This window comes from Hyla sarda, chromosome 2 (genome assembly GCF_029499605.1).
Source record: "Hyla sarda isolate aHylSar1 chromosome 2, aHylSar1.hap1, whole genome shotgun sequence".
Taxonomy (NCBI): domain Eukaryota; kingdom Metazoa; phylum Chordata; class Amphibia; order Anura; family Hylidae; genus Hyla; species Hyla sarda.
The window spans coordinates 97,764,529-97,886,424 of NC_079190.1; the positions used below are offsets into that span (position 1 = coordinate 97,764,529).

General features: G+C 43.8%; 1 protein-coding gene, 1 long non-coding RNA gene and 1 other non-coding gene across 7 annotated transcripts; 2 read left to right on the forward strand and 1 right to left on the reverse strand.

The window, feature by feature from the left end:
* The first annotated feature begins 29,292 nt into the window (after positions 1-29,292).
* HIGD1C (HIG1 hypoxia inducible domain family member 1C) lies at positions 29,293-120,683 on the forward strand. 5 transcript variants are annotated; one of them, XM_056562647.1, is made up of 5 exons: positions 47,511-47,741; positions 56,069-56,325; positions 72,529-72,622; positions 112,369-112,503; positions 119,516-120,683. In XM_056562647.1, exons 3-5 carry the CDS (start codon positions 72,538-72,540, stop codon positions 119,584-119,586), a joined length of 291 nt encoding a protein of 96 aa, XP_056418622.1. In that variant the 5' UTR covers positions 47,511-47,741; positions 56,069-56,325; positions 72,529-72,537; the 3' UTR covers positions 119,587-120,683. The 5 variants fall into 5 exon arrangements, with proteins under 5 accessions (XP_056418625.1, XP_056418623.1, XP_056418622.1 ...); XM_056562650.1 differs by lacking the exons at positions 47,511-47,741; positions 56,069-56,325 and adding an exon at positions 29,293-29,317; XM_056562648.1 differs by lacking the exons at positions 47,511-47,741; positions 56,069-56,325 and adding an exon at positions 47,193-47,463.
* On the reverse strand, positions 46,521-46,627 carry LOC130359556 (U6 spliceosomal RNA). The gene has a single exon (XR_008890269.1). It is a non-coding gene; the product is annotated as a U6 spliceosomal RNA (small nuclear RNA).
* LOC130358815 (uncharacterized) lies at positions 83,760-87,060 on the forward strand. Its single transcript, XR_008889655.1, has 3 exons — positions 83,760-83,847; positions 84,978-85,197; positions 86,934-87,060. It is a non-coding gene; the product is annotated as an uncharacterized LOC130358815 (long non-coding RNA).
* Positions 120,684-121,896: the final 1,213 nt, after the last annotated feature.

Here is a 121,896-nt window from a genome sequence, read left to right on the forward strand (position 1 = left end):
GTCATCATCCAGACCCCCGTCATTAACACCCCTCATCATCACCCTGTCATTTTCACCCCCGACATCATCACCCCATCATCTCCCCCCCCCCTCCCTTCATCATCATCGCCTGTCAATCCAGTGGTCTTCAACCTGGGACCTCCAGATGTTGCAAAACTACAACTCCCAGCATGCCCGGACAGCCATCGGCTGTCCGGGCATGCTGGGAGTTGTAGTTTTGAAACATCTGGAGGTCCGCAGGTTGAAGACCACTGCGGCCTTCGTCTTGATCCAGACCCCCCTTTAGTTTTCTACTCACCTCCCCTCGGTGGGAAGGAAGGGTGAGCTGGTCCGGGCCATCTATGCTGCAGGGACCGTCCGGTGGGGAGGGTTAGTCGTTCCGGGCTGTCCATCTTCACCGGGAGGCCCTCTTCTCCACTCCGGGCCCGGCCCCGGACTAGTGACGTTGCCTTGACGATGACGCACGGGGATGTCCGTGCGCAGCAAACGTACCTGCACATGAACGTCCCTGTGCGTCATCGTCAAGGCAACGTCACTAGTCCGGGGCCGGCCCGGAGCGGAGGGGAGGGACTACCGGTGAAGATGGACAGCCCGGAACGACTAATCGGATGGTCCCTGCAGCATAGATGGCCCGGACCAGCTCACCCTTCCTTCCCACCGAGGGGAGGTGAGTAGAAAACTAAAGGGGGGGGTCTGGATGATGACGAAGGCCGCAGTGGTCTTCAACCTGCGAACCTCCAGATGTTTCAAAACTACAACTCCCAACGGCTATCCGGGCATGCTGGGAGTTGTAGTTTTGCAACATCTGGAGGTCCGCAGGTTGAAGACCACTGAGAAGGGATTGACAGGGGGAGAGTTCACTCGAGTATAAGCCGAGGGGGGCGTTTTCAGCACGAAAAATCCTGCTGAAAAACTCGGCTGATACTCGAGTATATACGGTAGTTTGGAATACATAGTTTTGTAGATGGATTTGTTTATTATATCTATATGATTGACAATTCTAATTCAAGGGGATAGTCTCAGGATTTTTATTATCATGGGGGACCTGTATCATGGTTGCCTTTGGAAAGAGTTTTGAGGTCATTTTTTGGCTTTGATTTTACTATAAGGGGGAGGGGGGGGTTGATAAATTTGGCTTACATAAGCAAAAAAACAATAAATCACTTTAGAACACTATTTTGTATGTTTCCTCCTCTTCTCTGCGACTTTTTAAAAGTGCTCTCCAAAGGCAGTTTTGTAAGCCAGGTCTGTCTTGGCTTTGGTTTGCAACTTTTTGGTGGGGTTTGTGACTTTTTGTATACCTATGTGCAACATTCACACTTCATAAATTCGTAACTACTGCAGAGTAAAAACTGAAAGTTGCTTAAAGGGGTACTCCGGCACTAAGACATAGCGGGGGTCCCGCCACTGGGTACCCCCATGATCTTCCATGCCGCACCTGGTTAGAATCAGCCTCCGGAGCGTGCTCGCTCCGGGTCTGATTACTGGCCATCACGGGGACGGAGTGACATCACGCTCCGCCTCCTCAATGCATGCCTATGGGAGGGTGCCCGACAAATTTTGAAAAAAATGCTAAAGGGGCCAAAATTGCAATTTCCACTCAAATGCAAAATGCCAGAAAAAACGTCAGACACAGGAAATTGCGCTGGTGTTTTTCTGGCATTTTTTTCTGTGAAAAAAATGCAGGGAAAAAAAAGTGGAATCCTAGCCTTATGACTCTTGTTAACATGGACTGAATCCACACTGATTTCCGTGTCAAAATGGACGGGTTAGCATTAAAAACAATCTCCCATTATTCATTTCTAAGGGAAATTCTACACCATACAGAAAAAATGTGTGTGGTTGCAGATTTTTCAGAAAATCTGCATGGATGCTTCGAATGAAATCAATGGGAGCTTTAATAATCCACATGAAAATCTGCATGGCAAATTCAGCACAGATTTTGAGGTGGAATTTGGAGTGTCAGCTAGCCCTTACTGGACCTATATTACAGATAGCCTGGTGTCTTAGGTAAAAAACACATAAAGTGGTAATGTTGTGATTGTCCATATGTAGGACTTCTGAAATGCTGCTGCAAACCTGCAATATCAGATGTACTTACTGCATTTGGCCAACTGCAACGCAAAAGCAATGCAACACAACCACATTGTGTTTTTACTCTTAGACACTGCCCATTATGTAGGTTATGTATAGCTTTAAAATGTCTAAATAAAATAGAACATTGAGCTTCATACAATATCTAGAATCCTCTGTGTTTTCCCCATGTTTGTGTGTCCTCCCTTAAAGGAGATCTATGGCTAAAATTAACATCCTTATTACAGCTGATCCGACCGCTGGAGGCCCCCCTGCGATCACTGGGAGGGGCCCTGGCGCTCAGTGAGGCACGCGCTTCATGCTCCCATAGAAATGAATGGAGCGCGTGTTGTCTACTGCTATACGACATGCGCTTCTTACGGAGAGAGCCGGGGTCCCATTTTGGAGATCTCTGGGGGTCCCAGCGGTTGGACCTCCCCTTTCGATCAGCTACTTATGCCCTATTCTGTGGATAAGGGGATAAGTTCATTTTCGCAAGAGTTCTCCTTTAATTCTCACAGGGAGTGCCTAATTCACATGCAAATTCAGGTTATTTTATATGAATGTATGCTAGATTTACTGTTCAGGGATGGGGGAGGATAGTAGTCGTAATAGTAGTAGTCATCATCATCCATCTCCTACAAAAAGATGTAACTAAGTGAAAAAAAATGTATAAATAAGGTACACCTGAATGTATTTTTTTTTTACTTACCCGTATATACTCGAGTATAAGCCGACCCGAATATAAGCCGAGGCCCCTAATTTTAGCCCAAAAACCCAGGAAAGTTATTGACTCGACTATAAGCCTAGGGTGGGAAATACATCATCCCCTCCATGTAATCATCCAGACCCCCATCATCATCCCCCCCTTCATCATCACCGCCTGTCAATCCCTTCATCAGTGGTCTTCAACCTGCGGACCTCCAGATGTTGCAAAACTACAACTCCCAGCATGCCCGGACAGCCATCGGCTGTCCGGGCATGCTGGGAGTTGTAGTTTTGAAACCTCTGGAGGTCCGCACGTTGAAGACCACTGCGGCCTTCGTCATCATTACCCCCCCTTCATCATCACCACCTGTCAATCCCTTCATCAGTGGTCTTCAACCTTCGGACCTCCAGAGGCTTCAAAACTACAACACCCAGCATGCACGGACAGCTCCGAGCATGCTGGGAGTTGTAGTTTTACAACATCTGGAGGTCCGAAGGTTGAAGACCACTGCTGAAGGGATTGACAGGCGGAGAGTTCACTCGAGTATAAGCCGAGGGGGGCATTTTCTGCACGAAAACTCGGCTTATACTCGAGTATATACGGTACATGACAGAACAGAAAAACTCAATGTGATTCATTTGATTTCTTGAATTAAGAAAATTGATGGTGCATGTAAACTTCCAATCCATACAAAGCAAAAATGTGTTTCTGTTTCATGATCCACCTTCTAGCACAAGTAAATAACTCTGTGAAATATCTTCTGTACAGCAGCTCCATAAGCAGCGTACAGATATGAAAGATATCGGTCCAGAGGAAAAAGACAACAGGAATAAAACTCACTGTCGGCAGATACTGAAGGAAATAATTACTATGAAAGGAATAAGAAACACACATACACCTGCTGCTGTGTAGAGAGAATGTGCAGCCCCATGTGCCACCTACTACTTCACAGGCTCAACCTTGCACTCAGGAACTCTGTAGCCAGCAGATGTCTATATGGGATGTTGTATTTTTCATGCAATTTTTCATGCTTGTTCAAAAGGACATTGTGGAGTGCTGTGTAATATTTTTGGGGTACCTCTATTAATGATGGAGCATAACTACTTGAGTTGAGATCTAAAATCTGGTTAAAAAGTACCCCCATGGCGCTCTTCTTTGTGTCTCCTGCATACAGATGAAAACCTGATGATGGCGGCGGCAGCCAGCAGATTAGGCAGATCGCCCAACTTTTTAGTTGCATCTTCCTATGCCTAGGCCTATTTGGACCTTATAGGGCACCTGTCATTACTAGAGATGAACGAATTTACAGTAAATTCGATTCGTCACAAACTTCTCGGCTCGGCAGTTGATACTTATCCTGCATAAATGAGTTCAGCTTTCAGGTGCTCCCGTGGGCTGGAAAAGGTGGATACAGTCCTAGGAGACTCTTTCCTAGGACTGTATCCACCTTTTCCAGTCCACCGGAGCACTTGAAGGCTGAACTAATTTATGCAGGATAAGTCATCAACTGCCGAGCCGAGAAGTTCGTGACAAATCGAATTTACTGTAAGTTCGCTCATCTCTAGTCATTACTTTCATGCTGCCTAAACCATGCGTCATCAGGATGATTACCAGGGGATTATCCCCATACTGCCAGGCTTGTCTGATTTTGACCTGTTTTGGGGAGGTTGATGCAGCATTAAAGTGGTGGCAAGTCCCATTTAAAGGGGTACTCTGTCGCAAGACATGTTATCCCCTATCCCCAGCGGCCGGACCCCCGCGATTTCTGCAGCGGCACCCCAGTCTTCCGGTGCACGCAGCGTCCATGCCCCCTCCATTCATGTCTAAGGGAGGAGGCATGACAACTGTGTACTAGCCGTCATTCCCCCTTCCATAGGCATAAATGGAGGGGGCATGGCATGATGTCATGATCACGGAAGCCTCAGGCTTCTGTGACCGTATCACCGCAGCTCTGGTCCGGAGATCGTGATCAGATATGTTGTCCCCTATCCTTTGGAAGATTAGAGGTATCTTGTTACTGTGGCCAAACAGCTATGTTGTCCAACTCTGCCATAAAAAGCCTGTCCAGGTCCATCTGGTGCAGCTTACTTCCCAATAACTTCCTTCTTTCCCTAATGTCAGGATAGTTGGGATACACCCATACCTATTAGATACAAATATCTAATGTTTAAATGCAGCTGTTGCTGGTGTCACACTGTGTGCACAATTGTTTAGTACCATATATACTCGAGTATAAGCCTAGTTTTTCAGCACGATTTTTCGTGCTGAAAATGCCCCCCTCGGCTTATACCCGAGTGAACTCTCCGCCTGTCAATCCCTTCTCAGTGGTCTTCAACCTGCGGACCGCCAGATGTTGCAAGACTACAACTCCCAGCATGCCCGGACAGCCATCGGCTGTCCGGGCATGCGGGGAGTTGTAGTCTTGAAACATCTGGAGATCCGCAGGTTAAAGACCACTGCGGCTTTCGTATTCATCCAGCCCCCCCCCCCCCCCCTTTAGTTTTCTACTCACCTCCCCTCGGTGGGAAGGAAGGGTGAGCTGGTCCGTGCGCAGCAGACATACCTGCGCATGAACGTCCCTGTGCGTCGTCGTCAAGGCAACGTCACTAGTCCAGGGCCGGGCCCGGAGTGAAGAAGAGGGCCCCCCGGTGAAAAAGACAGCCCGGAACGACTAATCCTCCCTACCGGACAGTCCCTGCAACATAGATGGGCCGGACCAGCTCACCCTTCCTTTCCACCAAGGGGAGGAGAGTAGAAAACTAAAGGGGGTGTCTGGATGATGACGAAGGCCGCAGTGGTCTTCAACCTGCGGACCTCCACATGTTTCAAAACTACAACTCCCAGCATGCCCGGAGTTGTAGTTTTGCAACATCTGGAGGTCCGCAGCTTGAAGACCACTGAAAGGGATTGACAGGCTGTGATGATGAAGGGGGGGGAATGATGACGGGGGTCTGGATGATGACAGGGGGGATGAGGACATGGGGGGATGATGATCGAGTATATACGGTAAGTACTTTTACTATATCATTTTTACTCATATTATTAAACTCTTAGCTGTATTTAATTAAATGCTTATTGGATTTAAGCATATGAAGTGATGTTTATTTGTGTAATAACAGAGGGAGTGGCCTAAGGAGATTAACACCCTACATCAAGGAATTATTAGCCAGCTTCTTTTACAAAATGGCCAAAAAAAGATTTAACCGACTCTGAAAAGTCAAAAATTTAAAAAAGTCTTTTAGAGGGATGTAGCGCTCTTGAAATTGCTAAAAATATTGGGGTGTGATCAAAGAACTATCAAATGTGTTGAGAAAAAAAGATGCAAATGAACTGCCAAAGATTTAGGAAGAATAAAATGTGAAGTTTCCAGGAACCCATTATTCTCCAGTCCTGTGATATTTTAGATGGCAACCTACCTGGAGAGGCCAGAGGAACAAGGGTACAAGGTTTTCAGAGAGCTCAGAAATATGGCCAAGGTAAGGGAGGCTAAAACCCGACCACTACTGAACATTAGTTGACATGTGAAGACTGGGCCAAGAAATATCTAAAGGCAGATTTTTCAAAGGCTTTATGGACTGATGAGATGAAAGTGACTCCTGATGGTCCAGATAAATGGGCCCATTACTAGACTAGTAAGGCTGGGTTCACACCACGTTTTCTGAAATACGGTTCCCGTATACGGTTTGGAGGAGGGGGGCGGGGCTTAATCGCGGCGCCTGCACTCAGCCGTATTCGGGAACCGTATTTAATGCAAGTCTATGAGCCGACCGGAGTGAACTGCAGCCTCCGGTCGGCTTCCTTTTCGGCCGTATGCTGCGGTTCACTCCGGTCGGCTCATAGACTTGCATTAAATACGGTTCCCGAATACGGCTGAGTGCAGGTGCCGCGATTAAGCCCCGCCCCCCTCCTCCAAACCGTATACGGGAACCGTATTTCAGAAAACGTGGTGTGAACCCAGCCTAATAGGCACAGAGCTCCACATCGACCTAAATGCCAGCAAGGACCTTTTCAAGTTTAATGTGAACTCATAATTAACTCTCAAACCACTGGCTAAAGACTATTTCTTTAAGCAGTAGTACAGGAAAATGACTGTATCTTTCATGCAGGACAATCCTCTATCCAAGTACTCAACTGCAAGGCTGTCCAGTAAGGCCTTAACCCTTTCTTTCCCTCAGACATATCTTTATGTCATAAACGGGAATACTTTATCGCGAAATGATGTATTTTTACATTATTTCATGTTAACAGCCTTTAAAGAGAAATTAGGAACTGTGCTTACTTCATAGATAGTAAGAAATGGCTGCTAATGAGAAACAAAATCCATAAAATCACATTGTCTGATTTTTTAAGAATTTATTAGCAAATTATGGTAGAAAATAAGTATTTGGTCAATAACAAAAGTTAATCTCAATACTTTATTATATACCCTTTGTTGGCAATGACAGAGGTCAAACGTTTTCTGTTAGTCTTCACTCGGTTTTCACACACTGTTGCTGGTATTTTGGCCCTTTTTTCCAAGCAGATCTCCTCTAGAGCAGTGATGTTTTGGGCCTGTCGCTGGGCAACACGGACTTTCAACTCCCTCCAAAGGTTTTCTATGGGGTTGAGATCTGGAGACTGGCTAGGCCACTCCAGGACATTGAAATGCTTCTTACAAAGCCACTCCTTTGTTGCAGTGTGTTTGGGATCATTGTCATGCTAACAGACCCAGCCACGTTTCATCTTCAATGCCCTTGCTGATGGAAGGAGGTTTTCACTCAAAATCTCACGATGCATAGCCCCATTCATTCTTTCCTTTACACGGATCAGTGGTCCTGGTCCATTAGCAGAAAAACAGGCCCAAAGCATGATGTTTCCACCCCCATGCTTCACAGCAGGTATGGTGTTCTTTGGATGCAACTCAGCATTCTTTCTCCCCCAAACATGACAAGTTGAGTTTTTACCAAAAAGTTCTACTTTGGTTTCATCTGACCATTTGAAATTCTCCCAATACTCTTCTGGATCATCCATTGCTCTCTAGCAAACTTCAGACGGACCTGGACATGTACTGGCTTAAGCAGGGGAACACGTCTGGCACTGCATGATTGGAGTCCCTGGCAGCATAGTGTGTTACCAGGGACATGCACACATAGGGCTCAAACATGCCCCTGCCTTCTTCTGCCCCTGCCCTTTTTTTTTCTGATGTTGACAATCACTGCCTCCCATCTGCACTCATCCTCAACTGCCCTTGGCCATTACCCCCCCCCCCTCCACTCACCTACTAGTGTGGGGTGACAAGGGATGCCTGGGTAGCAGACGCGTGTGCCGCACGTCCGCTACATCACCTCGTGACTCCTCCAGGTGTATTAACGCAGAGGAGCAAGCGTCTGCCTGACTGACTCCTGCCTTCCTTTAGTGCCTGTCTGCCCTGGTAAAACATAACATATTTCATGTGGGTGGAAAGTAGTCCAGTCTGCAAAGGAACAATGGTTGAATTGCTTTGTCCCTTTGCACACTGGGGGTTGTAGGGTTTTGTCCCTTTGCATATTAGTACAGACTCTAATATGCAAGCATGCAAAGGGACAAAGCACTACAAACCCCAGGATGTACAGTGATAATCAGAGTCTGTAGTCAAGACTCTAATATGAAAAGGGACAAAGCACTACAACCCCCAGTATGTAAAGATACAATGCATTACAAGCTCACAACCTCCAGCACGCTAGGAAAGAAGGCACTAGAGAGTCTGTAGTGCCTTTTTGCCTTGCATGCTGGAGGTTGTGAGCTTGTAATGCATTGTATCTTTACATACTGGGGGTTGTTGTGCTTTGTCCCTTTACATACTGGAGTTGTAGTGCTTTGTACCTTTACATACTGGGGGTTGTAGTGCTTTGTCCCTTTACATACTGGGGGTTGTAGTGCTTTGCATACTGGGGGTTTTAGTACAAAATAGTGAATAAAATATTTTAAAAAAATATTAATAAATGTAAATAAGCCACTTTTAATAAAAGTTTGAATCACCCCCCCCCCTTGCAGAAGAGTCTAAACTATTGAAATATAACATTAATTTAACCGCATGGTCAATGGCATAAATAAAAGAAGAAAACACCAAAGTCCAGAATTGCGGATTTTTGGTCACTTCATAAATGAGAGTTTTTTTAAATAAAAAGTCCAATCTAATGAAAAATGGTACCGATAAAAACTACAGATCATGGCGCAAAAAGTGAGTCATCATATGGATAATAAAAGAGCTATAGGAGTCAGGACAATTTTAACCCCTTAAGGACAGACCCATTTTTTACCTCTATGACCAGGCTCTTTTTTTTTTATTTGACATGTATCTCTTTAAATGGTAATAACTTTAGAAAGCATTTTCTGAGCAGAGCGATTCTAAGAGAGTTTTTTCGTGACATATTGTACTTTATATAATTGGTGCATTTTTGTTTACACATGAAGCATTTTTTGTGAAAAACTTCTAAATATTGTGAAAAACTGGAAAATTTCTGGCTTTTTTTTATTTTTTATGGTGTACACTGTGCGTTAAAAGTGATGTTATATTTATTCTGTGGGTCAGTACGATTATGGCGATACCCATTTTATATAGCTTTTTATGTTCTTTTAGCTTTTCTGAACAAAATTCTTTTTCTGACATTCATTTTCCAACAGCCATAACTTTTTTATTTTTCGTCCAACGCCATTGAGTAAGGGCTTATTTTTTGCGGGATGAGCTGTACTTTTTATTGGTATCATTTTTGGGCTACGTGCTACCTTTTGATCTTTTTTTTATTCCGCTATTTGTACCAAAATTGGCGAATTTTGCGCTTTTTTTTAATGGTTTTTTTTTTTCGGCGTTCACCGTGCGGGATAATTTACATTATAGTACACGTCATTACGGACGTGGCAATACCTATTATGTATATGATTTGTGTTTTTGATCTTTTTTGGTGATAATACAGGGCTTTTATTGGGAAAGGGGCATTTTTTTTTTTTTACACTTCATACTTTTATTGAAGAACTTTTTATTTTATTTTTTACACTTTTTACAGGTTATACTATGCTGCAATACATTTGTACTGCAGCACAGTATAACCTGATGAGCTGCAGACACTACAGCCTGTTCAATCCAGCCTCTGGCTGGATCTCACAGGCTTCCGTAGCAGGCATACAGGAGGTCATGATCTGACCTCCTGCTGCCATAGCAACCAACCGCGACCGTATCGCGGCGCCGCCGTTGGAGAACAGGGGGAGAGCGCTCCCCCTGTAAACACCATAGATGCCGTGATCAGGATTGATCACGGCATCTATGGGGTTAATGCTGCCGGGATCTGCGCTATCACGGCTCCGGCAGCAGCGGTGGGACTTCGGCTGTGATTGACAGCCGGGTCCCATCGCCGATCTTCTGCGCTGCCTGCGGCAGTGCCGGAGATCGCTATGACGTATGCATACGTCCAATTGCGCAAATGTTTCGGATGATTGGACGTATGCATATGTCCTATAGCGGGAAGGGGTTAAGGACCACAGGTTTTTTCATTTTTGCACTTTTGTATTTTCCACCTCACATTCTAAAAATCTGAACGCTTTCAATTTTGCACCTACTAACTCAAGACCTGATCCTGGAAAACTGTTCTTTTTGGAGGGGGACATATCTTCCCTTTTTGCGCCGTGATCTTATTGGTATCATTTTTGTTTCGATGGGACTTTTTGATTGCTTTTTATAAAAAAATTTATACAAAGGGACCAAATGTAATGGTCTTACCGTGACGGCTGAGTAGTGGATCCTCTGTCCTGTGTGAACAATGACTGTACCATACCAGGGAGCAGCAGGCGGCACCCAGGTCGCTACCCCTGGCACGATCCGTCCACACAGGTTGCCTACATAGAATTCTGCACAGATGGTAGCATAGTCAGGATGAAGCACAGGTCAGAAGGCAGATGGCAAAGGAGCGTGGTCGGGTCACAGGCACTAGGTCAGGTCACAGGCTGGAGGTCAGGAACACAGATATGGCACACAAAACATAATTCTCTCTCAAAGGCACTAAGCACAAAGATCCGGCACCAAGATGGGAAGGTGCCGGACTTAAAAAGAGTACACCCAGCAGGCGACCAATTAAGGGCATACTGGCCCTTTACATCTAGCAATGCCGACGCACACGCGCCCTAAGGAAAGGGGATACGAGTGCCGGCGAAGCACAGAAGCAGGAGGACTGGGGACAGAAGAAGGTGGGGGGATGCCCGGGGCTCGCATGTGGGCGCGTCCTGCATAGTGAGTCCCGGAGCCACCGCAACTAGAAGGAGGGGCGTGCTTGCGGCCGGACGGAACATCTGGAGCATTACCCATAGCAACACCCGCGACACGCTAGAGGGTGTGTCCCGCACAGAGTCCCGGAGCCACATCAGATAGGGGAGAGGGGGCACTCATGGCCAAAATGAATGGCCGGAGCACTGCCCTTAACAGTACCCCCCCCCCCCCCTTGGGTCTCCCCCTCTTTTAGGGTCTAAGAAAATCTCGAACTAGGCTGCAATCAACAATATTCTCTTCCGGTACCCAAGACCTCTCCTTAGGATCAAAGCCAATCAACAAGAAAATAATGCTTCCCTCTCACAGTTTTCATGGCGAGGATCTCTTTTTCACCTCAAAAATGTTGAAGGACCAGAGACAGGAGTGGGAGCAACAACTTTTTGAGAAAACAGATTAGTGACCAGGGGCTTGAGCCGAGAGACATGAAAAGAATTTGGAATGCGAAGGGAGGAGGGTAGACGTAGTTTGTAAAAGGCTGGATACATTTTTTCAAGAACCACAAATGGATCTAGGTAAGGAGGACCCAACTTGTAACTGGGAATTTTAAAGCGTATATACTTGGAGGAGAGCCAAACCGTGTCACCAGGAGAAAAGGATGAAGGAGGTCTTCTTTTCTTGTCCGCTTGAGACTTCATTTGGGAGGAAGAGGATAACAATGACCGTCGAGTCTTCTGCCAGATGGACACAAAATTCAGATGGACTCACAGAGCCTCACATGCAGCATATTTTATGAAAAACTCCAAAATATTGTGAAAAACTGGAAAATTTCTTGCGTTTAAAAAAAATGTTTTTTATGGTGTACACTGCGGTAAAATTGATGTTATATTTATTCTGTGGGTCAGTACGATTATGGCGATACCCAATTTAAATAGCTTTCTATGTTCTTTTTCCTTTTCTGAGCAAAATTCTTTTTCTGCCATTCATTTTCCAACAGCCGTAACGTTTTTATTTTTCGTCCGACGCCACTGAGTAAGGGCTTATTTTTTGTGGGATGAGCTATAGTTTTTATTGGTATCATTTTTGCGATATGTGCTACCTTTTGATCTCTTTTATTCTGCTATTTTCGTTGTCTTCTTTTACAGCGTTCACCGTGCGGGATAATTTACAATATAGTTGTATAGTACACGTCCTTACGGATGTGGCAATACCTATTATGTAAATTATTTCTGTTTTTGATCTCTTTTGGTGATAATACAGGGCTTTTATTGGGAAAGAGGCTTTTTTTTTTCTTCTTTACACTTCATACTTTTACTGAAGAACCTTTTATTTATTTTTTTTACATGTTATACTATGCTGCAATACATTTGTACTGCAGCACAGTATGACCTGATGAGCTGCACACTGTACAGCATGTGCGATCCAGACTGTGGCTGGATCTCAAAGGCTTCTATAGCAAGCAGACAGGAGGTCATGATCTGACCTCCTGCTGCCATAGCGACCCGCGATCGTATCACGGCGCAGCCAATGGCGAACAGAGGGAGCGCGCTCTTCCTGTGAACACCATAGATGCCGTGATCAGGATTGATCACGGCATCTATGGGGTAATGCTGCCGGGACCGGCGCAATCGTGGCTCGAGCAGCTGTGGCGGGACTCCGGCTGTGATTGACAGCCGGGTCCTGCTGCCGATCTCCTGCACTGCCCGCGGCAGTGCCAGAGATCACCAGGATGTATGCCTACGTCCTAGCACGCGAACGTGTCGGATGCTGGGACGTATGCATACGTCCTATAGCGGGAAATTTTGTGGGAATTTTTTTTTTTTTTTTAAATCGACTGATTTCTTCTATTTATTAATCTTAATCCTTCCAGTATTGATCAGCTGCTGTATGCTCCAGAGGAAGTTGTGCAGTTCTTTCTTGTCTGACCACAGTGCTCTCTGTTGACACCTCTGTCCATGCCAGGAACTGTGCAGAGCAGGATAGGTTTGCTATGGGGTTTGCTCCTACTCTGGACAGTTCCTGACACAGACAGAGGTGTCAGCAGAGAGCACTGTGGTTAGACTGGAAAGAATTATACAACTTCCTCTGGAGCATACAGCAGCTGATACTGGAAGGATTAAGATTAATAAATAGAAGACATTTACAAATCTGTTTAACTTTCTGGTACCATTTGAACCAGAGTACCCCTTTAAGGTTTAATAACATTTTGGATTGACAGAGAGCTTTGTAGTTGTTCAATAATAAAGTGAATACTCAAAAATACAATTTGCCTTAGAATTGTGTACACAATGTACACTTTGAAGCGAATATTTTCGAGCAACGTTCCATAGTCCCCACCGATTACTTACTTATCCTCCATCCTATAGATAGGGGGTAACTTTTCATTATTAGAATACCTCTTTAACCCATTAAAGGCCAAATAAATTTTTAGCATTTCATTTTTTCTTACTCTAAGGCTAGGTTCACACTGTGGAATTTCTGGGAAGAATTTCTGCCGGAGATCGAGATGGCGGCACTAGGACCGAGCAGACTGCATTGCTGCCCCCATAGACAGCAATGCATTTCTGGGTGGATCTTTTGGGAGATCTGCTCAGAAATGCATTGCCATCTATGGGGACGGCAATGTAGTCCACGAGGTCCGAGTGCCGTCGGCTTGATCTCCAGCAGAAATTCTGCCCAGAAATTCCACAGTGTGAACCTAGCCTAAGAGACATTATTACAACAATACCCAATTTATAAAGTTTTTATTTCATTTTATTGAAAATTAAAAAGGCTTAAAATTGCCCAATTCTGATCCCTATAACTTTATTTTTATTTTTTCATATACAAGGCTGTATAAAGGCTCATTTTTGCAGTGATCTGCAGTTTTATTAGTACCATTTTTGTTTAGATGAAACTTTTTGATCACTTTTATAAAAAAAATTCTAATATATGATGTGACCAAAAATTTGCTATCTGGAGTTTGCCATTTGTTTTATATTTACGCCATTCACCATGTCATTTTATTTAAATTATAATTTAATATGTTTATGGGTTTTTTGTTTACATTTCTTTGTTTAAAAAATAGGAAAGGAGGATCTGAATGTTTTTTTGTTGGAGGGGCCGATTTATATTTTAAATTTTTTTTTAATGTTATATACACTTTTTAAGTCTGCTATAGGGACTATTTAACCCCTTAAGGACCCAGGCAATTTTCACTGTAGGACCCGGCCATTTTTTGAACATCTGACCACTTTGACTTTAAGCATTAATAACTCTGGAATGCTTTTACCTTTCATTCTAATTCCGCGATTGTCTTTTCGTGACATATTCTACTTTATGTTAGTGGTAAAATTTTGACGATACTTGCATCGTTTCTTGGTGAAAAATTCCAAAATTTGATGAAAAAAGTGAAAATTTTGCATTTTTTTTTTACTTTGAAGCTCTCTGCTTATAAGGAAAATGAATATTCCAAATAAATTATATATTGATTCACATATACAACATATCTACTTTATGATTGCATCATAAAGTTGACATGTTTTTACTTTTGGAAGACATCAGAGGGCTTCAAAGTATAGCAGCAATTTTCAAATTTTTCACAAAATTTTCAAAATCGAAATTTTTCAGGGACCAGTTCTGTTTTGAAGTGGATTTGAAGGGCCTTTATATTAGAAATACCCCACAAATGACCCCATTATAAAAAAAAACTGCACCCCTCAAAGTATTCAAAATGACATTAAAAAGGTTTGTTAACCCTTTAGGTGTTTCACAGAAATAGCAGCAAATTGAAGGAGAAAATTCAAAATCTTCATTTTTTACACTCGCGTGTTCTTGTAGACCCAGTTTTTGAATTTTTACAAGTGGTAAAAGGAGAGAAATCTTCCTACAATGTGTAACCCAATTTCTCTCGAGTAAGGAAATACCTCCTATGTGTATGTCAAGTGTTCGGCGGGTGCACTAGAGGGCTCAGAAGGGAAGGAGCGACAAAGGGATTTTGGAGAGTGAGTTTTTCTGAAATGGTTTTTGGGGGCATGTTGCATTTAGGAAGCCCCTATGGTGTCAGGACAGCAAAAAAAAACACATTGCATACTATTTTGGAAACTACACCCCTCAAGGAACGTAACAAGGGGTCCAGTGAGCCTTAACACCCCACAGGGGTTTCACAACTTTTCGTTGAAGTTGGACGTGTAAATTATTTTCTTTTTTTTTCCACTAAAATTCTAGTTTTCCCCCAAATTTTTAATTTTTACAAGGGTTAATAGGAGAAAATGCCCCCCAAAATTTGTAACCCCATCTCTTCTGAGTATGGAAACACCACATATGTGGAGGTCAAGTGCTCTGTTGGCGCACTACAATGCTCAGAAGAGAAGGAGTCATATTTGGCTTTTGCAAATTTAATTTTGCTGAAATGGTTTTTGGGGGGCATGTCCCATTTAGGAAGCCCCTTTGGTGCCAGGACAGCAAAAAAAAATCCACATGGCATACTATTTTGGAAACTACACCCCTCAAGGAACGTAACAAGGGGTACAGTGAGCCTTAACACCCCACAGGTGTTTGACGACTTTGGATGTGTAAATGAATTTTTTTTTTCTTTTTACTAAAATGCTGTTTTTCCTAAAATTTTAAATTTTTACATGGTGTAATAGGAGAAAATGTCCCCCAAAATTTGTAACCCCCATCTCTTCTGAGTATGGAAGTACCATGTGTGGATGTCAAAGGCTCTGCTGGCGCGCTACAATGCTCAGAAGAGAAGGAGTCACATTTTGCTGAAATGGGGGGGCATGTCACATTTAGTGCCAGAACAGCAAAAAAAAAAAGAAAAAAAAATTTGTAAATACATTTCTTTGGAGTAAGGACATACCTCATATGTGGGCGTAGATCGGCTCACTGGTCACGGAAGAACAGGAGGGCAGTCAGGGGCCTGGAGCTTCTAGACAGCTTCCTATGGAGCCAGAACAGTGGGACCCCCCCTCAAGGGACATTATATGGGGTACACTAATAACTAACAAGGGGTACAGTGGGACATAAAATTATAAAACAGGTTATGTTCCCCGAATGATGACCCAGAGCATTGCCAAAACTTTAAAAAAAATATGCCCACCCCAAACCCTATGCTCTGAATCATCATTCTAGAAAAGATGACCTGTGTGGCCGCTCCTAGCCTGTTGCCTCAAATGCGCACCCGCTCAGGTGGAGAGAGAGTGCTGCGCATTTGAGGCAACATAAAAAGTCCCCGATGATAGTGACTCAGTGACCCATGACCCATTTTTGGAAAAAATACCCCAAGAGGTCTTATCAGTTTTTTCTTTTTTTTTTTTTTATGAAATAGTTTTTTGGGGCAATTTAGTGGTTTTATGGGGTTAAAATTTGGAATGTACTCTGGACTTGGTACATTGGGGTCAAATTATAGAAAATTTTAATGAAGAGGGAAAATGTAGTACTCCATGGAAGTGTGATACTCCCTGAAGCAGTCCTTAATGCAGAGGCCCGGATGATCAGGGCCAGTGTCACACTGAGTGGTGGTGTCCTTCCGTATCCCCCTCCTGTTACACACTCTGCATTTTTTCTGGGATCGTCCCTTCTTTCCAGTGTGGGGGACCTCACCTGGAAAGTGTTGGCCTGGGACGATCCTGGCACCTATAACTCCAGTTTCTTGGGAAGTCCGGCCTGCTCTTTCCCGGTCAGCAAAGATCAGGACCTTTAGGACTTCCTCTTGGAACTGGAGGTATGTCCCTGTGTTACCAGCGTTCCGGTACAGTACAAAAGAGTTGTACATGGCAACCTGTACCATGTAGACCGCAACTTTTTTGTACCACACGTGTTTTCCGCATGGCCATGTATGGCTTGAGGACTTGATCTAAGAGATCAACTCCCCCCATATACTGGTTGAAGTCCAGAATACAATCAGGCTTGAGGACCGTTGTTGTGGTACCTCGCACAGGGACAGGTGAGCTGCCGTTACCATGAATAGTGGTCAGCATAAGGACATCTCTCTTATCCTTATACTTGACCAGCAACAGGTTTTCATAGGTAAGGGCACGGGACTCGCCCTTGGGAATAGGTGTCTGGAGCAAATTTAGAGGGAGGCCTCTCTGGTTTCTCCGCACGGTCCCACAAGCGGACGTTAATCTGGCGGCAAGGGATGTGAAGAGAGGGATGCTGGTATAAAAGTTGTCCACATACACGTGGTAACCCTTATCCAGCAATGGGTACATAAGGTCCCAAACTATTTTCCCGCTAACACCCAGAGTGGGGGAACAATCTGGGGGTTCAATACGGGAATCTCGTCCCTCATACACTCTAAACTTGAGAGTGTACCCGGAGGTGCTCTCACAAAGTTTATAGAGCTTCACGCCATACCGCGCCCGCTTCGAGGGAATATACTGGCGGAAGATGAGTCTCCCCTTAAAACTGATGAGAGACTCATCAACCGAGAGCTCCCTAAGCGGTACGTAGGCCCCAAAGTGATCGATGACTCACTTTGTAACTTTGTAAAGCCTGTCATGGGCGGGATCACCTCTGGGTGGACATGCCTCATTATCTGCATAATGAAGGCATTTCCAAATAGCCTCGAACCGCTTACGTGTCATGGCCATACTGTAAAGCGGGGTCTGGTAGAAGATGTCCCCGCTCCAGTACTGCCTGACACTGGGGAGTGTGTAGTGAGTGCTTGGTGTAACTATGTATAACGGTGTGTGATTAGTAACTTGACCCCTAATAGCGCCCGGGTCACACTAAAAAAAGATGAGGCGTACTCTTGAGCCCAATTAGGGGGTAAGGGGGGGTTATTGTTTTTACTTTTTTTTCTTACTTTATTACATGGATTTCTCTACCTTTCCCTCTGGTTGATTCTGTCCCTGATCTAGGGAATCTTCGGGTCTCCTGAGGCGATCCGATGGGGGCAGAGGGGGGATCCCTGGCTCCTCTTGCAGCTCTGACCGCTGACTGAACCCAGCTAACGGTCAGCGCTGCAGAGGATGCCGTTTAACCCCTCCCCTGCCGGCTGCTATTGGCTGGACGATCGTTCAGCCAATAGCAGCTCTCTTGGGGGGGGGGGGGGGGTGAAATCGCCACCTCCCCATAGATACAGTAGGTGATAGGGGGTGTATTCTACACCCCCGATCACCTTGCATCTCCGGGTCATCGGGTCACACGTGACCCGTAAGACCCGGAATTGCGCAAATCGCAAGTGCGATTTAATTTGCGATTTGCGCCGATCGCCGACATGGGGGGGTCTGATGACCCCCCTCGGCATTTGCGCGGGGTGCCTGCTGATTGATTTCAGCAGTCACCCTAGTCCGATCCCTGCTCGGCAGGGACCGGAATTCCCACGGGCGTACCTGTACGCCCTGGGTCCTTAAGACCCAGGTACAGAAGGTGTATGCATACGCCCTAGGTCCTGTACGGGTTAAAACTATCTATTAATTGTTTGTACTGTTCAGTGCTAAGCCATATTGGACATACCAGTGCAGTGACGATCAACAGCGTGGAGGTAAGCAGCAGCCCTGTGGCTGTCATTTTAACCCCTTAAGGATGCAGCCCTTTTTCCCCTTAAAGGGGTACTCCGCCCCTAGACATCTTATCCCCTATCCAAAGGATAGGGGATAAGATGTCAGATTGCCGCGGTCCCGCTGCTGGGGAGCCCCGGGATCCCCGCTCTGTGCATAATGATGGGCGATACAGGGGACGGAGCAGTGTGACATCATGGCTCCGCCCCTCGTGACATCACGGCCCGTCCCCTTAATGCAAGTCTATGGCAGGGGGCGTGATGACCGCCACGCCCCCTCCCATAGACTTGTATTGAAAGGGGCGGGCCGTGACGCCACGAGGGTCGGAGCCTTGACGTAACGATGCTCCGGCCCCTGTATTGCCCGTCATTACGTGCAGAGTGAACTCGCTCTGTGCTGTAATGATAGCGCAGTGCTGCAGCGGGACCGCGGCGATCTGACATCTTATCCCCTATCCTTTGGATAGGGGATAAGATGCCTAGGGGTGGAGTACCCCTTTAAGGATTGAGCCTTTTTTGCAATTCTGACCACCGTCGCTTTATGCATTTATAACTCTAAAACGCTTTTACCGAATATTCTGATTCTGAGATTGTTTTTCCGTGACATATTCTACTTTATTTTGGTGGTAAATTTTCATTGTTACTTGCATCCTTTTTTGGTGAAAAATCTCAAAATTTCATGAAACTTTGAAGCTCTCTGCTTGTAAGAAAAATGGATATTCCAAAAAAATTATATATTGATTCACAAATATAATATGTCTACTTTATGTTGGCATCATAAAATGGACATATTTTTACTTTTTAAAAAAATTATTGGGCTTCAAAGTAGAGCAGCAATTTTCAAAAATTTCAAGAAAATTGCAAAATCTGAAGGGACAGATGTTACAGAACAACAACTCCCAGCATGCCTTTGGCTGTCTGGGCATGTTGGGAGTTGCAGTTTGGCACCCACTAGGAAGGGCAGCAGTAAATATCGCTTACTGCGCCCTTCCTTTCCCCCCCCACCGTCGTCTCCCTACCTGCGCCGTGATCTCCGCTGTCTCCAGCAACGATCGGCGGTCCCCACGCATCTTCTTTGCAGGTACCGGCCTCCATCTTCTCCCCCCGTTCTGCCTGACATCCAGGGGTGGGCAGAATGGGGGGTTGCCATGGCAACCCACTGTCCTGGGCTGCCATTGATCAGAATCAGTTCTGACCAATGGCAGGGGATAGGAAGAGATTGCAGCACTGCGACCTCGCTCCTATCCCTCAGGATGATCGGGGCTGTCACTGACAGCTCCGATCATCTCTATTTTCCGGGTGATCGGGTCACCAGAGACCCGATCAGCCCGGAATAGCAGAAAATCGCATGTCTGAATTGACATGCGATTTTCTGCGATCGCCGACATGGGGGGGGTCTCAGGACCCCCCTCGGCGATGTGCCGGGATGCCTGCTGAATGATTTCAGCAGGCATCCCGGTCCGGTCCCCAACAGGCTAGCGGCGGAGACCGGAATTCCCACGGGCATATGCATACGCCCCACGTCCTTAAGGACTCGGGATGCAGGGCGTATGCACACGCCCGGCATCCTGAAGAGGTTAACTGATCAGGACTGTCGCACTGCACTGCTGAGGTCCTCATCAGTCTCCCAAACCCACCAGCACATGTTACTTTTAAGATCAGCATTGATCATGGCATCTAAAAGGGTTAAATGTCTGGAAATGGCAGTAAGTTCAGGTTGCCTTAAAGGGGTACTCCACTGCCCCTTTGGGCCCCTTAAAAAATGATGAAGAAGAAATTATAAACGGGGATCAGGAAAAAGCAAACATATTGAACAAATTCTTCTCCACTGTGTTCACCGAGGAAAATGAAATGCCAGGTGAAATACAGTATGATAAGGTAAACTCCCAAGTACAGGTCACCTGTCTAACCCAGGAAGAAGTACAGTGCCGCCTACAAAAAAATCAAAACAGACAAATCACCAGGTCCAGATGGCATTCACCCCCGTGTTCTAAAGGAATTAAGTAATGTTATAGACAGACCCCTATTTTTAATATTCCGGGACTCTGTAGTAACAGGGACTGTTCCCCAGGACTGGCGCATAGCAAATGTGGTACCAATATTTAAAAAGGGAACAAAAGGTGACCAAGGGAATTATAGGCCTGTTAGTTTAACCTCCGTTGTATGTAAATTGTTTGAGGGTTTTCTAAGAGATGCTATTTTGGAGTATCTTAATAAAAATAAATGTATGACCACTAACCTGATCAGCTTCTATGAGGTGAGCTCCAGACTGGACCAGGGGCAATCGCTGGATGTTGTATATCTGGATTTTTCCAAAGCATTTGATATGGTGCCTCTTAAAAAGTTGGTGCATAAAATGAGAAGGATGGGGCTAGGGGAGAATGTGTGTAAGTGGATAAGTAACTGGCTCAGTGATAGGAAACAGAGGGTGGTTATTAATGGTAGTTATTCTGATTGGGTGACTGTTACTAGTGGGGTACCACAGGGGTCCGTCTTGGGTCCTGTTCGGTTTAATATATTTATTAATGACCTTGTAGAGGGGTTGAATAGTAAAGTAACAATCTTTGCAGATGATACTAAACTCTGTAAAGCGGTAAACACTATAGAGGACAGTGCACTGTTACAAATGGATCTGGATAGGTTGGAGGTTTTGCTGGGAAGTGGCAAATGAGGTTCAACACTGATAAATGTAAGGTGATGCACATGGGGAGGAAAAATCCGGGCTGGGATTATGTATTAAATGGGAGAACACTTGGGACGACTGACATGGAAAAGGACTTAGGAGTCTTAGTTAACAGTAAATTTAGCTGTAGTGACCAGTGTCGGGCAGCTGCTGCCAAGGCTAATAAAATCATGGGGTGCATCAATAGGGGCATAGATGCTCACGACAAGGAAATAATTCTACCGCTGTACAAATCACTAGTCAGACCACACATAGAATACTGTGTACAGTACTGGGCACCAGTGTACAATAAAGATGTAGTGGAGCTTGAGAGGGTTCAAAGACGGGCAACCAGAGTAATACGGGGAATGGGAGGACTACACTACCCAGAAAGATTATCAGAATTAGGGTTATTTAGTTTAGAAAAAAGAAGGCTTAGGGGCGACCTAATAACTATGTATAAATATATCAGGGGACAGTACAGAGATCTCTCCCATGATCTATGTATACCCAGGACTGTATCTATAACAAGGGGGCATCCTCTACGTTTAGAGGAAAGAATGTTTCTACACCAGCACAGATGGGGATTCTTTACTGTAAGAGCAGTGAGACTGTGGAATTCTCTGCCTGAGGAGGTGGTCATGGTGAACTCAGTAAAAGAGTTCAAAACTGGATGCATTCTTGGAGAGTAATGACATAGCTGGTTATGTATACTAGATTTATAGAGACAGAACATTGATCCAGGGATTTATTCTGACTGCCATATTTGGAGTCGGGAAGGAATTTTTTCCTCTAGTATGAGGGTTTTTTGCCTTCCTCTAGATCAACTCAGTAGGGACTCATTAGGGATATAGGTTGAACTTGATGGACTCTGGTCTTTTTTCAACCTCATGAACTATGTTACTATGTTACTGCCCCAGTGTTCGGAACATTTTGTGCGGGCTGCGGGGGTCGTGACATCACAGCCACACCTCTCCTGACATCACGCCATGCCCCATCAATGCAAGTCTAAGGGAGTGGGCGTGGCAGATGTAAATGTACTTTACGTATCCTTAGAGTTAAAAACATGGTTTTGTTATACATATTTTACACTTTTTAAGTCCTCACAGAGGCCATATTAGCTGATAGGGACTGCAGCACTACAGAGATCCTGATCACTACCCTGAAATGCACAGTACCTGTCATTTTGCCTTTTAAATGCCATCATCAGTATTGATCATGGCATCGAAAGGATTTTATAACAGACATCAGCACTGATGTCCCTCATTAACAGTGAGTGACAGTTGCTTATTGCAGCCTATACTCACTGGCTATGAAGCAAGCAACGTGTTCTATTATGCCTTTCAGAAATGTGCTCCTCAGACCTTGTTGGGGCATTAAATCCATGGACCAGATCGCAATGCCACATGTCACCTTTGTTATTGTCCATGGCATGTAAGATGTTTGACAGATTGAGGGAGCTTGATCACAGGAAGCTGATGGGTTACTATGATCAATTGATGACAAAGGGTCGGTGTTATAGACTAACAAAAGCCTCAAGGTTTTCAACTTATGGAAGCATTTTAGGCTCAGACATATGAAGGAAGAGTAAATGCCAGAAAAACACCAATGTTGGCATTCTCTATGTGTTTTTTTTTCCTCCCACAGAAGTCTGTGGGAGAATAAAGCCAAGATTTCCTGCAAAAAAAGGTTATAGTCTAAAAAAAGCAAAAAAAAAAACCTGCTGATTGCTTAGAGTTAATCCCCTGGAATACCCCTTTAAGGGGTTAAAAAGTATCAAACTACTGAGAATTATCAACTACTATCGTTTGCTTTCAGTAGTGTTGTGGGATCAATGAGGGTGAATTGAAGAGGCAACAAGCTGGGACAACCTTCAGCTTTGCTTTTTCTTTAATTTACAAAGAATCTTTGTGTCTATCAAACAAATAGCTCTGTTTTTTAATTGAGAATGCTCCACCGGATAACTAGGGAGTTGTTTATTAGTCGCAAAGTGGAGAATGGTCACTGTACAGTGATTCCTGGAAAGAAAGGGCCCTCTTGTGGTTACCCTATGAAGTTATCCAAACCATTTAATTGATAAACTCATATTATGTCTACATTCGCATTACAAAGTAAGATTACAGAAAGCATTTTAAACATTGTATTTCCAGCATTTGTTCGTGCCTTTGCCCTATGTATGAGGTTCATCTGTAGAGTCAGCTGCAGGGACAATCATGTGAAAACAAATACAATCTGTACATACGATGGTGGTCCGGTCCCCAAGATCACATTTTCAAATACTACAAAGTAGCGTATTTGGTTCTATTGAACACTAAGGACTGAAAGCAGACAAGTCTTTTAAGTAAGGTGATAAATTCTGATATTATTCTTTATACTAAATGTAGCATGCTTCTGCAAAAACAGGGACATAGAGTCCCATGTAGATCTAGAGACTTGTGCATTCGGAGTCATTACAAGGAGCACTAATATGGAGCATTGTTTCTAAGTGAGAGCATACCTGTAATACATCTTTCGATGGAGCATGTCACATTTTTTTCTGTAAAATTTTGTATGTTCTATGATTTAATCTCCAAAGCTTTCCTGTAATCTGTCTTTAATTATGGAGGAATTATTCTGTTTACATCTTTAAAGTGTACATATCTGTATTTGTAAATAGGTGCACATCTTTTCAAATAGGTGCACATCTGTGATCGATGAAAAGATGTGCACCTATTTACAAATACAGAATCCAATAACACCTGTATTTTATATCTTGCCCAAGGTTCATAAAAGTTTGGTCGATCCCCCGGGACGCCCTATTGTCTCCTCCATGGACTCTGTACTTTCCCCACTTTCTGTTTTATTGGAGAAGATGTTAACTCCTTTGATCCAGAAAACTCCTGCATTTTTATTGGATACCGGTGATTTTTTGAAGGTGTTGTCAGGGGTAACAAACATAACAGGTGAAACATGGCTAGTTACCATTGATGTAGTTGGTTTGTACACTGCAATTGAACATGATAGGGGTTGTGAGGCCACTAAGTGGATTCTTGACCAAAGTGATTATAATGAGTTACAAAAAAACTTTTTTCTTGACCTGTTGAATATTGTTCTGAGAGAGAATTACTTTTTGTTTGAAGATACATACTATTTGCAATGTAGGGGTTCGGCGATGGGAGCGAACGTGGCCCCTCCATATGCAAATGCATACATGTCGCATTTTGAATATCAATATGTGTACTCACATGATCTTTTTAAAAAACATGCCCCTATTTGGCGACGTTTTATTGACGACATTGTATGCATTTGGGAGGGGCCACGTGCGACACTGGATGAGTTTTTTTCTTTTATTAACAACATAAGAGTAGAATTAAAATTTACCATGATGGCTGACCAACGACAAGTCAGTTTTTTAGATACACTCATTCAGAAAGATGGAAAAGGAGGCCTCTGTACAGATCTATACCGTAAGCCCACTGATAAAAATAGCTTACTTCATTACACCAGTGCCCACCCCCCTTCCATGAAAAAATCTATTCCCATCTCTCAGAAAAAAAGAATAGAAAGGATAGTGACGGACCCCGAATTACGTGCTGTGAGATGTAAAGAATTGGAGGACAAATTCAGCAGAAGGGGTTACCCCAATAAAGTTCTCCAACCCACCGTTACCTCCTACCCTCATAATGTAGAAAAACGTAACAAGCAAACCAAAATTATTCCATTCATTCGAACATACCATCCCCTTACATTCAAAATAGATAAGATTGTAAAAAATTATTGGAATATACTTCAGAAATCTTACCCCCAAATAGAAGAATTTAAAACCCGACCATTGATCTGCAATAAACGATCTAAAAATATCAAAGACACTTTAATAAGAGCAGACATTGGGGGTAAACAAAAAAGTCGCCAAAGTTTTTTAGGAACACAACGCACCGGTACTTATCCGTGTTTGAACTGCGCCCAATGTAGCAATGTGATCAAAGGCAACCAAATTACACATCCATATTCCGGAAAAAAATTCCCCATTACCAAATTTTTCACATGCCAATCTCGTAATGTCATATACATAATAAAATGCCCGTGCGGTCTCCTATACGTGGGGGAGACCACCCAGCGGGTGGGAGACCGCATTAATCGCCATAAATCGAGTATCAGATGCCAAAATTTTCTTCTCCCCATCCCTGCACATTTCAGCAATAAAAACCATTCCATATCACAATTACAGTATCAGGTGATTGATGAGGTCGTGCAACCACGGAGAGGTGGTGACATTAAAAAATTACTCATCCAGAAGGAAGCGTTTTGGATACACCGTTTAGGGACTCTGGAACCGCGCGGTATGAACCGCGATTATGAACTTTCACGATTATTATAGATACATGTTGACCTGAATGGCATTAGTTAATGATATATTTGCTAATTTCTTTACAGAGCGGGAAATGAATCTGCACTCTACGGAAATCTCCGCTATGAAAAATTTCCTATTAATGATTTGTCTTCTTACTTTTTTCATTTTATATTGTTTTCAATATGTATACATCTTCACAGTACATCATGTGCTTTGAATGATAGTAATTAGTGACGTGGTACCTGTGAACCGGATGTAATTATATAAGGTGCATTCTAACAGTTACCTGTACTGGTTGACAAAGGCTATTGAGCCGTAACGCGTACCTACCTTGTATGCTATGCATGTTGCATTAATAAAAACCTTTGAGACTTCAAAAAACTTCTGAGTGCCGGGACCCTTGATGCTGCTGCAGGACTGGTTAGTGTCCCAGTAGGTATGGGGACCCCTAGTGTTGGGATTTTCAGGAGCCATTTTCTTTATAAAATATTCAAAACATTTTAACAACCATATTACAAAAGGACTTACATTTTTTATCAGTAACATCATATAAAAAGTTTTTGGGTCTGACAGTGCCCATTTAAAGCATTACTAACATTTATATAAACTTTTAACATTTCACCCATACATGTCAAAAGATGAGATGGCACCAGGTTTCAGTCCTGTAACCCACTAAAACTGCTAGGTATAACCAGATGAAGCTCTTATTTCCCAGCTGCGGGATGTAGACTGATGGTTGTTGCCCCTTTAGCAACATTTAGCAGATCCTGGAGTGCACTTGGATCCACTCTTATCCTTGCTGACTAGCATCACAGTCCACTTGACAACAGGAGATAATATGGCCCTCTGAGCCACTGGAGGTGATATGGCCCACTGGATTTGTAGGAACTCTTTAGATAGGACTGGTTACATTTCACAGGTGTGTAAACCTATACAGTCTAAGGCTCTGTAGACTAACACACAATGCTCCTTACCCCCTCTGCACTACACTACACTAGACTAACTACTCCCTGTGTTAAGCAAGACATCCTCCTTCCAGCTATTGAGCAGATTGGTGGTTGAACAGAGACCTTTGTCTTCTGGAACTTTCTTATCCAAGAAGGTTTGCAGTGGTCTGGAGAATGTCAGAGCACTCTATAGGGCTATGGTCATGGTGCTATGGGTCAGTCATTAGTGATGATCACGGTGCTATGGGTCAGTCATTAGTGATGATCATGGTGCTATGGGTCAGTCATTAGTGATGATCATGGTGCTATGGGTCAGTCATTAGTGATGATCATGGTGCTATGGGTCAGTCATTAGTGATGATCACGGTGCTATGGGTCAGTCATTAGTGATGATCATGGTGCTATGGGTCAGTCATTAGTGATGATCATGGTGCTATGGGTCAGTCATTAGTGATGATCACGGTGCTATGGGTCAGTCATTAGTGATGATCATGGTGCTATGGGTCAGTCATTAGTGATGATCATGGTGCTATGGGTCAGTCATTAGTGATGATCATGGTGCTATGGGTGAGACATCAGTGGTTGTCACAGTAACATTTATGGTGGTCACCTTGAGATGGGGATGGCTTAAAGGGTTGGTGGCAGTCACACTGCTATGAAGTTGCTTGTTGCAAATTGTCTTATACAGAAACTTCCTGGCCACCCAAAAAGGAGTGTGTCAATTACCAAAGCACAAATGGCAAGCGGCATATACTCATTGGGTATGTCCTAGTTCTAAACTAAAAATGTTGGTGTGGGGGAGTGTATCAAGTACAGTCATGGCCGTAAATGTCGGCACCCCTGAAATGTTTCTAGAAAATTAAGTATTTCTCACAGAAAAGGATTGCAGTAACACATGTTTTGCTATACACATGTTTATTCCCTTTGTGTGTATTGGAACTAAACCAAAAAAGGGAGGAAAAAAAAAAAGCAAATTGGACATAATGTCACACCAAACTCCAAAAATGGTCTGGTCAAAATTATTGGCACACTTTCAAAATTGTGGATAAATAAGATTTTTTTCAAGCATGTGATGCTCCTTTAAATTCACCTGGGGCAAGTAACAATTGTGGGCAATATAAAAATTCCATCTGAAAGCAGATAAAAAGGAGAGAAGTTCACTTAGTCTTTGCATTGTGTGTCTTTGTGTGCCACACTAAGCATGGACAACAAAAAGAAGAGAAGAAAACTGTCTGAGGACTTGAGAACCAAATTTGTGGAAAAATATCAATAATCTCAAGGTTACAAGTACATCTCCAGAGATCTAGATTTGCCTTTGTCCACAGTGCGCAACATTATCAAGAAGTTTGCAACCCATGGGACTGTAGATAATCTCCCTGGGCGTGGACGGAAGAGAAAAATTGATGAAAGGTGTCAACGCAGGACAGTCCGGATGGTGGATAAGCAGCCCCAAACAAGTTCCAAAGATATTCAAGCTGTCCTGTAGGCTCAAGGAGCATCAGTGTCAGCGCAAACTATCAGTCGACATTTAAATTAAATGAAACGCTACGGCAGGAGACCCAGGAGGACCCCACTGCTGACACATAGACATAAAAAAGCAAGACTACATTTTGCCAAAATGAACTTGAGTAAGCCAAACTCCTTCTTGGAAAATGTCTTGTGGACAGATGAGACCAAGATAGAGCTTTTTGGTAAAGCACATCATTCTACTGTTTACCGAAAACGGAATGAGGCCTACAAAGAAAAGAACACAGTTCCTACAGTGAAATAAGGTGGAGGTTCAATTATGTTTTGGGGGTTGTATTCCTGCCTCTGGCACTGGGGGCCTTGAAATTGTGCAAGGCACCATGAAATCTGAGGATTACCAACGGATTTTGGGTCGCGCTGTACAGCCCAGTGTGGGTTTGCGTCCGAGATCTTTGGTCTTCCAGCAGGACAATGACCCCAAACATACGTCAAAAAGCACCCAGAAATGGATGGCAACAAAGCGCTGGAGAGTTCTAAAGTGGCCAGCAATGAGTCCAGATCTAAATCCCATTGATTGCCTGTGGAGAGATCTCAAAATTGCTGTTGGGAAAAGGCGCCTTCCAATAAGAGACCTGGAGCAGTTTGCAAAGGAAGAGTGGTCCAATATTCCGTCTGAGAGGTGTAAGAAGCATATTGATGGTTAGAGGAAGCGACTGATTTTAGTTATTTGTTCCAAAGGGTGTGCAACCAAATATTACGTTAAGGGGGCCAATAATTTTGTCCATCCCATTTTTGGAGTTTGGTGTGACATTATGTCCAATTAGCTTTTTTTACTCCCTTTTAGTTCCAATACACACAAAGGGAATAAACATGTGTATAGCAAAATATGTGTTACTGCAATCCTTTTCTGTGAGAAATACTTCATTTTCTAGAAAAATGTCAGGGATGCCAACATTTACGGCCATGACTAGAAGTCTTTGAGTCTGTTTTTTCTTGGAAGAAGTTACATAAATATGGAATTTGGACTTTAATAGGTCGACAAACCAGACCTCTTTTTTGCCTAGTACCCCATCCTATGCTGTACTTTATTGCTTCATGTTCTGTATTTCAGCAGAAACCGAAAAAAGAGGCTGTGACCAGGACACATTATATTTACCATGGTCCAAGAGCCCTTCTTTAAGAACACATTCCTCCCTCTACCATAGCTCCTTTACAGACTGCCCTCAGAACTGGATTCTTTTTCTCTGTATGAGAAGCGATGTTACCATGGTGATGCCAGATGTCTCCAATATCTTAGTCTCCTGCTGGGATGGATATTGGAGGAGCTTCCCTTTGATGGGACCTAAAGGATGGATTCAAGGATCGCTAAGTATGACGTGACGAGAAAGATGGACTTTTACAAGGAAATTAATGCTCTGGTAGCAAAAGGTGTGTAGCATGGGAAGAGGCTGTGATTTGATGTGTGTGTGTGTGATAGGGTCTATACTTGCCACCCGTGTATCAAAGCTTTTACACAGAAAATGTGTGTAAGGAGAAGCTTCTGTAATCTGGGTACAGAATTGAGAGTTACATGGGTGCAGGTCCGTCTATCATATTCTTACCTTTTCCTGCTGTTATGATGCAATCAGGCCAGCCATTTATATAAATGTACAATATGTAGTGTGAGGACATCTGAGGGAAAAAAAATTCAAATCAACTGGTGTCATAAAGTTATAAGGATTTGTAAATTACTTCTATTTAAAAATGTAAAGCCTTTCAGTACTTATCAGCTGCTGTATACTACATAGAACGTTGTATAGTTCTTTCCAGTTTGACCACAGTGCTCTCTGTTGCCACCTCTGTCTGTGTCAGGAACTGAGCAGGAGAGGTTTGCTATGGGGATTTGCTTCTTCTCAGGGTAGTTCCTGACACAGACTGGAAAGAACTACATAAATTTCTCTACAACAAACATTAGCTGATAAGAACAGTAAGGATTACATATCTGTAATTTACAAATCTGTTTAACTTTCTGGCACAAGTCGATTTAAAAACATTTGTTGTCCACCGGAGTACCCCTTTAAGTACAGATGAGCAAACCTAAGTACAGTTTGGTTTTGTTCAGATAGAACTCGAACTGCGGGTGGTTTAGTTCTGCAAAACCTGCTAAAATAACATAGGCCACATAGCAGAAAGGAGAAGTAGAAAAGATCACATGACCTTAGGGAATCCCATAATGCCTTTCAAAAAGCTCTCCTAGCCAATCAGGATGCATTAGAGGGGTGATGTCAAAGCCACTATGAAAGCCTATGCACATATGCACATAGCTTTAGCAACCATTTTAGCGATAGCAGGTGTTAAGTGAAGATTTCTGTGAGGGATCCTAAGTAGTGAACAACACAGATAGGAGTAGGACCACATATATAATACTTGTGGTAAAGCAGCAGAGAGCATTCTGCATCTGTTTTCATTGGAAGTTAAGTGTGCCAGTTCATTTTTTGTTTTACACTTATTGTGAAACAGCCACACATAAAAAGTTTTCGGTCACTTTTGGGCATTTTCTGGGGTGCTAATCCTGTTTCTATGCTCTAAAGTTCGAATTATTATTAATAGCTTGTAAAAACCACTTCAAAAAAGCCATTGCTTCTTTTAATACCTCTGTGTGAATATCAACACCAGCAGATATCTACCTCCAAACAGAGATTATTTTAGACATGAATTTTAAAAAGCATTAAAAATCCTCTAGTGTAGTGTTTTTTTTTGTTCAACCTGTTAGTTACCAACGAGTACCGTCCATTTACCCATAGTCATACATGTTGCTGTAACAGGGATAACTGACACCAGTTGCCTGTGCATTCGCTATCCCCACCCTTACTGGTTGGCAAACCCCAGCGAGGCATTCCCTTACAGGAATACACAGTCAGTTGCATGTATGTCTGCCAGCCACAGCAAAGTCAGACAGAACAGCTGATGATCGTGTTGTGTACTGCATTTTGCACTACATTTTCCTACGAAAGATGGGATCAGCACAAGGTCGCAACCAACCAGTTGAGAAACACTGCACCTTTAGGTGTTTAGGAGTCTTGTCTAGTTTGTGACATCAAAGAGGGTCTCTTCCTTCCCCATATGAGGAAAATAAATCCTTCACATCGTATTGTCACATCGCTTGCCTCTAGATGTTTTTGCCTCCTCCAGACTCATGTAGGTGTTAAGGGAGTATTGTCCTCAGTTTGTGATGTTAAATGGGGTCTCTTTCTACCACATGGGAGGTAAATAATTCCTCCTGATGGTAAAGGTCCCTCATTTTTCTCTAGATGTTAAAGGAGTTATCTCGGGAGCTAAAATGGAATTAACTTCCCCTGCTCCCCTGTGGCTCATTTTTTGTTTTGCTTTGCTTCATCCTGATACCTTTTAGAATAAAGGGGGTGCGCTGAGAAGTAATATGTTGCGATCACCTCCTGCAGGCAAAACCAGGCCCTTGTGGTGGCCAATGTACACACAATGTTGCACCAACATCAGATTCATCATGCATACATTTGCTACCACTGGTTTCACCGGCATTTGGCAATTGCAACATGGTACCTGCCCCCTTCATATCAGAAGGTATCAGTATGAGACAAGACTAAACCAGTAGTAACTTGCTGGAAAGGAAAGGACTCGGGTTTCCTTTGTCGGGATACCTATGAAGGAAACCTGAGTGTTTTCGAAATGCGTCGACATCTTTGTGGACTCTCTGTGCCCCCTTAGTGACGTCACTACTAGCCGCTCACATCACCGAGCTATTTGCCACGGGGACGAAAGCCGCTTGAGACGCTACCGGCCAGAGCGTTCTCCCGCTATACCTGTTCTAAAGATCTCTACCCTGGAAGGTGACTGTTCTGACCATCTACAGACTCCAGGTACTCAATCATATCAGGAAGCTATATCATATTTCTGTTAAGGAAGTGCAGATACCATTGCATTACATTTTGCAGCGCTGGAGCAACCCACTAACGGGCCCACTACGGAAGGACTTATTCATTTCTTGGCTGCCATATTATTGATTTAACATTTCCAGGTATCTAACTAGTATATTATGCCATTCACTTATTGCAACATTATCATTGTCCATATTTCAGAAATCTATGTACTTTGTTCCATTATGATGAAGCACCACTAATCTTAAGGTAGGACATCACTAGAGAAGAGCGAACTTACAGTAAATTCGATTCTTCACAAACTTCTCTGCTCGGCGGTTGCTGACTTTTCCTGCATAAATTAGTTCAGCTTTCCGGAGCTCCGGTGGGCTGGAAAAGGTGGATACAGTCCTAGGAAAGAGTCTCCTAGGACTGTATCCACCTTTTCCAGCCCACCGGAGCACCGGAAAGCTGAACTAATTTATGCAGGAAAAGTCATCAACTGCCGAGCCGAGAAGCTCGTACCGAATCGAATTTACTGTAAGTTCGCTCATCTCTAGACATCACCTCTGTTTTTTTTTTTTACTTCCTTTTTTTTGGTTTAGTTCCAATACACACAAAGGGGGAGATTTATCAAAACCTGTCCAGAGGAAAAGTTGCCCTGTTGCCCATAGAAACCAATCAGCTTGCTTCTTTCATTTTTAACAAGGCCTCTGCAAAATGAAAGAAGTGATCTAATTGGTTGCTATGGGCAACTTTTCCTTTGCACAGGTTTTGATAAAGCTCCCCCAAAGGGAATAAACATGTGTATAGAAAAACATGTGTTACTGCAATCCTTTTCTGTGAGAAATACTTCAATACGTCTGTGAAAAATACCAGGGGTGCCAACATTTATGGCCCTAACTTTATATAATAAAAAGGGAACTAAAACAAGGAAGACTAATTAATCTTTCGATACATGTGTCTTTTGGAAAGAGGTTCTACATTACCTGTTACCTAAAGTAAAGAAAAATAACAGGGTCCTGATGGGATACACCCAATGTTATTAAGAGAGCTGTCACGATGCCGGCTGGCAGGAGGTGGATCCTCTGTGCCAGAGAGGGATTGGCGTGGACCGTGATAGTGGACCGGTTCTAAGTCACTACTGGTATTCACCAGAGCCCGCCGCAAAGCGGGATGGTCTTGCTGCGGCGGTAGTAACCAGGTCGTATCACCTAGCAACGGCTCAACCTCTCTGACTGCTGAAGATAGGCGCGGTACAAGGGAGTAGACAAAAGCAAGGTCGGACGTAGCAGAAGGTCGGGGCAGGCAGCAAGGATCGTAGTCAGGGGCAACAGCAGGAGGTCTGGAACACAGGCTAGGAACACACAAGGGAACGCTTTCACTAGGCACGATGGCAACAAGATCCGGCGAGGGAGTGCAGGGGAAGTGAGGTATACATAGGAAGTGCACAGGTGAAGACACTAATTGGAACCACTGCGCCAATCAGTGGCGCAGTGGCCCTTTAAATCGCAGAGACCCGGCGCGCGCGCGCCCTAGGGAGCGGGGCCGCGCGCGCCGGGACAGGACCGAGGGAGAGCGAGTCAGGTACGGAAGCCGGGGTGCGCATCCCGAGCGGGCGCCACCCGCATCGCGAATCGCATCCCGGCTGGAGGCGGTGTCGCAGCGCACCCGGTCAGTGGATCTGACCGGGGCGCTGCCGTGGCGAGGATGTTGCGAGCGCTCCGGGGAGGAGCGGGGACCAGGAGCGCTCGGCGTAACAAGAGCTTAGCAGAGTACTGGCAAAACAGTTAACATATTTCTTCGATCGCTGGTAACAGGATTCGTCCTAGAAGATTATAAATTAGCAAATGTTGGGCCCAATAACAAAAAAGGTATTAGGAATAGGGCAACTATACACCAGTAAGCCTGACAGCAATAGTGGGAAAATTAATGGAAACCATGCTAAAAGATATGGAATTCCCATGGTTTGCAAGCTGAGAAACAACATGGGATTACTGCAGAAAGATCATGTCTATTTATTAGACACACACAGAGAGACACACAGACATACACATAGACACACTCACCTAGCCTGCGCTGCGCTTCTAGTCTCTGGCGGCGGCCTGTGGAGTGATGTCACTGATGCCCTCTTGCACGGGTCTGTGGAGGGAAGTCACTTCCGCAATGTCCCTTGTCAGACCCTGGCTGGCCGGCTGCCGGCTCACTGTCTAAAGTGGCTAAAGTGGGGCAGTGGAAGGGCCAGCCTTACCATGAACCTTGGTGGCACAAAAAAAGAGGGGGCAGCACAGTGCCACCCCTGAAAAGTGCCGCCTGTAACCAATGGTCCCACTGGGTCCCATGCTAGGGCCGGCCCTGCCCTAAATGACATGCATAAAACAATGGAATATATACATAAAAATCCCAAGTGGGAAAAATTTACAATGATGGTTGGGCACATGATCAGACCTATGTTATCAAACCATGAAAAAATAAGACCATGTGTCACTGTAAATGCCGGACCATGAGCCCAATGTACCACCAGGGGTGTTGCTAGGTCTCCAAATGACCAGGGGCTAGAGCCCACAGCACAGCCATGCCCTTAACCGCACCCTTAAACAAGCCCCTAACCACATCAAGCCTCCTTCAATATTGTCCCACCTGTACACAACACACTGCACATACGCGACCAACACTCTATTCATGGTTTATAGAGAAGTGCCTCTCGTACAGAATGCATGAAGCACTGGTCTACTCTCTTCATTTCTGGGGACATTACTCTTCCCTTCTTGTGATCGGTGGGTGTCCCAGCAGTCAGACCCCACCAATCACCTAGTTATCCCCTATCCTGTGGATAGGGGATCACTGTAAATTTTGTGAATACCTCTAAGAGCAATAATGTTGACAGCAGGGCGCAAATCCTGCAGGAACATGTGGGAACTAAGTTCCTGCACTTTTTTTTACAACAGGAACACCGTCTTTAAGTGGACCAGTCCTTAAGTGAAAATCTTGGGTGAGTTCCCACACTTTTTCCCCCCCAGACTTGACCCCTTGTAGTCAGACTGTCATCATTACCACCATAGACCATATACCGTGTCATATATATACGTTGGCCCAGTACAGGAGATGTTGCCCCGTGCTCCTGCTGTCCTGTCAGGCAGCCTCCTTCAGTGTCCCCAAGGCCCCCTGCACTTGTTTCCCCATTGTAAATATGTTTTACCATGTAAAGTGTTATAAAATGTAATGTTGCTTTAACAGTTATACCATGTGATATGTCATGTGATTGTTACCCAGGAGGTACCAGTGACCAGGTGATCCCAAGAGTGACCTATGGGCTCCCTGCTAGTCACCCCCATATAAGCCCTGAGTGGATCTAGCTTTGCTCTCTTTGAGCTCTGCTCTCTGAGCTACTATTGTCCATAACTTGGTGTCGGAGTCTTTATTGCCCCGTGCCTAGCCCAGGATCCAGTGTTATACCTTCGGGGGGTGGTTTTAGGCTAAACCACGCCCTGGCATCACGAATACAAGAGGTTAATGCCATCAGCCCCTAGGGTAACAACATCTGCCCTGCACCACACACCCCGCCACCACATATATACAGTGGGGATCAAAAGTTTGGGCACCCCAGGTAAAATTTTGTATTAATATGCATAAAGAAGCAAAGGAAAGATGGAAAAATCTCCAAAAGGCATAAAATTACAGATTAGACATTCTTATAATATGTCAACAAAAGTTAGATTTTATTTCCATAATTTACACTTTCAAAATAACAGAAAACAAAAAAATGGCATCTGCAAAAGTTTGGGCACCCTGCAGAATTTATAGCATGCACTGCCCCCTTTGCAAAGCTGAGACCTTCCAGTGTCATGGGTTGTTCTCAATGATCATCTGGGAAGACCAGGCGATGTCAATCTCAAAGGTTTTAAATGCCCAGACTCATCTGACCTTGCCCCAACAATCAGCACCATGGGTTCTTCTAAGCAGTTGTCTAGAAATCTGAAACTGAAAATAGTTGACGCTCACAAAGCTGGAGAAAGCTATAAGAAGATAGCAAAATGTTTTCAGATGTCAATACCCTCTGTTTGTAATGTAATTAAGAAATGGCAGTCATCAGGAACAGTGGAAGTTAGGGGTTGTGCGTTGCCCTGCAGTTCGAAGCTCCGCTCACAGCATCCGGAAGTTCATTACTCCAAACGCTGTGACGTCTCGCCCGCCCCCTTGTGACGTCTCACCCGCCCCCTCAACGAAAGTCTATGGGAAGGGGGCGCGACTTTGGTAGAGGGGGGCGGGCGTGACGTCACGAGGGGGCGGTCGAGACGTCACGAAGGGGCCGGGCGGCTGCAAACACGGAAGCCCGCACACAGCGTTCGGAGTAATGAACTTCCGGACGCTGTGAGCGGAGCTCCGAACTGCAGGGCAACGCACAACCCCTTTAAAGCAAGAACTGGAAGACTAAGAAAAATATCTGACAGAACATCTCACAGGATTGTGAGAAAAAAACTATTCAAAACCCACGTTTGACTGCACAATCCCTCCAGAAAGATCTGGCAGACACTGGAGTTGTGTTACACTATTCCACTATAAAGAGATACTTGTACAAATATGGTCTTCATGGAAGAGTCATCAGAAGTAAACCTCTTCTAGGTCAAATCAGCGTTTGAACTTTGCAAATGAACATATAGACAACCCTGATGCATTTTGGAAACAAGTTCTGTGGACCGATGAGGTTAAAATTTAACTTTTTGGCTGGAATGAGCAAAGGTACGTTTGGAGAAGAAGGAGAACAGAATTTAATGAAAAGAACCGCTGTGCAACTGTAAAGCATGGGGGTGGATCAATCATGCTTTGGGGTTGTATTGCAGCCAGTGGCACAGGGAACATCTCACGAGTAGAAGGAAAAATGGATTCAATAACATTTCAGCAAATTTTGGATATTAACTTGATACCATCTGTGAAAAAGCTTAAGTTAAAGAGAGGATGGCTTCTACAAATGGATAATGATCCTAAACACACCTCGAAATCCACAGGGGATTACATCAAGAGGCGTAAACTGAAGGTTTTGCCATGGCCTTCACAATCTCCTGACCTCAACATAATTGAAAATCTATGGATAGACCTTAAAAGAGCAGTGCGTGACAGACAGTCCAGAAATCTCAAAGAACTGGAAGACTTTTGTAAGGAAGAATGGGCAAAGATACCTCAAACAAGAATTGAAAGACTCTTGGCTGGCTACAAAAAGCGTTTACAAGCTGTGATACTTGCCAAAGGGGGCAGTACAAGATATTAATTCTGCAGGGTGCCCAAACTTTTGCAGATGCCATTTTTTTGTTTTCTGTTATTTTTAAAGTGTAAATGACGGAAATAAAATCAAACTTTTGTTGACATATTATAAGAATGTCTAATCTGTAATTTTATGCCTTTTGGAGATTTTTCCATCTTTCTTGGTTTCTTTATACACATTAATACAAATTTTTTCCTGGGGTGCCCAAACTTTTGATCCCCACTGTATATTGACAGATGTGTTTTTAAATAGGAGCCAGCTAAAAAAAAAAAAAATAAGGATTACTTTTGATCAACGCATCTCACCACAGCAAAACATTATGCAATGTTATATGACATCTTATCAGATCATTTTGCTTCTTCTTGCAACTGGTGGTCAGCAGCTATGGTGGCTGTTGGGACATTAATGCCATTAAAAATATTGCCCCAGCAGCTGTCATACCTGCTGACCGCCAGTTGCAAGAATAAGCTGCTTTAAGTAGAAGCAGTGCACTAGTATAGTATTGTGGGGGATATAGTAGTGATATTATGACTGACACATATAGTACTAGTATAGTATAGCATAATAGACTACTATTATCATCCCCATTATACTATACTGGTGCAATATGTGTCAGTCATTCTATTACTAGTATCATCTCCATAATGCATTACCAAAGCTATATATACTGGTAGTATGACTGATACATAGAGCACTGGTATGGCATGATGGGAGTGAAAGTAGTAATATTATGCCTGACAGTAGAATATAGATATGGTACCTGGTGTGACTGATGAGTAGAGCACACTGCTGATGCCGGTCCGTCCCTGTATTAGATTTGAATTGTGTTCCACTCTTCAGCTGGTGCCACACAGGGAGGGAATTGTTAGGACATTACAGGGGCCGATGGCAGGGCCAGACTGGGAACAAAAATAGGCCTGAGCAATTTAGAATAAGTAGCCCATTTTTTTGGTGGGGGTTCGACTGCTGAGACCCCGACGATCACCTCAGTTCAAGTTGCTCTCCACCTGTTGTAAAGCTACAACACTCATGTCTAGAAAGCCTCAGGCATTATGGGGGTTGCAGTTTTGTAACAGCTGTAGAGCCACAGATTGGGGTACATTGTCACCCATCAGAACTGCAGAACTTACAAGTGACTCCAGCTCTGATGAATACAGTCAGGAGAACACACAATTATATCAGTGACCTGAGTGATTTCTGTTGTTGTTGCTGCTTTTTTTTTTCTCCTTCTTGTCCAGGCACCAGGACATTTTCCTGCTTCATCTTTCTCTGCACAGCCTGACGTCCGGACATTGTTAATTTGTTAGCAGACCCTCATCCTCTATATGAAGATAAAAAAAAAGTATTATAACTCTGCCATACACTGTGCCACCTGAATATAGCCATGCCAGACATCATGCCCCCCTCAATAAAACCCTGCCATACACTGTGCCCCCTGAATATAACCTTGACAGAAACTGTGCCCCCTGAATATAACACTGACAGAACTGCTGTATCCATAATAATAATACTACTGCCACACACTGTTTTTTTCTCAGTTCGACTGAATCCTACATCTGCACTGTCCTTCTCCAGACCCCTCTGTCCACCTCTTCCTCCTCTAGACTCATCCAGGCTCATCTGTCTTCCTTCCAGCTCCTCTGTCCTCTTCCTTATCCAGACCTCTCTGTCCTTCTCCAGACTCCATTATCATCTGCCTCCTCCAGACCCCTCTGTTGTTTGTCTCCTCCAGACCCCTCTGTACTCCTCCTCCTCCAGACCCCTAAGTCTTCCTCCTTCTCTCACATTGCATCCCCCCACCTCCGACCAAAACCTCCCCAGAACCCATAGTCTTCTTCCAGACTTCTCCTCCCCCCCCCCCAACAGATCCCTAAGTCATGTACTGTATATGTATGATTGATGTGTTCCACCTACAGACCCATATGAGGGTTTGTTTTTTGCACCACCAATTTTACTTTGTGATACCATCAATCATATCTAGGTAAAATCAGAAAGAAAATATTTGTGGGGAAAAACACCATTTTGTAACTTTTGGGGCTTCCGATTCTACGCAGTACACTTTTCGGTAATAATGACACCTTATATTTACTTTGAAGGTCAATATAATTAAATTAATACCTATTCTATATAGGTTTGATTTAGCTTTACTTCTGTAAAAATTTTTTTTACTTTTTGCACAAAAATTCATACATTTAAAAATGTCCTATTCTGACTTCTATAAATTTTTTATTTTTCCGCATACAAGGCTATATGAGAGCTCAATTCTTGCGTCGTGATCTGATGTTTTTATCAGTATCATTTTTGTTTTGATGGGAACTTTTGATCGCTTTTTTATAAAAATTTTTAGGGTATACAAAGTGACCAAAAATATGCAATTTTGGACTTTGGTATTTTTTATGTAATCGGTATTGATCGTGCGATTTACCGTATTTATCGGGGTATACCACGCACCGGCCTATAACACGCACCCTCATTTTACCAAGGATATTTGGGTAAAAAAAGTTTTTTACCCAAATATCCATGGTAAAATGAGGGTGCGTGTGTGCGCGTGTATACCCCGATATACCCCCAGGAAAGGCAGGGGGGGAGAGGCCTTCGCTGCCCGCTTCTCTTCCCCTACCTTTCCTGGGGTCTAGAGCGCTGCTGTCGGCCCTTCTCACCCCCTGGCTATCGGCGCCGCTGCCCGTTCTGTCCCCCTGACTATCGGTGCCGGCACCGACAGCCAGGGGGAGAGAAGGGGCAGCGGCACCCATTGCCGGCGCCGCTGCCCCGTTGCCTCCCCCCATCCCCGGTGGCATAATTACCTGAGTCGGGTCCGCGCTGCTGCAGGCCTCCGGCGTGCGTCCCCTGCGTCGTTGCTATGCACGGCGCGGCGCACTGACGTCATGCGCCGCGCCGTTCAGCGCATAGCAACGACGCCGGGGACGCACGCCGGAGGCCTGCAGCAGCGCGGACCCGACTCAGGTGATTATGCCACCGGGGATGGGGGGAGGCAACGGGGCAGCGGCGCCGGCAATGGGTGCCGCTGCCCCTTCTCTCCCCCTGGCTGTCGGCGCCGCTTCTCTCCCCCTGGCTATCGGCGCCGGCACGATAGTCAGAGGGACAGAACGGGCAGCGGCGCCAATAGCCAGGGGGTGAGAAGGGCCGACAGCAGCGCTCTAGACCCCAGGAAAGGCAGGGGGAGAGAAGCGGGCAGCGACGGCCTCTCTCCCCCTGCCTTTCCTGGGGGTGTATCGGCGTATAACACGCACACAGACTTTAGGCTAAAAATTTTAGCCTAAAAAGTGCGTGTTTTACGCCGATAAATACGGTAATTAATGTTATATTTTTATAGTTCAGACATTTAGGTGGTACCACATATGTTCATATTTATTTTGTTTACATTTTTTTTTTATGGGAAAAGGGGGGTGATTAAAATTTTTATTAGGGAAGGGGTTAAATCACTTTTATTAGTCTTCACAGGGGACTATACCATGCAATCTTCTGTTGGCATACACTGTTCAATGCTATGCCATAGCATAGCATTGATCAGTGTTATTGGTGCTCTGCTGCTCCAGCCTGCCATGACTGGAGCTTCAGAGCAACGATTGGATGGCGAGGCAGGTAAGTGCCCTCCCGCCGTCCTCTTAGGCTGCTTTCACACTATAAAATTCATCCGTTTTAAAGATCCGTTTGATGTTCCGTTATGAAAACCCTGAAATTCGGCCTTTAAACGTCCGTTAGAAAATCCCATTATAGTCTATGGGATTTTTACATTATCCGTTTTAATCCATTATAGTCCGTTATTAAAGGAGTATTCCATGAAAAAACTTTTTTTTATATATCAACTGGCTCCAGAAAGTTAAACAGATTTGTAAATTATGAATTTGAGTAGAATACAGACATAGCGCACATCTACAATCTTGTATAATGATCTGATTGCTTTTCAGCACAATATCAAAAACTAACAGGTTGTTAGTATACATTTTTGATCAAAAAGTACAAGCCCACTCGCCACGTCAAGGCCACCTATTCAGAGTGGGTCCCTAACGTCCCTAGCATAAAATGGCGTAGCACCGGGCGGCGACCACCACCGCCGCGACACAGGTGCCCACGGGGGGGGGAGCGACCCACTGGCAGAGCGGCCCCAATGCCTCTCAAACCAGTCTATAGGCCGCACCCGCCCGCAGACACAGCGCCACGGCAGCAACGGACGCCGCCCCGCACCACACCAGTGTGAACAAGATGTAATGGCTCACTTACCTTGCTCACCCAGTCAGACTGGGAGGCTGCTAGGAAAGAAATGGCCCTAGTGTGGCTAATTACCACCTATATAGGTTTGGGCTGAGTTAGTATACATTTTTGATCAAAAAGTACAAGCCCACTCGCCACGTCAAGGCCACCTATTCAGAGTGGGTGCCTAACGTCCCTAGCATAAAATGGCGTAGCACCGGGCGGCGACCACCACCGCCGCGACACAGGTGCCCACGGGGGGGGGGGGAGCGACCCCACTGGGTGCTATAAGTATCATTTTGATCAGTATCACCCGCACTACAAGTCTGTTAGTGCAGGTGATACTGATGACAGATTTCCTTTTAAAGAAGAACAACTACCACAAGAGGACATAGTTTTATATTAGGGGGAAAATGTTTCTGCAGTAATATCCGGAAGTATTACTTTACTGAGAGAGTAGTGGATGCATGGAATAGCCTTTCTGTAGAAATGGTAGCTGCATGAGGCTAGCTTTCAGATAAGATAGGGACCATGACTATTTAGAGTACAGTGGTCCCTCAACATACGATGGTAATCCGTTCCAAACGGACCATCGTTTGTTGAAACCATCACATGTTGAGGGATCTGTGCAATGTGAAGTATAGGACAGTGGTCTACAACCTGCGGACCTCCAGATGTTGCAAAACTACAACACCCAGCATGCCCAGACAGCCAACGGCTGTCCGGGCATGCTGGGAGTTGTAGTTTTGCAACATCTGGAGGTCTGCAGGTTGAAGACCACAGGTATTGGAGGTTATACTTACGTGTCCCCGCCGCTCCGAACCGTCACCGCTGCTCAGGATGTCGCCTTCCATCGCTATCGCTGTCGCTGCGTCCGCGGGGTGTCCCCGACGCTCCGGCAAGCCTCTGCTTCCCCGGCATCCGCGCTCTGCGTCGCCGCCACCACGTCGCTACGCACGCCGCTCCTATTGGATGACGGGACGGCATGCGACGTGATGACGACGATGGAGAGCGACGACGATGCAGAGGATCCCGAAGAGGACGCGCCGGAGCCCCGAGGACAGGTTAGTGATCGTCAGCGGACCACAAGGGGCACCGTAAACGCCTATCCGGTGGCAGCTGAAGCAGTCTGCGCTGCTGGATAGACGTTTATGCGATGGCCCCAACATACAAAAGCATCGTATGTTGATGCTGCCTTCAACATGCGATGGCCTCTGAGAGGTCATCGTATGCTGAAATTATCGTATGCCGAGGCCATCGTAGGTCGGCGGGTCCCTGTATTCAGAATATTGGGCAGGCTATGATAAACTTCACCTATAGTTTGGGCCCTCAATGGGCAGCGTGTTTAACTTGATTTGCTCTCCTTCAGCCACTCAGGTATCCATATAACCACCCTAAAATCACAGCTGGGGTCCCGCCACAGCTGCCAAGACTGGCGCGATCCTGGTCCCACCGACGATCACCTGCAGCATATCGCGCATTAACCCCACAGATGCTGTGATCAGTCCTGATCACAGAATCTATGGGGTTGACAGGGGTGCTCCCCTTGTCCACCAACAGCGATCCCACAATGCAATAGCGGGATCCCATTGGTTGCCATGGCAGCAGGAGGCCAGCAGGTTGGATTGCACAGGCTGTTAGTCAGTGTGATACTGACTGTTATACTGTGCTGCCATACAGATGTACTGCAGCATAGTATAACCTGTAAAAAGTAAAAAAAAAAAAAGTTTTTAAATAAATGAATAAAGTGTAAAAAAAAAAAAATGCCCCTTTTCCAATTAAACCCTATATTATCACCCAAAAAAATAAAAACGCCCAAACCTATACATAATAGGTATTGCCACATCCGTAATGGTATTTATGCATGGTGAACACCTTAAAAAAACAAAAACACAAATTTTAGTCCAAACGTGGAATAAAAAAGATCAAAAGGTAGCATGAATCACACAAATGGTACCAATAAACAGTACAGCTTGTCCCTCAAAAAATAAGCCCTTACACTATGGCATTGGACGAAAAATATCAAAGTTATGGCTGTCAGAACATGACAACACAAGGGGAAAAAGGATTTTTCTACCATACAGTAAATGCCATAATAAAAATAATCTAAAAAATTCCAGAAATTACAATTTTTTCACAATATTTGGGAGTTTAAAAAAAAAAAAAATGCTGCATAAATCAACAAAGATTTACCACTAATATAAAGTACAATATGTCACAAATAAAAACAATCTCAGAATTGCGTCGCTAAGTAAAAGCATGCCAGAGGTATTACCATGTAAAGACACGCATGCCAGATTTGAAAAATTGGGCTTGGTCATTAAGGTAAAAACAGGAGGCGGCCTTATAGGGATACTCTGCTGAAAAACATTTTTTTTTTTTTTTTTTTTTTTTTAATCAACTGGTGCCAGAAAGTTAAACAAATTTGTAAATTACTTCTATTTAAAAATCTTAATCCTTCCAGTACTTATCAGCTGCTGGATGCCCACAGGAAGTTCTTTTCTTTCTGAATTTCTTTTCTGTCTGAACACACTGCATCTCTGTCCATTTTACAAACTGTCTGGAGCAGTATAGGTTTGCTATGGGGATTTTCTCCTACTCTGGACAGTTTCTAAAATAGACAGAGGTGTCAGCAGAGAACAGTGTGGTCAGACAGAAAGGAAATTCAAAAAGAAAAGAACTTTCTCTGTATTATACAGCAGCTGATAAGTACTGGAAGGATTAAGATTTTTAAATAGAAGTCATTTACAAATCTGTATAACTTTCTGGCACCAGTTGGTTTAAAAAAAAATTCCTTTAAGGGGTTAAGTAATCTGAAAAGCATGAACTACATCACCCAGGCCTCTGTGTTAATCCTATGCCAGCCAAAAACTAGGGAAGCATGTACGGTGTAGGCAGCAAAAGCTGGGCGACTAGGAAAGGCTCAGTATATACACCTTCTCCAATGTATGCAGATAAGAATAGGTGTTATGTAACATATCTAATGGCGATAATATAATATGGTCACAATATGCTATAATCCTGGTTCAGATATTCCAGATAATAAAGACTGTATACCGATGAAAAGTCATGAATAATATTCCCATAAAGTAATATAGACCTGTAAAGAAATGGAGACCACATGCCAAACCCCAAAAACTAATACAGACCCCATTCATTTTTTTTTTATAGAAAATAGTGTTATTTACAGTCATTAAAAACACATGCAATCTGTGACAAAGCCTTAGGCTAGGTTCCCACTACGGAATTTCCACCTGCAATTCCGCTTACTAAAATGTATAGTGTAGTGAATGGGTTTCCGTTCACAAATTCACACTTCGGAAATTGTGAAGCGGAATTTGTGAATGGAAAATCCGCTTGAAAATTTCCACCTGAAGAATGGCGTTGTTCTTTCTTCAGGCGGAAATACTCGCGGAACACATTGCAGGCTATTGGAGATTGCAGTGTCCGCACGGTCCTAGCGCCGACTGATTCAGACAGCGCTGGCCACACTCAAAATCTTTGGGCGGAAATTTTCTGCACGGAGATTCCACAGTGTGAACCTAGCCTTAGGCTGGTTTCCCACTGTGGAATATCTGGGCAGAATTTCTTCCGGAGATCGAGCTGGCAGCATTAGGACAGCACGGAATGCATTGCCGTCTGCATTTCTGGGTGGATCTTTTGGGAGATCTGCTTAGAAATGCGACATCTATGGGGACAGCAATGTAGTCCGCAAGGTCCTAGTACCGCCGGCTTGATCTCCGGCAGAAATTCTGCCCAGAGATTGCGCAGTGTGAACCTAGCCTTAGGGTCCATTCACACTATAGAAGTTAACTCTGACATTCTGCTTGGAAATTCAGGGTGCAGCAGCCTCTCGTTGTGCTCAAAGGGTTTCTGCTACACCGTGCACATTCTTTTGGTGGTATTTCAAGCGGACTGCATTGCCGTCAATAGGGACAAGGAATCTCTGCCCAGAACATTTCCAGGCAAAAATTCCGCAGTGTGAATGGGCCCTTAGGCTGGGTTCACGCTACAGAATTTCTGCTGGAGATCGAGCCAGCGGCGCTAGGACCGAGCAGACTGCATTGCTGCCCCCATAGACTGCAATGCATTTCTGGGTGGATCTTTTGGGAGATCTGCTCAGAAATGCATTGCCATCTATGGGGACAGCAATGTAGTCCATGCGGTCCTAGTGCCGCCGGCTTGGTCTCCCGCAGAAATTCTGCCCAGAAATTCCACAGTATCAACCAAGCCTTAGAGTATTTTCAGACATAGTGGACCTGTTAAAGGTTTATTGTCGGTACTACTACAAAATTGTGGAAAATACAGCAGTTTTTGTACAAAATTGCAGCATTCTGTGGTAGTTGCAGCATTAAATTATGCAATGCAAATATGCAATAAGGGGAGGGTCACGTAGGGCACATCCGCAGCGTGTTTCACACTGCAGATACAGCTTTAATAATAAATACAGTGGTCCCTCAACATATGATGGTAATCCGTTCCAAATGGACCATCGTTTGTTGAAACCATCGTATGTTGAGGGATCCGTGCAATGTAAAGTATAGGACAGTGGTCTTCAACCTGCGGATCTCCAGATATTGCAAAACTACAACACCCAGCATGCCCGGACAGCCAACGGCTGTCCGGGCATGCTGGGAGTTGTAGTTTTGCAACATCTGGAGGTCCACAGGTTGAAGACCACTGGTATTGGAGGTTATACTCGTGTCCCCGACGCTCCGGCAAGGCCTCTGCTTCCCTGGCATCCTCGCTCTCAGTCGCCGCCATCACGTTGTTACGCACGCCGCTCCTATTGGATGACGGGACGGCAAGCATAGCGACGTGACGACGACGACGATGGAGAGCGCCGACGTTGCAGGGGATCCCGAAAAGGACACGCCGCAGCCCCAAGGACAGGTAAGTGATCGTCAGCGGACCACATGGGGCACCTTAAACGGTTATCCGGTGGCAGCTGAAGCAGTCTGCGCTGCCACCGGATAGCCGTTTATGCGATTGCCCCGACATACAAAAGCATTGTATGTTGATGCTGCCTTCAACATGCGATGGCCTCTGAGAGGTCATCGTATGTTGAAATGATTGTATGTCGGGGCCATCGTAGGTCGGGGGGGGTCACTGTACACCTGCAGACAGAACGCTCCCAAATGCATTAATTCCATGACTGGTCACGTGATAAGCAAATAAGAGGTGAACAGCTTATACTAAACTGATATTATCTATACCAAGAAATAATAATGTTCATTACTTTAGAAAAAAACAAACAAATTGTCAAAATAAAGTCTCATTGTAGGCACAAAATATGGAACGCTTCACGAATTTGCGTGTCATCCTTGCGCAGGGGCCATGCTAATCTTCTCTGTATCGTTCCAATTTTAGTATATGTGCTGCCGAAGCGAGCACAATCTGCCAGTGGGTCTCATTGCTATTTATAGTCCCTTTGAAGGAAATATGTTGAATTAGAGAGAGAGTATTTTAAATGTTTATCAAAGATTGTACATTTTTACACAAGACTTGACCTAATAGTTATAGGAGCAGTTGTAAAAATCTTCCAAAACATCAACATTTAGGGTAAAACGAAGGTTTACATTGTAACAAGTAAAATGCAAATGATCTCCATGCCAAAGTGAATGCTGGGAAGAGAGCGGGAAAACTACGCATACTACAAACCACTAGAGGGCGTCCAGCTGCAAAGTGAAGCTCCGTTCTCGACAACAAACGTGACCTCCGCCCACTTTTTTTTTTAATTAACTTTAACAATAAACTGTTCTTTTTCTCCAACTGCAGAACACCACCCGCTCCTGTCACGTGATTATCATCTTCATAATAGCAGCTAAAAAAAAAAAAAAAAAACTCTTCTCGCTCTCGTGCGGAGCTCCGCCCACTGCTGTCACATGATCACAGTTCTTTCAGCCTCAATCTAAGAGATACAGAGCACTGCAGGTCCTGGTCAGGCAGTTTCTGCTGTTGTGTTATCCTGATAACACACTGTAACAAAAACCTCCTCATGTAACAGCTTTCCACACAACAGCAGTGACTGCCCGACAGGACCTGCTCTGTATCTGTTATAAACTGAAGGTGTAGGACCTGTGATGATGTCACAACCATTCTTGTGAGAGCGAGGCTCAGCAGGATAGAATAGAATAATGCGGCTGATGGACCTGTGATGATGATCATGTGACAGGAGTGGGCGGAGTTCCGCTGTAGGACAGCGAGAAGAATTGTTTGTTACAATAAAGGTTAGTTAAAAAAAAAAAAAATTGAGTGGAGGTCACATGTTTCATATACAGACTGGAGCTGCACTCTGCAGCCAGACCCTGTTGGATAGGAGGGCCCCTATTGGTTTAGATGGTGTGGGCGTGTCTCTCTCTATCAGCCTTTATCCAAAGAGCTTGCCGCCTTGTGATTGGCTGCGTGCAAGCGGTGACCACACTTCATCCCGGGAGCTGTCACTGCCGTGACCTGACTGCGCAGATTTGTTTGGCATCTGACCGGTGAACAGGGCGGAAGCGGACAGGTGGGTCTGGCATTATATGGGGGAGGTTGGCAGCCATTCTTTACACGGTACACCGTTAAATGCATTGCTTATGACTTCTTATACATTGTTACACTATATAGCAGTGTTTCCCAACCAGTGTGCCTCCAACTGTTGCAAAACTACAACTCCCAGCATGCCCGGACAGCCTTTGGCTGTCCGGGCATGCTGGGAGTTGTAGTTTTGCAACAGCTGGAGACACACTGGTTATGAAAAACTGCTAAATATCATAGTTGACTTACAGGGTGGGTTGTGGATCCCCAGTACCTGTGAAAACTGTGTCCTAGGACATGCTGGGACCTGTAGTTCTCGTATCTCTATAGACAGTGTATATCCTGTATAGTGTGTGGCGTATGCCTATAAGTTTGTGCCTTCAGTGGCGGAAATAAATATGGAAAATATATATATATATAATATAGAAAAAACTATAATGATCCAAAGGATGTAGGTCTCCACACTCGTATAAATATATCAAAAATGAAAAAAATAGGGAACCTTTAAAATGTTAATATTTATTGTATCCATTAAAATATGAAAAAAACTTTTTGGAAAAAATCACACCACGTGAAAAAACTAAGAATGTATTGCCACCGCCATATGTTGGTATCTTTCTTGGTGCTCACCTCTCCACATTAATTCATACAGATGAGAGCCCCAACATTGTATTCTTATATTAACGCCACAGTCTTTTGATCACTGTTCACACTTCTAGTAACGCCACAGTCTTTTGATCACTATTCACACTTGGTTTTTAGAGCCAAGAGAAAATAATCATGCAAATTTTGCAATTGGAATCCATAAAACTGTTAGTTTTTTGGATTTAAAGTGCGGAATTTGCATGAATATTTTCTCTTGGCTCTACAAACCAAGTGTGAACAGTGATCAAAAGACTGTGTCGTTACTAGAAGTGTGAACAGTGATCTAAAGTATATGGCACTGGATGCAGTAAATTACTAACAGTTTTATGGATTCCAATTGCGAAATTTGCATGAATATTTTCTCTTGGCTCTACAAACCAAGTGTGAACAGTGATCAAAAGACTGTGGCGTTACTAGAAGTGTGAACAGTGATCAAAAGACTGTGGCGTTAATATAAGAATATAAGAATACAATGTTGGGGCTCTCATCTGTATGAATAAATGTGGAGAGGTAAGCACCAAGAAAGATACCAACATATGGCGGTGGCAATACATTCTTAGTTTTTTCACGTGGTGTGATTTTTTCCAAAAAGTTTTTTTCATATTTTAATGGATACAATAAATATTAACATTTTAAAGGTTCCCTATTTTTTTCATTTTTGATATATGGAGAAAAAAACTGTCTAAATGAAAAGCTGTTTCCCGTAGCAACCAATCACAGCGGCAAAAAAAAAAAAACTGCGATATGGGCAACAAGGGGGATTTCTCTTAGACAGCACTGACTTTAGTATTTATCACTTCTTGCGCCATTTTATAGAGCTCTAAATTCCGCAGTGTATAAATAGGTCACCAGAGGACAGGCAGGTACCCGGACTGGCATATTGTGCAATGTCAAAGTTCTCATGTATGGGGACGGTAGAGCTGCACCAGGACTTAAAGCAGGGTTCTCCAAACTGTGGTCCTCCAGATGTTGCAAAACTACAACTCCCAGCATGCCCGGACAGCCGTTGGCTGTCCTGGCATCCTGGGAGTTGTAGTTTTACAACAGCTGGAGGGCCACAGTTTGGAGACCACTGTCTGGAAGTGTTGCTATCTGTTTTTGAGACCACGTATATGCATTTTATTGCCAATTTTTACATGTGGTGTGTGTGCGTGTTTTTAAAAAAAATTTAAAATTTTTTTTTTTTTTAGTAATTAAAAAATGTTAGATTGTTTCAGAATACCGCCATATAGAGGAGCCTGGGTGTAGATCGCAGTTTTATATACAAAGGGCTGTGATATATCTGCAGCCATGTATTAGGTCAGAGGATACAACCTGTTGTATCCATGTAGGCAAACAGTAAATACGAGTGACCAGAGAGACTGAGATTTGCAGGCAGAGACTGTTATCTTAGGGTGTGTTCACAGGTACAGGACCTGCTGCAGATTTCATGTCCATTCCCCTCTCCCCCATTTCATGATCACCCCCCCATTCCTACCCCCTTTTCCTCCCCATTTCACAGATCCTGTTCTCCTCCGAGAGGTCCTGGTGTCTTCTGTGCCTCCTTCTTCAGACTAGCAGCTGGTTGCAGGACCTTCCTGCTCAGCCAATCACTGACCAAGACAGGACATCGCTGCGGAAATTGGGAAACCCTCCACTACTGCAGGCAGGGGTGGGGGGGGGGGGGAATAAAATAATTCTTGTCCAAGGGACTAAAGCAGAACACAATCTACTTGTCCCTCAAGAAAATCCACTTGTCCTGGTAGATATAATAATTTTCAACCAAAATAGTACGTAAATAAGGTCTTTATTAGTTTCTGTACTTTCGTTTTTTTTTTTTCCTCCTCGTCCTATAATAGCCATAACTCTTATATTTCCATCTACAGACCCATATGAGGCTTGTTTTTTGCGGGGCCAAGTATACTTTGTAATGACACCTTTCATTTTTCCATAACTTATGCTGTGAAACAAAAAAAAATATTTGTGAGGTGAAATTGAAAAAAATGCAAATTTTGGGGTCTTCTTTTTTTGCCATTCACCTTGTGGTCAAACATACATATTATTTTGATAAGTTAGCTCAGCCTGATTACACCAATACCAAATTTGTTTAGTTTCCATCATGTTTTAATAATTTTTTTTTTTTAAATCCTGACCCCTATAACATTTCGATTTTCCCTATACTGGGCTGTATGAGGGCTAATTTTTTGGGCTGTAATATGCTGTTTGTATCGGTATCATTTTGGTATTGATCAGACTATTTGAACACTCTTTTACTTTTACTTTTTTTCTGGGATATGATGTTATAAACATAAATGCAATTCTGTGATTTGGTATTTTTTTTGTTAACGCCATTTACAGTGCGGGATATAAAATGTTCTTTTTTAATAGTTTGGACAATTTTTACGCCCCAATACCAAATATGTTTATTTTTATTATGTGTACATGTTTTTATATAGAAAAGGGGGGTGATATGAACTTTTAATATGGAAGGGGTTAATGGGTGTTTTTAAACTTTTATGAAACTTTTTTTTTATTTTATTTTTTTAGGAGAAATCATTTAAAGTTCTATTGAACTCAATTGATCTGTGTTAATTTGTTTGAGCCTGCTTAAGGCAGAATGCAGATCTATGGGGGCAGCCATGAATACAAAGGTAAGCCCTCCGGCTACCTCCACAGGGGATCGCACCAGCAACACCCCGCAAACCCCGATTGTGCGATTGTGCTGAGCGATCCACCCCGCTAGACCACCAGGGATGGTTAAAGGGGTGTTCCGGGCAAAAACATCTTATCCCTTATCCGATACAGGATTAAATCTATGAAAAATTTACCTGCCCGGAACTACATGTCCCGGGCGTCGGGCGATAGGATTTCCACATCCCTGTGCAGGTTCTATGCAGAAGTCAATGGGTACCGAAAATCTGCACAGTGTGAAATCTGTGGCGGATTCGACATGTCTGACTGTACCCTTATGGTGAAATGCAAAATGCAATCCTTATTTTTATTGTCAAACCATGAAGCTTTTATTAAAGTACAAAATTTAGCAAGTACAAGCCAAAACAAAGGCAAAACATAAACATCATAACACGGACACTAGAGCATACAAATACTAGTATAAAAAAAATACAATCATAAATCAAGGGCATAAATGCAAGAAAAGTGGTCTCCACCCAGCCCCCTCCCCCCACCCCCAAACACAAGAAAAATAAAGTGGCCAAGTGGACTTCAATGACATTGTAACAATGAGGAGATGATAACCACGGCCCCTAGACTGCCTCAAATTGCTCCACAGCGACTCCCCTAAGGCTGCATTCACATCTCGTTTTGCAATACTGTTGCCGTATCCCGTTTCTGTTAAAAAAACATATGTCACCGAAACGTATGCAACCGTATATGCCTCCTCACGTTTTTAAACTGTATACGGTTTAAAAACTGATATACGTTTGCATACCTTTTTTAATACATTTTTCTTGAAAAAAAATATATATATACAGTTTTAAAGTTTGTCAACATTTTAAATAGTTTTTCTTTTTATTGAATTTCCAAAAAAAAAAAAAGAAAAACCGTATTGTGCAAACCGGATGTAACCGTATGCACATACGGTTACCATAGAACTCCATTTTAAAATAACCGTATACAGGTTGGATACGTTTTTTGACCGTTAAAAACCGTATAAACCCGTAAATGATGCAAAACGTACACAACCTGATGCTACGGTTGGCATACAGTTTACAATGAAATGTCTATGTATACGGTTTGCAATACGGTTCCATACGTTTTTTTTAAATCAAACCGGATACGGCAACCGTATTGGAAAAACGAGGTGAGAATGCAGCCTGATAGCAGACTGTTTCTCATACAGCATATTAGTATTGATTCGGTCTATAACTTGTCATCCTATTAAGGTATCCATTGTGAGGCTATATAGATCTGTGCCGCTATTGAGACAAACTGACAGAGGCAAAATGCATGATCTTATTTTGGAGGGCTTATGGCCTGGGAGACAGATCGCCGGTGTCCTAGGGACACGACAAGGCATAATGCTATCTAACAAATCTAAAATTTGTGTCCAAAAGGCAGCTGCCACAGGGTAACTCCACCAAACGTGGTACTTAGTACCCTGTAAATCACAGCCTCTAAAGCACAGGGGAGACACTGTGGGGTATATATAGCCTCTAAACATGTTGGGACCAAATAGACCCTATAAAGAATCTTAAAGGAGTACTCTGGCATGCACTTTTTTCATTTTATCCCGTCCGGGCTGCAAAATAAAAGAAAACACACTTTCTCTTACCTGCCAACGAGCCCCCGGAGCTCCGGTACAGGTGTTCGGTCCCCGGGCTGTATTCTTCTTCTTACTTCCTGTTAGCTTCAGCGATGTCCCGCCTCGGCCGGTGATAGGCTGAAGCTCCGAGTGACGTGCCGGGCTAACAGGAAGTAAGAAGAATACAGCCCGGGGACCGAACACCTGTACCGGAGCTCCGGGGGCTCATTGGCAGGTAAGAGAAAGTGTGTTTTCTTTTATTTTGCAGACCGGACGGGATAAAAGGAAAAAAGTGCACGCCGGAGTACTCCTTTAAGACACTTTTCCGCAATTATTTTTATTTACATAAGGTAGAATGTCTTCAGTCCAGCACCCAATAGTCCAGCACCCATCACGTTCCAAAAAAAGGAATAGGAGGTACGTCAGCAGTCGGGCTGCCTGCCTGTGTAGCCTTCTATGTTTACGTTAGATCAGATTAGTAAAAAGCCATTAGGAAAATATAAACCGCTCTACCTCCCTGTGAGTGTGGTAATGATATAATATAGTAATATTTATTTATATAATGTTAACAAATTCTGTAGCACTGTACAAGGCACACAAAAAAAAAAAAAAAAGTATTGGTTACACTATTGCACACTAGATCAGTGTTTCCCAACCACGGTGCCTCCAGCTGTTGCAAAACAACAACTCCCAGCATGCCCGGACAGCCTTCGGCTGTCCGGGCATGCTGGGAGTTGTAGTTTTGCAACAGCTGGAGGCACCTTGGTTGGGAAACACTGTCCTAGCTATTCATGAATCAAAGCAACCATGATCATTTTAGCTGTTTTGAAAAGGGCGGATTCTGGGTTTTTAAGATGCAGGTGAAAGGGACAGATCTGATTCTATTACATGACAGCAAGCTGCCTCGGAGTTGTTGTAGTGCCACACACTGAGATGGAAGTATCAGGTTTAGGCAGATCCCTCAGTGTTGTAATTTTCTCTGTTTGTGGTGTTCTTCCATAAACCTCTATTGGATATGCTAAAAAATTGGATGAATAAGGTTAGAATTTCCCATGTCTGGTGTCCGGCATACGTAAATCCAGCCTAAATCTCAATGCAACTGATGCTACAAGAAGTTTTTGAATGCCGAACGGGGGGAAGGCAGCAAGATGCGTTCCCCTGTGCGGTGCCGATCCGGCAAGTCCAACCATTCGGCATCTCAGTTTGGACTTGAGTGTAAACTGTCCAGCTCAAATGAATGGGATCAGTTTTAGCATCAGTTTCCCTCGGGCAAGTTTTCTTCAGTGCCGGAGGGAAAAAATGCCGGATGACGCATATAATGTAAACCCAGCCTAAATGTGATCAACCATGTGATAGTGATAGAGGGGAGCGAAGTATCAGTGCCTAACCTTCAGATCCTGTCCTTCTTTAATTCTGTAAGGGTGTTTTCACACCACATTTTCAGCCTAAGGCTGCCGGATCCGGCTGGGGGAGGGGAAAACTGTGCGCTCCCGTACCCCAGCCGGACCGGCGCTGATATCCATTGACTTTATTGAGATGATATTTAGTGTGTATGTGTGTGTATGTATATATATATGTGTGTGTGTGTGTGTGTATATGTGTGTGTGTATATATAAAAAATATATTTTAGTATACTACGTTTTTAGGTCCGGTGACATAACCGGATACAGGGCAGAAATGAGCCGACCGGAGTCAAATGGTCATTCTGGTCAGCTCATTAAAGTCAATGTATTTAAGCGCTGGTCCGGCTGGGGTAAGGGAGCGCACGGTTTTCCCCTCCCCCAGCCAGATCCGCCAGCTGTAGGCTGAAAACATGGTGTGAAGGCACCCTAAAATTCCATTACATGAACCCCATGAGTGCACCATCCCTGCCGGTGCTGCTTCAGATTCCTTCCCAAAACGAACAGAGTAAAAGGGCTCCGACATCTGTGCCGTGGTGCCGACTGCACATAGCAGCTCTCTTTCTACTTGGCAACTATAATAGGAAAGGGTAAGGATCTGGCCCCCATCCAGGCTGTTAAGGACGCTGACAGGACTTTATCATTCACAGAACAGGAATGTGGTTCCTGGCTTGGATTAGAAATGTGGGCATCCTCATGAATAGAATTATTTTGTTGGCACCCGGTTTCTATATTTGGCTTTTTTGCTGTTTAACCTTTCTAAAGGCCCCAGTTTGTGTTCCACGGCTTCGGCCAGGCCTGTGCACTGTGAGGAGCTGCTGATGGCTTGTCACACTTCCTATCTCGCAGCTCGTAAGCAGCCGGGTCTCTTGGGGACAATAACTTGGCCTGCCAAGAACTGTGGGATTACCATTCACTTTGCTACTTTCCTTTTCCCGTCCTTGTTAATAACAGATACACGTTCATTTACTTTTTTCTGAGGTCTACATTTCTTTATATTCTTTCTGACAACGATTTTTTAGCTATGATCTTGTCATTATTTCATTCTCACCCATAACTATTCCATCCTTATAACCATAGGAAGGCTTCTTTTTGACGGGACAAGTTCTATTTTATAGGGCACCCTTTACTGCACCATAAACTGTACTGAGAATCTTTTTAAAAATAAAATAGTTTGTAAGGTGTAGAATGGTTTTTTGGGCTATGTTTTTACTGCATGGATCTTGAAGCTTAAACTACATGTTATTTCTAGTCTGCCAGTCAGTACAATTACAGCAGTACCAAATTTATTTAGTTTTTTCAATTCATCATCTCTACAGCGCCACATGAGATTGCCCCCCCCCCCCCCCCCAATGATCCTATAGGAACAGGAAGCACAAAGAGGTTAAAAGTCCCCTCCCCAGACAACCCCTCAGTGTTTCCTGTTCCTATGGGAAGCATTGAGGTTTATCTCTGGATCCTGGGGCTGGCGTCGGAATCTTGTTTAATGCAGTCAGGCGGTGGAGGTTGGCATCCATTTATTCCCCGTCTGCAGCACCGCTCCGGGCCGCGTGCACACTGCAGCATGCCTCTCTGGGCCCTCGGTCTCCCTGCCATGGCACTCCGGGAGTTAATCTGGCAGGGAGGATATGTGTCCTCGGGCGAACGCGCCTGTACCCCCTGGTTCTTTCTGGTCTTTGGCGGGTTCCGGTGCCGGCGTGTGACGTCGGCAAGCGCATGGCATGCCGGGATTGCCAGAGACCGGAGGTCCTGTTTCATGTATGTCACGGAATCTGAAACTTCATGCTGGGGACCAAGTCCAGATGCCGGCATTTGGGCAACAAAATTCAAATCTGGGTGTGTATTTTAAGGTAGGCAGCTTTCCATTTTCTTGTCTCTGTCATTATGGAAGCTAATCATTCTTCACGCTCTGACTCTGTGGAGCAGGGGAAGACTATCAGCCCAATAAGTATCTGGCCTATGGATTCACTTACTTTTGCTTGTTTGGGTTTCTTTCTTCGTATTGATGGGTTGTCCTTCTCTCCTTTTTAGGGAGACAAGGGGACCCCAAGAAAACCTAAAGAATCTAAAGCTAAGCCAAAAAAAATGTGCAATATGCTTTGAAAAATTGCCTGAAGGATATGCGAAGGCCCTTTGTGTCTCATGCACTGCTAGGAATGTTCAGCAGGAGTCCCCGTCTTTCATGGATGAATTAAAAAATATGAAAAGGCTGGAAAGTACAAGCCTCTGTGGCCACTGCTCTTCCTTCGCAATCCACCGCTGGTCCTCCTCCTGCAAAAAGAATCCAGGCAAGATGTACCTGTTGCTTCAGTCTCTAATTCGGATGTATATGTTGTCTGATGTGGTATCTGAGGATGTCTTACCTTCCGCTCCTAAAAAAGTGGAGGATAAAAGATATTATTTCTCAGCACAGGATACGGTTACCCTCTTAGATGCTGTTGGGAGTACTATGAATATTGAAGAGACTCCGGTAGTTCAGACTGTGTAGGATGAGATGTTTTTGGGTCTTAAGCCTAAATTAACAACCTTTTTTCCTATCCAAGAAAACCTTAAAAGCTTGATTGTGGATGAATGGAAGGAACCTAACAGGAGACTAGTGATGCCTAATTTAGATCTAGATTCCCATTTAATTGTGATGATACAAATTTGTGGAATTAGTTTCCTAAAATTGATAGTCAAGTTTCCAAAAAAAAATCTCTTCCTTTTGAGGATGCTTCGCAATTGAAAGACCCTTTAGATAGGAAAAGGGAAGGCTTTTTTCATAAGAATTGGGATGCCTGTTCAGCCTTATTGAACCCATATATTGCAACGACAAGTGTGCCCAGAGCTCTTTATTTATGGTTAAATTGGAGAGTCATATTGAAAATAAAACTCTAGGGATCAACTGATTACTATCATTCCCATGCTAAAGCCAGCTACTGCCTTTCTTGTGGATTTGTCTGTGGAATCAGTAAGAATGGTGGCCAAGTCCGCAGCTCTATCTAACTCAGCTAGAAGAGCACTCTGGCTGAAAAACTGGCAGGGAGATTCTGTTTCAAAAATGTAATTATGTTCTATACTGTTTGAAGGTAAACATGTGTTTTTGGCTCTGTCTTGGATAATATTTTACAGCAGGCAGCCGACAGAAAAAAAGGTTTTCCAGAAGAGAAATCGGCAAAACTTGAAAAGATTTTTCTTCCCTTCAAGAATAGGCAAGACTTGTATAAAGGTAAGGGTAAAACCGGAAGGTGGAGTTACTCTAAGGGAGGAAAAGTGTGTGAGTTCTTACTCAACCCCAACCGCTACCAAAAAAAAAAAGCAGTGACATTTCCTTGGTCAGGGGGAAACTGGCTCTATCCGTTTATCCTCAATTCCTTGGCTCACGGATTCAAAATAGAGTTGGTCTCTCCACACCTCAAAAATTTGTCACACCAAATTCAGTTCCGAATGTTCGAACAAGCGTCTCTTTCAGGGTGTTCAAGACCTTCTCTCTCTCTGGGAGCAGTCATTTCAGTTCCCCTGGAGGAATAAGAACAGGGCCATTATTCTTGCCTTTTTATTGTTCCCAAACCAAACGGTTCTTTCAGGACCATAATAAACTTAAAATATCTAAACCACTTTATTGTGTACAAGTGCTTCAAGATGGAGACTCTCAAGACAGCCATCCCAATTATTCCTCCGAATGCCTGGATGGCAATAATAGACTTGAAAGGCGCTTATTTTCATGTTCCCATATTTCCTCTTCATCAGAAATTCCTGAGATTTGCGGTTATTTTAAATCACAAGGTTCCATTATCACAACCTTCCATTATCAATTTAAAGCACTTCCATTCGGGATTTTATCAGCCCTGAAGATCTTTACCAAAATTATGATAGAAGTAGTAGTCTTTTTGAGACTAAGAGTCATGATCATTTCCTATCTGGATGACTTATTGATTATTGCTCAGTCCGAAGACCTCCTAAACAAGCATGTGAATCTAACTATTCTCTCTCTCCAGAATTTAGGTTGGATCATCAATTTCCAGAAATTGTGCCTTCTTACTTCAAAACAGAAAATTTTCCATGCTATTGGACTCTAGCAAGCAAATGCCTTTTCTGAAAGAAGAAAGGTTATCTTCTCTAATCCAACAGGTCATGAATTTTTATCGAAAGGAGACATCCTCCATCAGGAACTCGGATCCATGACATCTTACATTCTGGCAGTACCCTTGAGTCAGAGCCATTCACAAACTCTTCAGAAACACATCCTAAAAGTTTGGGTTCGGTCTCAATATTCTCTGGAAAGAAAGATGGTGATTTCTCCTTCTGTAAAACTATCTCTGAAGTGGTGGATGAAGAAGAAAAATCTCACCAAAGGTGTGTTTTGGATCAGTCTTCCTTATCACACTGATGACAGATGCCAGTCTGACAAGTTGGGGGCCCATGTGCAGGATCAGCTTCTCCAGGGTGTCCGTCAGAAGAAAATTGTCTTCACTCATCCAACTTCAGAGAATTGTTAGCGGTTTTCAAATCACTGAAGGTGGCGACCACCCTTGTTCAGTACTGTCATGTAAAAATCTACTCTGACAATGCCATTGCAGTGGCTTTCCTGAATCATCAAGGGGGAACAAGGCACAGATCCCTTCAAGACCTGACGGAAAATATTTAAAAAAAATTTTGGGGCAGGTAACAGGATATTATCCATTACTGTTGTTCATCTCAACGGCAAAGAAAATATCCAAGCTGACTACTTAAGAAGTCATTGAGTTAACCCTGGAGAATGGGAATTGAATCCTCAGGTGTTCGAGACTCTAGTGTTCTGATGGGGGGGCTCCAGAAGTGGATCCCTTCGCTTCCAGGAAGAATTTCAAGGGAAAATCTTTTTACCTATTTCCATGCGATCGGCCAGACTGCATAGACTCCCTTCAGCAGACATGGGGCTTCAAGACTGCCTATACCTTCCCTTCCTTTCCCCCTAATCAGGAAGACGCTATGAAAAATTTGGATGGAGTCTGACAGTTATTTTTATAGCACCAAGATGGCGGAAGAGGGGATGGTTTTCTCTAATACAACAGCTAGCAGCGGATCAGCCTTATCCTCTTCCCCCGAGAGAAGATCTTCTGCTGCAAGGTCCTCTATATTACAAGGGTCTGATGAATCTGCAATTGACAGCATGGCTCTTGAAAGGGCAATATTAAGACAAAATGGTATCTCTTCTAAGTTAATTGACACCCTTTTTATTGAGTAAAAAGTGATTTGTTTCCTGGTGTGGTCCTCATCCTCCAGACCCATTAAAACCGGACATTCCTCAAATTTTGAATTTTCTGCAAGCCTTATTTGACAAGGGCTTGGCTCTGAGTACATTGAAGGTGCAAACTGCAACACTTGGATGCTTTTTTGATACATGTATTGTGGACCATAAGTGGATAAAGAGATTCTTTTAAAGCCATTGCCAGGTTAAAACCTAAAATATCCACCCTTTCGCCTCCATGGGATTTAAATCTGGTCCTTTCTAGTCTATCCAAGGATCCCTTTGAACCAATTCAAGATATTTCTTTAAAATGTCTTACCTGGAAAGCAGTTTTCTTAAGAACTTTTACTTCAGCACTATGGGTAAGTGAGATCCAAGGACTATCCATTGAAGATCCTTACTTAACTATTTTAGAAGACAGGATAATTCTGAAATTAAATCCAGCATTTCTACCTAAGGTAGCTTTGAACTGTCATAGGTCTCAAGACATTGTTTTGCCAACATTTTGTAACCCACCAAAAAACGACAAAGAAGTTTTTTCATTGTTTGGACGTAAGAAGGACTATATTACATTACCTTCAACAAACTAAAGATTGGAGAAAGGATTCAAATCTTTGTTCAGTTCCAGGGTTCTAACAAGGGGAAGAAAGCTTCAAAAGCTTCTATTGCTAGATGGATGAAGTCAGCAATTTCGGAGGCCTATAAAAGATCAGGGAAGCAAGTTCTGGAACACCTTAAAGCTTTGCCAGTCTCCTGGGCTGAAAGGTCTGCCTCGTTAGAACAGATTTACAGAGCAGCAACCTGGGCTGCAACTCACACCTTTTATTATTATTATTATTATTATTTATTTTTTTTTTTTTTAACCCCTTACGGACTGAGGGTTTTTCGTTTTTTCCTCCTCACCTTTTAAAAATCATAACCCTCTCAATTTTGCACCTAAAAATCCATATTATGGCTTTTTTTTGCGCCACCAATTCTACTTTGCAGTGACATCAGTCATTTTAACCAAAAATCTAAATGAAAAAAAAAATTATTGTGCGACGAAATTGAAGAAAAAACGCCATTTTGTAACTTTTGGGGGCTTCTGTTTCTATGCAGTACATTTTTCAGTAAAAATGACACCTGATCTTTATTCTGTAGGTCAATACGATTAAAATGATACCCTACTTATATTGGTTTGATTTTGTCGTACTTGTTGAAAAAAATCATAACTACATGCACGGAAATTTATATGTTTAAAACTGTCATCTTCTGACCCCTATAACTTTTTTTATTTTTCTGCATATGGGGCGGTATGAGGGCTCATTTTTTGTGCCGTGATCTGACATTTTTAGCAGTACCATGTTTGTATTGATCAGACTTTTTGATCGCTTTTTATTCATTCTTTCATGACATAAAAAGAAACCCAAAATACGTTATTTTGGACTTTGGAAATTTTTTTGCGCATACGCCATTAACCATGCGGTTTAATTAATGATATATTTTTATAGTTCGGACATTTACGCACGCGGCGATACCACATATGTTTATATTTGTTTTTATTTACATGGTGTGTTTTTTTTATGGGAAAAGGGGGGTTATTTGAACTTTTATTAAGGAAAGGGTTAAATCACATTTATGAACTTTTTTTTTTTTACACTTTTTTTTTGCAGTGTTCTAGCTCCCATAGGGACCTATAGCACTGCACAAACTGATTGCCAGCACTGTTCACTGCAAAGCCATAGCTTTGCAGTGATCAGTGTTATCGGTGGTCGATTGCTCCAAGCCTGAGATGCAGGCTTGAGCAATCAATCGCCGAAGGGACACGCCGGAGGCAGGTAAGAGGACCTCCGCTCGTGTCCCAGCTGATCGGGACACCGCATTTTCACTGCGGTGCTCCCGATCAGCCCCACTGAGCAGCCGGGCAGCTTTCCCTTTCGTTTTAGACGCGGCGTTCAAGGGTCGTTTGTCTTGTCCACAATGCTCTCTGCTGACATCTGATGTCCGTATCAGGAACTGTCCAGAACAGGAGAAAATCCCCATAGCAAACCTATGCTGTTCTGGACAGTTCCTGACACGGACAGAGGTGTCAGTAGAGAGCACTGTGGAAAAGACCAAAAAGAACTGTGGAAATTCAAAAAGAACAGAATTTACTCGGTAGCATACAGCTGCTAAAAAGTACTGGAAGGGTAAAGCTTTTTTAATAGAAGTAATTTACAAATCTGTTTATCTTTCTGTCACCAGTTGACTTTTATGAAGACTTAATAAAAAAAAAGTTTCCCACCGGAATACCCCTTTTAATGTGAGCTCATTTCAAGACTTGGTGTTTGGTTGAAGAGTGTTGCAAGCGGCTGTCCCCCCTAGACCACTTTTTTTTTTTTTTTTTTTATCTGGTATGTCTAATGTGGTGCTGTTGTGGTGAGTTAATTGAAAAGATAGAATTATGATTTACCGATAATTCAGTTTTCCTGGATCATCACAACAGCACCCTTTAATCCCTCCATAAGTATTACTTTTTTGCTTCTTGAGAAGTTGTGAAAACTGAGGGGTTGTCTGGGGAGGGGCCTTTTAACCTCTTTGTGCTTCCTGGGGTCAATCTCATGTGGTGCTTTGTGATGATTCAGGAAAACCGAATTATCGGTAAGTCATAATTTAGGATTTTCCTAGTCTAATGACGGAAAATATAGATTTTTTAAAGACAGGAGGCTCGTATTAATGCATATTCCTTCTTTATTATGACCAATAGCAGAAAGAAAAAGTGCAACCAACCATGGAAGAAAAAAGATGCAGGTTACCAGCAACCTGACCGCACCCCTTCCAATCCTTCCACCAATCATATCAGAACTTGCTCCATATCAGAACTTGCTCCATGATGCTTATAGTCCTCCGGAACAACAGCACGAAGACATCCACTATGACTTGAATCCTTGTCGACCAGCACCATCCTAGAGCAACTGAACAGAAACGACCTCCAATGAACCCGGAAGTCTTTAACTCATTGAACGAGGATCAGATCCGCCTTTCGTAGTCCAAGTCGACACTCAGCTCAATACCCTAGAACAGAGTAAAATACATACCATAACAGCGATGGGGAAAAACCAGGGAGGGATGATACTCACCTCCTGTATTTATAAAATCTATACAGTGACACCCCCCCCCCCCCCGACCTACGATGGCCCCAACATCATTTCAACATGCGATGGGCTCTCAGAGGCAATCGCATGTTGAAGGCAGGATCAACATACGATGCTTTTGTATGTCGGGGCCATCGCATAAACGGCTATCCGGCAGCGCTGACTGCTTCAGCTGCCGCCGGATAGCAGTTTACGGTGCCCCATGTGCTCCGGTGATGGTCTCCTACCTGTCCTCGGGGCTCTGGAGCATCCTCTTCACGATCCCCCAGCATCGTCATCATCATGTCGCCATGCACGCCATCCCGTCATCCAATAGGAGCGGCATGTCTAGCTATGTGAGAACGACGATCCCGGGCAGCAGAGACATTCTAGAGCTGCGGGGACATCACAGGGATGCGGCGACAGCGATGGAGGGCGATATCCAGGGTAGCGGTCACGAGCGGTGAAGGTCCGGAGCGGCGGGGACAGGCGAGTATAACTTCCTATACTTTGCATGGATCCCTCCAACATACAATGGTTTCAACAAACGATGGTTCATTTGGAATGGATTACCATCGTATGTTGAAGGACCACTGTATTTTCAGTCATACTAGGAAAATCCAAAATTTTTATGGCAGACAGGAGGCTCGTTTCAATGCAAGTTCAAAGTACACAAGCAAAGTACATATTCACAAAACTGACACAGAAACATGACTCTCGGTCTAAAACAAAAAGTCAGAAAAGAATCCTCTGATGAGCAGTCTGCCGCTTTCAAAATATCAGAAAGCGAGCCTCCAGCCTGGGCCACTTTCGTGGCCATGGCACCTCTGGATGAATGCACCGAAAAAAGAGAAACATCAACCCCCGCCAAGGCCATAGTCTGCCTGACCCAACGCGATAGTGTCGGAGAGGAGACCGGCAAATGGGGTGTACAAAAACATATCAATAATTGGGAGAACCACGGGGACCTCAGGCTCTCCGTCTCAAGTTCATAAGCCTTTAAGCATCGAACCACACACAACTTAGAGTGTGCCGGAAAAATAGGATAGAACACCGTACGCAGATTTGTCTTGGTATGTTGAGCAACCGGAAACTGCACCCCCTGTGGAGTGAACTGCCTCCTAGAAATGTCCAAAGCCTGTACATCAGAGATGCGCTTGATGGACACTAGACACAGTAACATGGCCAACTTATAAGATAAAAGTCTTAAGGACAAGGCATCATTGTCATCCCAAGAAGAAAAAATGCGTAACACCAAGGAAACATCCCGGACCCGGGGGATGTTTAAACCGGATACCCTTCAAGAGGCGACAAACCAGCGGATGTTGTCCGGTCGCAACACCGTCCACTGGGGCATGATGGGCCAAAATGGCAGACCTATAAATGTTAATGGTCCTGTACGCCTTGCCATTCTCAAAAGCTTCCGAAAGGAAATTTTAATATTCCGGACACGGGCTCGAATGGGATCCATTTGCCGCTGTGAGCACCAATGAACCCATAATCCCCAGGCTGATCGGTAAGCCGATCTGGTACCTGGAGCCCACGCCTCACAAATGAGGTCTCTAGCTGACTGTGCTATGTCTCTATCAAAGGTAGATGGCCTGATATCAGCCATGCCACTAATGGCAACTGACCCGATAATACCAACGGGTGTAGCTCCCCTGCTGGACCCAGCAGAATCGAGGGGAACCGTGGACAATCTATGGTCATCCCCCAGGACCTGGGGAAACCAGGACTGAGTTGGCCACCACGGGGTAATCAACACCAAAGTCGCCTTCTGGAACTCTGCCTGCCATAACACCCTGGGTATCATGGCAAACGGGAAATGCATACAGCGTTCCCTGCGGCCAAAGCAGCGTCCGTTGCCACCGCCTCTGGATCCAGTCTCCAGCTGAAGAACCGGGGTAATTGGCGATTTGAGCCATGAGGCGAACAAGTCCAGTTCCAAAGGACCCCACAAGATCTGGATGGCCTGGAATACAGTTTGATGTAAAATCCAATCACTGCCATCCACCAAATGTCTGGAGTTCCAATCCGCAACTGAATTGGAAACTCCCGGTAGGTACTCTGCTTGAAGAGCAATGTTCTTCTCCAGGCAAAAGGGCCAAAACTTCTTCGCGAAGTCCGTCAATACAGTGGGTATCAAAAGTTTGGGCACCCCAGGTAAAAAAAATGTATTAATGTGCATAAAGAAGCCAAGGAAAGGTGGAAAAATCTCCAAAAGGCATCAAATTACAGATTAGACATTCTTATGTCAACAAAAGTTGGAAATAAAATCTATCATTTGCACTTTCAAAATAACAAAACAAAAATATGGCGTCTGCAAAAGTTTGGGCACCCTGCAGAGTTAATATCTTGTACTGCCCCCTTTGGCAAGTATCACAGCTTGTAAACGCTTTTTGTAGCCAGCCAAGAGTCTTTCAATTCTTGTTTGAGGTATCTTTGCCCATTCTTACTTACAAAAGTCTTCCAGTTCTAGGCTATCTGTCACGCACTGCTCTTTTTAAAGTCTATCCATAGATTTTCAATTATGTTGAGGTCAGGAGATTTTGAAGGCCATGGCAAAACCTTCAGTTTACGCCTCTTTATGTAATCCCCCGTGGATTTCAAGGTGTGTTTAGGATCATCATCCATTTGTAGAAGCCATCCTCTCTTTAACTTCAGCTTTTTTACAGATGGCATCAAGTCAGCATCCAAAATTTGCAGAAATTTTATTGAATCAATTTTTCCTTCTACTCATGAGATGTTCCCTGTGCCACTGGCTGCAATACAACCCCAAAGCATGATTGATCCACCCCCATGCTTTACAGTTGGACAGAGGTTTTTTTCATAAAATTCTGTTCCCCCTTCTTCTCCGAACGTACCTTTGCTCATTCCAGCCAAAAAGTTCAATTTTAACCACATCAGTCCACAGAACTTTTTTTGCAAAATGCATCAGGCTTGTCTATATGTTCATTTGCAAAGTTCAAACGCTGATTTTGTGGTGAAGACTCTTCTGATGACTCTTCCATGAAGACCATATTTGTACAAGTATCTCTTTATAGTGGAATAGTGTACCACAACTCCAGTATCTGCCAGATCTTTCTGGAGGGATAGTGCAGTCAAACGTGGGTTTTGAATAGTTTTTTCCTCACAATCCTTAGAGCTGTTCTGTCTGATTATTTTTCTTTGTCTTCCAGATCTTGCTTTAACTTCCGCTGTTCCTGATGACTACCATTTCTTAATTACATTAAGACAGAGGATATTGACATCTGAAATCGTTTTGCTATCTTCTTTATAGCCTTCTACAGCTTTGTGAGCGTCAACTATTTTCAGTTTCAGATTTCTAGACAACTGCTTAGAAGAACCCATGGTGCTGATTGTTGGGGCAAGATCAGATGAGTCTGGGCATTTAAAATCTTTGAGATTTACATCACCTGGTCTTCCCAGATGATGATTGAGAACAATCCATGACACTGGCAGGTCTCAGCTTTGCAAAGGGGGCAGTGCATTCTATAAATTCTGCAGGGTGCCCAAACTTTTGCAGACACCATTTTTTTGTTTTCTGTTATTTTGAAAGTGTAAATGATGGAAATAAAATCTAACTTTTGTTGACATATTATAAGAATGTCTAATCTGTAATTTGATGCCTTTTGGATATTTTTCCATCTTTCCTTGGCTTCTTTATGCGCATTAATGCAAATGTTTACCTGGCGTGCCCAAACTTTTGATCCCCACTGTACGTGACATCTCGTGCCCCCTAGTCGATTGATATATTGCACCGCTGTGATGTTGTCCATACACAGCAGTATGCAACAGTTCGTCCTGTGAGAAGCGAAACTCCTAATGGCAAACGAGCCCGCCAATAGCTCCAGACAATTGATGTGCAATTGTGATTCCGCTGGAGACCATTTTCCCCCTGTGGTGGATGAGCTGCATCGGGCTCCCCAGCCACTTAGGCTGGCAACCGATTCTATAATAATGTCCGGTTTGGAGTTGAATATCGTCCTCCCCTTCCAATCCTGGACATGCAGGAGCCACCACAACGGTTCCTCTCGAGCGTCCTGCAAGAGGGGCACCTGATCCGTGTATGTTAGACCTTCTGCTAAATGACAGATTTTCAATCTCTGCAGAGCCCTGTAGTGCAGGGGTGGCGGAAAAATCACCTGCACTGAGGCCGACAACAGGCCCACTATTCGAGCCACCGTTCAAAGACATACCCTTCGTTTGCGATGAAACATCCTTTATGTTTGCGGATCACTGCCAGTTTTTTGGTTGGCAGACTCAATGTCGCCGACTCTGTGTCCTCTATGAAACCCAGAAACTCCATCACCTATCATGGGACCAATACAGTCTTATCATTTAGAAGAAACCCCAGATCCGACAGAATGGTCGAGGCCCACTCCACGTGGAGCAGAACCTTTCTCCTCGTCCGAGCCAAGATCAATATATCTAGATATACGATAAGTCGAACGCCCCGACTCCTTAGAAGAGCCATAAAAGGTCTCAGGAGTTTGGTGAAACACCACAGAGCAGACAAAAGCCTGAACGGGAGACACGAAAACTCCCACTTTTGGCCTTCCCACAGCAACTGTAGAAACTGTCGGGAAGAAGGATGAATTGGTACCGTGAGGTACGCGTCCTTCAGATCTATCTTCACCAACCAATCTCCCGGGAGAAGTAAATCCCTGAGAAGATGAATGTACTCCAACTTGAAGTGGTGATACAAAACGCACTCTTTTAGATCTTTTAGGATGATTACAGGTCTGTGACCGCCATCCTTCTTCACAAGGAAGATGTTGCTGAGGAAACCCGTTTTGTACATGGCCACCGGACAAATGGCGTGTTTGCATAAAGATCTTTGATCTCTGCCCAAATCAGATCTATGTCTGAGTTCGAAAAATGGATACTTCTCGGCCAATGTATCTGCACTGGTGGTGTCATGAACTCTATTACATAACCTGTCACCGCCTGTAAGACCCAAGGGTCTCCGTAATCGGGGACCAGGCTTGGGTAAAAACTGTCTGCCCCCCACGGATATTTTTCATATTCAGAATGACACGACCCACCTGTTCCTCTGCCTCTCGGGAACCGCCTCTCGCCCTCCAGGGCCGTCCTCTAGTCGGAAAGAAAGGCAAGGCGGGCACGGGTGCAGCAACTGTTTGCATTTGTGGTCTCTCCTGAATATACTGCACTGGACCTCTGTGATAGGGCCTAAAATAGGAGCTACGGTTTGAAGGGCGACCCTTGCCCCTTCCAGCCCGACCGAAAACCTTGTTGCCCAGAGTTTTCTTCAACGAAGTCTGGCATTCATCCAAATTGGAAAAGAGGCCGAAGAACTTATTTATGTTCTTCAGCAAAGAGTCTCCAAATAAAATACTCTCCGCCGGACCCGGCTCCTCCGAAGCCAGATGGGTCAGTTGTGGGTCCAACCTCATAATGGACTGAATACGCTCTGTCAACACCGCCGTATTAGCGTTGCCCAAAAGGCAGGTCGCCCGTAGAGCCCGACCTCTCAGGACCTCGGCATCAATCGGATCACCCGATGCGACTGCCTGCTCAGAAATATTAAGATTTTTTGTCAAGGGCCCCAGCGTTTCCAGCAGATTGTCCTGGACCGATTTGAAGGAGCAGTCAATCCCACTTTTTTGGGTTCTTACCCGACTTAACCATATATTTAACCAGGATTGGATCGAGCTCCGGGGTCTCTGCCACCTTATTAGCTACTGAAGGATGGGGACACTCCAATCACAGTTTATTTCTATTGCCTCTGTTGAGAGGCTTACGTAGCCATGCCTCCACATATTTGGCCACTTGTGGCATAGGGGTCCACTCCCCTTCTTCGATACGGAGGCTATTAAAGCATCCGCGAGCGGGGAACACCTTGGGAGTCTAAGATGGCATAAGGGGAGACTTCATCAGCGGGGGATGAACCAAAGGGAACATCACCACCTTCCCCACAGTAGTCTTCCTCCCCACTGCTGAGGGTGGAGGGTCCAGAAAATTCAGAAGGTTTAATCAGAGTCCGCAACAGAATCATCAACATATAAGTCCGGCTTATCCCGCTTAGCGGAACGAACTGCTCGGCTGTCAACAACTCCTCACGGGTGGAGGGTCTGGTACCCGTAGTCTGGTCACTGCCTGTAGGCAATGGGCAAGTGGGAATATTTTATACTATCTCCTGGTTTAGTATACGCTACAGGATAGGTCGGAGCAATGATGGCGCTTCCGGTCCTCTTACCGGGTCGTCTGGAGCCAGAGGCTCGATCATGTACCGGTGGGGCCACCAACGGCACAGCCGCCAGGGCTGCCGAGTCTTGTCTAGAGGTACATATGGCCATGGAGACTAGAGATGGTCTCATTCATGGAGGCCATAGCGGAAGCCAGGGCCGAAAGCACGGATAAATGAACAAATTATGGATTTGGTCCGCTGACATATAGTCAAGGTCACGTATAGTAGCTGGGCCATCCCCCCCCCCCCCGTGGTCAGGTCCAATTTACCTTCAGCCATAGTGCAATGTGGGATAATGATAGTATGAGGACAAATGTGCCACCTGTAAAGAGAAGAAAAGTGGGAATCTAATATATAAATGTTTAAAGGAGTAGTCCGGCACGCACTTTTTTCATTTCATCCCGTCCGGGCTGCTAAATAAAAGAAAACACACTTTCTCTTACCTGCCAACGAGCCCCCGGAGCTCCGGTGCACTCCGGTACAAGTGTTCGGTCCCCGGGCTGTATTCTTCTTACTTCCTGTTAGCCCGGCACGTCACACGGAGCTTCAGCCTATCACTGGCTGAGGCGGGACATCGCTGCGGCCGGTGATAGGCTGAAGCTCCGTGTGACGTGCCGGGCTAACAGGAAGTAAGAAGAATACAGCCTGGGGACCGAACACTTGTACCGGAGTGCACCGGAGCTCCGGGGGCTCGTTGGCAGGTAAGAGAAAGTGTGTTTTCTTTTATTTTGCAGCCCGGACGGGATAAAATGAAAAAAGTGCACGCCGGACTACTCCTTTTAATCACTCCAAAACCTCCCTAATAAACACTATCTAGTAGGGAAGAATGATGGGACAGAAACACTGTATATAAACAAAAAGAACCAGCGCTGTCACTATCCCACCTGGTGGGATAGCACAGCAAGGGTTTCTTGGGGCCTTGGCCGTCCTCTGGCACCTAGCCAGCAAGTGCCGGTAACCCGACCAGTATACCAGCAGGAGAGCGCAATGAAAACTTCTATGCGCAGGACGCGAATGCGCTGCGACTATACGTGACCGCATCTCGCCCGAAATCCTTTGAGAACAGGCATGCTCGCGCATGCGCACTGGATGCGCGCCTGAAACTCCTAGACGGGCGCAATCAAGGAGCAAGGAGGAGGCCGCTGACGTCACCGGCAATGGTGAAGAGTCAGCCGGTGACTAGCAAAGATACAGGGAGAGTGTATAAATGCCCGGCAGCGCCACAGCAACCCAGGATAACACCAGACCAGGTAGAATATGGGGCAAAGATAACAAGGGCTGGCATATGCAGTACCTACACCGGACCCTGATAAAACAGTGGAAAATAAGAGAGGAGAAAAAAAATATATATTCCAAGGAAAGCAGCACCCCAAAAAAATGTAGCGGTGCACTCAGAGCCGGACCCCGGTCAATGGTCCATATGCAATATAAATTAGAAGTCCGCAGCACACAATCCAAATGAGTGAAAAAAGTGAAATTTATTCCATAATCAGGTGAAAGTTACAGCGACGTTTCAACCAGCTCTCCTGGTCTTTCTCAAGCATAACACAAGTGAACAAAAGGTCCCATTTTAAACCGCCCAGTTAGACGCAATTGTACTCATCTGTAGTCTCTAGCTATTGAGCAGGAAGAAAGAGGAGGAGGTGAAGCCTCAGTTGGTTTTTATGGAGCAAGTTCTGATATGATTGGTGGAAGGATTGGAAGGGGTGCGGTCAGGTTGCTAGGTGACCTGCATCTTTTTTCTTCCATGGTTGGTTGCGTTTGCATTTTTTCTTTCTGCTATTGGGCATAATAAAGAAGGAATATGCAATGATACGAGCCTCCTGTCTGCCATAAAATGTCATCTTTTTTGTTATGCCTTTTAAAAACTTTTTTTTTTTCCCATTGATAGACCTGTTTGTGTGTATGTCGGGGGGCTTGTTTTTTCAGATCATTGCTCTCTTTATTAAAGTGTATTTTGATGTGGTTAGGCGATTTTCACACAATGGATTTTTCGTGTGGAGTCCCATTGATTTCAATGAGATTCTGCTGCACTGTCCCAGACAATAAATGCACTTCACACCATGTATTCCATGTTCTCCAATAAATCACCTTACTTTAGTCACGTTTCCATACAAAAACTATTTTGTGAGCATAGTGTGACAGAACACAAAATAATCACCCAGTGCTTGTCGCTGATGAGGTCTACAGCATTACTTCAAGCTCCCACCGTAGAAAGGGAGAGATCCTGAAACGTCGCCTGCATTTCTCACCTTCGGCTGAACAGCCTGCTGCTGTCCGGATAAGAAAGCAAGAGATATGGCCAGCATGGACACTATTGCACGGAGCTCCGGTGGGAGCTTGAAGTAATGCCGTAGACCTCATCAGCGACAAGCACTGGGTGATTATTTTGTGTTCTGTCACACTATGCTCACAAAATAGTTTTTGTATGGAAACATGTGACTAAGGTTATGTGATTTATTGGAGAACACGGAATACATGGTGTGAAGTGCATTTATTGTATGGAACTATGTTGTGCTGAGAAACCGTGGATACTCAGGTGCACTACACCACACCCAGGTGCTGATTACACCCTCTACCTCATTTATGTTGAATTCTGCTGCACTGTTCACATAGCAGAATTTCCAAGCTGGAAATATCTGGTGCGGAAATTCAAATTCTGGTGTCCGCAAAAAAGAATAGATGTGCATTCTTTCTGCGGACTCCGCACGGAAATGCATTGCCGTCTATAAGGCAGCGTATTTCCGAACGGTCCTAATGTCAGCATGCTATGCCATGTTTTTCCATGCGGACATTAGCCTGTGTGAACATGGCCTTTACTCTTCTGGTACACCTCAAGGTTATCAAGGAGTCCCACCATGTAATCAGGTGACTGAGGGCCAACCCCCTCTACAATGAGCTATACTGTTCAGCTAATGAATGCAAAATCTGACCTATACCACTAAACCGGAGACCAAAATGACTCTCTTGGCCTCTAGCAATTAAGGGGGTACTATGGATATGTTTACTGTATATACTTGGAGCTGTCCCTGCACATATTGTAAACATATACTGCTAATGCAGTGTGAAAAGAGGCTTATTCCTGTAAGCTCAGCCATTTAAGGCTCATTCACATTCAACTCTCAAGTGAAGAAATTCCAGTGCTGCAGCTTCCTATTGTCATCAATGGGATTCTGCTGCACTGTGCACTATTCTAATTCTGGACTCTGAAATTTTGCACGGACTGCATTGCCGTCAGTGCTAACAGGGCATTTCTACGCAATCCTAGCGCTGATGGTTTTGGTGGCACCTGCTGCAGACAGAGATTCCGTCTTATAAATGGGTCTTTATAGTGCATTGAGTTTGAGTTACAGAAAGTAGCTTTGTTATGGTGTTCACTAGGCTACCTTTACTGTCCTAAATGTCCACAAAAGAAAGCGAAAGTATCCGGCACTGTCACTTAAGACCTGTGTGTGTTTATACCTCCGTAAATGTAGCTGGTGCTTGCAATTTGTATGCTACTATGGGTGGTGCTGCACGCCAGACTAAGATGAATGCACAATATAAACACTAAAGAGAGGATGCGGAGCAACTCGCCCATTCTTTCGGAGGCAACGAGGCAGGTCACTGCACGGACAAGCCATAGTGAAGCCGATTAAATCGGTGAGTTGCTCCGCATCCTCTCTTTTAATATTTATATTGTACCTGGTCACCCGGAGGGTGTTTTTTTTTTTTTTTTTTTTTACATTTTTTTTTAGTGTATGAAATCTGATCTAGTATTAGTCACCAAATATTCGTCTGTCATCGTTGTGATAGCTATGTTGCCCCTTTTATTGTAGGGATCTGGGACCCCACGAGTGTTAAGTGTTCTTTATTGTACTGGATATGTTGTAGTATTTTGCCATCTGATAAACTAAATTAAATTGTGTAATGTTTCAGAATGTATGAATAGTAAACTAGATGAATATATATAATGATGTCTGATATCTTCTCCACATAGAAAGCAATCATGTCTGAAGAATGGACACCCTCAGGAGACTCCACATCCTCAAAGCTGATGAGGAAGACTAAGGAATCACCTTTTGTTCCTATAGGTACAGTATTTAATATGTAGTGATCTAGAAGTACATTATATAATACCTGATCTGTGTCAATAGCCTTCCATGCAGATTAGAGAAAGGAGTGAGGATCAGCTGCTCATTCAGATAAGTTTAGCTGCAGGTCTGGAGATTTGTGCAGTTTAATGTGTCGCTCTGACTTGGGAATACAGAAACTCATTTATTGTAGAATTGTAGCCCAGCGGGAAAAGTCTCCAAATCAATTGTAGTAGCTTTGCTACTGCCTACAGCAGGTCAGACAATGTAGACATTAGTTGTATAGTAAACTGCTGTTTTAACATGTAAAAAAATAGAGAACACCTTTAAAAATAAAATACACAATAATTTTTCTTAAATACAGCATATGTCAGGCCCCCTCCCATAGGCTTGCATTGAGGGGGCGGAGCGTGAAGTCACTATGCTCCGTCCCCGTGATCGCCAGTAATCAGACCCGGAGCGAGCACGCTACGGGGGCTGATTCTAACGGGGTGCGGCGTGGAAGATCACGGGGGTCCCCAGCGGCGGGACCCCCGCGATCAGGCATCTTATCCCCTATCCTTTGGATAGGGGATAAGAAGTCTAAGCGCCGAAGTACTCCTTTAACTTCAATATGTCTTTCTTGTACACTGGTGCCCAAAACTGTACACCGTATTCCATGTGTTGTTTGACTACAGTGATAGAACTATGTTTTTGTCTGGTTCATCTATGCCCCTTTTGATTCACCCCATTAACACAATATTTTCCCATTTAGTTAATAATCTTGACATGAACTTTATTGTTCTTACAGGAAGGGAACTCTGGCAAACACATGGTGGGAGATTTATCAAAACTTGTCCAGAGGAAAAGTTGCCCATAGCAACCAATCAGATCGCTTCTTTCATTTTGCAGAGGCACTTTAAAAAATGAAAGAAGCGATCTGATTGGTTGCTATGGGCAACTGGGCAACTTTTCATCTGCACAGGTATTGATAAATCTCTCCCATAAGGTTTTGTGTCAGCACAAACTTGACGTACGTTTAAAATTATGACCAAAGCATTAACCTTTACATTAATGACATCTATTCTTTTTTTATAAAATACATTGGTTGTTGAATGTTTTTTATGTTTTTGGGGTGGTGGTGGGAGAATATTTCAGTCCCTATGACTTTACAGGTTCTATGCACAGGAGCCCTTGTTGAGAGCTGTTGTTTAACCCCTTAACAACAATGCACATAAATGTACGTCATGGTGACGTGGTACTTAAAGCACCATGACGTACATTTACGCGCCGCCATAATCGCGAGCAGGAGCGGTGCTCGCGTCATGCCCGGCAGGTCCCGGCTGCTATCAGCAGCCAGAGACCCGCCAGTAATGGCGGACATCCGTGATCGCGCGGATGTCCGCCATTAACCCCTCAGATGCCGTGATCAATACAGATCACGGCGTCTGCAGCAGTGCGGTACTTTGCACGGATGATCGGATCGCCCGCAGCGCTGCCGCGGGGATCCGATCATCCAGAATGGCAGCCGGAGGTCCCCTCACCTGCCTCCGTCCGTCTCCCGCTCTGGTCTAAGATCGAGCAGAAGATCACCGATAATACTGAGCAGTGCTATGTCCTATACATAGCACTGCACAGTATTAGCAATCAACTGATTGCAATGAATAGTAAAATGTTAAATAAAGTATAAGAAATTTGAAAAATCCCCTCCCCCCCCCCCCCCCCAATAAAAAAGTAAAACGTCTGTTTTTCCCATTTTACCCCCAAAAAAGCTTAATAAAAAAAATGAATACACATATTTGGTATCGCCGCATGCGTAAAAGTCTGAACGATTAAAATATATTGTTAATCATCCTGTACGGTGAACGGCGTAAACGTAAAATAATAAAAAGTCAAATTGCTGCTTTTTATTTATTTATTTATTTTTTTTTTGTCACATTTTATTCCCAAAAAAATAATAAAAAAATCAATAAAAAGTAAAACCTAAGCAAAAGTGGTACTGATAAAAACTACAGATCATGGTGCAAAAAATGAGCCCTCATACCGCCCCATATACGGAAAAATTAGAAAGTTATAGGTGGTCAAAATAGGGCAATTTCAAGCATCCTAATTTTGTTAAAATGGTTTGAGATTTTTTTTTAAGCGCTACAATTATAGAAAACCATATAACATGGGTATCATTTTAATCGTATTGACCCACAGAATAAAGAAAACTTGTCATTTTTACCGGAAAATGTACAAAAACAAAACCTTCCAAAATTTGCTAAATTGCGGTTTTCTTTTCAATTTTCCCGCATAAATAATATTTGTTTGGTTGCGCCGTACATTTTATGGTAAAATAAGTGATGTTATTACAAAGTAAAATTGGTGACGCAAAAAACAAGCCCTCGTATGGGTCTGTGGATGGAAATATAAGAGTTATTATTTTTAGAAGGCGAGGAGGAAAAAATGAAAATGCAAAAATAAAATTGGTCTGGTCCTTAAGGCCAAAATGGACCTGGTCCTTAAGGGGTTAAATAGAAATGTATGATTGTCCCTGGATGGTTGGTAATAGTCTTTGATGTCCACCTTTCATCTTCATTGCAACAAATAGTCTGGACAGATCTTTCTCCTAATCAGGCCTTCCTGAAAACATTATTATTGGGGAAATCTAATAAGACCTGAGCACAGCTGGTCTGACAGATGACAGTGGCATCGCCTGTGTGAATTAACCCATTAATGCCCAGCAGGGTTTGTCCTGATAGTATACAATATACAGCAGTGTTTCCCAACCAGGGTGCCAAAGGCTGTCTGGGCATGCTGGGAGTTGTAGTTTTCCAACAGCTGGAGGCACCCTGGTTGGGAAACACTGGTATACAGTATATCACTACTTGTCAAAGCTGCATGTTCACAGTAGATAGCTAATAGCCAAACAAACATGTCATTTATATAGAATAGGTCATATAGGCAGTTGTAGGAGCTGCTTGCACTTCCTCTAGATAAGTTACATAGCTGTATATGGGCATTTTATATCCCTCAAAGTGAATCTGTCACCTGCTGCAAACATGCCAAAGAAATCACATTAGGAGATATATATATATATATATATATATATATATATATATATATATATATATGAGAGAGAGCGAGAGATTGCACTAATGTAGTAAAAATTCAGAAAAGAAAGTATATTCAGGTCCGCTTTACAGTCAGAGAGGCAGGGTCGTGCCCTAAAAACGGTGTGCGCTCAGATGCTGTGCCAAGACTTTCACTCAAGATGGGCCTGGGCAGGGAGGTAAAGAGAAGAGGCATGTCAGCCTGCATATTTTCAGTAAAGATGCCATCTTGAATAGTGCTATATATATTGCACTGAACTAACATTTTTGGATGTGCTTGGCTATAGGCTGTGTCAGGGCATGCTGGGTGTTGCATTTAGCTACGAACCACAACTACCACAATGCCCTGATGCTGCCTCCTCCTCACTGTTAGTGAAGTCTCTGGAGCTGTGTGTGAGAGACTACTTTCTATACAGATCGGCGGAGGAAAACAGTAGAACAAAGCTCTGGTAACTACAAGGAGCCAGACAGCAATGCATCCTGGGAAATATAGCTGCTTTTATGGTCATATGGTTTACACCAGTGCCAGCTCACAGGAAGAAAAGAGACCAGAGCTGTAGAGGGGTGAGAGGCTACTTATGGTGAAAATGACACTGAAGAGTGAATAGTGTTAGGATAGTGGTATGTATTGTTCTAGAGCTTTTCATTTTGTATCAGTTTTGTAGGATGCAAAAGGAGGTAGACAATGACACATTTCAAGTGCAGGTGCGCTCTTAGTCGTATACTGATTACACAGATACACAGGTTTATATAGGGGAAACAATTCCCTCGGGTCACACCTTGTGGGCCGGAGGAACAGTTAACCCCTCACAGGTACATGTTTCACAATAAAACTTCTAAGTTTATTCAAATACTCTTAAAAAAAAAAAAAAAAAAAAAAGTGTTAAAGTAATAAACATACAAGATATAAAAAGTATATGTAAAACAACAACAACAACACGAGGTTGATATACAGCAAAAAACCAGTGGTCTGAACTCCGACAGATCAAAAATGTAAGATCACATCTTGGCGTCTGTTCAGACCAGACGGGACTCGTGTGGCTAAAGTTAGAATCCAAAATATTTCTCTGTTCAACAGCTTCTGCCTGTGGTCACCTCCTCTTAGAGGACGGACTGTTTTGATTGCAGAAAAGGTTAAAGGGGTTATCCAGGAAAAAAACTTATATATATATGGAGAATACAGCAGCACACTGCTAGCACAAAGATACAGATAAAACATGAAATGCTACATTGCTACAATGCAAAAAATGCATAAATGAGCTACTTAGCTCACAATTTGGCGGCCAAATAGTTTGGACCATCCCACCACGATAAGGTGACCTCATTGGGACGGACCCTACACTGTGAATATGCCTCTGTGTAATCAGTTTAACAGTCTGAGACGTCCAGCACCTTATACAGCACCTAATAGAGGTGGGTGGGGTGCAAGAGCCAACATGGAGGCAGCCACTCCCCCACATGTATAACACAAACAAGGATGAGTTGGCCAGCACATACTGATACCGAAACTACTGCATGGACCTGGCATACAGGTGCACGCTGCTGGGCTGAATATACATAAACAGGAGAATACAGCAGCACACTGCAAGCACAAAGATATAGATAAAACATGAAATGCTATATTGCTACAATGCAAAAAATGCATAAATTAGGTACTTGGCTCACAATTCTGTTCTGACGTTCACAAAATAATTTTTTTTTATATCAACTGGCTCCAGAAAGTTAAACAGATTTGTAAATTACTTCTATTAAAAAATCGAAATCCTTCCAATAATTATCAGCTGCTGAAGTTGAGTTGTTCTTTTCTGTCTGGCAACAGTACTCTGTTGACATCTCTGCTTGTCTCGGGAGTAGAAGAGATTTGCTATGGGAATTTGCTTGTACTCTGGACAGTTCCCGAGACAGGTGTCATGAGAGAGCACTTAGACAGAAAAGAACAACTCAACTTCCGCAGCTCATACGTAATGAAAGGATTTAGATTTTTTAATAGAAGTAATTTACAATCTGTTTATCTTTCTGGAGCCAGCTGAATAGGAGTTGGCAAGCACGTACTGATACCGAAACTACTGCATAGACCTGGCATACAGGCGCACGCTGCTAGGCTGATGATACATGAACAGGAGAATACAGCAGCACACTGCTAGCACAAAGATACAGATAAAATATGAAATGCTATATTGCTACAATGCAAAAAAATGCATAAATGATGTACTTAGCTCACAATTTGGCAGCCAAACTATGGGATGGTCCAAACTATTTGGCCACCAAATTGTGAGACAAGTCCCTCATTTATGCTTTTTTTTTTTTTTTTTTTGCATTGTAGCAATGTAGCATTTCATGTTTTATCTGTATCTTTGTGCTAGCAGTGTGCTGCTGTATTCTCCTGTTTATGTATATTCAGCCTAGCAGCGTGCACCTGTATGCCAGGTCCATGCAGTAGTTTCGGTATCAGTATGTGCTGGCCAACTCATCCTTGTTTGTGTTATACATATGGGGGAGTGGCTTCCTCCATGTTGGCTCTTGCCCCCCACCCACCTCTATTAGGTGCTTTATAAGGTGCTGGATGTCTCAGGCCTTGCAAGCCTGTTAAACTGATTACACAGAGGCATATTCATAGTGTAGGGTCCATCCCAATGAGGTCACCTTATCATGGTGGGATGGTCCAAACTATTTGGCCACCAAATTGTGAGCTAAGTACCTCATTTATGCATTTTTTGCATTGTAGCATTTCATGTTTTATCTGTATCTTTGTGCTAGCAGTGTTCTGCTGTATTCTCCTCTTTATGTATATTCAGCCTAGCAGCGTGCACCTGTATGCCAGGTCTATGCAGTAGTTTCGGTATCAGTATGTGCTGGCCAACTCGTATTCAACTGACTCCAGAAAGTTAAACAGATTGTAAATTACTTCTATTAAAAAATCTAAATCCTTTCATTACTCATGAGCTGCGGAAGTTGAGTTGTTCTTTTCTGTTTGAGTGCTCTCTGATGACACCTGTCTCAGGAACTGTCCAGAGTACAAGCAAATCCCCATAGCAAATCTCTTCTACTCCCGAGACAAGCAGAGATGTCAACAGAGAGTACTGGATTTAGATTTTTTAATAGAAGTAATTTACAAATCTGTTTAACTTTCTGAAGCCAGTTGATAATAAAAAAAAAATTTCCCCCCTGGAATACCTTTTTAAAGATGAGAAGGAACCATTGTGAACTTCAGAACAGCGTCTAGATACAGCAGACATTTTTTTTTGTAGGCAAAGTGTGGAATGTCTGATAAGTGCTTCCGTATTCTTACTTTCAATGGGGTTGTGGTACAGCCCACATACTGTATTCTGCAAGTGGTGCATGAGAACAAATAGACTGTATATGTGGAATTACAATTAGTATACTGCACAAAAAATATAAGAGGGCAGATATGAAGCACTCACCACGTGAATCTTCTTCTTTTAGTAGTCTTTATTCATTGCACTTCAACGTACACAGACTAACAAGGGATCGGTGCAGGGGAGTGGGTCACAGACTGGAGGCGGTGGAGAACACAGGTGGAGGGCAACAATTGTTTCACTCTATCAGCGCTTCTTCCGGCCTAGACTGACGTGTGTCCGTCAGAGCACATTTAAATACACTCCACGTTACTACTAATTTTCATAAAATAGTAGAGAAACATCTATACAGCAAAATGTTAAAATCAATATACAAGTGCATTTAAAAACAGTTTACAGCCATACGAGTATCATAGGAAAACACTTAGTTCATTTTTGTCATTAAAGCAGAGTGGCCCCATAGCGTTTAAACGCATTATCCAGTGGGCTTCACATTCCATCAGTAGCCGATGTCTGTCCCCTCCTCTTTCTGGGATGTCTACCTTTTCTATACCAGCAAACCTTAGCACGGAGGAATCGCCTGCATTTTCATTCTTGACGTGTTCGATCAGTCTAGTGGCTCCAATACCGGTACGTATTGAGCGCAAATGTTCTTTAATTCGAGTGGCTAATTTTCTTTTTGTCTTGTTGATATAGAAAAATCCGCAATGGCATGTACTGTATAGATGTTTTACTTCTATATTTTATGCAAATTAGTAGTTAAATGTGCTCTGATGGACACACATCAGTCTGGGCCAGGAGAAGCGCTGATAGCCTGAAACAATTGCCGCCCCCCACCTGTGTTCTCCCCCGCCTCCCGTCTGTGACCCACTCCCCTGCACCGATCCAGTGTTTGTCTGTGTACGTTGAAGTGCAATGAATAAAGACTACTAAAAGAAGATTTACATGGTGAGTGCTCCATATCTGCCCACCTCTTATATTTTTTGTGCAATATACTGTAGCACTTTATGTAGAGCACCTCACACCTTCTGCCATTGGGATATGTGCAATTTTTTACCGTACAATTAGTACTGCTCCATGTTATTGCAGTGCTGGTAACTCCACATCTCTACAGTGATTACAATTACACTGTTTATACTGTTTCGTGGTGTATGTTTTACCAGTTACATAAGAGTCAAATGTTTTGGTTGCATGTATCACACTGCAGCATGTACAGAGATTGTGTCCACATCTATATGATCCTTTTATATGTAAGCCACGAAGAAATGGTGGGACAGGATGTCTGAAATAGACTAGGGGACACTAACTGTCCAATGGTTGGTGCCCTCTTGGGAACACACCTATATCCAGATTTAGAGACACATGAGAAGAGCGGTGTCACGATCACACCCTATCGGTCCAGCTAAGACGCTAGAGAGAGTGTGATGGTGCAAGGGTTAAAGCCGCCAGACCTCTGGGTATCCACTACTAGTCCCAGCAAGTCACCAAATTAACCCTGAGATAAACGTGTTTCCACCAGAGCTGCCTTCAGAAAGGTGAGCTCATATATTTAGAGATCAAAGACCAGAGCTGATTAATTAAACATTTAATCTGATAAAAGGTATCATAGTGCTGACTATATAAAAATACAGAAACAAATGACATACAGGTATAAAAATATATAAAAGAGTTTTGCAAGGCAAGTTCAGAAAACAAAAATGAAGTTCTTACAGCATGATGGTATAGCAGTCCTTGTCCGTGAGAGTGCTGTTCTTAGGATGGTCTTGTCAGCTTGTTGCACAGCGTTGAACACCCTGAGTTTAGCATTGTTTTAAAGATCATATCTGCTTTCTTGGGAGGGAGACTCCATTCCCCCCTCCCCTCTGATCCCACCAGGGGGTCTTCTTTCTTCCTGGCCCCTTATCTGTTTGATTATAGGATGGGACCAGAGTGCATGACTTCAAAAAAGCCTTTGACTTCAAAGGAGATGTAAACAAACAGCCAGACCCCCAATAAAATGCAATACAGTAAAGGACACACCGTCCCAATGACCGCTCACCCATGTCCTGGACAATCCATCACACAGTTATAATTATAGGATTTTAATAATCAGGCCTTGGGCCTGACAAGGGGGTCAGAAAGTATCATAGGCATGTATTTGTGCACAACTTTACATATGGAAGAAAATTCAACACTGTATGTGGTGGAAAATACTACTGAAGATACATCTGGAATTGCACAGTTTGCTGAACATGACCTATTTGTAGAACTGGGAGAAATATGGAAGGAAGGTAGCTCAAACCACAAGAAAAAGTTGATATAAATAAATATGCCAGATGAGAACTAGTGTATAAAGTTGCGTACCCTATGCAATCTGTAGAGCAAATATACAATAAAAAGAGGGGACACTTTCCTCAAATCTAGTCTTTCATAAGCAGTATTATGATATTGAATGTTCAGTCGGATATACAAAAATTAAAAGATGCAATTTAGATAAGAAAAAGGTATTATTTATTATAAAAATGTATGGCATTATCTGCAGGGCCCTTACATAAATGCTAATAGATATAAGGATAAAATACAATAACATTTTTATGTAAAAGTACGTATTATGCAATCTATATTGTTCAGTCTCTATAGAGAAATAGTGTGCAGGCAATGTAAAGTGTCCGTAGCATGCAAGTCTATGTTGGTATATAACAGTGGAGAGCTCATTGTCCGTTTAGTAGTTACTATGTAACAATAGAAATACTTGTAGTCCGTGCAGTCGCTAGATATCTAGTTGTAATAGTTCAAGACAGTTTGTCTCACCCTTCCTGGTGTGGTCCCGCGGAGCTCTCTCTCTACTTACCTGCTGTGGCTTCCAGCCTGGACGCCTAGTCGCTTCCTGGGTTTAGCCAGTTGTCAGCGCCGGCGAGCCAGGGGAGGGACAGGTCTGCTACTTGTTGTCAGTAAATTGCTTTGTGCGCACCAGGAGTGGATAAAGTTGATTGTAGCTGTATCTTTGCTTCAGTATGCGGCTGTTATAGATTGTTGTATAAGATGAGAGGGGGGCTAGACGCATTTCAAGATCTGCTGGATCTCTTTTTCAATAGCGATATGCCGACACTGTGGGTGTGCAAAACGTATGTGTTGCTTATCTCTGATTGGGCCATTTTGTTTATAGTAAGACCTGTTCTGGATCAGAACCACGGTTGCTCGGGGGTGATGTCAATCTCTGTACTGGATAATGGCCAGGAATGGATTTATAAAGGCATTATATGCATATATATGTGTGTGTAACCAATAGTCCCATTAGACCTTTTACCTAATATTTTATTATGTATTAGCATTATAGTGGGTCTAGGCTATACAAATTCCTCCTGTACTTTGGAGGGCTCTATGAGAATACATATACACCAAGCAGAAAAAATAGAGCTACAACCTCCTATTAAAAATTTCACAAATTTTATTTAACATCATTTAAAAATGGTAACATGAGGTATGTCAAACAATGACACTCCAATAAAACCACTCAGTGGGGTGCTGGACACACTATAATACAGATAATAATCATATAGTAGACACAGAACGTTGTGTTACCTAATATAGACTGCAGAATAGACATATACACTGTGGGTAATAACCCATCTCCTGTCTATCTACCTTGGATCTTGAAACATAGCATATACTAACCAGCATTCTGGGATCCTGTGTACACTCACCCATGTTGGTTTGTTGTCAGTACACCACTGAACCCCTACAGCTACTGTTTCGTCCCTTCCTCAGGGGGCTTGCTAACGATTGTTCTGTTCCCTTATATACATCTCCTATTGCCTCATGTTCCGGAATGCTATTCCAGTTTTTTTAAGTTATATATGACTTTCCTTTATGGTGTCCCATTACAACCCAGGCCATGGATATTCTGGAAGAATACCTTGAAAAAATAGAGGACTTAGAGTACAAATTTTTCCATCTTTCCCAGTGAGAGATGAAAATTTCAAACGGGGATGGGAGGAGCTAGCATCAAAATGCGGACGAGGTTTCATGCAGTTGTTAATACAATTAAACACATCTACATTACAGAGCCTGGAGAAGGAAATTGAAAAACATCAGGAACAAATTAAAAAAACAATTGTCCAATGAGGCTCTGGAAAAATTGAATGAGGAATTAGAAATACAATTTCAGAAATGGGGAAAATGAAGTTAGTACAGTTAAACAGAAGAACTTTCAAAGGGATTTATTAGACCTAGAGAGAAATCCGTCCTATAGATGGCGACAGAATAACCCTAGGTCTAGATCTAACTCTGGATCTAGGTGGTCATCCTTTTCATCCAGACCCTCATTGGATGAAATTATTAGCCTTAATGAACGCAGACAAAGCATTCAGAGCCAGGCCCTGAATAATTGGAGGGGTCACAGTACTGCAAAAAACGTAAAAAATCTTCTCTGGGAAAAGGAGGAAAAAAGACCAGGAATATGGAGATAATTAGTTTGTCTTCGCATGCCCTCACTGATGCCCAGTATAAAGTTTTGAGTAAAGGATTGCATTTTTTCACCCTCTAATCACTTTTAGATTTTTTTTTTTATTTTTTTTTTTTTTTTTTTTGTAGCCTTAAAAGATCTGCACCTCTTCTCTAGGAAATTGCTCCTGAAAAGATTACACCATAAGGGTACATTCCCACACGGCATATTTGCTGCTGCGTATTTTATTTTCTCTGTTGAAGTCAATGGGTAGGAAAATACGCAGCATCAAATACGCAGCAAAATACGCCGTGTGGGAACGTACCCTAAGAATGAACAAACTTCATTGAGCCCAGAGGAGAGGGAGGCTGTACAAATTTTGGAGGAGCTTTTGCTACAAACAGCCTACAGGTGAGCCAGATCACTTCTCAAAGGAAATTTTTCCTAGATCGAAGACGTTTCCCCCTTTGTCCCTATGTCCATCTATCGACATCTTCACTAAGTTGGTAACCAATGAATTTAAAAACATCTCTACAAACATAACACGTGATAACTTAACAAAACAGCGAGAAGCACTATTACAGTTGCAAAAATATGATGTGGTGATAAAACAGGCAAACAAAGGGGGAAACGTAGTGATCTGGCCCACAGAAAAGTATGAGAGGGAAGTTTTCTGTCAGATAAAAGGAAAATCAACATATGAGAAATTAGCATATAATCCCCTCCCAAGATATATGAGGGAATTAAAATTGATCTTGGATACTGCCCTAGAACAGGGAATCCTTAATCAAAAAGTATTGGAGGGTTTATGTAAACCATATCCTCAGATGCCGACTTTCTATATCCTTCAAAAAGTCCATAAAGATCACCTCAATCCCCTGGGATGTCCCATTGTGTTTGAGATAGACTGACTATGTGAACCAGTCTGCAAATTTATTGATTATTTAAAACCATTAGTTGAATTTTTACCTTCCTTTTGTAAAAGGCACAACGGACGTCCTGGGAAGGATTGATGGGATCTCTATGGACACGAATATGATTTTGGTTACGGTTGATGTTGAAGGGTTATACACGTGTATAGCACATGATCATGGCTTAAGAAGAGTGGAGTTTTATTTGAGGACAAGCAATTAGGATGACTACCTCTGTGATTTAATGTGATTTTGATTTTGTTGAGATGTTCTCACTCATAAATTTTTTTTTACATTTAACGATTCTTTTTATTTACAGAAATGCGGCACTGCAATGGGGGTGGTGTGTGCCCCGTTTTACGCAAACCTCTATCTAGGTTACTGGGAGAGGGAGGTATTGCAGTGCGGTGGGGCGCACGCCGTCTACCAGGTGCAGTACTGGTTACGTTTATATGGACTATATTTTATTTTTATGGCAGGGATCGTCATCCCAATTGGAACGGTTCATTCAAGGATTAAATTGTAATGATATGAACATACATATTATTATAACATACAAATATGATAGCCACAAGATAGATTTCTTAGATATACAGTTTGAGAAGAAATCTAATGGATTGTTATCCACAGATGTATATAGGAAATCCACTTCTATAAATTCTTTGCTGTAAGCCAATTCGGCACAGCAACATTCCACAATTAAAGAGGTCCCGGTGGGGCAGTTCCTAAGGATGAAGAGTATCTGTTCCTCTAGAGACAGATTTGAAAAACAAAGCAAGGACCTGACTCAACGTTTTCTTGAAAGAGGATATAGTAAAAGATCGGTGAAGCAAGCATACCACAGAGCAAGGTACACCCCTAGGGCAGAATTAAGAGACGGGAGGGAAGACCAGAACAAAAAATGACGAGATTTATTACCTCTTATAACTGTCAATGGGACATGATGAGAATGGCAATCCAGAAACATTGACAGCCAAGAGAGCTCAAAACTTGAAAGACCTTTAATATTCGCCCGTCACCTGACTTCCCTGATAGGATCACTGCTTGTCCCAAGTGCTCTGCCCCTCTGATGGACATGTGGCATGGAGTATGGTCCTGCCCTCATATAGTGGAATACTGGGGAATGGTCATACGATTCATCAAAGACTTATGGGACATAACTCTACCCTGCACACCAAGAACCTTGCTATTTCATCAAAATAGACCCCCGAAACCTAGCCTTCTGACAGAGAAGACAACACCTCAGTTGCTCCACATAGTCCTTTTGGTGGCGCTTAGATGTGTATTCTCCAGCTGGTTTTCCCCCACGGTCCCCCCCCTGACCATGCTCATCGCCCAGCTCAAACTGCTATGTGGGATTGACAGACTAGACACAGAACGACATAAGGATACACGGACAGACACATTTTTCAAAAAATGGGAGGTGTTTATTCTTTCGCAATACACAGCATCTGAAATAGTTGACATAGTTACTCCTTTCAGCTTCACGGAGTGGTACTGTTTGAGATCGATTGGTGGAACATTAGGTGGCTTAAAACTCCCCACTTAGTGGTATATTAGCTAGCTGGCTATGTAACCCGACTGACATAGTCTGTTTTTTTTACATCAACGGTTCCTATTACTCTCCCTCTATACCACACTTCATTCTGAGCTGACGTGTACCATTCTATATTGGCTTTTCCTCATTGAGAACCCGAGGCGGCAGACTCCTCTGACTACATGTATCTAATTTTTTGTAACTGCTTCCTGCTCTTTTCTACTTATTGGTTTTGCTGTGTTAATTTATGCATAATTGAAATAAAATTTGTTTAAAAAAAATAACAAATAAAAAATTGAAAGACTCACTATGTGGCTAAAATAAGGAACCCGTTCGGGGCGGGACCTCCCAGAATAGGATTTTTTCCATGCAGAGATTGCAAGGCGTGTGAAAATATGGAGAGAGCGAAGTCTTTTCGATCCACTAATGGTAAGAAGACTTTCGTAATCCGTCAATTTATAACGTACTAGCATACATGTAGTACATTACGCCACGTGTGGATGCAAGAAAGTGTCGGCCTTACATCAAAGGAGCTAAAAACCCACAGCATGAGCATGTGAGTGACATCTTAGCGGCTAGGGATGTTGAAGAGACTACCTCACTTAAAGGAGATATCCAGTGGTGAACAACTTATCCCCTATCCTAAGGATAGGGGATAAGTTGCAGATCACGGGCGGTCCGACCGCTGGGGCCCCCTGCGATCTCCTGTACGGAGCCCCGACAGCCCGCGGGAAGGGGGCGTGTCGACCTCTGCACGAAGCGGCGGCCGACACGCCCCCTCAATACAACTCTATGGCAGAGCCGGAGTGCTGCCTTCGGCAATCTCCGGCTCTGCCATAGAGATGTATTGAGGGGGTGTGTCTGCCGCCGCTTCGTGGTCGACACCTGCTATCTGGCTGGAGAGCCTGGCCCCCGTACAGAGAGATCGCAGGGGGCCCCAGCGGTCGGACCCCCCGCGATCTCAAACTTAGCCCCTATCCTTAGGATAGGGGATACGTTTTTCACCACTGGACTACCCCTTTAAGACTTTGCCCCGTCATTTTAAACAGGCCCATGGCTGTGACCTAAGATCTTTGCGATTAAGAGGAAAAGAAAAGGTACAGAGTGTCATCAGAGGGACCAATGCGAAGCAAATTTTGGCAAAAAAGGAATGACGTTGGATTGTTACCCTGGGTACGATGGTTCCTGAGGGCCTAAACGAACAATTAAGTTTTGTAATGTTTCTGTATTATGCATCCACCATGATTTTAACTTGTTTTCTCTTGTATGTGTTTTTTAGTTATATATGACTTTCCCTTATGTTGTCCCGTTACTACACAGGCCCTGGATATTCCGGAAGAATACCTTGAAAAAATAAGATAGGAAAAAATAGGGGATGTGCAATAAGTGAGATAGAAGTAAGAGTAATAACTGCATTTTTAGAGAATAATATTAGCATATGAAATGTGACTTACAATGTATTGTATGTACATGATTTATAATGTACACAGGGTAGAGAAAAATGCTGACCACATTCTTGTCACCAGTGGTTTTGGTCTTAATCACCTTTTTTTTTATTATCTCGTCAAGTGGTGGTCACTTTTTTTTCTGTTTTTTTTATTTAGTTTTTCACCTTTTTTTCACTCTAAATTATAAGGTAATTTTTAATGGATGGTCAAATTTAAAACATAATATAAGAAATTAAGGGTATTTGTCAATAATTAAAGGGGTTATCCAGGAAAAAACTTTTTTTTTTTTTTTTTCTATATCAACTGGCTCCAGAAAGTTACAGGTTTGTAAATTACTTCTATAAAAAAAAAAAAAAATAATCTTAATCCTTTCAGTACTTATGAGCTGCTGAAGTTGAGTTGTTTTTTTCTGTCTAAGTGCTCTCTGACACGTGTCTCAGGAACTGCCCAGTTTAGAAGCAAATCCCCATAGCAAACCTCCTCTACTCTGTGCAGTTCCCGAGACAAGCAGAGATGTCAGCAGAGAGCACTGTTACCAGACCGAAAAGAGCAACTCAACTTTAGCAGCTGATAATTATTGAAAGGATTAAGATTTTTTTTAATAGAAGTAATTTACAAATATGTTTAACTTTCTGGAGCCAGTTGATATATAATTTTTTTTTTTTCCTGGAATACCCCTTTAAGAAAGGTTTAGGGTAATGGCTATGGTGCACTTAAAGGGCATATGTGCAATATATTCATGTGTCAATAATAAAAATGTGTACCATGTTTAAATTATGTAATGTGTGTTTTGATAATATATGTAATCATGGTCTTACACTAATGGGTATTAGATAGTTTACACTGATTGGGTTAAAGAAATAGAGTGGGGTGAAAGTGGGATGCATCTAAACCTCATAATCCTAATATGTGGATTTATGTCTGTAGATCTTTGTACATTATGAGGTCACTTGTCCATGCACAGCATGCATGGGCAGGAGCGCTCCCACTCCTGGCATCTGTAAACGCAGAGCGCACGTCACAGTGAGGGGAGTGGGACATGCGCGCTGACTGTGATGCTAGGAGAGGGCAGCGATATTCTCCGGATGTATGCTGTGTGGGCGCCGTCAGCAACGGAAGACCAGAAACTGGACTAGTGTTCCGGAACATGAGGCAATAGGAGATGTGTATATAAGGGAACAGAGAACAAGTGTGAGCAAGACCCCTGAGGAAGGAACAAAACAGTAGCTGTAGGGGTTATGTGGTGTACTGACAACAAACCAACATGGGTGAGTGTACACAGGATCCCAGAATGCTGGTTAGTATATGCTATGTTTGCACAGTTATTGAGTACACGTTGTGGTGCAGATCCAAGGTATATAGACAGGAGATGGGTTATTACCCACAGTGTATATGTCTAGTCTGCAGTCTATATTAGGTAACACAACATTCTGTGTATACTATATTATTATAATTGTATTCTAGTGTGTCCAGCACTGAGTGGTTTTATTGGAGTGTCATTGTTTGTTATACCTCATGTTGCCATTTTAAAATTATAAATAACATTTGTGACATTTTTAATTGGAGTTTGTAGCTCTATTTATTCTGCTGTGTGTGTGTGTGTGTGTGTGTGTATGTATGTTAGATATAGATATAGATAGATAGATCTCTATTATCTCTCTCATCTCTTTATATCTCTATTCTATATCCTGCATATGGATTGGACCTATAAGGGAGTGTATATACAGTCATGGCCGTAAATGTTGGCACCCTGGAAATTTTTCTAGAAAATGAAGTATTTCTCACAGAAAAGGATTGCAGTAACACATGTTTATTCCCTTTGTGTGTATTGGAACTAAACCAAAAAAGGGAGGGGGAAAAAAGCAAATTGGACATTATGTCACACCAAACTTCAAAAATGGGTTGGACAAAATTAGTGGCAGCCTTAAAGGACATCTGCAGCATGATTAACACTTATCCCCTATCCACAGGATAGGGGATAAGTGTTTTGATCGTGGGGGGGGGGTTTGGTCCGACTGCTGCGACCCCCTGTGATCTCCTGTACGGGGCCGCGGCTGTCCCGTGCAGGGGGCGTGCCGGCCGCAGCATGACGTTGCAGCCGGCACGCCTCCTCCATACATCTCTATGGGAGAGCCGGGGAGGCAGCGTTCGTGCCTCCCCCATAGAACTGTATGGGGGCGGGTAGGAGACGGGACGTCACCGTCGACCTCTAGGTCGACGCTACGCGCCTTAGCGCTCACCATGAGCGCTAATGGCGGCGCCCCGTTAGGGAGATCTCCAGGGGTCGGACCCCCCCGCAATCAAACACTTATCCCCTATCCTGTGGATAGGGGATAAGTGTCATACCGCTGCAGTTGTCCTTTAACTTAATATTTGGTTGCACACCCTGTGGAAAAAAATAACTAACTGAAATCAGTCGCTTCCTATAACCATCAATAAGCTTCTTACACCTCAAAGCCGGAATGTTGGACCACTCTTCCTTTGCAAACTGCTCTAGGTCTCTCTTATTGGAAGGGCCCTTTTCTCTATCGGCTCCATTGGGGGACACAGACCATGGGTATATGCTGCTGCCACTAGGAGGCTTGACACTAGGCAACAAGAAAAGTTGGCCCCTCCCAGCAGGAAATACCTGCCCACAGGCAGCTGGGCTAATCAGTTTTAGCTTAGTATCTGTTAGCCTGTTCTCCAGACCTGGTCTATTCTCTTCTTATTTTTGAGATTAAGGATGTATACTGTATATACTCGAGTATTAGCCGTTCTGAATATAAGCCGAGGCCCCTAATTTCACCCCAAAAACCCAGGAAAACCTATTGACTCGAGTATAAGCCTAGGGTAGGAAATACATCACCCCCCTCCTCGGTCATTATCCCGACTCCCACTGTCATCATCCAGACCACCCCCATATCACTATCCAGATCCCCCTCATACCCCCCTGTCATCATCCAGACCCCCCCTCTCTTGCTCTCTACTCACCTCCCCAGTTGCAGCTGTCTGTCCTTCCCTAGCGGCCATCCAACGTCTCTGCAGGGAACGTCCGACTTCTAGTGGGGAGGGTGGGCCAGTTTGGGCCATCCATTTTGACAGAGAGGCCCTCCTCTCCGCTGTGGGCTGGCCCCGGACTAGTGACGCTGCATTGACGCCGCCGCGTAGGGATGCCCCTGACGTCGTGGACATCTGCTGTGCTCAGACGTCTGCTGTGCACGGACGTCCCTGCACGGCGGCGTCAATGCAGCGTCACTAGTCCAGGGCCGGCTCGAAGCGGAGAAGTGGGCCTCAAGGTCAAGATGGACGGCCTGGACCTGTTCACCCTCCCCACTGGAAGTTGGACGGTCCCTGCAGCATAGATGGGCGACTATTGACGGCCCGGCCCATCCCCTCGCTACACCCACCGGTATGCCTGCGATTTTATTTTTCCCAAAACTCGAATATAATGCGAGGGGGACGTTTTCAGCACGAAAAATGATGCTGAAAAACCCTGCTTATACTCGAGTATATACGGTAGTTATATTTTTCTCTCCCTTTTTATTTCACTATTTTCAGGTGGGGACTCGGGAACATAAGGGGAGATTTATCAAAACCTGTGCAGAGGCAAAGTTGCCCAGTTGCCCATAGCAATCAATCAGCTTGCTTCTTTCATTTTGCATAAGCCATGTTAAGAAAGTAAAAAGAAAGCTGATTGGTTGCTTGCTATGGACAACTGGGCAACTTTGCCTCTGCACAGGTTTTGATAAATCTACCCCATAGCGTTCACTGTTTCGCCATTTGCTATTAAAGGGGCGCAGACATTGTGGATGTACTGTCAACCCCTTCTTGCCAACGGTCAGCGCCTGGGGTTGTACCTCATGGGTCCGGGTCCCCCTACTTTCCCTGCTCCTCCCGCTGTCTCAGCCCGGCATGATGCAGGTGACTAAAAGCTGACTGAAGACTTCATGAGGTAAGTTTTCCAAGGTCAGGTGAGTATCTCCCCCCTTTTCCTTCAGGTTCCCATCCTCCCTCAGGATTTTTCAACCTCTGTAGCCCCCCCTGTTTGGAGCCCACTCTCCTTTTTTATAGGCTTCCTGCTTGGCCATTCTGATGTGTGTGCGGCAGCTTATGTGGTGCAGGTCTTCTCCCTCGTGTTTTTGTCTTACTTTATTAAGTGTTTCTTTTCTACATTGTGCCTTTTTGTGCAAAGGTTTTCCGGTACCGGCGCATGTTCGCACCAGCATGGATTTTCGTGCCGGCCCATCTCCTGATGTGGCCGGGGCACAGGTAATGCTTACGAGCGCACCGGTGCATGTTCGTGCCCACATGATTCTTCAGATGCTCCGGAGCGCAGTAACGTCTGTAATGGCAGGAACTTTTCTCATTGGTGCCAGTGTGTATGTATGTGTGTGTGTGTATATATATATATATATATATATATATATATATATATATATATATATATAATATTAATAATAATCGCGCCAGCGCATCTTCTGACGCGGCCGGCACGCAGGAACGCTTGTACTGTCTGCAGCGCTCATCTCGCACGGCCGACAGCTCCACTCCTTCCGGCTATACTCCTTTTTGTATGTATTACTTATAGGGCAGTCGGGTGTTTTTCTATGGCTGCAGGTTTCTCCTCAGAGGCATAGCCCCGCCCACTCCTCTCTGGCGGGAATTTCGGCCACTACAGCTGCAGAGGTTGAGGGATCTGTCTCTCCTCCTATCAGCGTGGTTTGTGCGCAGCTGTGGCCAGTTTTCCTCCAATGAGAGTTTGGCTCATACAGCTCTGGCCCTCTACTTCATGAAGCCTCCCCCCCCCCTTCCTCTTTCTGAGAAATTAGGTTTTTGCTGTTATACAGTCTTGCTGGCACTATGTCCGAACCCAGAACTAACCCACCCTCTAGACATGGCCCTGGTCACCTATTATGCCTGTTTAACGTGCAACACTAAACTGCCCTGTGGTTCTGCCGAACCCAATTGTTCTGCCTGCACCACTATGTGTCCTGGACCTCTTGGTATATCTGCCCACGATGTTCCCCCAATTTTGTCCGCTCTCATAAGTGTCCTAGGGGTTTCTCCTCTGGTTCATCTCCAGAGTCTGGAAGCAAGCATAGGCGCTCTCCTCATAGGTATCGTCACTCTTCCTCTGCACCCCGAACCAGGGGTCGCTCTCCTGGTCGCCGCTCTGGGTCTCCAGATCTGCATACCAGGTCAGTTTGGCCTTCATCCAAGACTGCCTCCACCCGCTTCCACTCTCCTGGGGAACTGGAAGATGAGGCTTCAGGTTCTGACTCAGACGACCGAACCGACATGTCCGGCATGGTGGACACCTTGGTCTCGGCCATAAGGGACATATTTCATCTAAAGGACCCAGGAACTTCGGTCCCAGCTCCAGAACCACTCCCGTCCCTCTCCTAAGGTGTTCAGCTCTCACACTGAATTTGTTGCCTTACTTGAAACGGCACGGAAACATCCTGACAAACGCTTTCAAGGAACCAAGACTGTTCCAGCTCAATTTTCCTTTGCCCAGGAATGTATTGCAAAGTGGACATCTCCACCAGCTGTGGATCCACCTGTGTCCCGCCTCTCTAAAGCAACTACTCTGCCTTTGGCAGATGCGGCTTCTTTCAAGGACCTGGCGAATAAGCGGATTGAAAAGCTAGCAAAATTTCGCCTTTGAAACAGCAGGTTCATCCCTGCCTTCGCTTCTGCTGCAGTATCAAAAGCCCTTTCTGTCTGGGCTTCCCAACTCCGCCAGAACATTCTATCTGTGTCCCCTGCGGAGGAACTGGCGGACCTTGCATTTCAACTCTCCAATGCTGGGGACTGCTTGTGCTCTGCTTCTATGCAATCGGCCCGTGGTACGGCTTTTGCCACAGGTAATCTGTTGGCTCTTCCTAGTTCCATGTGGCTCAAGGCCTGGAACGCTGGTGCCGCTTCTAAGAAATCTCTTCCTTTTTCTGATTCTCGACTGCTTGGAAAATGCATCGGAGATTATTTCAGAGTCGACTGGCGGTAAGTGTTCTTTATTGCCGCTAAATGAATCTCGCAGTACCAACTCCCGAAGGAAGTCGACCTCTTTTCATTCTTTTCGGACCTATGACTCCAATAGGACGACTGGACTGGCACCATCTAGGGGCAAGAAGGTCCCTTACTTCTAAGGTCCATCCCTCCTGGAAATTGAATAATCGCTCGGCTGTTTCGCAGCCAAGGCAGGCGTCCGCAAGACTACCTCTGCCTGAGGGGTCGCCCCACCCGTAGATTTTTCTCAGGTGGGAGGACGTTTTTTCACTCTTCCAGGACGTCTGGTCTGCTCACCTGCAGGATTCTTGGGTCCGAGATGGTTTTTATCATCCCAGCTCCTCCAGCAGAGCGTTTTTCAGGTTTCTATTCCAACCTGTTTGGGGTCCCCAAAAAAATGGCGGTTCCGTCCTCCCGATCATGGATCTGAAGTGCCTCAGCCGCCACCCACTTCTCCATCATTTTCTTGTGGAGTCCCTCCGTTCGGTGGTGGCATCCATGGATCAAGGGGAGTTTCTTTCCTTGGTAGACATCCGTGATGCCTACCTTCACATTCCTATTTTGCCAGCACATCAGCGATATCTTCACTTTACTCTCCCGGAGGGCCATTTCCTTCGGACTAGCCACTGCTCTGAGGGTCTTCACCAAGGTTCTGGCAGCAGTGATTGCCATTCTGCGAGCATGGGGTATGTCAGTCATCCCCTACCTGGACGGCATCCTGGTCAAGGCGCCAACCTGGGCCCAGAATCCGGAGAGTCTCGGTCTCATTCTACAGACCCTGTCGGCTGCTTGGTCAATCAGGACAAGGCCTATCTACTTCGTCTCAGTCCCTACTCCAGGGACTGCAATTTGTCTCGGTGTCCGCCCGGATTTTTCTTCCGCTGGATGAGGGCAGGCCCTCTCCGATGTCCTGTTCACGTTTCCATTCGGGCCTGCATGCAAGTCCTGGATCGAATAGTTGCGGTTATGGAAGCTTTCCTTACATCAAGTTTCATTATAGACCTCTTCAGAATTCTTTTTTGTACCGATGGGACAAATCTCCACTGACCCTCGATTGGAGAATCTTTCTCCCTCCCTAAACTCTCCGGTCCCTCCTGTGGTGGCTTCAGTCCTCTCTTCTTCATCAGGGAAAAATCCTTCTGCCCCTCTACTGGCAGGTCATCTTGACGGATGCCAGTCTCGGCGGTTGTGCAGAGACCAGACGGTCCAGGGACTTTGGTCCACTCAGGAAGCTCTTCTCCCCATCAACTTTCTGGAGCTCAGAGCAATCTACCTTTGTCTCCGCCATTGAGAGTGCCTTCTCCAGGACCCCCTGTTCATGTACAGACTGACAACTCCACAGCTGTGGTATATGTCAATCGTCAGAGTGGCACACGCAGCTTAGCGGCTATGGCCGAAGTCTCCAAGATCCTTCTATGGGTGGAGCTCAGAGTCCCCTCCATATGAGCTATTCACATACCAGGTGTGAAATCTTGGGAGGCGGACTTTCTCAGCTGCTCCTCAGCCGACCCCAACGAATGGTCTCTTCTTCTGAAAGTGTTTGCGGAAATCTGCAACCTCTGGGGCACTTCAGGCGTGGACCTTTTAAGCATTTCACCGCAACCACATAGTTCCTCGGTTTGTGGCAAACTCTCGGGACGCCCTGGCTCTAGCCTTGGACGCCCTGGTGATTACTTGGTCCCACTTCATCCTCCCATATATTTTCCCTCCTCTTCCCCTTCTTCCAGGGTCCTGAGGAAACTCAAGCGGAGGGCATTCCCGCCATTCTAGTGGCTCCGGACTGGCCCAAGCGGGCGTGGTACGCAGACGTGGTTCGTTTGGTGGATGACGTGCCACCGCGCCTTCCACTTCGATGAGATCTGCTCTCTGAGTCCTCTTGCCACCCCAATTTACAGTCCCTGCATTTGACGGAGGTTCCGAGAGCTAGGGGATTCTGTCCCCAAGTAATTTGCACTGTGATCAGAGCGTGTAAGCCCTTTTCTGCGAAGATTTACCACTGTACTCGGTCTTATTTTCTCACTCCTTTTCTTCAGTTGCGTTCTGTCTCCCACGACTTCCTTCCTTCTTACAGTCGGGGTTAGAACAACACTTGGCTGTCAATTTCCTTATGGGACAAGTTTTGGCTCCATTCTTTTTCACTGTCCCCTGGCGTCCGATCCTCGTGTCTGGACCTTTCTCCAAGGCGTAGCTCATGCTACCCCGCTTTACAGGTCACGTGCTCCACCCTGGGATCTCAATCTGGTTCTCGGGGCCCTACAGGGGTCTCTTTTTGAACCTCTCAGGGATGTTCCTCTTCATCTCCTTTCTTGGAACGTGGCCTTCCTTATTGAAGTCACTTCTATTAGGAGGGTTTCGGAGCTGGAAGCCCTATCCTGCTGATCTCCCTACCTGGTTTTACACCAAGACAAAGTGGTCTTTTGCCCGGTTGAGTCCTTTTTTTACCTAAGGTTGTTTCTGCCTTACACCTCAATGAGGACATTGTCCTTCCGTCTTTTTGTCCTGCTCCTTCTCATCCCAGGGAGCGTTTGCTCCATTGGCTTGATGTGGTATGAGCTGTTCGGATTTACCTCTGTCACTTCTTCCTTTAACCAGTGTGACTCATTCCTTGTCCTTACAGAGGGTAGTCGTATGGGACATCCTTCGTCATCCTTCGTCACCCTTCGTCACCCTTCGTCACTCCTCTTTTCAGGGTCTCAGCTCTTTCCACTCATTCTGTCAGAGCCTCCTGGGCTATATGTAACAAGGCTTCTGCCTTGCAAATCTGTAAAGCGGCCACCTGGTCATCTTAACACCCTTTTACAAAATTCTACCAGGTACATACCTTTGCATCTGCTGCTTTGGTATGTCCCATGGTCTGTGTCCCCCAATGGAGCAGATAGAGAAAAGGAGATTTTTATGCTTGGAGGATCCATTGGGGGACACAGTTCTGGTTTCCTGGTTTTGTTGCCCATCCGAGGGTGCTTTCAGTTAATTTTTATTCTGTGGTTCCTCGGACGTTTTTTTTTCCCCCTGACCTGTCGGTCCTCTCCTACTGCTCTGGGACTAAACTGATTAGCCCAGCTGCCTGTGGGTAGGTATATCCTGCTGGGAGGGGCTTTTTGTTCACAAATTCCCCAGAGCTGAAAGAGTTCCTGAGTGTGCCAGCTGATTATCTTTTAAAACATAATTTTTTTTGTTTTTTTACTCAAACTACCGGCGCTTCTATGGGAGACAAATTTTCACCGTCCCTAGCAAATATTTGTGTTTGTGGTCAGTGCTAACCGCGTGCTAAGGTCTGGGAAGGAGTAAGAATGACTTACCTGTATGTAGTGAACTCGCCTTCACCTGTAATAAAACATTAAATACCAATACTCATGTATATACGGTTGAACTTGTGCCTGGAAACCGTGACCGAGGATCAGCCTTAAGAGGGCATCCCCTTTGTAAGGATTTATGAAAAAGAGAGGGGGGGAAAGGGTGGCTTTCGCCAAACGCAACACACGCACCTGGATGCGGGGCGGGGTGCGTTATATACCTCACGCCCCTCCCACAAATACAGCCTAATTAGGCTTCACACTTGTGGTCAGTGCTAACCGCGTGCTAAGGTCTGGGAAGGAGTAAGAATGACTTACCTGTATGTAGTGAACTCGCCTTCACCTGTAATAAAACATTAAATACCAATACTCATGTATATACGGTTGAACTTGTGCCTGGAAACCGTGACCGAGGATCAGCCTTAAGAGGGCAAAAATGAAAGACAGTTAAGTAGGGTATAAGAAAAGTGGTTTATTGAATTAAAGAGCCAAATGTTTAAACACGTCAGCCATCTCTACTCGGGGATCTGGAATATATGTGGCAAAGCAGCCTGAACTCCAACGCCCTAACTTCCTAATGATGTGAGGTGGAACCTTGTGTGCAGAAGCTGAGGAAGCTGCGCCAATGCGGAATGAATGGCCCGAAAACTTATTTGCCTCCAGACCCAGGGTATTGATCAGGATACGGACATGGTTACAGAACTGTGACGTGGTGAGTGCGGCTGAATTGAATGGCAGCAAAGGTGAATTGCCAGGTTTTGTTCCCAAAGCTTGCGTTAGACTTGATAGTACAGCCACGGGGCACCAGGGATTTTCTGAGGGAAAATATTTGATAATAGCCCCGCCCCTGGCCGTCTTCGTGACCTTAAGGCTTAGCTCAAACTGGCCCTCTACCCCTGTCAATTGTGATATGGCCAAGGCTGGTGAGTGTACGGACCTGAACGTGAATTCCCCTGGCCGGAGAAAACCGTAGAAGGCTAAATTGCGGCTTTTAAAACTAAACTGGGCATGAACCCAAACGGTCTCTTGTCCAGAAGGTCTGACATGGAACGGAACAATTCTGCTGAAATGGGAAGGCGGCCTGGGCTGGCAGGTGTTCTGCTGAGCTGAGCCCCTTTGAGTGCTGCCTTGATTGTGTGTACTGACATGATGGATGGTTTGTCAGGGTGAGAGAGGGAGATGAAATGTTGGATGCCGGCTAAATGTTGTTTGATAGTGGAGGGTGATAGATTGCGGGCTGAATGGCAGAAGCCTATGTATGATAGTATGGTTTGTGTATCGTAAGAAAACGGAATGTTGAATGTGGTGAGGAAATATTTGTATGAAGACAGAGCGGCGTCGTATGACTTCTTGGTGCTAGGAGCGAGAGATTTCTTTATAAGTTTAAGCGTGACATTTGAATAATGAGCTAATCCATCCTTAACGTGGCACATGGTGGTGCCGGATAACCCGCGAGATCCGCTTCGGGCATCACCTGGAAGAAAACATCTACTTTAGATCTAGACAAGGCATCAGCTGCCAGATTCACAACACCCGCCACATGTTTACAGACAAAATTGAACTTATGTTGCAGCGAAAGCCATACCAATCTCCTCATAAATTTCATGATTTCAGGTGACTTAGATCTCCCTTTTTTTATGATCTCGACTGTGGACACATTGCCACAGGAGAACTGGACCGTCTGTCCTGTCCAACTGTGCCCCCATGTCTGGGCCGCTGCTACTATGGGGTAAATTTCGAAAAGTGCTGATGTCTTGAGGAAGCTGGCTATGGATAGCACCTCTACTGGCCAGCGATCTGCCAACCAGTGACTGCCAAATATTGCAGCAAAACCAACAGATACTGATGCGTCCGAGATGATTCTGGGTGAATCATCCGAGACGGCAGGGATGAACATGGAGATCCCGTTCCATTGTGAGATGTAACTGTCCCACATCACCAAGTCGGCCATGGCCTGGGGGTCGAGATGGATGGGACTGTCTTGGGTAATACCTGTTGGAAGTAAGGCAAGTAGGCGGGAAGTGAAAGCTCTGCCCTGTGGTATGATCCGCATGGCGAAGGCTAACATGCCCAGTAGGCTCTGGAGCTCTGCCTTTGTGGTGACCCTGGTGACTGTGAATTTGTGTACCATTTCTTGTATCCTGTTTAGCTTCTCGGGAGGGAGGCTGGCCTGTAGTGAAACTGAGTCTAGGACAATACCCAAGAAGGTTAACCTTGTGGTGGGGCCCTCCGTCTTGTTGGGGGACACTGGAACACCAAGAAGAGAAAACAGCTGTAAGAGGCTGGATAGATCCGCAGGGTGAGAAGTGGAAGGTTCAAGAAGCAGGAAGTCATCTAAGTAGTGTAGAACGTGGTGACAGTTCCTAGTATTTACTAAAGCCCAGTGTAATGCTTGTGCGAGTTGGTCGAAAAGCCATGGGCTGCTCTTTGATCCGAATGTTTGGTTGCGAAATAGTATGTTTCTTGCCACTTAATGCCATGCCATTTCCAGAGATCGGGGTGTATCGGTAGTAATTTGAAGGCATCTGTGATGTCCGCCTTGGACAACCATGCTGCCGGACCTAGGTGTAGTACCAGCTGGATGGCCTGATCGACAGACGTGTATTTCATCGACACCTCGTTTGATGGAATCAGTGAATTTAAGCTAGGAATTGCCGAAGAATGGGGCGCGGACAAATCGTAGATCATTCTTTTTTTTATTACTGAATTTGCCCGTCACTACGCCCACCGGGCTTACCCGCCAACTTTCAAAAGGGGGTTGCAGAAAAGGCCCAATGATATAACCCCGGTCGAGCTCCACCTTGAGCAGATCTGATACTACATGGGGTTCCTGGATAGCTGAACGCAAATTTTTGCACTCTAAAGTGCACTGGGGTAAAGCCACTAGACCAGTGTGGAACCCCTGGGTGAATCCATTGATCAACCACTTGACCCAGCTTTGGTCGGGATGATCTATTAGTACTTGTGCCAGAGCCTGTATCCTGACCCCGCCTAGTCATGCTTGCCCTTTTACCGAGCACATTGTACTTGGGTGGGCCCTATAGCATAGGAAACATACATGTAACAATCTGCAATTGTTGTAATTACACGTGGTCAAATTGTAATTGTTGCAGATTTGACTGCGTCCTAAATATCGGACCGGCCGCCCTAGTTTGTCAACTGTAGGAGTGACCTTCGGATTGGAGCCTGACCCGGACGTGCCACCTCTGCTAGTGCTGGCCTCGGGCTGGTGGTTGCTGCACCAGGCTGTGGAATGGAAGATGGATTGGCAAGTCGCACAGGCCGGTGATTTCAGGCCTGCGAAGTGCTTGCAGAACAGCACTGTGTCCACCAGGCTCCAGTCGGTCATGTAACCGAATTGGCTGTGCGCTGCTGCCGCCTTGGCGGAGAATGATCGGTGGTAGTCGTAGAAATGACTTCCCCCGTACTTATATGAAAATTCCGTGATTTGATAGAGGTATAGATCCAGCTCCTCCCTACGTTCTGGCTTTGCCGAGCATATTATGTCCCTGTACATACTGAATGCCAGGACGAATTCTTGGAAAGTCAATTTGCGACTTAGCCTGGCATCCTTGCTCTTTAGTACTACTGACAGCTCACCGCAGGCGACTGTCTTTGTCTCCGTGAGGTCTTGAGACGTGATAAGCAATGATGCTAAGTTTATGTCTTTCCCCTCTAATATGTCCTTGCGGATAGAGGCAGGCACGAAATGAGCCGGGGCAATTTTGGGGGCTCCCTCGTGCGTACCTGACACTGTGGCTTGTGGGGTTGAAAGGGTAGCCCCCCTGTCGGGGATCGCCGGATCCCGGGTACTGCCCTGCTCCAGTGAATCCAGTCTGGAGTTGAACGCTGCAATTGATGACATCACGGAGGTCATTATGGTATGCAGTTCGTCAAGGGTAGCTGATGAAGACTGCCCTGGGCCTGTTTCCCCACTACTCCCTGCCCCTGGGTCAGCAATCAATAACTTGAATAGTTCAGATTTGCGGGCTGATGCCGGAAAAGGAACGTTCCTCCTACGGAGTTCCTCCATCAATTTCGGTATAGTCCATGAGCGGTACTTGGAGGACGTGACTCCGCGTTCGGAGCTTCTGGCAGGGGTATCTGGCACCGATAAAGGATCTTCGATATCTGATCCGTGAGACATATTGCCACACTCTGACCTGTCCGGTCCAAGTGGGTGCCGGGGAGAAAGAAGCGAACACTGTGAGAAAACAACGACCCTACTGATGCCCCTGCCACCTTTGATAACAATACTGACCTGCCACTCCCTAGCTGATACAACCAATAAACGTCCAATGACCGAAACCTAAGACAACAGAAGACATGTAATTTTAACCTGACCCCCAAAACATGGAAACTTGCTAGAACGGCAGGTGCCCCGTAGAGACAACTGTGAATTGAGCCTGATGGCTCTTAAGAAGGGGGAAGCGTGCAGGTATTGTTGTATGGTGCCATAGCCGAGTGTGGTTATGTGACGGTGTTGAGGCCTGTGCCTCCGTGTGTTTATGGGCCGGTGCGCATGTCACAAGGATTAGGATGCAACATGTAACAAGACTATTGCTCCGAAAACGTGTCGGTAACAATAGCAACCGTGGCTTCCCCTGAAGAACGTGTCAGGTATAGCGGTAAAACCACGGTCTATGTGTAACAAAACGACGTGACCCAGAACCTGGCGGCGGTCCTGTGCAGAGGCCCCTGGCTCTGAAGACGTGTCAGAGTCAATGGTAAGACCGACTGCCTATGTGAGAGCTTGTGTGCTGTGGGCCGAGATGTTGAGCGTGACGATAACCGTGATTGTGACGGAACTCATACTGCTCCGAAGGCGTGTCAGTAACAGTATTGAGGCGGTTGCTCCTGAAGATGAGTCAGGATGTATCAGTAGTCCGATGTAAGATTTATTGATTGCTCTGAAGACGTGTCAGTAACAATAAATCTACAGTAATCTCCCCTGGAAGGCGAGCCAGGATATCGGTAACAACTACTGCCTATCCTTGATCATTGTGACACATGTGGCAGTGTGATTTGTGACAACGAGCCTGGCAACCTAAGCCTCATGACTACCGATGACCTGTTACCTATCTGTGGTATTCAACCCACCTGATCTGACCTGATGACAACTGTCCACGGCAAGGACACGGACCGTGCTGTAACTTGCTTGAAACTAACAACCCGTGCTGTGTGACAAACAAATTTAAAACAACTGCATTAGATTCTAACAACGTGCCTGTGAATGGGATGTATCCAATCATACTTATCATCATCATCATCATTTACTTGTGTCATATCTACACATTGTGGTTGTGACAATATGATACGAGTGCCTGATTGTTTTGGGGAACCTATAGTGATTCTGGTAGCATGACTCGTGACCCAGTTGTGAATCGGGAGCTTGCGCGCATCTGACTCTGAGAGTGGTTGTGTAAGCTGACATGCTGGGGAAATGGTTGACTGCCGTACCGGCCACCGGCAACAACGCTTGTTGCCTTGGACCGTCCCTGACCGCTGCCCCCCCCCAGACCTGCCGGCGCCCTGCGGGACACCCGCGGCGGGCGGGTGAATGGCCCCGCCGCTGATGCCCCACCGGACCCCCCCCCCCCTCCCTCCGGGTGGAGCGAAAATGCCCCGAATAACTAGAGTTGGACCTGTAGCCCCCCTGTGGTACGGTGCTGGCCCCACCCACTCAGGTGCCTGCCGGGGATCCCCCGACCCCCCCCCCCCCCCCCCCGGCCGGCATGGGGGACGCTGACTCCCCGGGCCCAGCAAAGGAAAACGCGGAAATTAGCCCCTGCCGGTATCCCCGCCGGACCTGGCAACACGCCAGACCGACAGGGATACCGCGATTCTCCGTCCAACCAACTGCCGATCGTAGCCGTACGTGGACGGCGCCGCTCCATGTGAGCCCCCATGGAATCGACGCCGGCCCCGCACGGCACTCGGCCGACAAACTACGCCCCCCTCCAGTTGTGAGGAGAAACAGGTGGGCGGAATTCCCGGCTTGCTGGGGTTCGCCCCAGCCCGGCGAGGGAGATGCAAACGGAGCACCCCGACACCCCCGCCGGACACTAGACCGACAGGAATGACGAGACTCCCCGTCCGCACCGCCCGGGTGCCGAGAGGTGCGTGTGGATGGTGCCGCTGACCCCCAACCCCCCCCCCCCCCCCGAGATCCCCGCCAGACAACCAGCAAAACGAGACAGACGCTCCGGTACCCGCCCGGATCCCCACGTGAGTACCGGCTCCCTGCACTGAATAGTGCGGGATCCCTCCCCTGTTCCCTCCCTGCTGCCCTGGAATGGGGAAACATTCGCTAACGTGACACGTGGGCCGGCCACCGGAGCCCGGGGAAACGTGAGACCTCATAGTGCAGACATTTGAAAACCCCATAACGCATGCCTTGCGGCGGCTTACCCTACCGAGATGGCGCTTCTTCTCCGAGATGGTAGAAAACAGCTTCAGCTTGGAAGACGTGGGAGCTCACAGCGGTGCACAAGTACAACCGCCAAACGCAACATACGCACCTGGATGCGGGGCGTGGTGCGTTATATACCTCACGCCCCTCCCACAAATACAGCCTAATTAGGCTTCACACTTGTGGGAGTTCCATTATTTGTTTTCCCCCAATATTTTTTTTGCTGATGGTTTGATCTGGTACAGGCTCTACATAGACGACCTCATATATTTATATGGGGTTCCAGTGTAGCATCGGTACCAGATTTTGTCTCTTTTAATACCAACCCCTGCAATCTTTTACGGTCGCACATCACAAACTCTGTTGTCACCTTTAACTGGGAATGTATAGGAAGCAAGAGTAGTGTAGTATAATGCAATTCTGTGTGCCCGCTCGTGTCACCCACCGCACGTCATTAAGAATTTGACGGTGCGTGAGATGATACAGGCATGCAAAAATTGGTAAGTAAGAATACGGAAGCACTTTGCCTCAAAAAAAATTTCTGCTGTAGCTAGACACTGTTCTGAAGTTCACAATGGTTCCTTTTCATCTTTAACCTTTTCTGAAATCAAGACAGTCAGTCCTCCCCTAAGAGGAGGTGACCACAGGCAGAAGCTGTTGAACAGAGAAATATTTTGGATTCTAACGTTAACCACGAGTCCCATCTGGTCTGAACAGATGCCAAGATGTGATCTTACATTTTTGATCTGTCTAAGTTCAGACCACTGGTTCTTTGCCGTATATCAACCTCATGTTTTTGTTGTTTTACATATACTTTTTATATCTTGTATGTTTATTACTTAAACTTTTTTTTTTTTTAAGAGGATTTGAATAAACTTGGAAGTTTTATTGTGAAACATGTACATGTGAGGGGTTAACGGTTCCTCCGGCCCACAAGGCGTGACCCGAGTGAATTGTTTCCCCTATATAAACCTGGGTATCTGTGTAATCAGTATATGACTAAGAGCGCACCTGCGCTTGAAAAGCGTCATTGTCTACCTGTCTGTGTATTGGCCTGAAATAAAGCTGTGATTTGAAGCATCCTTGAGCTGGATTTTCTCCTTCTTCTGCATCGCATTGGTGTGCCATCCACCACTTGCATCCGTGCTCCGGCCATTATGTTGGGGGGGAGCTGGTATAGCTCTTTTTTTTTTTTTCCCAATTTTGTAGGATAGTCCCTTTTAAGAAGCTCAAAGGACCAAATCATCCATTATAAAATCTTTTTATTGGTCAACTATATGCATTGTGTAAAATAGAAGGTTACTGTCCTCCAGCAAGGTCCTTTTGTGTAGATTTATGCAAAGAGTGAATGTAGTTTATGCAATAAGTATCCAACCAGTTTTGTTCTGTAATATTGGGTAAAAATAGAAACATTTATTTAAAGTAACAATTATGAATACAAATGTAGCCAGTAAGAGTTAGCTGCAGGGCCCTTGCAGATGCTCTCAATGTTAGGATATAGTATTAAAACAGAGTACGGTATTGATAGGGTAAAAGATTTACATATATCGATTTAAGAAGCACTAAATAGCAAGTGTATTTTCAAAAATATATAATATAAATAAGATCACTTATTGGTACTGTTATGTCTTCTATGAAGACTACTTTTAGCTTGTTTCTGTATGGTATAAATTATACATAGGGTGTCCGGCATGTGCCGTTTTTGGAATTTCTATTAATTTATACAGTACTGATGAGTGAACTTATTTATATATGTGAAATATCTCTTTCTCTCCTCTGTGCAGGAGATCAATAGGTATTAGATCACTGTAATCCCAAGGCTTTTTCTTTTCCCTTAATGCTGACAATTTTATTATAAATGTTTTATTATATTTATCTCCATAAATTATCTCTGTATTTCTATTTTTTTCTAATATCCACTTTCTATTTAGTGCTTTTTTTATTTTTATTTTTACCAATTAATACACAAAACATATATCACTTACATTATTGGGGGGGAAAAAAAAACCTCTACAAAAACAGAAAAGAAAACTCTTTCACTCTCCCTTACACCCTCAATACATTCATCCCCTAACATTTGGACCGCTTCTCCCTTTTCCCCCCTCCTACCTACTCTATCTGTGTTGCAAGAAAATTTCTTCTACCTTACACAATTGATTCCCAAAGTATTCCCAAGTTTTATAACGCTTACCTTTTTGGTTTTGCTATATTTTAGCCTTTCCAACCATAAACTTTCCATAATACTTGTTTGTTTGCAAGATGTTAGAAAAGCCAGTATTCCCCAAATAGTAGAAACTCTCAATCGCATTCCTTGTTACAGCTAGTGTGTGGAAAATTATAATATATATATTATAGATTTTTTTTTTTAAAGAAGTTGATTCCAGCCCTAGTGCCATTCCTGGGCCCCATTTAATATTAACATCTTCCCCCAACAGTACATTCAATAGTGGGTAAATCTTTCTCTATGATTTCTGTATCTCTATACAATCCCACCATATATGTCTTAATGAGCCATTTGCTGTATTGCAACGCCAACATAGTGGGGAGTTTCTAGTGTTAAACTTTGCCATCATAACCGGGGTGATGTACCATCGGTACAACAATTTACGTGATGATTCTTAGTGAGGCGCACAGTGAAAAACTTTGGATGGAATAGAAAATATTTTGTCCCATGATTCATCAGAAATAGGGGAGCCCAGATATTTCTCCCATTTCACCTGACAGGCCATTTTTGTCAAAGAAGCTAATCGTAGCAAGGCTTTGTATGCTCATGAGACTTCGCCCCTTATCCCTTTCTTCCTAGGTCTTTTCCCCACTGGAAAGAGGCCACACAGTGACGCACTTGAAGGTATTTAAAAAAGTCTTTAGATGATATTAAAACATTTAGAAATCTGTTTGAATGGCAGTAAACAACCTTCTTTACTGATATCCCCAAGAGTTCTAATACCTCTGCTAACCCAACAGGATAAATCAGTAGCTGCAATAGGTGTTGAATTAGTGCCATAGGAACATCATTATAAGGGTCTGAGAACTTGGTGTTTCAATGCATATAACCACATTTCTGGGCATCCTAACCCTCCTTCTTTGATCAGGCGATATATTTTAGCTGCAGTTCGAGGTTTCTTATTTTGCCAGATGTATAGTTCAATAATTTGTTGAATTATTTTAATTACCTGCCTTGCTATCTTAATTGGATAAATTACGAAAAATTTACAGAATTTTAGGTAGCAACACCATTTTAGTTACCGCTATCCTCCCCAGCCAGGAAATCAGAAGCTTAGAATAAGCTGTAATATCAGTGTTCAACTGGTGTTTTAATGTGTCTATATTTGCTCGAAGAGAGTAGGATGAGAACAAAGCCAGTTTGATACCCAAATTAGTTATAGACTCTTTTTGCCCATATAAAGGGATATTTTATTTCTACCTGTGTTTTGGTTTCTTCATTTGTATTTAGCAGGAGAACAACAGATTTAGATGTGTTTGATGTATAATGACTTACTGCACTAAAGCGTTACAACAGATCCATTGCTGATAGTAAGCATCTAATTGGATCTGTACATGAGATAAGAATATCTTCTGCAAATAAACTTATGCGATGGTCACTTTGACCAACAGGGATGCCCCGTATCCCCACCGAATTCCGAACTTGCTGAGCCAACGTCTCTATCGCAAGAGCGAATAATAGTGGAGACAAAGGGCACCCCTGTCTCGTACCATTAGAGATGCAAAACCTTCTTGATATTGCACCCTCCGCACATACCCATGCACTTAGTACCGAATATAGGGCCATGATTGCTGTTATCAACCTAGGGGGAAAACCAAATTTCCCAGTCGCCATGACATCACCACCTGAGAGGACTCTGCCCCTAGGGACAGGAAACCTGAGGATAAAATTAAGAACCATCCTCCTCTGCCTCCGTGTCTTTCCTGTCCTTGGAAGCCTGTCTGAGTCAGGAATCCCTGTCTCAGGCGTTGGGATAGATATGCTGAGGGCTCGCCCAGGCTACAATCCCTGTAGTCTCGTGGTACTGGGGGAAGCGGGACAGTGCCCGCGGGTCATATATGATTAGTTCCCCAGCGCACTGCGGCTGATAATTCATTCGGGGGGGGGGTGGAAGTATGGTGGTAAGTGGGAAATGAGTGAAAAAAACGTGGAACCGCCATAAGTTTGAAAAATACCGTGATACACTATTTTGGTCATACCACCCAGCAATACATTCTCACCCTATATTATTGGTGTTTTCTTGCACTTGGTGGGTGTTCACTGCTTTTGGTGTTTAATTGATATTTTATTGTGAATGTTTATTAAGAAGGCTCTTCTGGTCTCTGACACTCACTGAGGCTGAGGAGGAGGGTTCTTCTTTTAATCCTCAGGTTTCCTGCCCCTAGGGGTGGAGTCCCTCTCTCAGGTGGTACTGTCATGGCTTGGGGAAACAGAATTACCGGTGAGTGATTACCGGCTTTCCCCAGCACTGACTTAAGATACCCCCAGTGGACCCGGTTGAATGCCTACTCTGCATCCAGACCTAGCAGGAGAGAAGGCATCTGACCGCGCCTCACTCTATCTTTTTAAGGTTCAAAAGCTGCCTAGTCCCGTCTGATGATTGATGTAATTTCATAATTCCTACCTGGCCAATATTAATCAACTTAGAAAGTACGTTACTTATTCTGGCTGCTAATAATAATTTGGCGTATAGTTTAATATCCTCATTTAATAAGGAAATTGGCCTGTAATTGATAGGGGATGACAAGTCTTTACCCTTCTTAGGCAACAAGATTTTCTGCTGCTTCCAACATTTCCCCCATTACAGAACCTGTTTTTAAAGATTTAATTAAATAAATTGGTGAGGTACGGGAACAGTTTGTCTATATTTGTTTTATAAAATTCGCTTATCAAACCTTCTGGACCCGGTGACTTAGCGAATTTTAACAAGCGAACCTGTTTCACTATTTTCTCTAGAAATCGGTGCACTCAAAATTGAGCACTGAGAATCCGATAGGGTTGGTAGAGCTATTTGCAATAGAAATTCATTTATCATCTTTGTAGATGGCTGTATAGTGTTTGAAACTTCCTTTAAGTTATACAACCTTTCATAGTAGCTAGTAAAGGCATCTGCACCCCTTTCGGATCATAGACTCTTATACTCAAAGGTAATGTTATATAAGGGATTCTATTTTGTCTTTCCTCTTTTTTTAACTTGTCTTACCAAATAAGCTCCTGGCCTATTGGCCTATTTAGTGCTTCTAAACGATATATGTAAATATTTGACCTTATCAATACTGTACTGTTTTAATACTATATCCTAAAATTCAGAGCATCTGCAAGAGCCCTGTAGCGAACAGTCATTGTCTACATTTATATTTACTTTAAATAAATGTATCTATTTTTACACAGTTTTTCAGAATTAAACTGATTGGATACTTAAAACTTGCGGCCCACAGCCCCCTTCTTGACAGCAAAGTTTAGTGTTAATGCGGGCCGCGTCAGAGGCGGACTAACAGGTCAGGCACTTAGCACTCAGACACTGCCAACCCCGGCTCATAAGTTACTCAGGGCCCTTTAACAGCGCAGGGGCATCTGGTAACAGACGTGCATGCTGGCACATCTGTTACCAGGAAGGAAGACGTTGGTGACATCACGAGGCCCCACCGGATAGGAGTGCAGCGGAGTTCACGTCTCTCTGCACCATTTCAGGCTCCCACGCGGTGCTAAGGGGATGCCAAGCCTTTTTGCCAATGTTTCATGTAAGATTATTGGTTATGGTACAACATGAGTTATAAGTTTGGGTCAGCTCCTGAGCCATAGGGTTTATTGGGGGAACCTGGGCTTTGTAGTTAGTAACTGCAACTCCAACCATGCCCTGATACAGCCTATGGTTCTGCAGCTGACCAAAACTACAACTTCCAGCATGTTGCACTATATAGTAGTACAGGATGGGTTTTGGTGCAACCTGCTGGCAGTTGTAAATTTGGGTCACCTGCAGAGCCATTGGCTGTATCAGAGCATGCTGGGCACTGTAGTTAGTAACTGAAATTCCCAGCATTCCTTGACACAGCCTAGGACCTTATTTTTTTTTATTAGGAATACTTGATGTTGCCCAGCCTCTACCTCCAGCGGCCCCCAGATTATTTAAATTTGAGACCCCTGATCTACACAAAGGACCTTGCTGGAGGACATTAACCTTCTCTTTTAACCATCATTTAAACCATGTCTATTATTTTACTTATTATATGCAACATGTGTTACTCTTTCTGAACCAAAGCCAGAGGTACTGCTTTTGGACATAGTATTAGAAGGTCATGTAAGGTGACAGAGTAGAAATTAAGTAAGGACATGGTTATACAGATATAATGTATGAAGTGGTGTCAGGGTAGTTGGATTAAATGCACTAAAATAGTCTGGTTATCTGCCCGATAGGTGTTAATAAAAATATCATGAATCCACTCTGTGATGAAAAATACCATATGCTAGACTCTAGATGTCAGATGCAAAGTACTGGAACTGCCAGAGTAAAAAAAAAAAAAAAACGTTTTATGATAACACATAGGTTTTACAGTTTATATAGTCACTGATCAGCCATGAGAATAATACCACTGACTGGTAAAGTGAATAACAATGGCGCCTGTGAAGGGTAGGATGTACAGTATTAGTCAACAAGTGAATAGTCCATGCTTTCAAATAGAAACCTAGAATGTGTCGGCAGATAAGAACCATTTGGCCCATCTAGTCTGCCCAATAATCTGAATCCTATCAATAGTCCCTGGCCCTATCTCATATGAAGGATAGCCTTATGCCTATCCCATGCATGTTTAAACTCCTTCACTGTATTTGCATCTACTACTTTGGCAGGAAGGCTATTCCATGTATCCACTACTCTCTCAGTAAAGTTATACTTCCTGATATTACTGCATAAACCTTTGCCCCCCCCAATTTAAAACTATGTCCTCTTGTGGTAGTTTTTCTTCTTTTAAATATGCTCTCCTCCTTTACTGTGTTGACAGTGTTAAAAGCCTTACTAAAATCTAGATATGCCTTGTCTACTGCCCCTCCGCCATCTATTATTTTAGTCACCAAGTCAAAAAAAAATCAATAAGATTTGTTTGACATGATCTCCCTGAAGTAAACCTATGTTGTTTTTCATCTTGCAAACCATGGGATTTTAGATGTTCCACAATCCTATCCTTTAGTAGATGTTCCATTAATTTTCCCACTATTGATGTCAGACTTACTGGCCTATAGTTGCTTGATTCCTCCCTACCACCTTTCTTGTGAATGGGCACAACATTTGCTAATTTCCAATCTTCCGGGAAGACTCCTGTTACCAGTGACTGGTTAAATAAATCTGAATTCAGGTAGAAAAAACAGACATGGTCGCACATCTACATATTGTGTTTTGATCAAATTGCTTCTCAGCAACAATTAAAAAACTAACAGGTTGTTAGTATACATTTTGATCAAAAGGTACAAGCCCACTCGCCACGTCAAGGCCACCTAATTTGAGTGAGTCCCTAACGTCCCTAGCATAAAATGGTGTAGCACTGGGCTGCGACCTCCACCGCCGCGTCACCAGTGCCCACTGGGGGAACGACCCACTGGCAGAACGGCCCCAACGCCACTCAAACCAGTCCATGGGTCGCACCTCCCCACAGACACGGTGCCACGGCAGCAACGGACGCCTCACAGCACCACACCAGTGTGAACAGGGTGTAAAAGCTCACTTACTATGCTCTCCCAGTCCGACTGGGAGGCTGCTAGGAAAGAAAAGGCCCTTGTGTAGCTAACTACTACTTATATAGGGTTGGGCTGAGGGGGTGGGGCAGAGTGTAGACACATGTTAAAACAAAAAAAAGGGAGGGGATAGAAAACACAATGTGAATTCAGGTAGAAAAAAAACAGACCTGGTCGCACATCTATATATTGTGATTTGATCTAATTGCTTCTCAGCATAAATTCAAAAACGAACAGGTTGTTAGTATCCATTTTGATCAAAAGGTTAAATAAATCTGTTAACGGTTTTGCTAGCTCACCACTAGGCTCTTCTAATAATTGTGGGTGTATCCATCAGGCCCCTGTGACTTATTTGTCTTCATTTAGACAGCAAAGGTAGAACCTCTTCCTCTGTAAAGACGATACATCAAACGATTCATTAGTCTTCCACCCTAATTGAGGTCCTTTTCCTTTTTTTATATCTGTAAAAACTGAACAGAAGTATTCATTAAGGCAGTCCGCTAGCCCTTTATTCTCTTCTACATTCCTTCCTTTGTTTTTAATTTAGTTATTCCTTGTTTTAATTTCCTTTTTTCATTTATATATCTGAAGAATGTCTTATCCCCTTTTTTCACAGACTGAGCTAGTTTTTCTTCTGCCTGTGCTTTAGAAGTTCTTATAACTTGCTTGGCCTCTTTCTGCCTGGTCTTGTAGATTTCCCTATCTTCATTGCTCTGGGTTGTTTTATAATTACTAAATGCTAGCTTTTTGTTTTTATAATATTGGCCACTTCTGCTGAGTACCACAGTAGTCTCTTCCTTTTTCTGCTTTTACTGACAAGTCTAATGCTGTTGCCTTCAATAAAGCGTCTTTTAAGTAGTAGATGATGTGTTGGAAGCAGAAAAAAATAGGAGCACGTAAGGCAGTGTTTTCCAAACAGTGTATCTACAGCTGTTAAACCTGAAGAACTGCTGCCCTCTGCCTGTATACTCGCCAGCTTGTCCTACACTAGGAGGCGAACACGCCAAATATCAAGCCATGCCCCTACTTTAAGCCTTGCCCACCGAAATTATCAGCAGGAAAGTCCCTTAGCCGAAAAGTGTGAAAGGGCCATTTCGGCCGATAATTTTCGGTGGCCGAAATTTCAGTGCATCCCTACTTATAACTTTTTGAGGTCACACAGACATGTCCGAAATTTGATCGGATGGGGTGTCAATTGCTAGATAGAGCTGGCAGAAGCATGCAGTTGTGCACTTCATTTACTGGCACCCCTCGATCTGACTTGTTGCAGGAGACTGGTTCTATTGTAAATCTATGGAGTCCATCTTCTGCAACAAGTTAGATCGATTGGGGAGTAAAGCACTAGGTTGTTGCTGCTTCTGGCTCTCTGTAGTGATTGATGGGGAACTTTGCACCAAGACCCTGACTGACCATGTCAAACAAGTGACAGAAACAATTTACTTTATTCTTACTAGAGAGCGCAGTCTGTATGTTTGTATTTGCACTTTAAGACAAAGAAGGGCATCTTGTTGGCCACAACAATGAAAAATAACAACAAGAACCTTTATGTGGATATGTGCACTGGTTTAATACACCCAAATAACATAATTTTTTTCCCCCCTTCCCTTGCAGGGATGGCTGGCTTCATGGCAGTGGTGGCTTATGGTCTTTACAGAATCCGTAGCAGGGGGGACCAGAAGATGTCAGTACATCTCATTCACATGAGAGTGGGTGCCCAAGGCTTTGTTGTTGGTGCTATGACTTTTGGTAAGCATAAGTTAGCCTTAACTTTGCCTATATTTTCAAACCACCAATAATATGCACACCACCAATAAAATTTGCCATCATTTTATGAAATGGAAATACCCATAATAAGAGAATAAATATAGCTATGTTTTCACCGGCATCATGGTTTTTAATTTTTTTCAGGATCCGTGAAGGATCTGATAAAATATTACAGCATTTTGCACTCTTATTACTGTCAAATAAACGATACGTTCTCATTATCAGTGGTGGTCCCAGCAGTCAGACCACCAGTGATCAGACTCTCGTCCCTTTACCCACAAAACAGACATATAACCCAAGTAAACCCCTTTAATTATATACAGTATCTCACATAAGTCAGTCCACCCCTCACATTATATATACAGTATCTCACATAAGTCAGTCCACTCCTCACATTATATATACAGTATCTCACATAAGTCAGTCCACTCCTCACATTATATATACATTATCTCACATAAGTCAGTCCACTCCTCACATTATATATACAGTATCTCACATAAGTCAGTCCACTCCTCACATTATATATACAGTATCTCCCATAAGTCAGTCCACTCCTCACATTATATATACAGTATCTCACATAAGTCAGTCCACTCCTCACATTATATATACAGTATCTCCCATAAGTCAGTCCACTCCTCACATTATATATACAGTATCTCACATATGTCAGTCCACTCCTCACATTATATATACAGTATCTCCCATAAGTCAGTCCACCCCTCACATTATATATACAGTATCTCCCATAAGTCAGTCCACTCCTCACATTATATATACAGTATCTCACATAAGTCAGTCCACTCCTCACATTATATATACAGTATCTCCCATAAGTCAGTCCACTCCTCACATTATATATACAGTATCTCACATATGTCAGTCCACTCCTCACATTATATATACAGTATCTCACATAAGTCAGTCCACTCCTCACATTATATATACAGTATCTCCCATAAGTGAGTCCACCCCTCACATTATATATACAGTATCTCCCATAAGTCAGTCCACTCCTCACATTATATATACAGTATCTCACATAAGTCAGTCCACTCCTCACATTATATATACAGTATCTCCCATAAGTCAGTCCACTCCTCACATTATATATACAGTATCTCACATAAGTCAGTCCACTCCTCACATTATATATACAGTATATCACATAAGTCAGTCCACCCCTCACATTATATATACAGTATCTCCCATAAGTCAGTCCACCCCTCACATCATATATACAGTATCTCACATAAGTCAGTCCACTCCTCACCTTATATATACAGTATCTGTAACTCTTTACTAATAGCCCTTCCTTTCTCCAAACTCTCTCCTCTCCAGTCCATCCTTAATGCCGCAGCCAGACTCATCTTCCTCTCCAGCCGCTACACCGACGCCTCCTCCCTGTGCCAGTCACTACACTGGTTACCAATTCAGTCCAGAATACAGTACAAAATCCTCAGTCTCACACACAAAGCTCTCCACAATGCTGCACCTCCCTACATCTCCTCTCTCATCTCTGTCTACCATCCTACATGTTCTCTCCGATCTGCTAATGATCTCACACTAACATCTTCTATAATCCGAACTTCTCACTCCCGTCTCCAAGACTTCACTCGTGCTGCAACGGTTCTCTGGAATACTATCCCTCAATCCCTCAAACTCAACAACAACATCCATAGTTTCAAACATGGCCTAAAAACACATCTCTTCAGACAGGCCTATAACAGTCTCTCATTGGCCTCAACATATCCTAAATATATCCCCACACCTCTTGTTTGAATAGTTATTGTGTAATTTTATGTCTGATACTTGTCTTTGTTTGTACCCCATAATTTTAAGTGCTGCGGAATCTGTAGACACTATATAAATAAATAAAATAAAATAAACATAAGTCAGTCCTCTCCTCACATTATATATACAGTATCTCATATAAGTCAGTCCTCTCCTCACATTATATATACAGTATCTCACATAAGTCAGTCCACTCCTCACATATATACAGTATCTCACATAAGTCAGTCCACTCCTCACATTATATATACAGTATTTCCCATAAGTCAGTCCACCCCTCACATTATATATACAGTATCTCACATAAGTCAGTCCACTCCTCACATATATACAGTATCTCACATAAGTCAGTCCTCTCCTCACATTATATATACAGTATCTCCCATAAGTCAGTCCACCCCTCACATTATATATACAGTATCTCACATAAGTCAGTCCACTCCTCACATATATACAGTATCTCACATAAGTCAGTCCACTCCTCACATTATATATACAGTATTTCCCATAAGTCAGTCCACCCCTCACATCATATATACAGTATCTCACATAAGTCAGTCCACTCCTCACATTATATATACAGTATCTCACATAAGTCAGTCCACTCCTCACATTATATATACAGTATCTCCCATAAGTCAGTCCACTCCTCACATTATATATACAGTATCTCCCATAAGTCAGTCCACTCCTCACATTTTTGTAAATATTAAATTTTTTCATGTGAAAACACTGAACAAATGGCCCTCTGTTAGGCTGCATTCACACCACATTTTGTACATACGGGTGCCGGATCCGGCGGGGAAAGGGGCAAACCGGGCGCTCCCGTACCCCAGCCGGATGAGCCCGTGACTTAATTTACTTTATTGATCCGACCGGAGTCAAACGGTGACTCCGGTCGGCTCCGTTTTGACCCGTATGCGGTTTTGGACCGGACCTAAAACCGTAGTATACTACTGTTTGACTCCGGTCGGATCATTAAAGTAAATGGAGTCACGGGTTATCCGGCTGGGGTACGGGAGGGCCCGGTTTGCCCCGCCCCCTGCCGGATCCGGCACCCGTATGTACAAAACGTGGTGTGAATGCACCCTTACAATGTAAAGTAGTGAGTGCAGAGCCTGTATAACTCTTTAATGTTACGTCCCCTCAAAATTTCGCATCACACAGCCATTAATGTCTAAACCTTGGCAACAAAAGTGAGTACACCTCTAAGTGGAAATGCCCAAATTGGCGCCAAAGTGTCATTATATTGTGTGGCCAACATTATTTTTCAGCACTCCCTTAAAGGGGTACTCCGCCGCAAACATCCTCTAGTCAAATTTAAGCCGGTCCTTCCGCTGGGTACACCTGCGATCTCCGGGCCGCCAGCTGCGGCATCAGGGATGCCCCCTCTATTTATGTCAATGGGAGGAGGCGTGTCGGCTATGACGTAGCATTAAAAATTAAACGCCAAACCACACTTTCTTGCTTTTTTCAATTGCTTTAGTGAAAATCTTTCATAAATTCACAATGTCTTTAGCAAATATTGCAAAAAGTTGACATTACAAAATATCAAAAAATAATAATTCACCAAGGTGCACCTTCTACGGACACGCTAGACACTCTTCGAGCTGCAGGAGATTTTCAGCCCATGTCCGGGCTCCCTTTAGCTGGACGACCTTCCTCTCACGAAGGGGGAACAGACTGGAGCTTGCGTCGACACTTTACGATGTTTCGGAGACCACGCCTCCTTTTTCAAGTATCCCTAACATGCTCCCATCACCACATTAAATAGGTATGCTACTCTTGCGAGAACTTATCTCTAAGAGCAAAAATAACCATGTTTAAAATCACATACATAAAAATGGAACTAAGAACAGCATCCAAGATGACTTCTTCTCACAGGTAAGCTCCAAAATTGCATGATTCATATTCAGTGTCTCGAGCCAATATACTTCACGTTGCAATAATCTTTTCTTTACATCATCTTCCGTACTACTTTGTATTTCTTCTATTATCATCCACCTTAATTCACTTATTCTATGGTTCTGTTCGACAAAATGTCTGGCAACCCCCGTTTCACCATATTTGTTATTTTCATCTATTGTTTTTTTCGCAAGTGCATTCCGGATTACACAACGATGTTCAGTAATCCGGAAATTACACATCGCATCGTTTGGCGCATGTACACCCTGCCACAAGGGCATTTGAGTAAGTATATGACTTGTTTTGTACCCACATTTGAACTTAAGAAGTTTGACTTTAAGGTAGAATTTTTTTAAGTTCTGAAGGAGTCTAAGATAAAAAAAAAAATTCTATGATCTAAATAGAACAGGAGGGAATAGAAATGTTGATACATTTTAATGAAATTCCACCCTCATTGAAAAAACGCAGTCAATTTGACCCTAATGTGAATTGTCAGTTGTTGTATAGCTTTAAAAAAAAGCGGTAATTACTGAAGTATGTGAAAAATGGGATAATTGTAGTTTCAGATCTCCTTCTAATTTAACGGTATTGGAAAAAAGAGCCCTTAAAGACTTGGTGAAGGAGGATAGGGTGATAATAAAGAAGGCCGACAAAGGCGGGGCAACAGTTGGGATAAACAATAGTCTCCGGGGTGGACTCCATACTCTATCCCCTAGCGGTATACGTGGATAGGTTTTTTTTTTACAAAAGATCGTGCAGAGACTTGAGAATTGTCTGTGTGATACGAATGATTTTCTTGATCGCATAGAGAATTTGGAAAATACTTGGTTATGTACGCTTGATATCAAGAGCTTATGTACTAATATCCTGACCAACGAAGGATTAATGGCAATAAGAGAGGAATTGTCCAGGGATGCTTGCTTGGACAATTATAAAATCCAATTTCTAATGGATCTTCTGGAGATTATACTAACAAAAAATTATTTTCGCTTTGGTGAAGATTTTTTCCTACAATTACGAGGCATTTTGATGGGGTCCCAAGTGGCCCCTTCCTTCGACAATATTTTCATGACTAAATTTGAAGAGCTGTTCGTCCACTCTCTCCCATATAGTAGACACGTCTCCACGTGGGTTAGATATGTGGATGACGTGTTTGCTATGGGAGGGGGTCACGTGATGAACTGGATAGATATGTAGAAACATTAATGTAAATTCAATGAATTCATGACATTGATTCAAAGACCAATCTCCAGAGTATCTATTATTTGGATGGTGAAATTTATAAGGAGGGGACAAAGCTCCAGTCCACTTTTTATAAATAAATAAATAAAAAAAAGGCTGAGAGAAATAATTCATTATGTAGAAATAGCTTCCATGCTCCACAGACATTCAAGGGAATTCCTAAAAGTCAGTTTGTTAGGGCTAAACGATTATGTAGTACTGAAGAAGAGTATGTTAAAAATAAGGAGATGCTAATTAAAACATTTGTTGAGAGAGGCTATAGGGAGGAGGAGGTAAGAAAAGTGGGAGAGGAGGTACAAGAGATCCCAAGACATCAGTTAAAACAGAGAAAAAAGAAAGGTAAAAAGAAACAGATTGATGAATTTGTGTCCTTGGGTACTTATGATAAACATGCCCGATTGATCAAAAAATACTATAAACACATACTGGGGTCTCCTTAAAGCAGATACAAAATTCGGTAAGATGTTTGGCAAAATGCCCCGTTTCACATACAAGAAAGGGAAATCACTTGCAAATAATCTCATGAGGTCCGATGTTAAAAAGAAGAAAATGTCCAAGCAAATGTTTTTACAATCTAAAAATAAAGGTACGTTTGCATGCCTTTCATGCACCAATTGTTCTGGTATTATTAAAAGTGACCACATTGTCCATCCATTATATGGAACTAAGTTCCCTATTAAGGGTTGGTACAAAAAAGTCATATACTTACTCAAATGCCCTTGTGGCAGGGTGTACATGGGCCAAGCGATGCGATGTGTAAAGTTCCGGATTACCGAACATCGTTGTGTAATCCAGAATGCACTTTTGAAAAAAACAATGGATGAAAATCACAAATATGATGAAACGGGGGTTGCCAGACATTTTGTCGAACAGAACCATAGAATAAGTGAATTAAGGTGGATGATAATAGAAGAAATACAAGGTAGTACGGAAGATGATATAAAAAAAAGATTATTGAAACGTGAAGTATATTGGATCGAGACGCTGAATTCATTGAACCCTAATGGGCTTAATGAATCATGCAATTTTTGAGTTTATCTGTGAGAAGTCATCTTGGATGCTGTTCTTAGTTCCATTTTTATGTATGTGATTATAACATGGTTATTTTTGCTCTTAGAGATAAGTTCTCACGAGAGTAACATACCTATTTAATGTGGTGATGGGAGCACGTTAGGGATACTAGAAAAAGGAGGCGTGGTCTCCAAAACATCGTAAAGTGTCGACGCAAGCTCCAGTCTGTTCCCCTTCGTAAGAGGAAGGTCGTCCAGCTAAAGGGAGCCCGGGCATGGGCTGAAAATCTCCTGCAGCTCGAAGAGTGTCTAGCGTGTCCGTAGAAGGTGCACCTTGGGTGAATTATTTTTTTTTAAATATTTTGTAATGTCAACTTTTTGCAATGTTTGCTAAAGACATTGTGAATTTATGAAAGATTTTCACTAAAGAAATTGGAAAAAGCAAGAAAGTGGTGTTTGGTGTTAAATTTTTATTGCTACATGGATTCTTAGTGAATTGTGAGCCCTCACTATAAAAAAAAACGTATTACACCCATCCAGGTGTGAATTGGTGACATACATTTATTTGTTGGCTATGACTTAGCCGTCACGCCTCCTGCCATAGAAGTGAATGGAGGGGGGGTTTTCCCCCGCATCGGCAATCATCGGGCACGGTGAGGAGTTCACTCCGTGCACCGAATGACAGGGTTCTGCGCCGGAGATCGCAAGGGTCCTCTAATTGAACATCTTATACCCTATCCTTTAGTTGGGGGATAAGATGTTTGCAGCGGAGTAATCCTTTAAGCCTCTTGTGCATGGAGTTCACCAGAGCTTCTCAGGTTGTAACTGGAGTCCTCTTCTACTCCTCCATGACAACACGGAGCTGGGGGATATTAGAGACCCATCTTCCATTTCAGAATACCCCATAGATTCTCAATAGGGTTTAGGTCTGTAGACATGCTTAGCCAGGCCATCAACTTTACCCTGTTTGTTTAGCAAGGCAGTATATACTGTATATGAAAACACTTGATATTTAATGATCCTTTCTTTTTCTGATTTAGGTGTATTATATTCAATGTACAAGGAATACATCAAGCCTCGCTTTGAAGATCATTCTGAAAATGAGAAATGAAGTAAAAGCAGAGGCTGCCAGGAACATGAAGTGTCTGCATAGACCTGTCTGGTAATCGGCCTTCTGAGCCCTGGACAAGCTTAATAGTATTGTGTTTTAGAACAGTTTTCTCACTGATTTACCTCTAATGTGTAACTATACCACATGTTGGTAGTTTTATTGACTGTGTCATGTACTAGTATATCCTCTCTTTTCTTGTAGTACTAGCTACAAATTGACTCGAATTTCCCAATTCATGGTGCAGAAATACTTACAGTATTGGTAGGTGAGGGGTTCACTACATTGGCACAATACACTTGTATTATAGCAAAGATGAAGATAAGACCTCCCATTCCAACAGTATCCATCCCATTCCCAGGGGTCAAGTCCTGAGGATAAAAGTGTGGGAACTCGTCCAAGATTTTAACTCAAGGGCTGGTCCTGCAGGACTCTTTCTAATGGGAACAGTTTCCCTACTGTGGAAAAAGTGCAGGAACTCCATTCCCATACATTCCTGCAGAACTTAACCCTGCCTATTCCTCCTATTATGGTACTAGCGAGTCCTGCATAACATCTTGTTACCCAGTAGTAAAGGTGATTGGTCCACCCAGATCTGGGTCCCCTCTCTCCAAAGGCATGGCATGCCTCTGTGGGATGTACACCCTTTATATTCCATAACCTATTTGTGGTTCTTTTAATGCAGTAACCCCTGTCTCTTTAATGTTGCAGGTAGTATACCTAGACTGCTATGGGTTCACTATGTGCAAAGTATAAATGAATTGTCCTGCCATATACTGCTTATCATCTGACACATGAATATACCCATTAGTTGTAGATCAGTGCACAAATCTGTGATGTTCCAGTTGAATTTCCACTTGTTCTGTCTTTGTGTCTATTGTACATCACCAGCCACCAGTACAGTGAAATTTCCTTTTATGCCTGTGGGTGACCCGAAATGCAGAGTGAAATATTTATAGGATTACTTTAGTCTAGTTTCTTTTAAACTTTAATATTTTTTCTTTTTATGCAGTTTAAAAAAACGTAAAAGCAGCTTAAAGTATATTTCTGTACAATGGATATTTCTAATAAATGCCAGTGCTGGTAATCTGAGTAGATGATTTTCTTAGTCTAGTGTATTTGTTTTTAATCCCTAGGTATGAAGTGGACTTGTTTATATGAAAAATTGGTACAGTACTGTATTATTCAGTGAAAGTCGAGTGTGCGATAGAATTTTATTGTTGTCTTTAGAGATGAGCGAACTTACAGTAAATTCGATTCGTCACGAGCTTCTCGGCTCGGCAGTTGATGACTTATCCTGCATAAATTAGTTCAGCTTTCAGGTGCTCCAGTGGGCTGGAAAAGGTGGATACAGTCCTAGGAAAGAGTCTCCAGCCCACAGGAGCACCTGAAAGCTGAACTAATTTATGCAGGATAAGTCATCAACTACCAAGCCGAGAAGTTTGTGACAAATCGAATTTACTGTAAGTTCGCTCATCTCTAGTTGTCTTCACACATCTAATATATTGACGCGTAATATGGGATTGTTCAGTTTAAAAAAATCTCAAATCTAGAGAAACATTTCCCACAATGCTTAGTGTTATTCTGGCTTTGTACATCCTATGCCCATATGGATAAGATGTATGATCACAAGGGTCCCGTCGCTGGGGACCCCCGCGATCTCTGTGCAGCCCCTTGTATTCTGTGCCGGGCGCTGCCTCAGAGACGGGGACGTGACGTCATGGCCACACACCACAGTGATGTCACACAACACCCCTCCATTCATGTCTATGGGAGGGAGTGTTATGGCAGAATGCCAGGGGCTGCACTGAGATCTTAAGGGGCCCCAGCGGCGGGACTCCCTGCGATCATACATCCTATTCTCTATCCTTTGGATAGGGGATAAGATGTTTAAAGCCGGAATACCCCTTTAACTATAAAGACATTTAGTAGTAAATATATAATACAAAATGTCTATATTCCACAACAAATTCTGCAACGTTTGCTGATTAATTGTACATTGACTTCAATAGTGAAAATCCATAGTAATCTGCAGTGTTTCCACAGCATAAGTTGACATATCACCAGTACTGTAATGCACTGCAGGTTTTCCACATGTAAATTCACAGTGCGTTTGACACATGCGATGGTACCATTCAGCCATGCCTGCAGGTTGATCATTGAGCCTTTTTCTCTTCCGGCACACGTGCACCTGTTATTCCATCCCAGCCGCATTTAAAGAGGTACTCAGGAGGAAGAAACATGTTTTCAAATTAACTGGTACCAGGAAGATAATTTGTAAATTTCTTCTATTTTTTTCTAGTGCTTATCAGC

Coding starts and splice junctions, on each gene's coding strand:
- HIGD1C (XM_056562650.1), top strand. CDS start 72,538: ATGTCTGAAGAATGGACACCCTCAGGAGACTCCACATCCTCAAAGCTG. Junction 72,623..112,368: donor ATCACCTTTTGTTCCTATAG/GTACAGTATTTA, acceptor CTTCCCTTGCAG/GGATGGCTGGCTTCATGGCA. Junction 112,504..119,515: donor TGTTGGTGCTATGACTTTTG/GTAAGCATAAGT, acceptor TTTCTGATTTAG/GTGTATTATATTCAATGTAC.